This window comes from Durio zibethinus, chromosome 4, assembly GCF_047325235.1.
Source record: "Durio zibethinus cultivar Kanyao isolate XHJ-2024 chromosome 4, ASM4732523v1, whole genome shotgun sequence".
In the NCBI taxonomy this organism is placed as follows: Eukaryota; Viridiplantae; Streptophyta; class Magnoliopsida; order Malvales; family Malvaceae; genus Durio; species Durio zibethinus.
Genome location: NC_143165.1, coordinates 36,978,803 through 37,118,271, shown reverse-complemented (window position 1 = coordinate 37,118,271; position 139,469 = coordinate 36,978,803). Strand labels below are relative to the sequence as shown.

The window sequence follows — 139,469 nt, the reverse complement described above, 5'->3', positions numbered from 1 at the left end:
AGCTTCACTTTGCTGTGAAGATAGGTCCGATCTTTTGCCCGACCTAATCAAGACGTTGAAGGCTTTACGTCTAAAAACACTAAAAGCTGAGATCACAACTCTTGGTGGGCGTGTAAAGAATGTTCTGTTTATTGCCGGAGAGGAAGACTGGAATAGTAGTGGTGATCAGCAACAACAGCAGCAGCAATATTCTATTAGTTCAATACAAGAAGCATTGAAAGCAGTGATGGAGAAGACTTCTGGGGATGAGTCTTCTTCAGGGAGTGTTAAGAGACAAAGAACCAATATCAGTATTCTTGAGCAGAGGTCTCTTTAACTTACAAATGGACTTAAGTGCTTACTTTTCCTGGTATTCGTGGGTTTTCATTTTTCTTTTCTTTTCTTTTATTTCCTGAGAGTGTTTTAATTTGTGAATTAATTTCTATCAGTGGACAAAATAGGTGATGACGGTGTGCTTTGTGTGCTTAAAAAACTGGGTTAAATTAAAGATTATTAGGGAATAGATGATATATCATATATGATCATATATAGCTTGGCTGGTTGGTTTTGGTTTGATGCTGCACAGAACTCATGAGATAGAGAAGAAAGATTTTCTTTTTTTTTTTTTAATTTAGTAGGAAAAAAAATTAAGGAAATAGGCAAGAAAATAGCGGAGGATCTTTTTCGTAGGAAGAGAAGCCTTGTATCAAAACCTAACATATAAAACGTGAAGTTAATTAATGCCCTCTGAATGGAACCTGTTTCAGTTTGGAGTTGGGACAAAAAACACAAACTCCCCGGGCTTTTTCTTTTGTTTGTTTTCTAGTACTACATATCCCTTGCCTTCCTTTCTGAATCTCTCTGCTCAGCTTGGTGGAATTGATATATCATAACATAAGCATCGGTAATTTATAATGAATGGTGACGACATTGTTCTTGTCACAATGCACACTATCATCACCAACGTTGTAATTTAAGGCTTTTAAATTTTCCTTTCCCTTGTTTGTTTTTTCTTTTATGTTAACAAAAGTGATTGAAGCGGTGGAGATCTGAGAAGAGAGAGAGAGAGAGAGATTTGAAAGAAAAACCCTAACGAGGCTGCCGTTTTCTATATGCACAAGATAAAGAGGCTGTTTATTTTTAGGCAATATTAATGTACATATATTGATGTTTTATTTGACTTTCTTGTTTTCCTGCCCCCTCTTTCTTCTTCCTCTCTTTGATCATTTCTCAATGTATGTGCGCGCACGCGCGTGTATATATATATATATATATATATATATATAGTACATGAGTTCTGGTTAATTAATATGGTTCTCCTTTTTTTTTTTTTTATTAATTTTGTTAGTTCAGCATATATAATTCCATGCACATATTCTACCAAAGATATATGTCAATGATATGAAAAGTAAGATGGAAGGTCAGTTAAAATTAATGTTATAATATTACATTGAAGTGGATTTACAAAGTTCCATGATAAATTCCCTTGCATTTTTTACAAACATATATTCTCACATATTCTTTTAATTAATTTAGTAATAATTTAATTTTGTAGTTAAGTTGTCACATATAATTGTATAAAATATAAACTAATGGAAAATTGTAAAGTTTATTACCAATGTATATAGGACAATATATATATATATATATATATATAGACAGAATAGGTAATCATTTCTTGGAAATAATAATATTGCTGTGTTTATATGTATATTTGCTAGTGATTTGATATTCCTAAAAAATACTTAGACTGTGAATGATTTTAGAGTGCATACTCTATCAAAAAATGAAAAAAAAAATAAAATAAAATCATTGCATGGAATTGGCTTCAAGTCTAGTGATTATAACATCTCATAAGTAATTAACATATATCTGCCAAAATTACTTGTCCTTTTTTTTGTTATAATATAATTAATTTTTTATTGTTATTTTTTGAACACAGATTTAAATTTCTAAAATATAAAATTTGAAACTATTCAAAACATTTTTTGAACAATTCCACAATTAAAAAGAAAATAACTAGAATTGAAATACTCGAGATCTCTCAACAAAATCAAATAAAGATAAGCAAATTAAGATGGATAGAATATGATTTCTACATTTTTTTAATCACCCTTTCATCTTGCTTTATTTTTCACCATTATCTACAAGGTATGTGGGTATCCAATGAAAGCTTTTTTTTTTTTTTTTTTAACAAATAAAAGCACTAAGACTCAAAATTAGGATCCATAGTGGAATGAATCTGAATTTATTATCTTGTATACATGCACAAAATTTCAAGTCCAAATCATTGCTTTTTTTTTTTTTTTTAATCTCTAAAGAGTTAAACCTAAACAAAACCTGGACTTCATTTCCCTCGCATATTTACCTTACTTAAATTAATTTAGTTCTCTTTCCTTTCAGAATGGTATACTAATTTTCTTTTGAAAAGTGGGTATATTAATTTAGTTAAAATTTAAGATTTTGTACTCTAATTCTACCCATTCTTACCATTTTAACTAAGTTCGAGTAGAAACTCAAGTAGATTTTTAGAAGCATGTGTTTCAGGTAGCTAACAGAATCTGAGTAAGAGGTGGCTATGAAAATTGGATGGAAAGGGCTGCTAACAGAATCTGACTCAGAGATGATACTTGTGAATGTGTTTCAGGTAGCTAAGGGAATGGCAGATGCGTTGGTAAGAGATGGGGTATTTCGGTCAGAGATGTTCTTATGGATTGGTGATTGAGGTGCTATATCCTATTTGAGAGTTTCTTTTTGGTGTTAAAAGGATTGTGTCTTTGAATCACTTTATTAGTGATTGTATCTCTGTTTCAACTCTAATAAAATCATCCTTGACTTAGCAAAAAAAAGAAAAAAAGATTTTTAGAAGCATGCAAGGTGCGACTTTAATTCTTCAACTTCTTAATAATTAGTTAAGCATCTTGCAAATTTTAGGTATAAGACTTAGGTAAAGTATATATTTTGGATCAAATATGTATGAGATTTCTTATTTAAAGCATTCAATACATTTAAAGTAAAATAAAAAATGAAAATTATGAAGAAATTGTCACTGTTCAAAAATGATTTAGATTTGTGCATAAATACTATTTTTATTGAGTCTTAACATATTATTAATCTAGTTGTAGATTTTCATCTATTTATTGGTTTTATTTTATATTAATTTTTATATAATCATTTTTAATGAAACTTTATATAACGACTTAAATAATTTTGTCTTTATTTATATATGTGATCTACTTTGGCAAATTAAAAACGAAAAGGCTAGAAAGAGTACCGAAGAAACAATATATTTGAAGAATAATCTTGGTTAAGGCTTTTAATTGTAATTAAGAAAAAGGTGAAGTTGAACCTCTTTTCTGTAAAAGGACTTGAGGTTCAAAATTCGTTTGAACTTAACAGAATTTCATCTTTATCTGTTATACTCAAACAATCAAACTTGAAGAAAACATAATGAAGGTTGATCGGTTAAATATACTAATAAAGGCAATTTAAAATAATTTATTTGAACTCTTATTAGAAGAGTTGAAGTTTAAGATTAATTCCCTTGTATTGTATGTATATTAGAAGAGAATGGTAAAATTGAAAATATATATTATTATAAGATAAATAACAAGTACTATTTATCTGTGTAGATTATTATTTTATATTATTTATTAATTAAAAATTACTCAATTTGTTATATTAATGCTAGCCGAACTCTCCATTTCAAGATGAAGCGGGTCAACCAGAAGCAGGGAATGAGTTAAATCCAAATAATTTGTTTCACAACTCTAACCATGATGAATTGAGGCACCATCTCTAGCTTTTTTCACTTCAAAAATAAAGAAGAAAAAGAAAAGTGACACGATCCCTAGCTTCCAACGTCAAATTTCGGTGGAAACAAAATGATCATGATCGGATACCATCAGAAAGATTATATATGCTAATTTACACAGACTAATTAGTACGTAGCTATACTGAACCCTTGGACTAATTACAGGCCTGGCTGCATCTATATATATATATATATATATATATATATATATATATATATATTGGTGTCAAGCTGTTTGACAAGTTCAAAAACCTGAAATTATAAGGTTGGAAGTTGGTTAAAAGTAATTTTTTTTTTTAATATTTAGGTTTTGATGGTCAAATCATTATTGGAAAATAGAGAAATCTTAAAAAGAGAAAGAAATTGAATGTTTGGCAAATTATCATAAATTCAAAAATTTAGATTAATTTCATCACGTCAGCTCGAGTTGAAATAATAAAATTATTATTATTATTATTATTATTTGTTAATAAGTCATCCTTGAAAGAAAAAATCCCTTAGGACCATAAAATAACTTTAAGATAAATACACACTTTTGTATAGCATAGCAATATAGGGTACTGGTAGCTGAAGAATCTGAGAAGTCCCATTTGAAGCATATATAGGCAGTTGCCTGTTTTCGAGGGAAGCGAGCTAGCGGCTTTTTCTCATGCTAGCTAGCTGATAAAGGAGACTGTTGTTGTCAACAAAAATTAAGAAAAGTTTAAGCAGAAATGAATCGAAGCTGAAAAAATGCTGTGAAAATTGAAGACAGCAGCTGATGAACAACTGTTACGCCATGTTATTATTCGAAACTGGAACTATTTGTCCTGCCTTTTTCCCTTCCTTCGTTTCTTGTATCTTGATCAGACTGAGTCTCCGACTTACCAAGATAATTATATGTCTATCGGATACATTGATACGCAAATATAAGTGGAATGTGGAATATATAAATGAAATGAATATATGGTTGTTGAAACTTGAGAGTGGAGCAAGGTCAGGATGGGGATGGATAGAACCTTGCCAAAGAAAGTGGATTTGTGAGTGCTTATAGATATTTTTTTTCTTATCTAGCCACCTACGCCAGGCCAGTTGTATATATTTTTTTCGTATACATATAACTTTTTATTTTATTTTAAAATATGTGAATATATAGTACGTTTAATTATCAAATATTTTATCAACCATAAGTAGCAATTATTTTTATATGTTGGAAACTATAATATATCTTCAAATTACTTATTAATCTATAGGAGATAGTATTAAAGAAAGCATATCAGGACTTGTACGGACAAAAAATGTAACATCTAAAACAATGCTCTTGCAGACCTTCTATGTATTAATTTAAGTCAAGAACACTGCTCTTACAGACTTGCCAAGCATTCAATGGCTTCTTCCTTATCCCTGCAGGTAGTATGTATATATATATATATATATACACACACACATGATTTTTTGGATCAAAAGATCATACTACCTTCTTTTTTTTTTCTCTTTTACAAGCCTACCCTTAAAATTAGCAAGAAGCCATGAAAACTCTATATGTAAAAATAGATTCCACTTTAATTTCTAATTAATGTAAGAATATAAAATGGAAATCTAGTCGTGGACTTGAAAACAAGATTCATAGCATTGTTTGTTGGATGCATTCGTAAACAATATCTTTGCCCACACTGACTGACTCACAGTCTTACGAATAAAAATCAAACAGTGACACCCAACAAACACATTCCCTACCCAGTTCCACCTGTGGAAACAAATGTCCTTTTCACAAATTCCCTCCAAATCAAGTACACCTCCGATTTGAATGCCACGTGTCCTTTATGATATCCAGGTAATTATATATATTTTAATACATACTTTACCACTACCTTCAACCTCTAATCTGTATACTTATTTCATATATATATATATATATATATTAATTAACGTAAACCTTCCCAAATCCGCAACTGCCGTCTGATCTACATTCATGTCTATTGAGTTTTGAAAGGTAAAGTAGAACACCAGAGGCAGAAACCTATAAAATATAAATATCTATTTCTAAGCTTAAAACTTCGTATATGTAATGTAACTTTCTTGTGGGCACCACCTTTTATGTTGATTTTGAATACTTTTGTTTTCTGGGTGGGTGTGTGTCTTGAGAATTCCGTTAAAATTTGATTTTCTTTTTCTGTAAATTCAGGGGTGGGAGGTTATATTCGTAGAGAGAAGGAGAGTGATGAGCTGGAGGAGAGTGGGGAAGTCGTTGTAGGCTATGATAGAGTAAATATTTATATTTAATTTATGAGATATTATTTATTTTGATTCGAAAATTTTATCAATTTATTTTATAAAGATCCACACAAATTTTTTATTTAAATCTCTACTTAGCATATTCATAGAATCTTTAAAATTATGATGTTAGATCCATTAAATCACACCAACCAAATGTTAAGTAAGTCTAATATAAAACATACATAGATTACAAGATTATATCAGACGTTGAGATTTTAAAGGTAACTCTCATTATATAATACTTAATTCTCGTATGATTTTAAAGGTGACTTTCATCATATAATATTTAATTTTTGTCTAACTGATGATTATTCTGATATCGTTTGTGAATAATCGTATTCAACTTATTAAATATTATCCGTTTTGACACTAATCTTTCATAGTTTTATCTCATAAAACACTCTCATAAATTTTAGATTTAAATATTTACTTATATATTATATCAAATCCATAAAATCTCCCAATATGAGATTGTGGTGTTTAGGTAGCCCATGTCTTCATCTTCTCTTTCACCCTTTTACTCTGCTCTCAAGCTTCATCATGCCCTCTCTTATTCTTGGAGGTTCGCTTCTCTTTTCTTTTACTTAATTTTGCCTTTTATTTGCAGTTTATACATTTGTTTCACAACTGTTGGGTTTTATGCGAAAAGCAATTGTTTTTCTTTTTCATTCACAATATTCACTATATTACTAACTTCTTTTACAATATCGTTAACTAAACAAATTTTAAATCTTTCATTTATAATTTCTTTTGCAATTCAGTTTTTTTTTTTTAATTTGTAAGTGTAATTTCTGTTTTTTAGTAATATTTTATTTGCTTTTAAAAGTTTTGAGTGAAATGTAACGTAAATCAGAACAGTCAGTCAATTTGCTCTACGGTAATTAATCAAGGCTGCGATATTCATTGGCAACAATGCGATACACATGTTTTGAGAAGAATGTTTTGTGTGCTTAATCTGTAGAATATTAAATTTGATTATGGGATTGAAATGTTCTCTGCCATGAAACATTGACTGGTTTGGCTTCTCTTTTGGGATAGCCATGATATTCAAACATATGGCAAAGTGTCATAAATTCTCATCATTAGGGTTTTAACTGATGCCTTTTTATTTTGGGTCATTTTCATTGGTGATATGGGTTATTGGGAGGCGAAGTAGAGCTTGAGACTTAATTATTATACCTTGGGTATAATTAAAGCACTTGCAAAATCCTTAGCAAAGAATTTTTAAGCTGAAACTTGACTAACATACATTGTGTTTGTACAACAAAGTGAAAATATATATCCTTGATTCTTGAGTCTTGAACTCGCTCGTTAGCAACCTAACAAGGCATTTTGGTGGAAGCCTAATTGTCTGGCAAATTCACTTGTTTTTGAGCTTTATCCGTCAAAAGATGTGCTAGCTTTAGGAAAAAAAAAAAAAAAACTCCTTCAATGCCTTGTTACGACTCCTTTTATCATTATTGGAACAAACGAACTGCAATAGTTAAGGGGCCTCCTCTCTAATTTTGAACAATAAACTAAACACTGCCTTAATGCTTCGTTTTTTGTTGGTAAAAAAACAAAAAAATCAAACGGATTTTGATAAATATCAAAAGAAAAAGAAAAGAAGAGAAATATCCTGTAAACACTCAATTTGGTCCAAGCCCGGATCAATTGGGTCTGGTCCAAATAGGTAAGTTTATTTTTTTTTTTTTGTATTTTATATTTTTATTTTATTTTTATTTTTATTATTGTTTTTATATATATTTTTCTTTTATTTTTATCTTATGTATTTATTAATATATATATCCTTATTATTTTTTTTTTCTGTTAATATTTATATGTATATTAATCAGATTATATGTTATAATTTATCTGTTATTTAATTTTAATTTTTCTGTTAATTTTTTTATTTATCTTATTTATTTTCATTAATATTTTTATTTGATTTTTTTGATTTATTCGGCTGAAGATTGGATTGGGATTTAATCAGAAGAGTCCATATTGGATTCAATGATTGAATCTCGATCTAAAGAGGAGTTAGGATTGATCAGAAACTCTTCTTATCAATCCCTATAAAAGGACCCTCAGAATCAAAGGAAACACACAGAAAAACAGAAGGAAAAGAGTACTGATTGAGAGAAAAAGGCAGACAGAAGAGATTCGAAAGCTGAAAAAAGATTTAGAGGCATTAAAATAGCTTTAGGAATCGTTGGAAAATTTTTGAAGATTTTTCTACAAATTTTTTCTGGAAATTTTTGAAAAATTTTCAGATTCCAGTTGAATTTTTCGGCAAAAGTTAAATTTTTCAACTATAATTTCGGCCAAGTTTGAAGTTTTCGACCAGCTGCCCAGTTTTTGATGAATATTCTCAGAAACCGATCAATTTTTCGATGAACTTTCAGTGAAAAACCCAGATTCTGACGAATTTTCTAGAATTCGATGAATATTCAACCGAAGTTCTTCAAAAATTTTAGAGAGAAGGGAGAGGAAAAGAAAGAAGAGAGAGAGGGAAGAAGGCTTCTACTGAAGAAACGAAGGAATCAGCCTTATATACCCTTCCAAAACGACGTCGTTTCTGTGTTAAGTAACTCAGAGGATCCGCGTGCTTTGCCAAGATCCGACCCGACCCGAGTGTCGACCCGTTTTTCGACCTGCGCATGACTCGCCCCTTCGAGCCGTTAGCCAAGCCGAGCCGACACCTCTGAGCCGCTGCTCCGAGCCGTTTTTCTTCCTCAAGCTGAGCCGAGCCTCAAGCCGAGCTGCTCCAGGTTTTTTTTTGTTTTTTTTTTGTTTTTATTATTTTTATTATTTTATTTTATTTTATTTATTTATTATTATATTAGGGTTATTTAATATTTTTTTATTTTATTTATTTCATTTTCTTTAAATAAAATAAAAAAAATAAAAAAAACATTTTTGAGGAAAAATTGAAAGTATCAATTTTTCTTAAGAATAAATCTTCAAAAAGGTTTTTTTTTTTTTGAGAAAAAGTTAAAAGTATTAATTTTCCTCGAAATTAAGAATTTCAAAAAAAATTATGTTTAAGAAAAAATTGAAAGTATCAATTTTTCTTAAGAATAAATTTCCAAAAAAAGAGTTTTTTTTTTAAGAAAAGTTGAAAGTATCAATTTTTTCTTGTACAAAAGCAATCATTTTTTTCTTTTTTATTTCTTTTAAATTTTTTTAATGTTAAATAATCCGACGATGGAGCATCTGCAAGTGAAACAGTAGTTTTCGTGCATACTCTTGAGGTGAAGAGATTTTTTCAATTTTTTGCTAAAAGTATTAGAGTTAATTGAAAACAATTTCCAACAACTAATTACTAACTAATTACTTGATAAATTTTTAAGGCTTATTGGATAACACAAAATTAAGCTGGTACCATCTTTTGATGAGTGTTGTGAGGGTGCTATAACCTTCCTCACACGTAACCAAACTTTCGAACCCTATTCTGGTTAGTAGACCCGAGCCTATTCTTTTAGGGACCCTTAAACTTAGGTGTTCAATGACATATTCCTTAGATGACCAATTGCACCTAGATAAAAAAGATTCGTGACGACTCTTTAAGTCAATGTCTAACGATAGATCTTCGGATCTAGACGTTATGACATATCCTATCATAATTGATAATCCCAAACATTATGAAAATGGAGAGAATTTCAGAAAGCCATAAGAAACAATCCAAAATCAAAGGTTGATCTTAATTAAAACTCAAGTTTAACGTTCCCAACAGTCGTAATACAATATCCCTTCATTTATACGTACCTCGGAACCGTTGAGATAACCAAATTGAACCAAAAGATCAACTACTTTCCCAAACTAATGTTGCATGGTGTTGCTAATTTGTAATTTGTATGAATCACTTAATTCAACGAACGAGGGAGTTAAGTTGGTTGGCTTGAACTTTATCGCCGGAGGGGGGGGGGGTTAACTGGATAAGCTGGTAGCTTAAATCATCAGAAAAGCTGCTTTTATATATCTTCTCATAACCGAAACCAATGATTGGCAATCACAACAAAATCATTATAAACTGTCGTACACACCTTACCTGCTGTGCCCTGCGGGCCGTATATGAGAATTTTGTTCATTCTTTTTTAGAATTTATCAAAAGGAGACAAGAAATTAGTTGTCTATAATTTCCTGTAGACACAGATTTGACATACCAAGAAACCTAGCCTTTTTTTTTCTCTTTAATTAATAAACTATGTAATTTGCATTTCCTTCTCTATTGTATCTTCGTTCACAAAGCATCAAACATATATTTTAATAATAATAATAATAATAATTAATACCATATTCGACAATTTCTTGAAGAGAAAATTAGGCCTTTAACAACTTCACTTATAATTAGTAGTTGGAAAGAGTGATTACATCATGAATTACTTTTTTAATAATATTATTTGATCAAATTGAAATGAATCACATGCATGCTAAAAGGCATTTAAAATCCATATATACTATTGTTATCACCCCATATGGGATCATTGTACAGAAACAAAAGCTTTTAAATAACTTAAACCAATCCAATTATCCTTTTTCTGAATCTCAGTGGGCGCAATTTTGACTGATATTTAACATTCAGCTTAGCTTTCTAATTAGACTTTTAGAATTTGGGTCGATGCATGCTAATCCATTTGGAAGTCCATCATATCTGAATTTGGACGCAAGACAGATCATATACGAATTGCTTTTGCTGCTTTACTAAAAATCCTTAACTCCTAAGATCAGGGAGAGAAGTAATGAGAAAAGAGAAGTGGCAAAAGGAAAGCCTGCATTAAGAATTCATTCATGCATTATACACATAACACAATAACAAGGAGCAGAGGAACTAGGACCCTGGACCCCTTTGTTTTTTTGTTGATTGGAAATTAGAATCAGACATGTATATGTGGTGTTGGGGGTTGTGGATTGGGAGCCAACTCCTGCCCGTTTGACCATTCTTATTTCCCCAAACTCCCACACCCCCAGTTGAGTTCACACGGTGGCACCTTTCCTATCCTATGTGGCCGAGCCGACAACAGAATATTAGATTGCAAATTCAGCTCCTGTTGCTGCCGACAACCATGACCCACCAATATGTATAGGAACATCTCTCCTACCAAGTGAAAACTCATATGAGATTACACGTGTCTTTGATCAAGAGGGTAGCTGTTGTGTTTTGTGTGAGGGCTGAAAGTATTAGATGATTACTAAATTGGCCCCCCAAAAAAGAAAAAGACAAGCTTTGCCTAGTCCCTAGTTCTCTTCTGTTTTGCCTTTGGGTATCTCACAAGAAGAAGATGAGAGACAAAGACCAAACAAAAGCCATGGGACATCTTAAACGTACACGTGCCGCACCTGAACGTGGGTTATGATCCAATAATTCATCTGCCCCACCACATGGAGTTTTGGCCACCATGGAATAAATAAGCCATATATTTCTTTTTGGATGCTCATTTATTCAATGGTGATAAAATGATTAAATATAATTAAAAATGATTTTCATTACAATAGAACATGGACAATGCTAGCTGTTTGATCAAATACAAGACAATTAAAACAAGGATTATGATAGAGACCGCTTAACTTGGTTTAATTTTATATAAGCATACATGGTCTTTGATTAATGTCACAAAGGTTGTTCTAGGTTAGGTTGTTTCTTTTACTGGTACTATATATATAGTCAAATTTCGAAAAGGAAACGGGAGACAATCAATCATGATATTTTTCAGGGACAGATTTTAACAATTTTGAAGCTGGTTTTCGGAGAGGAAGGGAAAAGAAGAAGGAGAATATTTGGAGAATTAAACTAGTTTACTTGTAGCATTGTACCATTATTATTACTTTGTAGTTCTTTTATATGATTAAGGGGCCTACATAAGCAGGGGATCTCATCAATATCTCTAACTCTTATCCACTTTAGTCGTTGTTTCCTCCTTTATTATTAATGCCCCCCCCCCCCCGCCCCCCCCCCCCCCCCCCCCCCCAAAGTGCTGCATACATAGACTGGTCAATTCCTAACTCAAATGACTGATGATAAATTTAACAATTTCAAAAAATATAAACAAAAAGTATGCTTAGTTATAGTAGCCTATTAAAAGTGAGTGAAATGACAATAAATAATATTGCTAAAAGGCTAAAGCTGTCGTCCTAAGGGCATTTCCATTATTAATTATGCATTATTAACTTGTGCAATAACCCAGAGTCAACGACTTTGAATCTTTGATCACTTCATGAAAAAAGGCAGCCGAAAAGCCTTTGCAAGTTGGGCATATTCTTCTACCCATGAATTTGTCCTCTAACAAAACTCATTGCAAACTGTCATGGTTACTAATAATAACCGGAAATGATTCGAGTCCAGCACTCAAAGTTAGGCTTTCATGCTCATGATGTTGATTATATATGGTAAGCCGTAAAGAATTCATGACCAAAAAGAAAAAGCAGATGTTAAAGATTAATAAACGACCATATACTTTGTTAAATAATATCAAAGATTTAGTTAAAAGCTATATCTAATTTACATCTAGGCCATAAGGCCGAGGCATACAAAACTTGTTTTTGACTTCCGATGACATCCGCTGCTAGTATTTACACTCCACCAAAAGAAGAAGAAAGAAAGAAAAAGACCCCCCAAATCCTCCATGACCATTACCATTAGCATGGCCTGGGAATTTCAATCATGCCAGCAAACAAGCATAACCACACATCTTCGTATTATATAAAGCTTAGCCCTTTGCTCTCGGAGGGCCCCTCCAAGGCCTCTGCTTGATAGCCTTCTCTTTGAGGCTCCCATGGTGGCACTGCTTATCTTCATCTTTACCTTTTGCTGATGATGAATTTGATTGTTGTGAGTGAAGAGAAAATAGAGGGTAAACTTTGTGAGTTATGCGTTTGGCTGATGAGGTGAAAGAGGTTATGTTTGAGGGAGTTCTTATAGGAAGGAAAGGGGTGTGGTCCTCGCTTACATTGGTCTAGTAAAGAACCAACGATGGGGCATGAGAAGGCGTGCAATGCCCCTTAACCCACCAGACAACAACAATTAGACCCCACCACAGCCATACCCCAACACCAAAGGAAAATTATAAAGGAATCCAAACAAGCCCCTATCCCTTTCTCTCTCTCTCTCTCATTTTCTCTGCCCTGTCATGCTCTTTATCCTAGCTTCTGTCGGCATCACTCACCAGCACAATTGGGACGGCCATAAATTTCAATAAGCTACATAATTTCTCTTGTTTATAATTATTTATGCCCTTGCCTTTCAATTTGTGGATGACGAGGAGATTATTAATGGATTGTGAGGTGATCATCTCTTTTTTCTTAAAAAAAATTGCTTTTTTTTTGTTTCTTTCTTATTTTCTGTTGGAACCAACTTTTTTTTTAAACAAAGAGAGTTGAATCCTACAAAATAATTCATATTAACTTCCACTCACTTGTTTAATTAGAGACTTGAAATTTGATAATGAGCTCATCTTATCATCTTTTGTGACTCTAATTTAAGTCATCTATGTAGGGACATGGGTATCAATCAAATTAACATTAATGTTGTCATGGACGACTAATTTTACTTATTAAGTAATTTAAACAATAAACTAGTTAATGGGTTAATGATATATGATGAGACAAGAAACTGAGTTTTGGAGACATTATTCAACTACTAATGACAATTACAACTAAGTGGCTTGGCTGCATGTTTGCGTCTCTGTAGGAGATGCCAAAAAAACTCCCTGTCAGAGAATTATCTTCATAATTACATGATTTAACATAATCTTGATGCTCTCTTTTGTCACAAACATAACAAGACAGCATTAGGCGTAATATTGTTTAAAAAAAAAAGTTACTAGTATAAGTTTCTGGTTTATGGAGATTGATGTTCGAGTTTTGACCATTTCTTTTAAAAATTATTACTTCTCAGTTTTGATTAATGAATTTATTAGATTGTATTTAGACAAGCTAGCTTTGCTACATATAGCTAAATCATGTAACCATGTAAAGTTGACAGCAGACCCAATAAGAATAAGATCCCATCAACATTGTAATTCTTGAGATTGGCTACGAATTTGAATTCAATTCACATCTGAACTTCATATGGTTGAAATCCTGGTGAAACATTTGACAGAGTGGCCAAAGTGGATATGAGATAATTTGTATATAGGAATATAAAAAGAATGATATATTTTGCATTTCCAATATTCAAATCACAGGGTTCTTCCTGTTTTTGCTCGTTGGCTGCTGAAAATATTGATCAGAAGTACTGGCTTTGCAGGAGTTTGAATCCACTTTACAATAAAATTGATCACATGAACAACAAAAATCCCCTAAAAATCAGTAACCCCAACGCGCTCTCCAGCCTCAAGGTTATGACCAAAGATTCCATTATAATAATAGAATAATAAGATTGATAAAAACAAGGTAAGAGCTCAAACCCCAACTAAGTGATTGATTAAAATACACCAAACTAAAAGCAAAGCAAGGCACCACTTGTTTGGTCTCGTGTTTCTCCCGTATGAACATATATATATATATATATATATATATATATATATATATATAGGACGTTAACTTCCATTAACCCTCGCTCGCCTCTATATACAATTAATCATTTTCTATTCTATCTTTGAACAATTTTTTAGGTTGTCAATATCGGTTTGAGAGCTATCCATTCTTTTTAAGAGTGTAGACAAGATTTTAAGATTCTATTTGTATTGTCTGCTAACTTATATACTCAGTTGCTCTGCTGATTTGGACGATATAATCAAGCTGATTTTCTTTCAATTAATCTCAGCTTAATTAAATCTTACAGGAAAAACTTTATCTAATCAAATTGGCAATCCGACTGATCTTGTAATTAGCTTTATCTAATCAAATTATATTCTTTATGTTTTTATTCTCTTAATTTGTTAGTCTATAAGATCATTTTTGACATATATAAATTATTGATTTTCAAAGCTGTAATCTTACAACCTTTGAAGACAATGAATATAATTGATCATGTCATAGTGTAATTATTTATGCTTTCAATAAAAGGTAATTAGTTCTTCTCTTTGGTCAAATTCAGCGGTTGTTTCCTATAGCAGAATATCAAAATGGTTATGATCTATGGAGTATTTAGAGTTTAGACACCCAAAGCTTTGGGAATTTCAACTAGATTAGAGACAACGTCACATAAACTAATCTATCAAATGCACTGTGATCAAAGTTTTACAGGTTTAGATTAAAGTGGTGGCTCCAGCTCTTGCTGCTGCTGCTACTGCTACAGCATTTACATTTATAATTAAAATGGCTGGCTTGGCTTGGTTGTATTGTACTGAACAAGGAGGTCAGAGTTGCACGTGAAGTTATCGTGAATTACACAGGCATGCATTGCCTGTAACAGACTCAACATTATTGATATAATTAATATTCTCTAATCTTCTTATATTTTCATGATTTTGAATCACGAACTCATGATCACCATATATGTATTTGTTCTTGCAGCTTCTTTATTATTGTGCATCTTTTTTCCCACATGTAGTGCTTCTGTCACCTTATTTGTAATACTCTAATCCTACATCAAATGTTCTAAAAATTTGCTATGATATATATATATATATATATATATATATAAACTCAAACTTACGAAGTACTATTTGTAAAATAAAATTATAAGACCTTCGAATCAAAACGAATAATATCTCGCAAGTTGAATATGGATCTTCATAAATGATATAAAGGTCACCAATTGAACAAAAATTAAATGTTACATGGTGATAACTACTTCTAAAATTTTAATATTTGGTGTCATTTGATAGATTTATGTGTTTTGCGTTGAGCTTGATGAAAACATCAAGCTTTGATACGATATCATTTTTATCAAATAAAATCATGAAACTTTTGAATTAAAATAGATAATATTTCATAGAGTACGGGCGTCCACATTCTCTCCCCCTTAATTGCAGTTTAAATTAAAGCTTCAATCATTCAAATGGCTAAAAGTTTCCACTGCCCCTTCAACTCTTTCTTTGTCTTCAAGGTGAGCAAAGATCAGCGTCCCAATTCTTATAGCTGCTGGGATCCTGGAAACGTACCGTTTGATCTGAACCATTGAGAAAGGAGAGGTACTGATCAAGGCATAATTTTATTATATTTATATTATTATTTGAGACCTTAATTAATTCAAAATTTCTCCATTTATATTTAACTAGATATTATCATAAAAGAAAGGAATGGAGAAGGGAAAGGGATGATATTGTCAAAGACCTAGCTATATAAATTTAACAAATTTCCAAATGTCCTAGGATTAATCGTATCGATGATCTTTGACAATTATGATTCTACTCATTATTGCCTTTGATCAGCGCCATTAATGCTACAGTTGTCTCCTTCCTTGCATATAAATTATAATGGACTTTGCTTAGGAATGAGATCAGTTTATTTAGTACTTAAGTAATCACGTACGGATGAATTTTTAAAGCTGATCATGGTGTCTAAGCAATCAACTCTCCATGGTCGGCAAGGTCATTGCTGGTCACCGTACAATAATAGGTTTTAGCATGTTAGTTGACTTAATTTCATGCCGAGCGCCTTGTCAACAATGTGCTGATTACAAATGCAGATAGGTTTTGGGATAAGGAAAAGCATTCTAATTTACCTGATTGCTCTCTCTAGAATTATTAAACAATAAGTGATCGGAACAGGATGTTTGACTGACAACTCCAAACAACATTATGTGAAAAGAAAAACAGAAGATGGAGCAGCTAGGTTTATGTTTTACGAAGTTGGTTGGCATAAGTTCGTGGAGTTCTTTCCTAGGATGTCATGCAATTTTTCCTGGTTACTGAGAGGAAAAAAATGTATATATCAGTGCCAATTACTCCAATAGTACTTCTCTTGTTTTTTCATTTCCAATGATGAAACATAAACAAGTAACTTCTAGATATTATATTAAACATGAGTGTATAGCCCTTGGCAGCTGGCTTTGGAAACTCTGAGGAAAACCGTATAGTCTTCAGAAAAATTATGAAAAGACATAGACAGCATGATTCATAGCAGTTTCAGTTCATTCAAAACTACACTAAAACTTTTATTATTCACAAATTCCCTTGCACGTGCATTCAAAAGATTCCTAGTATGTTCCTACTGAGTTCCATCTAAATTCCTTTATCATCACTACTCCTTTCTACCAGAATGGTCAGTTGTCATTAACACACAAATACACCCAAAAAAGAGAAAAACAAATTATCTTATAAAAAAAAGTCATGTATATGCAACTCTATTTTTCTCTGTGGATCCACCTGCGTCACCATATACTTTCACTGTGTCTGCTAAGTTCATCCATGCTCTCATTCAATGTTCTGACAATCTTCCTCCGAAGTAGAAGAGCGGAAGCAAGAGCATTTGGTTGTGGACTTGCTTCCTTCTTACGCTCTATATCCTGCACAACGAGGAAAAACCTCAGTTGAAGGGTATCATGATGCTTGCAAGAATGCAATCTAACTATAGTTTGATACAGACTCTGAGCTCCTGAAGTTGTGCTTCTGTGAAGCCACCCTCTCTCTGTTCCAGATTTTGCCATTAAAGTGATTACCCAATTGGCAGCTTCCCAATAATCTTGCTGTGCAGCCCTAAAGAACTGCAGCTTCATATTCCGTATGAAGGACAGAGCTAACAGCCCATCCCTATCGAAGTAAGGGTAAGCCAAAGCTGCTTTTGCACTGATCCTTTGTCTCGCTTTATAGCGAACCGTTGATGTCAGATGTTCCCATCCTATCCCATTATCTAAATCCAGCAGCTCAAAGCCCTTCTGGAGGTCAGAGCTAGCACGAGCCTCTACTATTTTCCTCCTTGCAACCAAGTCATAATCACACCTCTTTAGCCGACGGTTGAATTGAATCAAGGCACTGTCTGCCCGTAATGATCGAAATGCCTGTTTGAGGAAAGCTGTTTTGAGTTTAATAGAGCTAGTTCTTCAATTATAGCATAATGATTACAACAACAACAGTGTTATTATTCACAGATGTTGCACCTAGAAATATACGATGTCAGAAACTTAACTATAGACATTGAAAGCTATATATTGCCGGTGCTTAAGTATTTAATCTTATCTGGAGCAAGCCTAATTAACTTTGAGCATATCATCTTGAGACTTCCCACATCTTTCATATGTGATTTTTCATGCACTACAAAGTTTTGAGTACTTCATTTTTATTTTTGACCATGTTCGCAATTGAGACCAGAGAAAATCAGCTTGAAACATCGGGATATCTTGTCTTTATATTATTTGAACTAATTCGACTAGTCACAAGAACTTAACTTTGAAACAACCCATTCATTTCTTGAAGTTTAGCTTCTCAAAGTTTTGCAGTATCTGTTATGTTTCAAGTTAACTTATCTCTTAAATATATGATCGCAAAAGTGATGTTAATTTTAATAAAGAACTTTTTGTCTGCTTTCATCAACATCTGTTGCATCAATTCAGTATTTTAACATTACAACATTTTGACAAACAATCAAAGAAGACTTAAGCATCATCTTCCAGTTTTCCACTCACCATTTGTAGGAAAATGAGACCAGCACTGTAGATATCGAATCCATCTGGTAGATTATCTGTTCGGGAATAACATCATCAATGACAACAAAAAGTCCGTGTCAATGAAAGCCAAAGAGCAAGGTGTTCATAAACTGGGGAGAATATACTGGTATACAAACCTGCCACAGAACAGGAGAAAGTGCAGTTGCCACTGGAGCAGAGGGTCCAGGAGTCTGTGTACTCATGATATATTGCTCTGGTGCAGCATATCTAAGAAAAATTGAAAATTTGAAACCCTGATAAATCAAGAAGCAATTATATGGAGGTGGATTCAATGTAATGAAGTATCAGAAACATGTGGATATGAGGACAAGTTGGCAGAACAGTTTTGCAGGCTTCAATCAATCAGAAAGCAGTTGGAGATGGAGGATATTGATGCAACTTAGACATTTGGTCTTTCGATTCATCAAACATAGCGATGGGGATGCATTATGGTCTTCACCTGGGACTTCCTACTCAGATGCCTATGTGGAAGTGCTTTCTGAGAGATTATTTCAGAGTTGGTGGAAGTTTCCAGGCACCAGGTAAACGTTAAATATGGGATTAATTCTGCTAAATTTTGCTTCATTCTCTTTTCTCTCGCCAGCCCTGGAACCTTGGACATGTAGCTTGGGTACTCTGATCCAAGCACACAAGGCAACAAGCCGAAAGAGGGCCAGTAATTCTGTTAAACTTTGAGCTTAAAATTTGTTGATTTGAACCAAATGAAGTTCACGAGCTGTTGACCCTTGATGATTTGTCTCCTTATTTAAGCTTCATGATCTGATTGTAGTGCAATTTCATATTGTTTATCTTCACATTTCATGTGGATGCTAATTTACTGGTGCTGGTTCAATAGCATGATATCAAATGAAAATATATAAGAACAAATGCTTCAGCAGAATGCTATACTGATAAGTTGAAAACAAATTATAGAACTATGGTGGGTTTGTGAACTATTTTTCCAATTGGAACTGAATTGTTTGCAATTAGATGAATATAAACTGATATCAAGACTTGTAACAGGATTAGGAAATGAAAATTTTTGCAAATTTTGCATTGTGCATGTATTTTGATTATAGGTGCATTCTGCTTGTCTTACTCAAATTACTCCACTGATTTCCATGTTGAATCAAACACTTTTATTTCATATTCCTCTATTATCCAGTTCCACTGCAAACACTTTTAGCACTTTTCTAGGCAAAGTGATGACAGGGGAACATTATACATGCCATGGACCAAACCTATTCTTAGGTTAAAGACCTAGCAGACATGAATTATCACGATAGCAATTGTGGATAATACTTTTCATCAGTTAAACATCAGTCCACAGTTAGAAATCAGATATCTCTGTTGCTTATAAATAGTATTTTACCTTGGATCCAAAAGAAATTCCTTTGGAATATAGTTGATGCCCACTGTCAAATCTGCCGCAGCTCCAAGATCAATGATTTTAAATGTAAGAGACCCTACTCAAGTTTCAAAACAGCAAAGAATTAATCTAGAAATTCTAGAGTTGGAAAATCTTTATTATGTAAAACTTGATACCATTACCTTCTGAGAAAATAATATTTTGGAGCTTAATATCCCTGTGCACAATTCCTGTTGAATGAAGACCATCCAAGGCAAATAAGATCTGTCTCATGATAGTTTAAATGATTTGATTTTCCCTTTCCAAGCCCTTGGGCAAGTTCTGAACCTCCCAAAGTATCATGGTTTCCCCCTGATATTATACAAAAGAATTACTAGAGTTGGCAATTATAGAAAGGTAAAGTAAAATAAGATAAACTACTGATTTATGAAAGTTGAAACTATTAAAATTCCTATGACAGTCTATAACCAAAAAAAAAATAGTTAAGATTCAATGTCTACTTTAAAAATGGCCTAATAATCTAACCATCCACCTACAAGATTACCTCCACAAAGGTAGAGAACGGGGGAAAAGTCTGTGTGGATTACATGGTATTTGGCAAATAAATTGCCAGGAAAACAGAAAAAAATCAAAATGTAATTCAACAAAAAGAAAAAGCTGATGAGAGAAAGTTCCAACATTGTACGGAAACTCTTTGATCCGCATCAAATCTGAAAGTGTGGCCTCTCCCTCAAAACGCCACACAAGCCAATATTCTCCTCCTTTCTTTGAGGAACCCTGAAGATGTTTCATGATAACGATTTCAAGTCAGATGCTAGAAATGAATAAAGAAGAAAAATAAATAAATGATCTAGTCCCAGCTATCAAACTAAACTTTATCGATTCAGATAATGATACCCTAAATTCATATGGTAGTTGTAGTAGTAGTAGTAGTAGTAGTAGTAGTAGACCTCAAGAAAGCCTTATACAAAATCAGCACAGCTGTTTGCACAAGCTCTTCTCACGCGCTCATTCATCCAGATTTCCACTGCACCATATTCAGTAGCCTTTTTCAAGACCAAGTCGCCCTCTTTCTTATGAAGAACAAAACGCAAAAATTAGTTAACGGCTGACATCCCATATTCATTGCCACTATTGGAAACTTACAAACAGCCTATTCAATCACCTCTCAAGAGCCGTCATGCTATATAAACATATCACCAATTCTTTTTGTTTTTGAAGTCAAAGAATCCGAAACCACTTACTAATGAAAGTGATGGGGAGATATGTCACACTTGGAGTCTATGGGATCACACCAAAAACTCATACATACATATTTTAGACATCACTTGAACCCAAAAGCTTAAACTATTAAAATTTTAGGTCTTCCATATATATGTATATAGCACATCTCATTCACATTTCTTAATGACATGACATTCTTTACTCCGTGAACCATCTCAACAAAAGGCAGCTAACTCCAACAGCTTAACATCCCAATTCAGATGGTAACTTGATAAATTAAGCACCACTTATTACACAAAATGCAAGTAAAGTCAAAGGTATGCGGAAATGAATGCAGAATTTTACACAGTGGATTTCTCAAACACGCCATAACTTTGAGTTTACTTCTTAGCCAATGAAACTCTATACACCACAGCAAAAGCAACCTCGCCCAGTTTCTTTCCTAGAAGAAAATCATCCCGTACAGCCAGAAAACAAACGCTTTTAACCACAAAACAAATCCCCCGCGAGGAATTGGTATCAAGTTGGTCTAAGAGTGATAGTTATTTCAGTTTTTTTTTTGTGGTTTGAAGCGTCCCAGGCCACCACATATTTACACGTTGACAGAAATCAGGGAATTTACTTATAGCCGTTATTATCCATTGGAAATCGGCAGGAACAGGCCTTTCCACGCGATGAGGCCCTCTCTCATTTGGATTTTAATTCTTCTGAAATGTTAATGGGCCATAATTGCGATGTTTGGATGGTACAGCAGCTCTCACATCCACTACTAGCTAGTACTACCACTTGGTTAGCTTTCCGTAGGTATAAAAAATAAAAAATAAAAAAAAAAAACTTTATTCTGTTGGTGTGCATGGTGGAACCATTGAGTATGTTATATTTATGAATCTATTCTTTATTACGTTGGTTTTTTTTTTTAGCCATACAAGGGTTTAAAACCCTATAACCAAGCATAAAAGAATTAAATAGTCCTTGATGAATAGGCTTTAGTTTTAGGTCACCTCCACATGGAGGAAATTAAACCCAACAAATCTTTTATTTTCTAACTATGTGGAAAGAATTACTATTCCGGAGATAAAACAACAAACTTCAAACTTCTCATTTTGTAGCTTTACTAGCTTAAAAGTACTATTCTTATGCAAAGATTTCATCTTATCTTGCATGGCATCAACTCATTTTTTCTTGTGTTCATCTTTTATGGCCTCTACATAACATTCGGGTTCTTCATCTTCAGTTAGTAACACATACTTATCAACAAAATACCATATGGAAGGTTGTCGTTATCGAGTAAACCTCCTGAGTGAAACTTCTAGTAAAATCTCTGGTTAAACCTTTGATACTGGTAACTGTTCATAAGTATCATCACCCAATTCAATTTATGTAGGATTGATATCAATATCACCTGTATTATATTGGTTATCCTTAACATCTTCAACCTCTAGGCACATGTATTAGAGGAACCAGATTCAAATCAATCAAACCATTACTGCATCGTGGAATTAACATATCGATTTTCTAAATATCTTGTATGGTTTGGTCTTCAACAAAAATAATATCCCTACTTCTTATAAGTTTCTGTTACATTGGATCATAAAACTTGTAGCCAAACTCATCTTGGCTATAACCAGGGAACACACATTATCTAGTTTTGGCATTAAGCTTGGACCTTTCATCTTTGAGAATATGCACAAAAGCCTTATATCCAAATGTGTGCAAATGATCATAGAACACATTTTTCCTTGACCAAACTTTATTTGAAACATCAAAATCTAGAAGAACACATAGTGAGAGATTCAAAACATGTACAATTGTATTCAAAGCCTCACCTTAAAAAGATTTTAATAATTGTGCTTATGAAAGCAAACATCTCACTCTTTCCATTTATGTCTTGTTTATCCTCTCAGCTAACCTATTCAACTAAGAAGTTTTGGGAGGTAACCTTTGATATCTAATACTCTGTTATATGCAATACTTATCAAAAGGTCCAGTGTACTCACCATCATTATCAGTTTTTATGCATTTCAATTTTAACCTTGTTTGTCTTTTAACTAAAACATAAAATTGTTTAAATACATCTAATACTTGGTCTTTTGATTTAAAGTTATAAACCTATATGTTCCTTGAATGATCATCAATAAAAGTCATAAAATAGATGGAACCACCAAATATTTTTGTTCTCATAGGATCGTAAATATCAAAATATACTAAATCAAGTATACTTGACTTTTTTTATAGAAGGGATGTCTTGAATGCAACTTTGGTTTGTTTTCCTATCAAGCAATGACCACACTTCTTTAAGGATGCATTCCACACTTTAAAAAAAAAAATTTTTTTTTTGGTCAAAACCTTCAAACCCTTCTCGTTCATGTAACTAAATCACTTGTGCCAAAGCTCAATTGTATCATTATTATCTACTATATTGATAATAGAATCAAATAACTTTGCTTGCATTGAATACAATAAGGAATGCTTTATACCTCGAGCTACAACCATATAACATTTAGTGAGCTTCCACTAACCATTATAAAAATTGTTGCAAAACCTTACATCATCAAGCTTTCCTGCAAAAATCAAATTTATGTGAATATTATGAATATGTTTAATATTTTTCAAGAACTACATAGTGTCATTATTGGTCTCAAAGAACACGTCTCCCATACCAATGGCTTTAGCTGAGCTATCATTACTTATTCTAATACTCTCAAAATCATCAGATATGTAAGATGCAAAATAGTCTTTTTGAAATATAGCATGAATTATGGCACCAATATCAATCACCTAACTAGTTTCATGGCGTGTACGATTAACAATAACATCATCATATAAAATAAAAAAATCATTTGTGACAATAACAACTTTATTAGGATTATTACCATCATCATTCTTCTTTTCCTTATCTTTGTCACTAGTATTGTCTCTCTTCAACTTTCGACAATATCTTTTTATATGCCATTTCAGACCACAATAATGACTCTTAACTTTGACAAATCTATTAGACTTACTTTTGCTTTTGTCTTTATTATTATGACCTTTATTTTTACTCTTCCTTTTATTTTCTATAACTAAAACTTCAGAGTGTGAAAATGAACTATATGACTTTCTTCTCATCTTTTCATTCAAAACATCATTCTTAGCCAAATCCATAATAATAATATCATTTGGGGCTAACTTAGATAACATTGTTCTAAACATTTTCCATGAGTCTCATAGCGTACCAAAAAGCCATAAGCTTTCTATCTCATCTTCAAACTTGAGATTCATGCCAGTCAACTGATTAATAACCCTTGATATGCATTTAAGTGATCTATCATAGAAGTTTCATCTTGATATTCCAAGCTCATCAATTGCTTAATTAAAAATAGTTTATTATTCTAAGTTTTTCAAGCATACAACTCCTCAAACGTGCTCTAACAAGTGCATGCATGTTTTTTTCCACTAAGATAGTTCAAAACATTATCATCTAGCTACCGTCTAATATAACCACATACTTGTTGATGAAACAAATTTCATTCCACATATGTTTTATTTTCAGGTTTTTCAATAGCAAACATAGACAAATAAAAATCTTTCACATCTTTTATATTCACTTTTCATACATGGTAATTTGAACCGTTCAAATTACCATGTAGGGAATATATTATGCAATGAAAAAATCAAATTATTCATCTCTTGTGTAAATTTAGCATGAATCAAATAAATAAAGCTAATAAATGAATTACCAAACTACAAACACACGGACACAAGCAATTTACGTGAAAAACCTCCTCCAAATAAGGAGTAAAAATCATGAGCACCAACAAATAATCTTCACTATCAAAATAATGAGAATACAAAGTTCGCTCTAATTAGAACTAGAGGTATATAACCACAATATCTCAAAATTAAATAATCTTTGTAAAGAAATAATCTTGCAAGAAAAAATTAAAAAAATCTTAGCAAATTTAGAGATTAATAAATATTCACGAAATTAGTAGATAAAAAACTCGAAACCTGATCTTTACCGTTTAGAATAAAGAATAATGAATTGTTAACACACTAATAAAATTTCAGTTCAATCAGACAACAAATTGATATCGATAAAATTACTCGACCAAAACTGTACAAAGCCTTCTTTTCTTCCTTTTTTTTGCTCTATTTTGCCGTCACATTCTCTTGTTTCTTTTTCAATAATATAAGAGTTTAAAACCTTGTAACCAAACATAAAATGAATAAAAAATCATTAGTGAATGAGTTTTAATTTTAAGCCACCTCCACGTGGAGGAAACTAAGCCCAATATTAACAACTGACCCAGTTGCTGTTTTGTGTCCTACTTTTTGATAAAATTTGATTGAAACAACATTTTTGGACCCTGATATGACTACAGAAATATCTAAAGCATCAACAAAATGGAGTCTTATTTGTACTCACCTTTTATGTGCCTAATGTTGCTAACTCAAATTTTATAAATAGCTATATTTTTACGCAATTTTCTTATTCGGTTAACTGTGATTTATTTTCCTCCAGTCTCTCCGGTAACAAAGGCTTGTGTGGACTACCTTCTTTATCATATTGTCCTCCGTTTTGGGAAAATGGCCGCTTATCTGAAGGTGGTAAAATTGCAATAGGCATACCATGCTTCCTTTTTGTTTCTGTGGTGCTATCGGTGGGGTAAAAATGATTATGATTTTGTGGCCTACCTTCAGATTTAATGTGTAATGCAAGTATTATCTCAAGAGTTCAGTACTTTTGTTGGTTGCCTCTGCTTGATTTGTGTATCAGCATTAAAATAGATATATATGTTGTCATCTTGCACATATTTTAACCATCGCTTAAAGAGGCAAAATTTAGAACTGATAGGCAGGCTAGTAGAGCCGTCCTTGGAATCTTGAATGATATCCCAACCCTGGGCTATATGATTCATCAAGGGAATAAAATTTGGATAAATCTGATTGACTTGGAAATGGAGTTCAATAATGAGAACCAGAAGTATTTAGACATGATACGTTAGTCTATATATGCAGCTGGGAGTGGTGGCACATGATCTGTTAAGTACTAGACTTTGAGAAGTGATTATTGCTTTTCACAAGATTCTGATTTCCTTGTTGGCGATGTCAATAGGCATCTTCCCACTAACAATTCGCTATATTTTTGCAAAACTTAAAATTTATGACACAATACAGGCATTACAGCTTCCCAATGTTCTGTAGTAGAGGGCTTGAAAGCTGCTGCCACATATTCCTATATATAATGTAAATTCATCCGCATTTTGCACCAAAAATAGCAGTTGACATCTTTTTTTTGCGTAATTTTTGTTAAAATCTATCCCCTTTTTTCTGGAGTATTCATTGAATATTATAGATAAAGATATTTTAACTTATTTTTTCCCGTGCTAGCTGCAAAGCCAAAAAGGAACAGGTATCAAAGACAGAAGTCCTTGGAATATAACGGAGAGTCAGCATGCTAAGGGATTGCCTTCACTTCACTTCCTCATTAATCACTTGTCTTCTTGAAAGGGAGAGTAGTGATTTTGGATAATAGTTGTCCACTCACCAAAAGGGGACCATGAATGGAATGCAATGCAATTATAGGGAATACCATAAAATATGTGAATTGCTGTACTTGTTCATACAAAAGAAGGTGTTCAACGATTTAATTGAACCAAATGGGGTCTTAAAAGTCTCATTCTCCGGTAAAATGCAATGCATCTCATTCTTTCCTTTTTCTTTTTCTCACTTATTAACAAAGAGATAAGGTCACTGATGTATCTAACCCATTTTGTGACATTTGGTGAGCATATATATCTTGCATCCACACTTCAATTATGTAAATGACACCACTAATGTATACGAAGAGGTCCCAGGTCTGCTACTGCTGCCTCATCTAACTTTTAGCTCATTCCTATCACAATACTAACGGCGACTCTTTCACCTCTCAATTTTTGCATTGTTGTTTTCTCCATTAATTGTAAAATATTACCAACAAATGCTTGTACAAGTTGTTTCAATTCTGCTGCACATATCTATTTTGATGCTTTACCTCAGTAACTCTCTCTCACTCTCTCTCTAAAGCTTGCAATTCTTGCCTAATAAGGTTATGTCTTTAGTTTGCAGTAGTTCGATTAGTTGCCTAAGGTATTAGACACATGGCATGAATTTTGGCAATCCTAGCTAGGCATGTGACTGTTAGCCAAAGACACACAATTACTGGTTTAGGTTTTTTTCTTTTAAATGACAAAATGAAATAGACATCCCTCTGCCCACTAATCTGCAGTAAATTGGGGAAGAAGCAAAATAAGCTCGTGTAGGATTTTAATCCTTTGACTAACAGTCAATGTCAATAGGGTGCAGCTTGCAACTGCAGCTAGCATATCAAAGCCTTGTGGTGGGCAGTACGTAGCGTATTTCATCGGTAGACTTTATCAGCTCCAAGGTTTCAAGAAATCCAATGGCAGCCACTAATGTTATCACGTTGAAATATCATTACTTTTCTTTTGTCGATTTGCTTAATTATTAATTATTATTTGTCTTCCATGAATGATCCATCATGGTCGTCGTTATTTACTTAGTCGAGCTTTCCTTCTCTTATTTGCTAAACCATGTATTGTATATAAATAGTCTTTTAACCATATTTTATTACCGCCCACCTTTTATCTCATTTACTCTGGTTTTCTTTTTGGTCTCTTCCTAGAATCAGTTCAAATCTTTTTAATTGGAATATGCAATTACTTTTATGTTTAATTTGATTAATACAACATACAAGTACGACTTTCTCGCGTATTTTTACCCGCCGGGGGGGGTGGTGTTTCAGATTCAGATTCTTCTTTGCTAACTGCAATTAATGAAATGCTCTTTGACTGTGAGCCTACCTTGCACTCTCTGAATTCAAACCATCTCGAAAGAAAAAAAAAATCTAAATCCGTACAACATAATGCTTTATTTAATTAATTTAATGTAATAAGAAAGGAAATAAAGTCAGTGTACAACATGTTCTGATGTATATTTTCTACAGAAATGAGATATCAACCGCTTGTTTTATGTTAATTTACATGGGAGAAACAAGGCCACGTAGTCTGTTTGAAAGGAACAAATTTTCCACTACTACTACTAGCATTATGTAAACGTTTAACTTGACGGAATAATATGATCATTGTTGGAACTTAAAACTCTGTTTGGACTAAGGGTATTATTATTATTTTTTTTTTTTTCTACTTCGCTTGTTTTCGTTTCGTTCTTGTTTGTTGGTTTCTGCAAAGAAAATGGGATCCAAAAAATGTTAGGTAGAACATGTCTTTCCAATTTGATTTTCCCCTATTTGGGACTCACTTGACATTAACACAGGTTTTGGACTACTGACTTTTTCTTGTCTGGAAAAAAAGGAAAATTGAGCATAGGAAAAAAAAATAGAAATTAATTTACATGATATTTGACACCAGGTTATTTAGGCTTCAATCCTTTGTTTTTAAAGCATCAATTTGCACAAAACAAGTGGCTCACCCTATTGAATGCATTGCTTTTATTTTGTCTTTTAAAGCATCTAATAATATATATATATAGCAAAATTTTGATTTTAGATGAAAAATTACACTTGTATAATATGTAGTATAGTATAGGTAATCCTCATTTCTTTAAATTTAAATACTAAAGGTTACGAAAACTTTTGACTCTTAATTAAAACAGATAAAAAAAGTGAATAACTTGGTTGGTTTGGGTCTAGTTGATAAATTTTGTTTATCATTTTATGTATGTGTTGGGTTTAGCTACATCAATTCAAACAATTCTTACATGTATCATTATAAATTAACAGTACAAAATTGGATAAAAATAAAAAAAAATTACAATATTTGTTCAAAAAGGAAAAAAGAAAAAGTATGCATTGGTCATGTAAATCAAACTATTTAGTATTGAAAAATTAAATTATATTTTTGAATAAAAACATACAAATATCATAGTTGAATATATGTTGGTGTGATCTATACTCGAAATGTAATCAAAAGGTCAAAGCATGGGGGCGTTTCCTTGTCCCCACTGCCTTTCCCATCCCACTTGTTCATTTTCGGTCTTCGCATAAATATCCCCATCTTTTAATCTAATCAATTTGTTCACCCTCTTATACTCTACATAACCAAAGTTTAATTCTTTTTAAACCTAATTTAATACTCCCACCACATGGCTTAACTAACTCCCAAACACAGTGATTTTGCTTACAAAAAATAAATCTTGAAATTTCCAGTCTGTCCCTATTCTTTAATTACTCCACCACCAAATTCATTATTATTTGTCAATTTGTTGACTTGGTTGACCTCGATATTTGCATCAAGTCTTCCAATGCAATAAACGAATTTTCTTCTAAATTGGAGCCCTAACATTGGCATTCAAACCCGAAATCGACGGATTTTTAATTTTATTAGATTGATTTTTTAAAAAAAAATTAATTTTTAAATTAAATCGAATATTAATAAATAAAAATTAATTTTGAATTGAGTTCAAATTTTAGATAAATTTGATTTGATTTGATATTATATAAAAAAATTTAATTATTTTTTAATTTTTTATTTATATATTTATATATTAATATTTAAAAAATAATATTTTATTAATTTCGAGTTGAATACGAATTACACAATATTAAATTTGAGTCGGATTCGAATAAAAAAATTTTAAAAAATTTCAAATTAGATATAAATATAATTTTATAATTATAAAATCAAATTAATTTTAAAACAAATAAAAATTCACCTCGATCCGATCCACTCTCATCCCTAATCCTACCTAATTTGTTTGAATAAATAAATAAATATTATTTTTTAAAAAAGTTGGCAACTAGTGTAGCAAAGAGAGATGATGATTGACTAAGAAAGAGAGAGTGCCTATCTGCAACAGAAGAGAAGAAAACAAAAGAAAGATTTCAAAAGACAATTAGCAGCCCAGCCAGCCAACCACAGTTCCCGTGCATCCCAAGTGGCCAATTTTTCATTTTGACTTTGGAACATTGAGTTTATTCGTGACATGTCGGCAACATAATTTCATTTCATATCCTATATATAGAGCCAGAGCCAAGGCTGCTTGCATTTTTCCAACAACCCACTAATTAATTTTCATTTATCTTTTCATTAATCAAGCATGTGACTTAATTAAGCTACTTTAATTTTTGCATCACATACTGTGTTGTAATTAATTCTTTTTTGTTTGTATATTTGCATGTGATTTAATATTTAAATCAATAACTTTTTGTATATAAAAAAGAAAGATATTTGCTATCAATTGTTTTCTCTTAACAAAAAAACTAGTACTAATATATATATATATATATATATAAATTAAGCAATTGATTTATCAGAAATATAAAAGGTCCCACATTTGGAGGCTCTTGAAAAATCATCCTCTATATAGTAGAACAAAGTAAGTCGACGATGGCTAATTTTATTGTTCCTTACGACCATTATTTGAGAGATGAAAGAAAAGGCATTTCATTTCATTTTTTTATTTGGTCAATATGAATGAGACCCCATTTATCAACTTTATGAGAACCCAACCTCAAACTAATTAATTGCACTCTAGGAGCTAATTTAAATTATAAATTTCTCAATTTTTTCATTAAATATGTAAATTCTACAACATACAAATAAATAAATATATTAATTTAAAATATGATACGATATTATAATATAAAAATAATTAAAAAATAAAAAATAATATAATTTAAAATTTTAATAAAAATTATATAAGAATTAAAAAATATTTTATATTATTATATCAACATAAATTATGGTTTATAATTTTTATATAAAATATAATATAAATCTGTAAATTATTAATATTTAATATAATATAAATATATAAATTATCTTATCTGTTAATAATATATTTTTTATTCCCTTTTTTTCGCTTGCTGTAATTTCTAGAAACAAATACTAGAAGAATATATAGATATATATATATATTTTTTTTTTTGGGTCTAACTTTCCTGCTCTATCATTCAAATTCCAATTCCCACTCCAATTCCAATATGAAACGTAAACAAAAAACAGAAGCAGAAAAGTAGAGACAACGACACCTGTTCCTAATTCTGATCTCCTTATCACTTCCCACCCTCCCTGAAAACGAACCTCTGTCTCAGCCAATGGGATCAGTTCTGTGCCATAAACGGAAATGGTGGGGTCCCCTCCCCTTCCACACCACTGCCTCTGATTCTTCTTTCCTCGGTCAACAAAAGCAACTTCCAGTTACATGAAACAGTAACCCTATGCCTATGCTACTTGCCTCAACTCTCAACCCATTTATTCAGTTTCCGTTTTTCTTTTTCTTATGCTAGTAAGTATTGACAAGTATCTGTTGGCTTGACTTTTTCTTTTATTTTGCTCCCACTAGTATCTTTAATACTACTACTACTGCATGCTACTATACTGGCTAGTGTACATAACAAAAGCTGTCTTAAATTTGACCAAGATTTCCTCTTCAACACTTCTTCCAATGCTACGTAACATTTGGTTTGGTTTCATCACCCCAAAACTTGGTTAGTTATTAACCAGTCTCGTTCTTTTTAAAATTTGAGAGTTAAAAATTAAATTTAACTATTAAAATTAATTAAAAATTTTAATATTCTATCAATACATACATCACATGATTTTTAGTTAATTAGCAAATATATATGTTGTATTATATTCACGACTTTTAAGCTATCAAAAGTTATGAATAAATATATATATAGAATTTTTTGTCTAACAAACAATTATACACAATTTTCATTTAAATTTTAAGATGAAAAAAATTTAATTTATAGAATAAGAATCATAATCTCTTCCGTTATATTATTCAAAATCTTATAAATAAATATACATTAAATTTTATATTTTTTTCCTAAATTTATAAAAATAAAATTTAATTATAGTAATAAACAATTGCATTGTATTATATTATATATTAATAGATGTAACGTGTGTGGGTAAGTTGTAGAGATGATAGAATCACGTGGGTTGACACGAAAAGGTCCGCTGTTAACCACGTCAGTAGAGGATCAAGAAACAGTCAAAGATTCCCTAATTTACTCAGTTTTATTTTTCTTTTTATTTCCATTAAATTAAATAAAAAAACAATTTTAATTACTGCTTTTTAAGAATGATTTTTTTCAAGTGCGGATAACTTGGGTAATGGTTGCGTGTGTGAACAGTGTGAAGAAACGGGTTGGAATAACTGATAAGAAAACAAACAAAAGGTATGGAATCATGCGTGTAGTTGACAAGGCAGAAAGTTCCATGAAATGTTTTGATTTTCTCCGATGTTTTCTTTTTCTTTTTTGTTTCATACAGCAAAATGTTTAGACTTTTCTTCATTCGATGGTTTAGGATAGAGGAGATTAAAAAGAGGAAAGAAAATACCCATTTAGTTAATTATGTGGGCGTAGATATATTACTTAATTACAATAATAATAGTTGTTTGATAAGATGCAAATTGCAAAAGTAAATTTATGAACGAATTACTTTTCATCACTGCTTACGTGACATTATCCATGAACATGCATTTAGATTTTCTTTTGGGGTTCTTTTTCTTTCTTTAATTTAGTTGTACATATCGTCTCATCTCTTTTGTTCCGTTGAATGGTAATTATATATATTAAAAAATTATTATAACCTTAAGAAATTCAATTTTTCGTTTGAATTTATTTCATTGAACATCTATTGTATAAGATGGTAGTATTAGGTAACTCACAAAAAATAATTTGATTGGATGATTGTATGAAGTACTTGTAATATTGATTTCTCTATAATTTATTGTCTGTAATGTGCAGTTAATTTGTTTGCAATCATAATTACTATTAATTTGAATGACATTTTCCTCTAGTTCTAATGAAGGGTTTGATAGTTATAGTTGATTATAACATTTTTTTTCACTATTAATATCAGGATCAACACCCAAGTGGCTGATTTTTCTTCTTTTTTTTTTTTTGAAGATGTCCTATTATAAAGCAATTATTAAAATTTGATGACTTAAATCTTAGCAACAGAAAATTTTGATGCCCTTTCATCTAATTCATATCCTATATATTAATTCTAACTTAATTATCATAATTCCCCTATCATCAAATTTCTTGATACAATGAGATCATAAAAAAAATACTAAAACGCAAATATACGAAGGCAAGTTTTTTTTTTTTTTTTTTGGGGGGGGGGGGTGTTATGCACGATAATCTTTGTTATATATTAATTTGGATGTTAGCTTTAGGATCAATAGCCACTACAAAAGTACGTTTAAACCAACATTTTCCTAAAGCAAGCATCAAGAATCAAGATTCCATATGTATAAAAACTAATGATTTCAACACACAAGTGGAAAATTGCCTTTTTTAATACTTCTTTTATGGCTGACATGGCACTGGAGTCGTGTATTTGACGTGGCACAGCCGTTTTGAGTCATATATTAAATCATCTACAACTGAAAATTCCCTAGGCAGTAGAAAGGTGGGAGCATGGTACTTGCATAAAGACAAATTTATATTCTTTTGAGATAATCACAAAGGTTTTATTTTAATGTAAAGTTAAAGAAGTAGATAAACACTTGGTTTTGCTTTTGAAACATACTATAGGCACCTGACTATAATTTATAATTGGTGAAATATGGTTAGACAAATTCGTCATGATCCCTCTCTCAATATAGAAAAAGCTTTATAAAATTTTGTCTGGTTGTTTGATGATAAGAAATCAAGTGTCTGTGCCAACATGTTTGAAATTAAAGAAACGATCGATCGAGCATATCTTTATGCAAATTAATTAACTAAGATTAATTTCACAGTTAACAAAAGTGAAAAAACTTTAGTACTCTAAATAAGGGTCTACATACTTACCCAAACTTGAAAGGAATTTCATAGTTGTTCTTTTAGAAAAAAAAAAAAGAAAAGATAAAGATAAAAAGTATAAGGTTAATATTTAATAATCAAAAAGTGAAACGGACAGACATAAGCAGGGTGAGGGCAGGCAACCAAAAAGATGATGGATGGACCATCGAATCCATTCAGTTATAAGTTACTCTAAAACCCATTATGAAATGAAAGGATATACGGGCATGAAGATGATGATTAAAGTATAGGAAACCAAAGGAAAGTGCACCCAGTGCAGTGCTTGTTGATAAACTTTATCCCATGTAAATTACAATGCATCCACGTTTATATTAGGAATTAATTAATGACATTCTTTTAAACCAGTTAACAGATTGTTTAGTGGAATCAAACATGTGATAGCAACGAAGATAGTGTACATAATTTTGTTGAAATGAAATGAGATAATGTACATTAATCCTAAACCCAAAAAAAAAAAAAAAAAGCTAGGTTTTAGTAAGTAGTAAACGGGAGTGGATGGTATCAAAATGGCGCCCTAAGAAATGATTAAAACCTCTTAATATGTATGTGTGTATATATATATATATATATATATATATTTAAAAAATAAACTTAAATTGATTCCAAACTTAGAATTATTAATTTTATTTAGGGCTTAGTATGTATATATTTATATTGACCCCCAAATTTTAAAACATTTTCGTATTTTTATATAGTATAGTTTACCTTTCAAAATCAAATGTGAAATCCGTCGCTTATAATAATATATTTGTGGTAGAGATGAGTTTAATAATTAGTTTTAGTATATAAAAGGCAAAAAGGTTGGTTTCATTGTCATATTCGATAAAATTTGACATATAAAACACATCATACATGGAGTTGGAGAGAGTAATAGTAAGACTATTTGATAATGGGGGGGAGACGTGGCCCCGACCATTTCGTTGGATTCGGGCAGCCGACCTAAATGTGGAAATAAAGCTGATAATGTAACAGAATCACAAACCATATGGACATACAAAAATGAATCTAAATTATTATTATTATTTTGGAAATGGAAAAAGCATGAAAAGGGAATTAAAAGGAAATCTAAGTTTTGTACCATGGATCAACATAATTGTCCTTTGGCATCATAATTAACAAAAATAGTTTGGTTTAAATTTGTAAATATTTATTAATAAAGAGTTAACAATCTTAAACTAGAAAAAATAGAGAATAGATAGAGTTGGTGTTCATGAGAAACTAATCCTATATGAGTCATGTCCATCCATCCGTTTCCCCACCCCCCCTTTTTTTTTTTTTTTAACATTTTGCACGTTCCAACTGGAAACGAGTATCGTTATATAACCAATACCGTACATCCACTTTTTTTAATATACTTGGAAATTTCTTTTAAAATTTCTCTTTTTCTCTTTTTTTTTTTAATAAATAAAATAATTTTAAAAACATAGAAACTAAACCAAACAAATCAGACTTTCCACGTAAACTCGTATTTATATATTTATTTATTTATTTATATTAATATGAGTAAAATAAAAGAAGAATTTGAAGGAAAAATCTGAGTGGAATCTCAAAGTATCACACCCACCTTAAAGTCCTAAACCAAAACAAGAGACCCACCGTCTCCGGCGCCCGGTTTTTAATCAACTTGCTTGTGGGTCCTCACTCTCAACTCGTCCGTGCAATTATCCTTTCCCATGTAATACTATTCGATGCTAGTGTTTCATTCTACATATTTCCATTGCTCTAATTTTTTTTATCTCTCTAATTATATTATTATATTTTAATAGCAATGCCACCAAATGAAAATATAAGAAAATGAAACGGGCAATGACGGTCCATTCAAGTAGTTGAATCAATGCTATACATGAGTTTTTTTTTTTTTTTTTTAATTTCTTTATACAATGTAAGGTTTTCAAAATATTGTAGTAACTGGAACAGTAGCAGAAGTAAAAATAAAATTGACATGTTTTTTCTTTAACATGAGCAATACCTGGCATTAAGAAACAAATAGAAAAGTGACGTCTGATTTTTTAAAGCAATTATATTTGACAAATAAAAAAACTAATATGAAAATAAAAATACATTAAAAATTAAAATTAATAAATTAACACAAAATTATAGAAAAAAAAATTTTTTGAAAAAATTATGTCTTATAAAAAAGAAAATAAATAAAAAAGTAAATACGGTTTATTTTAATTCGAAATTATTTTTTAAATAGTTTTTTTAATAACTTGAGTCAAAACGGGGCATAATAATTCTATTAAAATGATGATAACAATAATATGGGAAGTGGGGAGGACTGGAGGAGAGGGAAGGAAAAAGAACCTTGGTCCTTGGCAATAAAGACAAAGCAAAGCTTGGAGGGATGGGAATTGCCTGTGTCTGTGTTCAATGTCTAATATCCATCCCTTATTAATCCTGCAGGCCCACTACCCATCCCATCCTAGTGGAACTCAAAAACTTCATGTTTATCTGGATTCTAATTGGTTGTGTAATTCAGCACATTTTAATGAAACAACAGCTACAGTATCAGATAAGATTACTATCTGTCGATTCTATAAAAAAAAATTTAAAGATAAATGTTTCAAGAGAGAGAGAATGGGCTTACACCAATTTCCATGCTGGTGCTCAGCAGCTACCAGCAAAGCTCCGGGGGGATGAACTTAAATAATACACACACTCCACTGTCATGTGAACCCACCCCCAAATCAACTTGCTCCCTTGGGTCCCACCTCACATCCACTGCCCAGTCCACGTACTATTTACCCTTTCCTCTTTCTTCCTTGTTTTTCCAGCTATTCTTAATTTTTTTCCCCTCTCTCTCTCTCTCTCTCTCTCTCTCCATGAATCTTCCTAGTTCCTGACCATTCCTTCCCCTCTCTCTGGGTTGACCCACCGAACCCACATCCCCATATATGCTCATTACTCTCCCTTGCCATAATAACCTAAGAAAAAAATGTTCTCCATTTTCGAATTTGTCAAATATATATTTAACAAATATAAGTAAGTTAATAATTTGAATTAAGAAAAATTACCTATCCCCTATATATATACAACACCACCACACGGGCCTTCAAACAAAGCCATCTCACACAACACAACACAAACAACGAACAAAACAAACGTTGTTCTGCTACTACTACAACCTCTGTATCTCTTTCCCTGTTTGTACAACTCAAAAATAGACAGAAAAAATGGATGGAAGCTGCATGGATGAAACCACAACTAGTGATTCCATATCCATATCCATTTCTCCATCAAATATTTCACCTTTGCCTCCTGTTACTAAATCTCCCGACTCTCTCTGCCGAGTTGGAAGTGGAACCAGCGTGATTGTGGATTCTGAAGCTGGGGTCGAAGCTGAATCAAGAAAGCTCCCTTCTTCCAAGTACAAAGGCGTTGTTCCTCAACCCAACGGCCGATGGGGTGCTCAGATATACGAGAAGCACCAACGTGTCTGGCTTGGAACTTTTAATGAAGAAGATGAGGCTGCCAAAGTCTATGACATAGCTGCTCAAAAGTTTCGGGGTCGTGATGCCGTGACTAACTTCAAACACCTCCAAGAAACTGACGAAGATGAAATCGAAAGGGCCTTCCTCAATTCACATTCCAAGGTTGAAATCGTTGACATGTTGCGTAAGCATACTTACAATGATGAGCTCGAGCAGAGTCGGAAAAGCTATGGCTTCAATGGGAATGGGAAACGTGTGGTCAGAAACGACGTTGGATTTGGTTCCTTCGGTCTTAAGCTGAAAGCGCGTGAACAGCTCTTCGAAAAAGCTGTGACCCCAAGCGATGTGGGGAAGTTGAACCGACTTGTAATACCTAAGCAGCATGCGGAGAAGTACTTCCCATTGCAAAGTGGAACTGCTTCATCGAAAGGAGTTCTTTTGAACTTCGAAGATGTGACTGGCAAAGTTTGGAGGTTTAGATATTCCTATTGGAATAGTAGCCAAAGCTATGTCTTAACAAAAGGGTGGAGCCGCTTTGTTAAGGAGAAGAACCTTAAAGCCGGTGACATTGTTAGTTTTCAGAGATCAACAGGGCCGGAGAAGCAGCTTTACATTGACTGGAAACTGAGAACTGGGTTGGCTTTGGCTTTGGAGAACCCGGTTGGGCCGGTTGAAATGGTCAGGCTATTTGGAGTCAACATTTTTAAAATTCCTGGCAGTGAAAATGTTGGTCTGGGTGGATGTAACGGGAAAAGGACAAGAGAAATGGAGCTGTGGGAATTAGAGTGTAGCAAGAAACAGAGGGTAATTGATGCTTTGTAACATTACCTAATTATTCCTTTCAATTTTTTTTCTTTGTTTTTGTTGTAACTTATGTTTTTTTTTTTTTTGAAATTTGTGGATGTTAAAGAGGGTTCAGGGAAAGGGAACATGGGAGGGGGGGGGGGGTGTTGTTGCAAGTTGTAAAAGTTAAATTGTATATTACAAGACAAAAAGCTGAAGAAAGCTGAAATTAGGTGTAATACATTTCTTCCAAGAAAAAGAAGCCTGAAAAAAAAAAAGAAATAAATAACTGCCAATTTGTTCATGTTAGCTCTTAATTAGTAGCTTTTGTGGTGTCGTTGCTTTCCCGAAAAAATCTCTATGTTGATTTGTTGACAAAAGGAGGATGAGGAGAGACAAAGGGCAAGAGAGAGAGAGAGAGAGAGAGAGAGAGAGAGAGAGAGAGAGAGAGAGAGAAGTAATTAGGTATGCAAAGAATGAAAGAACATGTGTCCTAAAAAATGTTGACTCGCTAACTGGTCACTGTGTCATGATTTGGTCCAATAATAAAGATGTAGTTTGGCCCTTCATAACATTATTTTTAAAAACACTTTAGGCCTCGAAACATGATCTTTAGTCGCTTGGTTGTGGATGAAGGAAGATACGGTTAAAATCGAAAATATTTTATAGCGATTAGGTCTTCCAACATAAAGTTTGTAAAATTAAGTAGTGGCAAAGATTTGAAATCTTTTTTTTTTTTTTTTGTTTCCTCATTTTGCCCATTTTAATTCTCTGGAGGTAGTACTGTCCGGAGATTTAACCATTAATTAATTTAGGTTTTGTTACATAGTTTTAAGAATAATGCGTTCTTGCCGTCATCAAACAACTTGAAAAGGAAACTATATATTCTGAACATCAAGTCTCTGGTGAAGTAGATGATGTAACCTTTTCATCCGAAAACAAGAGTTGAAATACGATTAAAATCCTATAGAATGTTGTAATGGAACATGCTCTTAATTATCAAGATGCAGTATTAGTTGTTTTTCTTAATAAACTTGAAATAGGAAGTAGTTCAAATTCATCATCCAATCATTTGGTTTTTAATGATAAGAAGTTGAGAGGATCTCAATATCAGGTTTTATATGATCACTTGAGCAAATTCAATTTTGGAACCTTTTGACTAAAAAAGCTCTCCTAACAGACACTTGATTGTTTTCATTATATTATTACCTTTCTAGTTTCTAATACAAGCAAAGTTGTTAACCGAAAAATGGTTCATTAGTTTATAGTACAATAATGCAAACATGCCATGTGTGCAATATGAGTTTATGCCTGTATATATTGCATAAATATTAAATGCTTTTGATATTATTTGTTAATTTAATTTCTACTGAAAAATGTCAAAATTCAGGCAGGCCATGGGTTTCATGTCAACATTATTGCTGTCAAAGCTGCTGGAATTAATTTTGAAATCAAATTCATAATACAATATAAGATCATTGACATTTTTTCCCTTAATTACATGACATGTTCTAGCTAAGGTGGAAACCTATATGTATAAGAACTTAAATTAACATATGTATAAGTGTAGATAGAAAGATTTATTCATGATTTGGTCCGTATGAGTAAGAATTTTCCATGAATGTTCCTCCTAAGTTCCAAATTAATTGCTGCACATGATTCCTATGTGGCTTCTCTCTTTCTTTGAAATTCATCAACCTCAGCTTTAGCTCTACGTTTTTGACTCTATTTCTTTTTCTTATGAACATCTCCAGTCTAAGGAAATTTAAACTTAGTTATTTATTTTGGTATCATATATTCCTTGTTAGTTGAAAATACATCAAAAAACTTTGTTTAGCTGAATAATTAAATGGCTAGTGTTAAACAAAACAATTGCTTTCCTAGTAAACAAACATTTCAAAATATAGATTTTGAGATTTTAATTTGAAACTTTTGGATTCAATTTTTTAGAAAATGATAAAATTTATGAGATAAAAAAAACTTCTTAATAAATCCAACATTTGCTTTTTCACGTAATTGCGCGATTAACCGTAAGAAATCACATTATACAGGCAGATTGTCAGAGGCCTTTCTTCCCATTCTACATCGGCCCAGCCCTTTAAAAAAATCCCAGTTTGCGAATTACTGCACTTTAGTTTAGCATTTTCTTAGAAAAGAAAAATAGAGATTAATGGAAAACCCATAAACCCTTGTGACTTATGACTTGTGATTGACTGTGGAGCATTATGTTGAAAAAGCCAATTAACTTTGGAAATGGGTTTCTCTCTCTGTTTCAGTCTCCCATGGGCTCTCTTCACAACTCTCATCTTCATTACATGGCCATCCCTTGTCTTCATCATCAACATCATCAACATCATCATACTCAAAATCAACCGTATTCATGGGGTTCCCACTCACTTCCCCTGCTTCTACTATACGGTTTGCCAAATAAATTTATAATTCATGAATTACATTAAAAATTTTTAAAATTTAAATACAATATTAAATATTTCATTATAATTTAAAAATTATTTATAATATTAACCTTTCTTTTTATAATAAAGCTCATGTATGTATATTGACGAATATGCTGCCTCTTAACTGCAGAACCAATTCTTACATTGGAGGCCTCGAGTGTATCACATCGCCGGACAACTTTGACGGCTGATGGCAGCCCTGCTGCACAGTTTGAACACACCATCCTAATCACTTGAACTGGTGCGGAAATTTTGACAAATTTTTTAGACACGAATTTTTAATTGATTATAATTTTTGGCACCCTTATGTTTTTCCATATCGTGCATATATATAGTAGAAGGTAAAAATTGGCTAAGGTTCCCGTAACGTGACATAATATATATATATATATATATATCTAAGGTTGGTGGAAATGGTAAGGCAATTCAGATGCAAAGTGTCTAATATATATTGTGCACTAATAAAGCAACTATATATTGTTGCGGTCGCATGAACTATATCACTGATTTGACATGTATAGTTTAGTGTGAAGAGAAGATTTGTAGTTTGTTTTCTTTTTCCAGCAATCCATGCATATTTGAGCCATTCCCCTTTTTCCCTTAAGCTGAAAAATGGTTTGTGACATTTCTTCAATTCCTTAAGTAAAAACCACTTAAAGCAGTAGAACTTGGCTTACTTTTACAGAAGATATATAGTCCAGAGTTTGTCATGTGTGATTTCAAACCCTACACTGGAAAATCACTGATTTTACCCTGATGGCTGGCTGCCTGCCTTCTGTCTAATTTTTACATCATATACACTATTATTATTGCTAAATGCTGTAAAAGCTTTGGGTCCATTTCAGGAAGACTCGTATATTTTTATTTTACCAATAAATGGTTAGTTTAATTGGTTTAAACTCTTTTTTTTTTATAAAGAGATCTTAATTTCGAGTTTTACAAATGACTACTTATTGGGATCATGTCAAATGAATAATCTGTTGTCACTTATCTTAGACTATCAAATACGGTATATTTTATATTAATATGAGAGATTAAATCACTTCTTTATCTCGAATTTTTCTTATCAAAAAAATTTTTTTTTTTTATTTTGATTATTCCATTAATACAATATACACATCTCTTGGATGCTTTTCTTCACATCGTATTATATAGCAGAAACACCGCAAGTTGGTTAAGACATGAGAAATTTCCTTTAAACTTTGGTCTTCTGTTGACCCGTAAATACTCTGCTTGCTTCGCTTGTAGCTGTTGTTTCGGTTTTTGTTTCTTGACGGTATAAGGTCCCTTCTATATATTTTGTCTTCCAATAAAATCGACCTTTGCATTAAGTAAACCACAGAAGAGGAGGACTATATCTAGTAGGTATAACGAAGATCTAGCAAGCAGTGGGTCAAACCTATGCAAGTTTCTCCACACTTGTAAATAAAAACCCACGTTTTCATCAACATTTCCTAAGCGGCCCTTCCACCAATCGTCAGACATAATTAAAACTAATTTTATTATTCGTTTAGTAAATAACTAAATAAGAATGAAATTACACGGTAACGTGATCAAAAATTATTTTATCTGTAAAGCTTATTAGAAATATGGTACAGTACAAAGATTGATTAATAAAGACTGTTCAGAAATAAATAAGGATATTGTTGATCTTGCAAAAACAAGCAGTATGAATCCCTTGTTAGCAATATTGATTTAAATTTTAAAAGATTTTTTTAGATTTTTTAAAGATATTATTTTTTGATGATTAAATTTACTTGATGAATAAGTAATTGACCCCTATATTAATATATATTAAGAGGTAGGACGAGACACCTAATTATTTTTTTTATTTTTATTTTAAAAGAGAAACAAAGTCTTACAACAAAGAAAAGAAGGAAGTTGAGAGCCGAATCTCAATCTTCATATCTTCTTAAAACCTTATTGATCACTAAGCCAAAAAATTGAAGACCAGACACTTAAGTTGTTGCTTTCAATTTCTGTAATTCATAATAATTTATTTTTTATTCTAATAACAGCTGTTGTTATTAGGTTAAAAATTAGAATTCGGCAAACAAAACCTCCTAGGGTTTGACCGGTTTCTATCTTCTTCTCCAACTAATTTCCTACATAGTCAATGGCATCTACCAGCTCTCTGCAAGCAATCTCTTCTGTCAAGTTAGCTGATCGCAGCTCACCTTACCAATCTCACAGAATTTCAGGTTCCAATCTCTCATATTCACACCTTTTTCCCTCCCATCACCTTAACATCTCATCAACCCGTAAAAGTTTCTTCACCTCAACATCCGGCTGCAAGCCTTTCGCTACCACAGCCTTTTTCTTCAACAAGTCTAAGGAGCGCACACCAGATTATTCCAAGCCCAGTAAGTACTTCAACCCATAATTAATTCTCTTTTTATTTTCGTTCCCCTCAAAATTTTAATATATACACTAATTTTCATGCATAGTTTTGTTAAGATTTCACCGAAACAAATTACTAGTCTGACGTTTTAATTGTTTCAGCAAAAGTTCAAGAACTGTACGTTTATGAAATCAACGAGCGAGACAGAAACAGCCCTGCGGTTTTAAAACTAAGCCAAAAACCTGTTAACTCTCTTGGTGATCTGGTTCCTTTCACTAACAAGCTCTACTCCGGAGACCTGCAGAAAAGGTTAGGCATCACAGCTGGACTATGTGTGCTAATCCAAAACGTTCCGGAGAAAGAAGGTGACCGCTATGAAGCCATATACAGCTTCTACTTTGGTGACTATGGCCATTTATCTGTCCAGGGACCATATTTAACGTATGATGATACCTACTTGGCCGTGACGGAAGGTTCTGGGATTTTTGAGGCAGCATACGGACAGGTGAAGTTACAGCAGATAGTTTTTCCGTTCAAGCTGTTTTATACTTTCTACTTGAAAGGGATACCTGATTTGCCAGCTGAGCTTCTGGGGAAGCCAGTGGCACCATCGCCTGCCGTCGAGCCATGTGCGGCTGCTAAAGCTACCGAGCCTCATGGGACGATTCCTAACTTTACCAACTGATGATGAATAGCAAGTAATGTCCTAGCTTGAATTATTGAGCTAGTTTTCTGTTATCTGCGGTTCGATTATCCTTTTAAAAAAAAAAAATTTCCTTGTTTTTCAATGTACCTCGCTTCCAGAGCATTGTTCAAGTATTTGGTGAGTTGCATGCATCTATGAAATTCCAAAAATTTGTCTAATTTTTCCGAGGACTAAAGTTAGTCTCTTAATGACAACTTCAGCTAAGTAATTAAGGAGGCACATTTGATTAGGTTAAAGAAAGACAGAGCAGCCTGACTGTATTTCCCTATTTAAAAAAGCCTTGCTGCATTTTATTTATGTATTTATTTTGTTATATACTGGTCTCTAGTCTACTCATCTTAGACCTTCATTCATCAAGAAAGCCCAACGGCAAGTTAAGGACCTTCTCAATGCTACTTGGTCTCACTCTCCTCATCTAAAGCCCAAACCTTCACAATGAAAGTCCAAAATCAGAATCAGTACCCTTCCGCTTTCACAGCCCTATGAAGACCCAATGACTTTAACACCCATGTTTGAAGAAAGAAGCATTATGGAAGTATTGCACATAATAAGACCCAAGGAGCAATTAACAAGAAAGACATTGGGTGTAGAAATTAGTGAAAAAAGGCTTTCAAACTGAACAATTCAACTCTAATACCATGTTAATTAAGTTCAATTACTAATTATTCCATAAGTTAACGTTGATATAGGAAATGTCCCTATTATTATATTATATTTAAGGTTTAACAAAAAAAAAAATATTGGTTTATTTGTTTGTGAATTATTGAATTCCTAGTTTATTTATATCTAATGACTGATAATAAACGTTTTAGTATCTAATTACCTTGTTGCAAAACTAAATTGGTCAACTAATTATATGATCTATCATTCAAATTTAGATAATGAAATGATATTATCTGATTTAATAAGTGCATCAAATATAAATTCTAATTTATCATATTAAAAAAGTTTATTTTTTAATATATAGAAATTTGAGATATAAAAGGAGATAAAAAAAAAAAAATCAGGTATATAAACCAGAGGGGAGTGTAACTGTAGCCTCTCCCAGACTCTCTGCATCCCACCGGCCACAGCACTACCATAAAATAAAAATAAAAATAAGAACAAAGGGGAAAGGTATTGCAAAAGGCATGACAATTTGAACCCAAAGGTTTGCTTAAATGTGAGTCGACACATGACTTTTTCCAGTGACATGGTGCAGGCTGTGAAAAGAGCTCCAAAAGTAATGGACCAAAACCTTGACAACCTGAGAAAACTAGGAAAAAGCTCAGACAAATGATTCCTGAACTCATTATTTATTTCCTACCTTTTTTTTTTTTTGGATAAATAAACAACGATTCTTCAAGTTTTTGCCCTTCTTTTCCTACATTGCAAATAAATATTCCGAAAGCAGGTTCAAATTACAATTTATATGATCTGTTTGATTTAAAAGTGCATGTATAAACAAGAATGATTTGATTAATATTGGTGTACTTAAGACATCGATCCATATCTGGTTTTACAGGTAAACTAATTTGTTTCAAAGTACAGTAATATTTAGAATAGGGTTTTTACCAGCTGGAATCTGAAGAATTGGTTTTGTACCAGGAATAATTTAAAGCTCTCTCCAAATTATTGAATGATGTGAGTTGTGGAAGTATCTATCGAAACCTAGTAGTGCTGGCTGCATGGAATGGGCGCTTCATGTGATTTGATGCCACTCCAAATTTCAACAATTTCAAAGTAGAAACCGAAAGGATAAAGTGCAATTCCAAGTTTAATTTTTTGACATATTAGGGTTTTGCTTTTTAGCTAGCAGGCGGGCAGATACCCCCAAAATATCCTGGGCCTAGTTAACAGGTTTTACAACTGGAAATTAAACTAGAAGAAAAGAAGGAGAAAAAAAAGCCAAAAAAACAAACAAACTCGAAGTTGGTACACAATTCAGCTGCCTTAGTTTGATTATTACAGGTATGTACAGGACATGTTGATTTTGCAGTCATGGTCTAAAAATGGAAATCTTGATTTCGAAGGTTATGAAATTTTTATCTTTTTTTAGAATACATATTGGCCTTTACCTAACTGTAATTAATAACCATAATTTATCACATATATATATATTTAATTTATACCTTCCAAATATTGACCCTTAAATGCCATGAACACTCGCATATAAGAAGATAGTTATTGAACGTCTGAAAATTGACAGCCATGAGCCATGCTGTGGTAGAAAAGTAGAGAGCAAATGGATATCTATATATATATTCTGGCCTTTAACAGAAAAATTGACTGTTGCCAGCAGCTTATTTATATATGGCTAATTAGAGTTCAAAAGCTTTGGTCTAATTAGCTACTAAATTAAAGTGTATTTAAGGTTATATATATAATATTGTTATAATTAGTATTATGATTCAACTATTTTGTTATCTATGTTAAATCAATTATGATATTATTTTTTATTTATTGTTTTTTGCTTTATGTAATTTTTCAAAAAAAATTAATATTATCAAAAGCATCAACCAAATAAAATCTACTTTCACCTATCTTTTTTACTATCATTAAATATTATAAATACACATATATGCACATTATTAATTAATAAAGATAGCTAATTAATAACTAGAGAAATCATAATAAATTAATTAGAAAGGGGCGAAGGCTTTCCTACCAGAAACTAGCACCTAGTAGGAATTAGGTGATTTTGAAGCCGTTACTGTACGCCTGGGATGGGATCATACACTTTCTTACTACATGGTGCACATTTCATATTATAAATATCATACTTGTGAGGGGATCTGATCAGTTAAAAAACCATATATATATACATGCAGTACGGAACTATATGCAATTTTTTCGTTAAATATATTAGTATATTAATCTATCGGGATTGCAGCACTTGAAAAGAAAATAAAATGGAAGAAAATCCACACATGCCTACATTGCATGTTTGGCCACACACACATATATATATATATATATATTTGTTATCACTTTAAAACAAAATTAACGAAGGATTGATAAAAAGACAAAAGAGAATCGAGAAATTAAAAGAAAAAAAAGGGCCCTGTTCATGCACAAATACTATATAATTACTATATTATAAGCTATAGCTGGGGCTGAAGCGAAGGGTAAGGAGAAAGGAGCCCGAAAAGGACAAAGGGAAAGGCAGGACTTTGGGTGAAACCCCAAAAACAGAGAAAAAATCAGTGGTCCCGCTGGGCGCTGGATCTCATTGTCCAATGTTGCTGAGCTGAGACTGACAAAAGGGGTTGGATCAAAGTGTTAGTAGTGGTAGTCGAAGCTTAGAGAGACTGATAGAAACAATGACTCACTTTCTTACGTGTGAGAGAGAGTGTGTCACTGAGTCAGAGTTAAAACAAAACCATAAAAAAAAATAAAGGAGCAAAGGCCAAAGAGAGTGAGTCCGCGATTTCTATGTCAATTTTGATTTTTGTATTAATGCAAACGCCATCAACAGTAGAATCTGTGACTCCACTGATATTTGTCCCTCAGATCTCTTTTCGGCACAGCGCTTACTTCTGAATTTACTTCACCACCCAATTCCATAATAAATTATACTATATGTGAACGTACGTACTGGTGTGAATACAATGTTCTGGGTTTTCATTTTTCCAATTTTATACTTATATATATTTTCCATATCATAGTAATTTGATTTGTTTGTTTACTAGCTATATATGCCGTATTATACAAACCTATTCATTTTTTGTGTTTGCATTCCTTTAGGGTATATCTATCACAATCGTTTTATATAAGGATTTAATATATAATTGCAAATACTAACAACTTATTAGTAGTCAATTATATATAACTTGTAATTAAAAATAGATATAACTTGTCATCTCATTAGTGCTTATTAATGAAAATTTTCAGTATTAATATTTACCGAGTATTAACATTAAATAGTGATTGTTCATTAGATAATTATAAACTTAAAAAAGATGGAGAAATTAGACGATTGGATATTAGATAAATTAAATATTGAACAACCACTTCCAACATTAAATGCACAGAAAAATAAGCTTTGGCTTTGACTATAGATAGAAACATTTACTCAGCGTGCAAAGCAGTGTTAAAGTAATTAAAACCTTAATTAGTAAGGATCAAAACTTGATTACTTAAACTCTCCTACCTAAAATCAATTAGAAGAAAAGAGAACCATGACTCCCATCTTCATTGTCTTCATCATTTTCATTTTCATTTTTATCATCATCATCATCATCATCTTCTTCTTCTTCTTCAACCTCACAGTATTCCACAGTATGTGGAGCGTGGCCATCTCCAAAGGCTCGAACATGGTCTTTGAGGGACCTTTTGTGCTTGAAATCAGAACCACAAATGCAAAACCAGAGCTTCCCACAGTTCTTCTCGTGAGTCCTCCAATCCCCTCTAACTGCAAAAGGCTTACTGCATTTTCGGCACCCAAACGGCTTTGCTCCATGTTTTCTCTTGTAATGTGTCTGCAAAGTTCTGAAATCCTTCAATGGCCTAGACCTGGGGTGCTCTATATTGTTCTTGCATCCCTCAGCACAGCAGTAACAGGGAAGTTTCAGCACAGACGAAGCTGGTTTCGTCCCTCTTAAGGATTCTGGGCCTTTTCGATACTGCGACCCATGCCCCCACATATGCATCTGTAAGTATAAAATTGAGAAGAAACAAATGGAACAAAGATTGCAAGACATTCTTAATTACATATATATATATATATATATTATATGCATGCATAGGAAAAAAGTTAAATAAAGGGAAAAACAAGGAAATTCTTTGATGTCATCATAGAATGGTCTAATCAATTATGATTATGATTTGTCATATAATAATTACTTGTAAGTAATAGTCTCTATTAGGAACCTGCATGTTGTTGTATCTATTGAAGGTTCTGTGGCAGACCGTGCAAGGGAACTGAGTAGGACCAACAAGGATCTGCGCGGGTGTAGGAATCCAGTACTGTCCTTCAACAAGACTATTACCGATGTCATTGGAGTTGCTAGAGCTGGTTTCAATTGTTGGTGGACCAATGTGGAGGGCAACTGTTACACCACTTTCAGTACTGGTAGGGTTTGGATAGTTGGGGGACTTGCTTGAGGGAGGATATGATGATAAAGGGTATTTGGAAATGCGTCGGGCTTGTCCAGGAGGACCAAGAGTTAAGATTATGGAATCTTCATCTTGTACATCATCAGCTTCATAGCAGGCACTTTCTCTAGGGGATATAGTATTGTAGGTGATGGATGGAGACTGCATGATGATGATGATTGTTAATTACTGCTACATGAAAAAGAGATAGCTAGAGAAGGATTCTGGTCTTTTGGAGGTGAAAGATTAATGCAGACCAGAAAGGATATAAATAAAGCAATGTGACTTCTTCTCTTAATTCTGCATGAGTAAGCTGCTATACACACTTTCTAGGATCACTTTCACTACATGCTTCTCAAATCATTAATCATTCATGTTTATGAAGTGAGAGTATCAATCAAGTAGGTAGGGCATAGGTGTATATATTTATATATAAATGAGAGAGAGAGAGAGAGGAAATTGATATATTGGTTTTTGGAGTGTTTGGGGAATGGAGGAGACAAGGAACCGGCAAAGAAGGAGAGGTGGAGAAAAGATGCATAGAATAGCGTACCAACAGTCACTAACACTCCTTTCACTCTCTCTGCAGCTTTGCTCAAATGCTCGATTATCGAGCTCCTAATCCATTCCTCTTTTAAGTCCTTCTGCCCACATTTACTCTTTCTCAGCCAAAAAGTGATAGAGATGTACATCATGCAGCAGATATGAAATGAAGCAATTTTAACTGTAGAAATGGAAGGCGTGAGTACCTCTCTCCCCTACTTTTGTTATTTAAAGAGATAGTGATAGTGATAAAGGCGTAGAGACGTTTCTGCCTGTGTGGAGCTAATTGATACTGGAGAAATCGGGACTACTACTTTGCAGAAAGCAATCAATAATATTGAATATATATATATATATATGAAACAATTTCAATAATAAAAAAAAAAACTAGAAAACGGTACTCCCTAATTCTATATATCATCAACTCTGCAATATCCTTAACAATTACAGTAAGTTTTATGCCTGCTGATCAAGTGTCAAGCCTTGCTAATTTAGCCTTTGGCCTTAATGTCCTTGGTTTTAAATGCAAATTTAGCCAAAGCAATCATCCTAATAAAAAGAGGTACACCACTTGATTAGAATGTCCTTTAAAAAGGGTGACATGATATTCACAACCATTAATTTGGACAAAAAACGCAAGAGAGAGAGAGAGTGCGTTCAAGTGCTTTGCGAGATTTATAATCTTTCAATCCATGCATGCATATGTCTATCATGACATAGAAATGTGAAGATTCTTCGCTGTAGAGGAAAAAGTGAGAGGAAAATTTTGATGATTCTGTCTTCACCTACTCGAATTCAATGAGAGAAACAGTTGTTTTTCATAATTTAACCCCTGTTTTTCAACATTGAATGGTCAAAATGTTTTGTGGGCTATTTCTTTAATTGGAAAAACACACTTACATCTTAAACCTTTTAACGGGGTTAGATTCTTTCAACCAATCCCATCAAATATATATGTATATACATGCCACTTCAGCAAAATTCTTACTGGTTGTTGGGTCACCGTAGTCCACGAAAAGGTTCGGTTAAAACGTTTAGCTTAGGGTTTCGCACGACTTTAAGCGAACCCCATCTGCTTGCTCCTGCCTGAAGTTGCTTAATTAGATAAGGAAATTAGACTGACCTATCGTTCATATACTAAAAGAACAGGGATAACCTCATGGACGAAAAACAAAAACTGAAAAAAAAAGGTTCGTTAATCGTCTATATATAAAACATGAAAGATAAATACACCTATGTCTTCTGCTTCTTGGCCTAATAGCAAAGAAGCCTTAAGGAAGACATAAGAGCTTAGGTTCGAACCAAATCACCCCCTCCCTCTTTCTATGTAATAAGGCGTTACCTTTCTTTGAACAAAAAAAAAAAGAAGATAAATACACCTACTCTATATAATAAGTCAATATATATGTAGATATGTATATATATGCACTTCTCTAAATTAAATGGTTGTCCCCTTTTTACTTTCTTATTAAGAGAAGTTTTGAGTTATAATATTACTTATTTGGACAAGATAATACTAATTAATGTCTTTGATTCTTTTGGATAAGTAATAAAATAGCTTATTAAAAAAGACTAATTAATGTTTCATGCTTTTTTATGTAAAACAAGACATTTGTAACAATATAAAAATGTAAGAATATCCATTTTTAAAAATGAAAATCAGACGGATTTCATATTTGAACGTTTTACAAAAGAAATATGAAAAGAGAAAGTAAACAGCATATAGGGAGAGAGAGCATATGTTTTTTTTTTTTTTTTTTTTTGTCTTTTACATATAGTTTTGAATTATACAATAAAAGATAACTATCAACTACCTAGTTTAATTAATATTGGAATTTGAAAATTTCAAGTTAAAACCTTCAATTCTAACCACGAGAGAGTATATATCCTCTTGAGGACTATATGTATATATACATTTCAATATTAATCTACATATATATTTATATATTCAACATTGACAATATATATGAGTATATGACAGTACTACGTAGAAAGGTACATAATTAAGAAGTAAGATAAACAGAGTATAAGTGATATACATTAAATTAAAGGACATATTATACATTCATGGCACTTAGGTCGGTTCCTTTTAAAGAACAAACATCACTCTGAATTCTTTTAGTTGAAGGTTGCTCACAAATATGCCAAAAGGTTTCCAGCCTTTGCTAAATCAGTAGCCTTCACAATTAGTAGACCTGATCGAAAGACTCATTTTCTAAATAATAACCAAATGAGAATTGACGTTTCTTTTTTTTTTTTTTTCTTTTCTCATATGATTTGTTCAAAATTAACTCCATTGAGATATCACAACAGATATAGCCAACTAGCTAGATGATAATGCATTTATATATGCACATGAATTGAAAAGTTAATGGTAGATTAATGGAACTGCCAGGAGGATCATGTGATGGAAGATGAGAATTTTGTATTGGAAGCACCCGTCGTTTTTTGATACTGTGCTTATCTCCACGTGAAAAGCTGAACCAAGAGTTTAGAACACAATTCTAGGAGTGAGCAGGACCACTAATTGTGCCATTTAGCTTTGGCCTCTAAATAATCTAACAAAGTACCAAAGCAAATTCTGACAGAGGAACAAGGTATACTTGGCTCGTCCCTCTTCCAATTGCGGAGATCCATATACTGATTCCTGGCCCTTCGGTTCAGGCAATCTAGGCAAACTCTGAACCATATTAATTGTAATACATATATATGTGAGTGTATATATATATATATATATATATATATTCTTCTTCACTAATCCAGCTTCAAATCCCTCGTTGCTAATCAAACAAAATGGACAAACACTACTTTTTGCATTAAGAAGAATTGATACAACTCATCAAACAACAGGCATCATATCAGAAAAAATTAACTTTCAAAATATACCATAACTTGTACACTAGCTAATGGTTTTTGCAGGGTTTGAAACTCAGCTTTTGTTTTGAATTTTTTTTAATAAAGCAAACAAATTCCATGATAAAGGGAGTCTAAATAAATCAAGGTTTTTTTTTTCTAGCAGATTAGTATTTCTTTGACACGCACTAGTAATGTGACTCCATTAGTTAATCTTATCAAGTCCTCAGTTAACTACAGATCTCCATTTTCTCTTCTGGCTTTGCTTATTGGATTCCTAATTTTGTTTGAATGACAGGAGCCAAGAATGTAGTAGAAAACAAAAGTAGTGTAAGTCACGCATGGGTTTGCTTTGTAAAATTAGTACATTTGTGACATGAATGAGGGGAAAGATAAAGTAAAGATTGCCAATTCTTCGTGTTGTATGAGAAAGGAAACTTGGAAAAGATAACACAGTGAGTAATTGTATTTCATGTATTCATGGCCGCCCTCTTCTTGAGTCACAGCTTATGTACTTCCCCCATCTGCCACTGCCACTCAAGCCATAACTCATCTACTTTTAATTCATCTTTGTCTTTTCCCTTCCTACCTATTCTATTCTATTCAACATTATTTACCTTTGACCTTGATATGGCTGCCAGGGAAACCAGAAAAAGAAACCCAGACAGAATTCAGATCAAATATCTCTTGCTCAATATATTGTTGTAACCCAAAAACCTAATGCATGCAGAAAGAGATCAATATTGGTGCTCATATATTAATTATTTCCCCTCTCAACTCTCAAAGCACCCTTGCAAAGTATTAAACTAATTACTAGCTAAGTTCTTAATTATGTCATTCATATTTCATGCCTAAATTTGTATTGCCATACTATATTAGCTATACACATTTCTTTATAGATCCTTCACGAGGTTCTAGCCACATTATTGTTGAAAAAAAATTTTAGTAGCCCAGCATAATTAGCCTTTTAGTTATTATTATCTTTCTTTTTTAGATAGTTATTTATATTTTACGTAAAAAAATAAGGAATAATAATAAAAATTTATATTTGATATATTATTAATATATAGCATTATACACTTTTAGTGAATCATATAATGATTTTTGATTAAAAAAGTTAACTTTAAAATCTTAAAAACAAATACTCTTAATTATAAAAGTATATTTAAAATTAATTTTTTAATAATATATTAGTATACAATTGACTGATAATATATAATATTATATATTAATAATATATTAGATGTAGCTCCCAATTATAAAGATTTCGTGTTGTGTAACGAAAGAAAAACTTTACAAGGCCCAACATAAGGCTATTGGAAAGGTAAGTAAAGGGCCCATTGACTAATTTAATGGTATGACATCCAGCCCTCCAACGTATGACACTTCCACATTATGTTCTGCTTCCCAGGAGGAGGATCACATCGAGGGATTGATTATCATTTTTAAATCCGTTGACTCTGTTTCCATAGGTTTAAAACTGCATATAACAGTTTATGAAATGACTTGACAACTTTAAATTTGCTCTATAAATATATATACCAACCTAATTTGACGTAATACCTAAAAGCCAGTCTTTTCATTTATTTTAACTTTTAATCTCAAGGAGAAAAAAAAAAGAGCAGAGAACAGGAAATCGAATAATTGAGAAAATGTTTGTAAGCTCCTCACTCAAAATAAACAAAACTTAATATTGACTTGACAAAGTAAATTAGACGGGTTTCTTTTGATGGTTTCATATGATTTTTCATGGACTGGGCTGGGCTAAGTTTCCAAACAATCTAAATACCATATTAATTAATTATTAAGTTCTCCAAATTCAAATGAAGCTCATTTAATTACATACAAAAACTACTAATAATATAAGAAATTAAAATAATTTATGAAAGAAAATATAAATTAAATTATAATTATCCTGATCACACCGAATGCACACAAACACAATGGATATTTCTCAAATGACCAATTTAATCTAACATTTAGTAATAATATAAGATGTCAAAATTTTAGAACATGTTTGCAGAAGTCAAAATGAAATATTAATCTTAAATTATGTTTATTTTTTCACTTTAGAATTTTTTTTTTTTTTAAAATTCGTATCATGAAACTTTTACTTATTTTTCTAATTACAGAATTCATTTTATGAAAAATCATATTTCTCAGCAATGAGGCAGGTGTCTGCATAAAAATACTTGAATTAAATAACGAGTATCAAAGTTTCAGAAAAAGAAAAGTATCGATTACTTAAATAGTTTTTTAAAATTTTATTAGTGATGTAGTAAAAATTTTCAAATTATCTACATATTAATTATTTAATAATATTATTACCAAATTATGAATTTTATTTTATCATTAATCCGTTTTTAATTGAGAATTTTGCTTGCTTGTGAGAATTTATTATGATTTTAATTGAAAATAAAGGATCGTCTTACCCAACAAGTGAAGCATGGTGAGAAGAGTTAGTTATCCCAATTTCCAGAGTTGAAAAAGTTGAGAGCTCTATACCGAATCTCCGATCATAATCCACTAGTTGGCATGACTTGGATAGTGGGGGTCTAGTCCAGCTCCAGCTCCAGCTCCAGCTCCAGCTCCAGCTGCCCCGGCTGTCGTTGGACTGTCTTATTCCTTGTTCCCTCCAACAACACCTCTCCTCCCCCGCCCTCGAATATTCGCTTCACTATTTCAACTTTTAATTTCCAACTTTTTTCTTTCTCTAATCATTAAACAAATCTAAAAATTATTTTAGCACCAAACAACATTGTTAACCCTATATATATTCGCCCAAAATAATAGATAATTTTACTTTTTCTCATAAACCAAATGCCCAACCCGATATTCCAATTTCCAAGTAGGACAAAACTTGCACTTGTGATGGAGTGCGTGGCAGGCATGCAATCATTAGAATCATCAAATTACACAAAAACAATCATAGGAACGCTTTTACCCTATCTCTCCCACAAGACAGAAGAAGATAAAAAAAATGGAAAGAAAAAAAAATCTTTGATCTTTTCTGAAACAAAATGGGGAAAGGGCAGAGAGATGACGTCGTTGCCGGCCCACCTATAAACGACCAGAATCACTCTCTGGAATATTCAACTCTCTCTCTCTCTCTAAGAAAAAAAAAAGTCAAAGATTCGTTTTGTTATGCGACGCCCCGACTTCGATTTTTTTTCTCTTTTATTTTCTCTCTTAATTTCCCTTCTCTCCTTAATTTATCCATCAAAATAAACTCTTTTTTTTTTCTCTCTTCAAAAAATCCTTCCTTTATTTTATTTTCTTGGTACCAACTTTATTCTCATCCTGGTTCTGTTTAGATCCTTTTATTCTTTTTATTTTCTCACAACTGCCCTTGCCTTCTCTAATCTTCTTCGGATCTATCTATGCTATTTGGTCTGAAAACCGACTCTTTTCCCCATATAACTATCCTCCACTGTCTCTGTAATCTTGGTGTGGAAACAAGAAGAAGACCAAAGTTTAAGTAAAGGATTTTCCTGAGTTAGAAAAAGGCTGTGATAAAGATGGATTACGCTCAAAATACGCGCAGATGCCTTGAATATGTGGAGGCTTTAGAAGAAGAACGACGTAAAATTCAAGTCTTTGAACGCGAACTTCCTTTGTGTTTGGAGCTTGTTACCCAAGGTTGGCCTTAATGGTTTTGGTTTCCACCACCTTTTCATTTCCTTTCCTTTTCCTTTTTGTTCTTTTGGGTGCTAAAATTTATCAACTTTTTTGTGTCGTAGCGATCGAGGCATGCATGAAAGAGATATCGGGGGGTTCAACGACGACGGATTACATGCAAGGGCAAACGGATTGTTCTGACCATACATCGAGTGATGTACCTGTTTTGGAAGAATTTCTTCCAATCAAAAGAAGCTTTAATTGCTCTGAGGAAGGTGATGAACTAGAATCCCATAAATCCAAAGACCACGATATCAACACCAAAGAAAAGAATGTTGTTGCTGCTGCTGCTGATAAAAAGAAATCTGATTGGCTTAGATCTGTTCGATTGTGGAATAATAATCAATCCCCTGATCCATCCTTGAAGGACGTAACCTCTTTTCTTATGTTTCATTTATAGTTTCCAAACCTAGAAAAGAAATAAGTTAATAATTTATGGGACCTTTTTTAAATTGTAGGATGCGGGTAAAAGTGGTAGTGTGGTGAAAGTGAAGAGAAATGAGGGATCATTTCACCAGTTACAGAGAGAGAAAATTGTCGAGAAGAGTGTTCAATCAGTAGGAAAAGGCAATGCCTCGGCTACAAGTACTTCTACAACAGAAAGTGGGAGTAGAGTGGAAGGAGCCAATGATGGAAACACTAATAGTAGAAGGGAAGAAAGGGATGGGCAGCCTCAGAAAAAGCAAAGGCGGTGTTGGTCCCCGGAGTTGCATAGGCGCTTCTTGCATGCTCTCCAGCAACTCGGTGGTTCACATGGTGAGTTCTTTGTCAAAAAATTTTTTTATTTATTTTAATGGAATTTGTTTCATTTATGTTGTTTATTGATGCGAGGGTTGTAATTGGAATTTGTTTGCAGTTGCCACGCCAAAGCAAATTAGGGAGCTAATGAAGGTTGATGGACTTACTAATGATGAAGTTAAAAGCCATTTACAGGTATGTAGTACTGATTAGTTGTTAATGTTTTTAGATAATTAATTACTATTTGCTGTAAATTATAAGGATGTAAGTGTTGGTTTATCATCTTCTATTTGATAATCTTTCTTAACATGTTGGATTTTGATGGTTTGGTATATAATTAGGGATAGGCTATCTGTATTTTTTTTGGCAAATCAATCTGCTTTTGAGAAAATACTGCAATTAGACTAGTTTGTTCTACCATCTTTGGCACTGCTGAAACAGCGTTTATTAGATTTAATGTAGATTTGGCATATAATTTAGATTTCAACATATTGTACATCTTTGATTTACAATATCTTAGCATGTAAATTTTTAAAGAAATTTTGGTCCAAAGGTGAAACTGTTGAATCTGTAATTATACATTAAAGGCTAAATCCTTCATGTGTTTTATCTGTTTCAGAAATATAGATTACACACAAGAAGACCAAGCCAAACTGTCCACAACAATGTCAACCCACAAGTACCCCAATTTGTGGTGGTTGGAGGCATATGGGTACCTCCACCAGAATATGCCACAATGACTGCAACAACAGCATCGGGGAAAACAGCCAGCGTGACTCCAACCAGTAGAATCTACAACCCAGTGGTTGCCCCATTACCTACACTTCCTCAACCATCAGGAACAACTGTGCGGGGATCACAACGGCCACAATCTGAAGAAAGGGGCAGCCGTAGTGGAGGGAGAGTTCATTCAAATTCACCATCAACATCTACCTCTACTCATACCACTACAGATTCTCCTGTGTTTTAGTTCTCACTGCATGAGAATGGTGTACCATTTTTGTAAGAAAAACGCACTAGAAAGTTCTACATGATATAGATACAACACTCTCAGTTTTTATTCCCTTATATATATGTATATGTATATTTTTTGCCCCATTAACATCCTTCTATTGTTGTTGAGCGTAAACCTCGGATAGTGATAGAAAGTCAGCCTTGAATAAAAGTATCCTTGTAGTTCTCCCTCATGCATTCTGTTTCCAGAAACTGAAATAGTTAAACGAATAAATTGGAATCTTGGTATTTGGAATCATCAGGTAACAGGACTGCTGCATTTAATCATGTATTCGAATCTAACAAAAGCCGTGTTCGTTCCACATGCTCTAATTTCCCCCGTTAGTCATTTCATCCGTTTTGATACAATGAATACTTTGGGTTTCTGTCATGGATATTCAATCCCAACTTCATATTAGATACCAGAAGCTGTACGTATTTTAATCTGAGGTTCCAGAAGTCATCCAAATTCCTGATCGTTCCAGTGCATCAGAACTATTTTCCCCGAGTGATCTTATCCAAATGTTCGAGATAACCCTGGACATCCAGGGGCAGTGTTTGGTGACTAGGGATAGGCAGGCCTATTTGTAGTTGAAATACATTATGTTGCGGGCACCGCCTTAGCTTTATAAGGAAGATACATGAGAATCTTAATAATGACTACAATTTTATAAGAAATTTAAAGACTTAATAATTGATACAAAGAGAATAATGTTTTTCTTGTTTCTGTAGCAATAGAAAACGTCAACAATAATGATCAAACAATGAGTCCTGTTCAAGAAAATAGGCGATCAGAAGTGGATAGCTATTCAAATCTTTTCTGGGTGGGCAACAGATGGCCGTTTCCTAGAAACTATGGTTGCGTAGAAGCCAGTTTTTCCGTCCTCATGACTTTCGAAAATGTTATGATTCTTCCCTGTTCCTTCCTACAATGATGAAAATTACAATGAGGTTCACTTAAAGTTTCAATTAATCACAATTCTTTTAATGAACAATGACTTCAAAAAACTTGATTTTCTTATTATTAGTTCGATAGATACTACTGGTTTTTATTTTTTAAATGATCTATGGTCGAGAAGCCTTCGGTCCAACGTCCAAAGTTTGGCTTAACGGTTACTATCTTTTTTAAGAAAGAATTAAATTCAAGGTTCAAATCTCTTTAGAACATGTTTAACAAGTACCATTAAGCTAATATATATACGGCAGATTGCATCAGGTTTAATATATATACATATATATATATAATTTATATTTAATGTATTATTAGTATATAAATTTTATACATTGTTAATGAATAGAATAATACCATCTCATTAATGAAGTGAATCCAATGATATCATCTCATTAATGCGTAAATTTTTTAAAAAATATTAATTTTTATATATTTATTTTAAAGATTGATATTTACTCATTAACGAAATGTTATCATCTGATTTACTAATAATGTATAAAATTTATACATTGATAATGTATAAAACATAAATTCATATATATTTTTTTTCTAGCATATTTTGTGTACCAATTTTATATCGATTGATTCAAATGGATAGAGATAATTAGATTTAAATGGTTGACAAAAGATTATGACTCACCATATATATCTAATAATGTTAATTAATAAGCTTCATTTGGAAGTCAGAATTAATTATTAATTAGAAGAGGGTCAAGTTGTGTAAGGTACATCGATCCCAAGCTAATCACATTCACATTCCTAAGAAGAAGAGAAGTTTAATGTTAAATCCTTTTCGCTTTGAATTTTTAAAGGAGAAAATATGCTTATATGCTCTGTGAAAAATGGTGCTATAAATACCTAACTTGATATTGAATTAATTTAAACTCAATAGTTTAATGTAATTTTATATTAAAAAAAAAAAATCCATAGACTCCTGTTCGCCAAATTAACTACTTAGAAAGCTTCAACCCAATGTAGTTATGTTATTACCACCTCCACTAGTAAAGTGGCATATATTCATGCATTTTGATATTATAGGATTACTATCCTAATTATGACATGGGCCACACCACAAACAACAAGCAAGCTTCGGTGTTTGCAATTGCATGGCAGTAATCTGCTACTTTATTATAAAAGTGTCCCTTCGGGAAGAATCTAACTTCAACAAGGCTCATTATTTTCTTCAATCCACATTTGGACAAAGGCCATTTGACTTGTTGATGTATGGCCATTTGCTAATTTTCTATGACTTTTCTCACAGCCAACCCAATATGTAGTTTTGATCAGATATAGAGAAAAAAGAATCAAATTAGTAATATTCTGGTTTCTTGAAGAATATTTTTTATTTTTTAAATGAAATTGACGTATAATTTTTCAGTACAATTGGATATGTTATCATCTTAATTAATGTCCAAAGTGTATTCTCTATTTGTTTAACTTATCTTATAGGCAAGGGACATAAAACAAAGATATTATGATAACATAAGAATGTTACATTTTAATTATCAACTAAATTCATTAATCAAATATCAGTAGGTATTGGGTGCAAGTGGGTGTTTCAAACCAAGCAAATTAACGGGCCGGAGAAAGACTGTTCTTTTGTTTTTTGTTAAAATCAAATATTTATCATCATTTATATCAATTGAGGAGTATATCTCATGAATTCCACATTTATTGTTGAAATATATATATATATATATATTGTGCTTTTACTCAAAATTCATCGACATGACAGTCACAACTTTGGTTTTGGTTTTGGATCAGAATATGCAATTTGAACTCCAGTCTTCAAGTACATGTTAAATTATATATGTTTAATGAAATTGATGATCGATGATCTCAGGTGGTGAATATTAATTGGGCGTGTGTAGGCTAATTGTGGGCAACAAAAACCAATCTAAGTAAAGGAATTTAAATTGAAGGGCTTATGAAGATAGACATGGATCCATGGAACATACGTACGGATTATTTATTTCCTTTGTTTGATTTTTGGTTTTTTTCTTAGTAGAATAATTAGGAAATGCGTCCCTTCAGTGGATCTAAAGGTCAAATGACTCTTCACATCCCATAAAACTACTAACAATATAAATAAATAAAAATTAATAATAATAAGAGAGCAAAAAGACTTTTTTTTTTTTTTTAATTTACTCTTAAATCTTAACTATATCTGCTTAATTCATTTGAAAAATATTATGTGCTCAAGTCCTCTTCAAATGGCAAACTCTAAGAATTTGATAAGGATATCTACCATTTGAGTTAGTATTCAATTGGCTTATTTCTTAGTTCATTGTTCATCATATGGCAAAATTTGAGAATATTCCATGACCAAACTTGGGTCGAAAAAATGGCATTATTCCAATCTCATGTCTAAGATATGCTTATTAGTTGTCAATTGAATATTAACTTAGATAATATATATGTTAGTAAGATTTTTAGAGATTATCGATTTGAGAAGATTTAATGCATAATTTTTTTTTTTTCAAATAAGTAGATAACAATTAACAAGCTAAGAATAGTTTTTTTTTTTGGTAAAGATTCATACTATATTTTGTTAAGTTGTCATGCACCATACATTCTCTGTCTTTTTATGCACATTTTAAGTGATACAAATAAATAAGATGAGAATAAAACAATTATTTTGTATATGAATAAAATAAATTATAATTTAGTAAATTTTTTTTGGTATATGCAACAAAATTTTTCAAAAACATAAAACAGAGAGTAATGAGAGGAAGAAAATCACATAGTAGTGTGTGAATTTTGAGTTGCTGTGTCATTTGCCAGCTAACACACGATTAGTTCAATTTGACATTGATTTGAGTGATATTGGCACAGTGGCCACTTTGGGTATTTGTAGTGAATTCTTATAAACTCTAATTTAATAATTGTTAATTGTGGGCTTGCTATACTTACCGTAAATAACAGTTGCCACCAAACCCAGTTGTGACTCAATTAGTTTTCAGCTGCAAACTTCTTATTCATTATAGTACTGATCCTAAGTTCCTGCCTCGAATGCTACAAATTCGATTATAGAACAACAAAAGTACTTGAGCATAGAATCCACATAACACACTATTAATCTTCGACACGAGCCTCAAAGGTGTGTAAGAGATTTGATGGATCAAATGTTTCAGAAAGTCAAGAAACTAGCTAATTTATGTTCAATTCTGTTTGAAAACGTGGTGGAGAATGAATATACATATATACATTGGCATTGCAGCAAAATTCAGTTAGAAAGTGAAGAGAGAATTTAAAAAGAGTTTGTTAATGGGAGAGTCACGACAACCCAACACGCCCACAGGAAGATATGTAGCCTGTTTGAATAGTAGACAATGTTCATGGTTGCATTTTCTAGGGAGGAATTTGAAATATATGAACTATCTGATATACACTGCTTCACTAGCCATATTGTACAAAATCTGAAGCTTTATTTAAAGAGTAGGAATTTGTAATGGTACACCAGGAGTGGGCTCTAATGCCTGTGCAGCTGGTAGTTCCTTCGACAAAAGCTCCTGTATTTGAAAAAGGAAAACTCAATCTCTCAGACACTTGAATATGTATTACTTACTGATCAGTTAGACCAAGTTACGCATATGAATACTACAAATAAGACTTATTCCAAAGTTTGGCTCAATTTCAACACTTTTCCTTAATTCTCCAGGACAGCCTTTCAATAGATTCAAATATGTTCATGGTGTTTGAGTACTGCCAAGGTTTAAGGCAGAAGTTAAGATGGACATAAGATCAGTCAATACACTTGAGGTGAAAATGTGAGTTTAGGCCCCTACAGGAGACATGTGCTTGCTGATGTCCCTTAACAAGTATATCATATAGGCACCATAGCAGATACCATACTTGAGTAGGGCTAGTTTGGTATCGTGGTTGGGTTGGTGTGGTGATCTGTTGAAAATGTAGGATCTATTTGTTATCAGCCACTATTAGGAAATATGAGGACAAGCCAGCTAGTTGCTGCTATTTCTTGAGATTTAGTTCTAGTCCACATCTTGTAGAGTTCAAGAATGTCGGAGATACATTTTCCCTTAAATGGGAAGGAAAAGATTACACCACCAAGGCTTTGATACAAGTTTAAATGCATCTCTCATGGTTTATATTTATTTAGACTAAAACAACCTTTTCCAATTTGTCAATGTCTTTAACTAATGTTAGTATAACAGATGGTTCCGAATCTTCAGAAAAGATTGATTCTGAACTTTTTTTTTTTTCTCAGAAAAGAAATTACATGTTGTTGGGTACATGTACAACAGAATTAGAGTATTTATTAAGAGTTCCATAGGAAAAATCAGTTCCTCAAAAGTTTAGGGAGCCAAGGACATGGCAGAAAATCCTTGAACTGATGAATATGCAATGACACTGAACCTCTTTTCAGGTTAACTTAAATGTCCTTCACTGAAATCACCACAACCTTAGTCCTCATTCCTCCACAAGGACCACAATCCACTCAATCCCCTTAAGTTGTATCCTCTTCTCGCTACAAAATATTCAAGTATCCCAACCTTAACCAATGTCAAGGACACCATTTCAGATTGCTTAAGCTTTTACCTACCTGAACTTGTGCTAGGAAAAGATATTCCACTTCCGGTGCACACACATATACATGCATGCCAACATGCACCCACCGCACAAAAGTTAGAGTCCAGCAGTCCTATATCTACCTCGCAATTCAAACTTTAGAATCCTATACCATAAACTTCTGAAAACTAGCATCTATTCAAACTGAAATATATGTATTCTTTCTTCTAGATTGATTTCAAAAGATCATTCTACTTCCAGCAAATTTTGTCAAAAACTTGTCTAGACAGGAATGAATATCCGACACTATTTAATACCTAAAGTATATGGAAGCTTACTGCATAACTTTTCAACAACTTCTGCTTTTGGTTTAGTTTTTATATATATAACATCTCTTCCATAAATAATAAAAATAAGTAAACTGCATAGAGCAACACACTTAACTAACAATGAAGAAATAATTTGTAGAGTAAGAACTATGAAACAACAGTCACTCAAAATCATGGGTTACTTGAATATTATTGGGGGGGGGGTGCTTGCTGTAGGGGAATATAAGGTGCAGTTCTATAAAGCACTGAGATAACTGTTTCTCTATAAGACTGTAAGTGAGTCACAAGGGTGCAAATTCCTCAATAACAGATTAATATGAAACACCAGTGGCAGCTCACAACCACCATCTTCCTCTCCAAAAGTTAAGTGCCAACTTTGGAGCAAAGACTCAAGTTTATCATCTTTACTTTAGGTAACATTCGATTTTAATTTGCCAATGTTCCCATGCAAATGGCAATTAAATGAATACAATCAACAGAAATTCAGATACGGTAGCCACTAAGCGCAAAAGGGCAGTGAAGTACCATAAAATTAAAGTTTTAACTCACATTTTTGAGAAGATCCAGCAGAGCCTTGGAATTGGGAGTTGCAATGACTCTAAGATTTGGGGACATTCCTGAGAGCAGTTTTAAAGTTTTCAAATGGCAGTGATCATCGAGGCTTTGTGTAATTAATACCTGCATGTTGAGAGCTTAATGCATGTGAATGGAAGCTAAATGGGGCTTGAGGAACTGAGAAGAGACGGGTGGGTAAGAGTGTGGATAAGGGTTTGGGGGCTCTGCTTCTTCATGTTTTGCAAGAGAAAGGAACAGAGTGACAATGAACTGCCATGATGGGTTGCTTCTCAAGTTTAATGCTTTGGAATGTTCCCACGAACTGGGTCTGGGAGTTGTTATGTCCTGTGTCGTGTCATGGCGCTTCTTTAACCAACCCAAAACTGCCTATCAGTGGCAATCATTTGCTCTAATGTTTTTGACTCCGCCACTTGGCACTCTCAACCATTTTCTTTCTTCTCTTATATATTTTAAAAATAAAACTTTTCAAAAACAATAATTGCTAGGCGAAATCTCATAAAGAAAAAAGTTTATTTCTTGCTGAGCTGTGCTGTTGGGAACTGAAAATTATAACAAATTTTACTGTCATCGCTTTACTGCTATGATAATAGTAGTATAATATAATCTATCAAATCTTACAAAAGCCTTCAAAAAATACAACTCAAAGACTCAGTGAAACCTTACCCCTTCAGCATTTAACAGACCCTAATCTCTTGTTTCGATAGACAACTTAAATTAAAAAAAATTGTTGGTAGATTAACCAATAATATACACCTCTCCTTCAGCACACATTAAGGAGAGGCAGCTCAAGAAGCATGTGACCATTCAACACCCAAAACTAAGATAGCTTTACAATACAAAAGTTATGCACATCTAAATCTTGAAACTAAGTTCTCTCTCCCATCTTTTGGGATGGTAAGGTATGGCATTGACAATCTTGTTACCTTGTGGCTGTGGCAACTCATCGCCACCCGGGATCTTCTCATGCCAGACAAATTCATTCTCATTTTCAAATTTACGTAGCATGTCTGCAGCGTCATCAATTTCTTTTCTGAAGATGGTTCTCCATGATTCTTCCCCTGGAACTTTCTTTTTTACTTTGATTAATGCATCACAAAGAACTCCAATGGCAACTCCAACTTGGTCAGCCATCTTTAGACCTTCGGCAAGGTATTTCAGACTTCTTAACTCATGTAGAGCTTTGCAAGATGATATAAATTCCTGCATTGTTCACAGAGAACACTATAGTATCAGCTCCTTCACAGAGGACATGTCTTAATGCAACCATAGGCAACAGCAAAGAAGAGTTTCTCTAGCAAAGAAACGTAGAATATCTGCACTCGTTTCACTCCAATATTAGGAATAATAAAATGGTGCAAGGTATTTGGTGAAGACAGATTATAGGCTTTCTGGTAAATGGAGATCACCAATGAACAGAGTGTAAAAAAAAATCACCATATGTAGGCCAAGTTCATATCAAGTAAAAAGGCTTATCATATCATGTAAAAATTTATGCAATTGATTGCAATTAACTAAGTAGGCAATTCAACTGATAAAACTGATAGAATTTACTTAACCATGGAATAAAACGTTGTCAAATAATTTTCAGCCAAATATGCTAAAAAATACGTGTACAAACCAAGAAGCACGATGAAACATCTTTGTACTCTCTAGTATTTGAATAAAGAATAGCAGTGGCTTCACCAAGTAACTCTGTAATACCATAGTGCAGCTTTGCCAAAAGACCAACAGTAGTTCCTTTTTCTTCAGCCTTCCTTATGGTTATAGCCTGTTACATTTTTATAATAAAATAATTATCAGAGAAAATGAAATTACTAAAGAAGCAGACAAAAATAAACACTTTAAAAACAATTGCACATTAAAGGATTTTTGTATTAAATTTCAGGCCAAGACACCAGGAACTTGGGATAGATATCCTATTATATTGAAATGTGAAAGCCTTAACACTAACCTGTGCCTCAGCCAAGCAAATTAGGCTCATAACAGTGCACATGGATGGAGTTGCTTCCAGTGGCCTTTCCCCAGAATGTGCAGATTGTAATGAGGGAAAATTCTCATTAGTGAGATGCTGAAAAACACCAGCTGCTTCTCTGAAAAGAGTGGCAGATTGCACTAAATCTGGCACAATGCAAAGTAAATAGCAACATTACAAACACAAAACTCATGTAGTAGAAAACTTGATGTGAGAATGTCAGTGCCTACCAGTTGGAAGAATTTCTACAGCCCTCTCCCGAAGCAATGCTGCATAAAGGTAACTGATCATACCAAGCTCATAACGTAAATTATCAATTTGAAAAAGCTTTGAACCCCTCAGGTTAAAGAAAGATGATGAACTAAGAGCGCTACTCCAACAGATCTTAAGTTCTGAAATCCAATGAACAACATGGTGGTTGCTGCTGACCAAATCAACATGAAAAATCAAGTTTTCCAATAATGGCAAGTATTGCTCCAGTTTCTGAAGGTCCTGATGCATTTTAAACCACACCCCCCCCCCCAAAAAAAAAAAAAAAAAAATTAGAATAACTCAAACTTAATCACGTGGTTGCCCTCATAACCAGAGAGGCAACCAAAAGCAAATTTCTGCCAGCAATTATTTATGCATTACAGCCATGGAGATATTGAACTGCAAAAGCAAATGTTTATAAAGAAGTTAAAATGTGAATCAGCCAACATTAAGAAGTTACCCTTAGACAACGAGAAGTCAAGCCTCCAGACATTTCTCTTGCAATAGCCTCAGTAATGGAGCTGCTCTGATTGATGGAGTCCTCAATTACTCTACGCCTAGAGCTCAACTCTTTCAGATGTTCAAGTGTGGCAGAATCACGTGCAGAAAACACATCCTCAAAAACAATCTGCCAATATTGCCAACACATCAATAGCAGCCCTAAATAAAAGTAACCAAAGTAGCAAAATTATCTACCAAGAAACATACATTCATAAAAAATTACATTTCTTTAACCCTGAAAGATCTCCTTGGAAGAAAAAGAAACAAATAAATTGGTACGCTCAATAACAGAAGGCCCCCTGTAAATTCATGAAAATAACAAGAATAAAAAAGCCTTTTACTCAGCTAAATGAGCATCCTTTATAAAATCATTATCATTTTGTCGTCAATTGACAGTCTAATATCAATTTTATGATCAACCTAGCAACATTAAGCCGCAAACTAAGAACATGCCATAAAAATGTCTTCAGGTGAGGTGGTCAAACAAGAAAGTGTTCATTTCATATAAGACATAATGCACCTTGATCCGATTTAGATTCTTTGCAATTGCCTAACGGTATGACAAACTGGGCAAATTCTTTCCTTCCCACGTTAAAGGGTTAAATTCTAGATCACTGTCATCAATTATTTCCAATCAAAATGCAAAAATTTTTCGATAAACTTAAAGCAGAATCAAAAGAGATCATAAAACGAAAAAATTAGGACAGCGGAAGAGAGAAACATAACCTTCCTGGTTTGGAGCTTTGCGGGCTGAAGATAATGCAGCATCATCTTCAAATAAGCAAAACAAAATCCCAAAAACACTTGTCTTATTCTTCTTCTGTAGACCTTCACATAATCCCAGAAAATTGGATAAAAAGAAGACAGGAAAAACCGAATTCAACAGAAAAATAAAAGAAGATCCAAATTAATAGAGCATAGAAAAGAGGAGTGAAAAAGGGTAGATGGGTGTTTTTCCTTGCGTAGTTATTAGTTATTATAGCAGTGAATCAAGAGTTATAAATGTGACAAAGGCCATAAACCAATCATTTTTTGTGCGGGTTGTTATCAAGGCATTTTCTTCTTGGCTTCCTTCGATTCCTTCTCTGCCAAGATTACAACAGAGATGCCGCAGCACGAGTCTTCGATCGAGAGGGCCCCGCTGGCCTCCCGCGGAATTCATGAATCTTATCTTATGAACTCCTCAGTGGGTCCCGCTGACCCAGCAACTTGATTGAGATTTTCTCGCGGGGATTTGGTAATTCACTCAATAAAGTTCCTACATTTAAAAACGGATCATTTTAGTGCTTCATGCAAGGGACTATTTTTTTATAACTATCCGTGTGAAATTAACCTCTTTATGAAAATAAAAAAAAAATTGCCAAAGTGAAAGAATTTGAAACTATAGCAAAAGGTATAAGGTTGATGATTGAAACAAAACAAACTTTCTTTTTTGGCACTGAACAAAAAACAAACTTTTAAATCCTCTTTTTTTTTTTTTCTCAAATTGCTTTTAAAGTTCAAGTCGATTAATACTCGCTAAAAAAGTTTCAATTTTTGTTAGAAAATAGATATTTTGAATTTCCATTCTTGTATGTGATAATTGATGCCAACTTTTTATTCAAACTTTCAGATAATTTTTTGTTTATTAGTTTATGCGCTTTGGATTTTCGTTTTTTACCCCTTCTAAAATGGTCATCATTTCAAATATTCTGTGTGTTTATGGCCATATTTGGTTGAATTTGTTAATATAAGAGCGAAATTTTACGCTGGAATATAGTGCCAGAGCAAAACTGATAGTTCTAAAATAGTGCAAGAGCAACTGATAAGGGGCAAATCTCTGATTTTCGTTACCCTGCACTTGCCTTAAAAATTTACTTAAGGGAGAAGTTTTTCTTTTCCTTTTCCCGTTGCAAGGGTATTAGTTATTTTTAGCATCCTTGAGGGGTTTTTCCAATGGGATAATAGAATTTGATCATTGTGTTTCGCTGCTTTGCTAGTGAGCTTCTTCTACATCAGCTACAATATCTTACATGCTTTATAAAGTTCTGAGGGGCTTGCTCTACAGTGAGTAAGCAAGCCTATCAGATCCTGCAAAGTTTGCTCAAATGAGAATGTCAATTAAGATTCTAATGTTCTTTTGGGAGAATGACCATAATAAGTGTCTCTTTACCCTGCAAGGGATTTATGGCCGTTAACCTCTGTTAATTTTTGTATGTTTTCTACTTAAATATATTTTGGGTATGTATATTTTGTCTTATCTGATAGATTCTGGTAATTCCACAGGTGTTTCTGTAATAGCGACTTGACCGGGCAGGGTAAAAAGGCTTTTCTCCTCCCTCTTTCTCCCATTCTCATAAGCTACTTTTCTAAATGCATGGCCATCAACCCATCACCAACTGTTACTATGCTGTTGAGCGCATTTTGCACGATCGGATAATAAATTGAATATTTATTTTGGATAATTTAGCAAAAGACTATCATTTTTTGACCATTGCATTAACAATAACTGATTCCAAGACAATGTTTATAGGCAACCCAGTGTGGGCCTCCAAGTTTACATGAGGGAATTAGCATTCATTTGTGTGAATTTAGAGTCATTTATGTTTCAATTTTCTGTCCGGTCAGTTTAAGATAACTAGTGTGCTCAATTTTGTGTTTTATATGTACGTATATTAATTCACTCATCTTGTTTAAATACAGAAGAATTCTACATCTAATGTTGAGCTTTCTTTGGTCAAATTCAACACTTATGGATCTTACTGTGGTATGTTGTTTGCTCAATTTTTTTTCAACTTGAAGTGGGTTATTAGTCTCGAACCTGCATTTTGTGGAAAATGTGGTGCTATATGCAGCATGCCTAGTACAACGTAGTGGGTGGACAGAAATGTTGATATTTTCTCACAATGGCTGTTGCCCATACCTTTTTCTGGTGGTGGTTTCAATGATGCTGCTATTGCTGAAGGGCTTTCTGAAGCACTGATGGTATGGAATATCAATCTTTTATGTGATTTTAAGAGCATTTGTGCAATGATTTATTCTTTCCAATTGATAATTATTTGTGAAAGTCTTCTTTTTTAATTCCCTTATTATTTGTCTCCTTAAATTAGATGCTTCTTCCAACAAGGACATTTTACGTTGGTTTTCTGAAGATTTAAATTTCACCCAAAAGTCTGTTTACTCAGAGACATAATTTGATTATAAGGATGCTGTAACTCTGCATATTGTCACAGATGCCATCAAGGTTTTAGGAGAGCAATCGAGGGAAACCTTAATGCAAGAATTATTGGAGCCTGAATACAGGCTTCACAGCTACGACAGCAGCAGCTTCAGCTTCCAGAGCGGCAACAAAACAGCAGCTCTCCCAGCTGCAACAACAACAGCACCTCTCGCAGCTGCAACAATAACAGCAACTTTCACAACTGCAGCAACAGTCGCAGCTTCTCCAGCAACAACAAATGGTTGTCAGGAATGGGTCCAGCTTATGTTCAAGGTCCAGGCTGGTCACTATCAGTTTCTCAGGGGCAAGTTTCATCACAGGCCCCAACTAACATGCCTGGAGGAGGCCTTATGAGTTAATCGGCTACACTTTGGGAATTGCCGACTTATTTAGAACTTCGTAGTTCTGTAGGGCTTCTAGAAATTACAAAGCACCAGTCTTTACCAGTATCTTTAGTGGCTTGACATGAGCAGGAGTTGTGTAGTAACATCTAGGAAGCAGTATTTTATGTACCGATGGTACCATCTAACATGGTATCTCGTGTTCCATTTAGAATTTGCTGTCATTCATTTTTCCATTAATTATTCCATATGTCATCAATAGTGACTGATGAGGTGGGAGGAAACAAAGGCTTTGGTGATGAAATGACATCTATTGATAAGGGATTTATAAGTTACTTTCTCATCATCTGATCTTGGGAAAACTTATATTAGTATATGGTTAGTAAGGGAGATTAGGTTACATGATTTCATTTTGGATAGACAGATAGAGACACCTTTCGAATGTCATGCAGTAATTGAGCCATTAGTTGTTTTGATGATGGACTTTAGGACTAATGTGTTTTCATTGATCATAGAAATGAATAGCATCGATCCAAGCTCAAGTCTCAAAAGAGTGAGTGAGTGATGTTTACAGCAAAGGTAAAGCATTAACCTTTTCTTAAAGTGATTTAAAAAAAAAAAAAAAAAAGCTTTCAAGAATATGAAACCACAACTGCACGGCACTCAAAACGGGATTTTGGGCATCAAACCCCATATCCCATGCTCTTTGAACAAGAGAACAGAGTTGAAACAGCGTCTTTATTCACCCTCCCTATTTAAAGCCCCTCCTTCCAGAAGAGATAAAAATGTGAAGTAGACCTGAATAAGATAGCAGAAAGTTATCTTAATAACTAATTGTCCACATGGTTGGTGCGGTGATACTAACTAAACCACCTTTTCTTTTGTTGTTTTCATTGTTAGTTTGTACATCCAAATATTGTAAAAAAATAATAATAATAATAATACGGTTATGAGAGTCGAACTAAAACGTAGAACATTGACATTGCCAATGATGAAGCCAACATCACATACCTTTCATTCTTCAAATATATTTAACTCCTTAAGTTCACTTCCAATGAGCTCTTGCGCACAATCAATAGTCCACTTGGAAAATGAGAAGAGTTCTGAATGTCAACACATAGAGTTAGCGATCCCTCCCTGATTGCAGCAGCAGACACAAGGCAATCATTACATACTATAGACTGGGAAGCATCCAACAAAAGGATATGCTTGTGTGTGCGTGCACTAGTACTTTTGGGTAGGCAAACACATTCTTATTCCAAGACAAAACTATTCGTACTCTTGCTCTCAACAATAATGGTGCATTTAGAGTGAAAGATGAAGGCTAGTTGAAGTATGTACTGTCACACATCTATCGATCCGTGTAAGAAAGAGAGCATCATGCCCGGAATGAGAAGATAAAGAGGTATAAAACTATTATCTATGTGATACCAAAAACAACGGATCTATTTGGATTTCAGGATATTCACTTGGTTTATGTGAAACATCAAAGCATTCATTGAAAGCATTCCTCAAAGTGCAAAATAGAAAAGAACATACCCCCTCCTCCCCCAACCAAAACCCTAAACTCCACTCTAATCAACAGTTCTCTCGACATAAAAAATGGCACTAACCATTAGTAAGTCATCAAGACTCTACTGTTGATAGGAAGGATTGGATTCCAAAAACAACGAAAAGAACTCCACCCGAGAGTGCAACCTGCATCAAAATGACAAAACTTGGTTTTACAAGTTGCTCAAGAAGTTAATATGCACATGGACAACTATGGCATGAGGGGAAAAAGAAAAGTATCGATCTGGATTACAATTTTCTCAGATATCTGAGATGCCAAGCTCTTTCCTCCAATGACAGCAGCACTGGTGCACAATGCTTGTGCTCTAAAAAAAAGGAAACAATACTAATCAACTTATACAAAAGAAACCAATTATGTGAACATATATACAGAGTAGTTACAAAATACAAAGCAGAGATAGCATTGCTGAAGTAAATAAATGGAGATATCAAAAGGTATAACTTACACAATGCCACCAAGAACCACACCGAATGGGTTCTCATCTGCAGCCAAACCAATGGTAGCAAGCTCTAAAGATAGTAAAATACTCAGTCCAAACAACGAAGATGCAATAGTAGCTTGTTGCGGAAAAGACAGAAATATGGAGTTCATGTCATAAAGTTTACCTGGCTCTTATCGCCCCATTCACCAAAAAAGGTGATGGAAAATGCCTGCAACATAGGGACAGCCAATTTGTTTATGTAAATGGAGGTTTATCAAGATTCAAATTGATAGGTTATAGAAGTTAAACCTTTAGAAATACGGAAGAGAAGAACTGTGCGAGAAAGGCCCGCCTCTCCTTTTTCAATTCATCATCAGCCTGGGAACATAGGAAACAGTCGAATGTCTTCAGAATCTTAAAAATGTTATTGAAAACTACAACTTGAAAATATCAAATATAAAGCAGGCCATTAATTCAGAAGCGCAAGACAAATAAAACCATCACCGCTACCATGAGCAAATACTGACTCTGATCATGGAACAGAATTTATTTCCCAAATCATATACTCAGATTCAGGAAATAACCCCAATAAAGTATACAACTGCTAAAGAAATTTCTTTCCAAGACAATTCACAACAATTCAATTAAAAAAAGTAGTATATGATTTCAAAGAACCATCAATATTTTCCACAATAAAATTTGGCAGGTTCAATGTTTTGCATCCAGGAAATAGAAAAGCTTGTTAATTAAAAAACAAAGGAAATAAACTAATGTTGAATGTAGAGGTGGCAATTGAGGGGATCGGGTGAGTTATTTACGCTCATATAAAATTTTGGGTTCCAATCATTTTGGGTTTCAAAATAGATTGGTTCAAGTCATTGACTTTAAAAAATTGATTCAAATGAAGTTGAGTTGAGGCCATTTATATATAAATATAAATATATATTTATATATATTATATTTATCATTTTTAATTAAATTGAAGTTTAAACGAAAAAAATAATATATATTTTCCTTAGTTCAAGTTTTGCGTTATTTCAAGTTTGAGTCGATATCAGATTCAAGTCGATTCAGTTTCGAATCATTTTGGATTCAGGTTGATTCAGGCATTGGTTGCTTACTTTTAGAGTCAATTCAAGTAGGGGTTATGTTTGGGCAGGTATTTCAGGTCTGGTCCTATTTCCAACTCTAGTTTTATGCCTGATACACCCTCAAGGAACGTAGTTACAAATTTATGTCCTATTAGTAAATCAAATGCATTTTGATATTCTAATCAAATAAGTTCGACATTGAAAGAAAACATGTTCACCAAGATAACACTATCCCATTTTGTGAAATATTTGTTGCGTAACTTACTGCCCTCCTTTACTGTTCCTGTGTTACCGTTCCAGTCAGCATTCTAGTCACACCAATAAAGTAACATTAAACCAAGTCAATTTTTTTCATCAGAAAAATTATTTCCATTTAAACATCAGAAAATTCATTAAAAAAACCTACCAGTTTTGCTTCAACCTCAGCCAGTTCTTCACCCTCCCTGTTGAGGAAACATAGTAAGATCGCAACATGATCAATTTACAGCAAAACAAAAGATTACCCTACCTAAGCATGAGAAAGAATAGTCACGCCCATGCAAATGATATAAGAGTAATGAAAAAGACTAAAAGAGATGATAAAAAGCATTACCCATTCTCCATAAATCTATCCCATAAAGACCAGAGCCCAAATCCAGAGAACAGCACAGTTGTTATGTGATGTGTCCATTTCCTAGAGATCTGCATAAATAATAAAAATCATACAAGAAGAAATGAGAGCATCTTTCATACAGCTTTAAAATTGTTACATGTACATGAATCTGTGGTACATAATTAAATTCGATTAAATCAATCATCCAAGCAGACCGAGCTTTGATGTACGTTCAGAACAAAGGGCCTTACACTTTTGCACAATAGAGTTCAACAAAATCACAGTTACTGATAAAAACATACACTACAGTGGCTTAGCATCCAACTATCCATACTAAGTCTACATCTGAATAAAGAATGCTCTAAGATTTAAGTTCTACGAGAGATTGAAGATTTACTGTAACTAATTCTGGTAATGGAACAGGTCAGGCAGTCATTCCCACCAACCCACGTAGTACTAACTTTTCACACAGTTGATAGATAGGGCAATTAACGTAGAATGAGAATTCTCATATGGGAATATTCAAGCAAGAAGCTGAAAATCCAATCAAAATTATCCAAAATCTCAATAATCAAAATCTTAAATATGAAACATATCCATATCTCATGAACCCAAAGCCTCCTAGCAACTGAAATAACATAAGTATTTATAACTAACCCAAGAACCTCGTAGAGACCCAAAATGCCAGATACAAGGTTGAAGCCTAATACTTGGAAACATCCTCATGCCTGCATTTAGCCATGAAAATCTTCTAGATTATAGGAAAATGTTCTCACAGCAATTCTAGTTAAGATAAAAGGATGCCACATCTATGCCACTAAAAATCAACTCCCCTAAACTAAGGATTTTAACTGCCAACAGTACGAACCTCATCAGAAAATGCCACAGGATGTTGATGAAATTATGGATGCTGGAGAACAATATTCTATCACAGATAGCAGCAGCATCAATATTTAGACATTTTATATAGCTATAAGTGGGCAGAACTATTTCCACACTGAACTATCTTCAGTGCATTTCATAACATGTAAATTTACAGAATAGGGATCAATGAATTTGACTTCAGTTCGGCTCTCATCCTAAAGATATAGCTACCCTCCTTTCATCCTATTTGGCTATTTTCCAGGCAAAAATGACCAAGAATAAGTTAGTTTTAGTTTAGTATATATTGGCAGGAATAGTTTTAGTTTAGTAGATATTGCTAGGAATTCCCCAGAGCAAGCCTTTAGTGTGATCGTTCAGTTCCTTCAAAAGAAATTAAAATTGATTCACATGCAGAAGAAACCTTTGTTAAACAGCAATCAGACCACTTACAAGATTTGGAGCAGCCCAGCCAACAACAGCAGAAAGAAAAGTCATCACCTACAGATGAAACATTTCAAATAACTGTGAGGCTCAAGAAAACAAAAAAGGTTAACAAAGTGAACCTGAATGAAAAGGATGTGAGAGGAGGAGAAAAACAAAACACTTACAATTAAAGATGCCAGGCATCCTAACAAGACAAGTCTCCTTGGATGACGCATTGCCAAGATCTTGGAACAAGTAAAATGCAAGATTTTAAAAAATTCATTGATCAAGCTATTGCAGGAAAAATGTAGTCAAAGTGGAGATTTTCAGCAAACCACAGTATTAAAGGAATAATATAATATTTAAGTAAAAATATGAAAACCAATATATCCTAAAAAAGAAGCATGAAAACATGATTAAGGTAAAGCTACAAAACGAAAGAGGTGCTTTCTTACATTTAAGTACATATCATTATTTGTCTTCAAAATAAGGATGTATTAGTGACAAAATTAGTACTCTTAAACATCATGCATTTCAACTATAAATACCTGTACACTCCAAGAACCAGAAAAAGACATTAGCTTTCTACAGCTTAAACCATTTGCAAAGTTGTCAGTTCCAAAACAATCTATGCTCCATGTCTTCTTTCATAGACAAGGCTTGCTTAGGTTAAATCGGTAACTTGAGTTACAATGATAAATAAACAAATTATCACCACAGAAAAAGTAAATGAACAAATATTAAAGATAACACTCACATGAGAAAAACATCTTTACCACAAAATATTCAGCTAATGATAATATTGTTTCTTAGAAAAAGTTATTAGAGCCAAAAAACCCTTCATGTCCTGACTGGTCAAAGCATGGCAATCAGAGTACAGTAGGCCGAAGAGTTACAACTTATATGGATGAAATTGATATGTAGCACCAATATTTTTCTTACTTTAAAGGTCTGCTTTTCTCTTTTTGGTACATATGGGGCATTCCAACCTTGGACATTAATCCTCTTAAGGAGAGATAACAACAAATCCAAGCCTCGGTTGTTAAAGTTTATTTCAAAGCTACTAACTAAAGCAGACGTAAATAAGCATGCCCTCAATTTGGGGGAAGGATGGATGGAGACGATGCGGGCACATATTTGTTTGACTGGCCAGATAGTTTCCGGGGTTACCTCATGTGAAGCCACAGAAATTAACCAGCCATGTAAATTTTGGGGGAAAACTAAGACCAGGAAATGGTGGAATAATAAACAAAGGAGAATTTATTCCTGTGCAATCTGGAATTTATTTCTGTCCTTTACAACCCATAAAATTTTCGACCTTCACATGCCATTTCCTTCTAGCAATCTTTTAAAATTTTATTACCCAATCAAACTTGTGATAAGTAGATGTTTAATCTCTTGCTTTCTTTTACACATACACACATATACACAAAGAAAAAGAAACTTTATTACATGATTAGTGTTTCAAGTTTAGAACATATGAATTGTTGTAAAAGTAAGGTAATTATTTATTAGATACCATCTACAATTCAACTTTCGTTTCCACTTTCAAGTCCTTGTCAAATCAATATAAAATAGTGAAATTCCAATGTCATAAATATAATTAAACCAACCAAACAGAAAAAGAAGAAAAAAAAAAAGAGAAAATCAAAATCAGGACATAAGCATTGACTAACTGCGGCAGCGAAGAACGTCTTGTCGCCAATGTGCTATAGCACAGTCATGGCTAGAGACTTGGAAAAGCCTTTTCAAAAAAAAAAAAAGTGATGATTACTTTATGCAAATCAAAACTAAAACAGAATAAGAATAAAAAAAAAAATCATAGTCGAGTCTTTAATTGGAGTTATCAGAAATTTTACTTCCACAAGTGAGCTCATGATTGCAGTTGCAGAGAGGGATGAAAGAGGAACCCTAGATTTTCGCAGTTATCAGCGTTTATCTTTTTTTTTTTGCATTAGGAAACACTCTCTTATCTCTCTCTGAGTGAATTCAAGCCCGGAGTTTGTGACTCGGGCTAGGTCGTTGGGATTTCAAATCATGTGATGTGCCCAAAGCAGAAACTAGAGAGACGACTAGCACGAGTTAATAACATTAAAGAAAAACGTGTCGTAAAAAGAGAGTTTATTTCTTAGTGCGTGTTGTTCACTTCTGGCACGAGGGAATCATCGTTCAAAATAACCAAGAGGATCCCGATTGGGATGGGTCGATTTAGCGGCAGAGGCAATGGCGTTAAGGACACGCCACTTTTATCGCGTACCAAACAAGTCGGATTCGCATTAGTTTCCTATACATGACGCTGGTTGGACTGAAAAAACAGAAAAACATCTTTGGATTGGGTAGCATATTACATGATCAATTGGGCTGACAATATGAAGCCCAAGTTAGCAAAGAACAGTTGGAATTGCTGGACCTTGACTGGATGACCTCTTAATTACATATAGCCCCTTCGTACTAAAAAAAAACCCACTTTGGGTCAATTTATTCAGCTATTACATACTCAACCACTAATTTTATATATATATATATATATATAAATATATATTATATTAATTTAGTACCTTGTTGAATTGGCGGTATTATGAGTTGTTATCCATTTTGTTAAGAGAAGGATAAACTTTTACTTATAACTCATCTATTGATATAAAGATTGTTGAGGTGCATTTGACTACGAAATATTATGTGTTGGCCAACTGCACTGCTCATGTCCATGTTGAACTAGACTGCTCGCTAGCCAGCCTGCCCCTGCCTTGCTATTTTCCATTTTTGTCTCCTTGTTTGTTCTGATCTTCTCCTTTGATAATTGAAGGCTAGTAGTTGTTATTGTCGTCTTGCTCTCGCTAGACAATCAAACAGTATCACAGCTGTGCACCTTGGCTCAAGTTAGGAGTCTCATGAAAAATGCCAGCAAAACTAGCTTCCACTCAATGCAACAACTCTTTTCTTGTCTACTTTTGACCGTTGGTTTGTGGGTTTGGCTTTTTTTGCTTTTTATAATTGACCGGTAAAATTAATTTAAGTTGATTGCTAAGGTTAGTGTATTTTTATAATCCTCCACCATTGTGATCCTGTATTTATTAACTGATGAAAAAGGTTAAGTTTGGTTTTTGTTTCTAGCCTTTATCCCCTTTACCATGCTCAAATCATTGCCAATTTGCAATCTCCATGAGACCCCTGGTCCCCACCACTAAGAGTAAGTGTAACTCATGTTGGGGAGGGAGGGTGTTCCGGTCCACCATCAAAAATTTCATTGCAAAAGAGAAAATTACTCGGACAAGATGATGCTACCACCATAATCATGGACACGAGAAAATTATTACAATTCATAAGCTAAACACATTATGAAGATATATATTTGCTTTAAAAAAATGTTGAGAATTGTAAGTACAAGATCCCAACACTTGAAATTAATTGAACTTGTTATGTAGGCCCCAACTCTTTTAGCTTTAGCTATCATCAAATTCACGGACCTCAAACCTGATGATACACTTACAGAAAAATTGTGGTCCAACAGGCCAAAATGGATTCCATAAATGGTCAAAAGAGCAGGCAAGCAAAAGCAATAGATTCCACATGAATTGGAAAAGTAACGCCAGTGACAATGAAGGATTCCCTTTACACAAGTTTTAAAAGCCTCCAAATCCTGCGTATTAGCCGGATGATTTGCCTACAAATCAACATTGACCAGCAGCAAGCATAGACATTGCCACAAAAGTAAATCACCTAGTATAATGTATCAACCATTGCGTTGGTAACTTAATACTTATTCATGCACTTTGTTTTTAGCTCCCACTCAAAGCTTCAGCATTTTGTACTATCAATATAAAGCCCACCAAAGTAACCGCCGATAGCCATCCTGACACAGCTCCATTTGTTGGCTGCTCAAAAAATGGGCCTTCTCTTTTGCATGATCTTCGCTAGCTTCTTCTTTACAGCTCCATTTGTTGGTTGCTCTCGGAGCGTGCCGGAAAGGCCCCAGTCGACGACGGTTCTCGACGTTGCTGAAGCTCTTGAGAAGACTAAAAATGTCCTGTCATTTGACCCCACAAAGAAACCAGAATTTAGCCCCCTTGACCAAAGCCTCTCAGCTTCATCCTCGTCTTCGCTTTCCCTTCTGATTCATCCAAGAGCTTCTATTCATAAAAGCTCTCACCTTGATTACAAATCATTAACCTTATCCCGACTCGAGCGAGACTCATCCCGAGTCAGCTCACTCACAACTCGGTTGGATCTTGCTGTCAATGGCATTTCAAGGTCGGATCTCAAACCGCTTAATACTGGGTTGGAATTTAGAGCAGAGGATCTAGAAAGTCCTGTTGTGTCCGGTTCCAGTCAAGGAAGCGGTGAGTACTTTTCCCGAGTGGGAATCGGGAAACCACCGAATCAAGTGTATATGGTACTCGACACGGGCAGTGACGTCAACTGGGTACAATGCTCACCCTGCGCCGATTGTTACCAACAAGCCGAACCAATTTTCGAGCCCGCTTCATCGTCTTCGTACTCGCCTTTAACTTGCGAAAGTCAACAATGCAAGTACCTTGACACTTCCGAATGTCGAAACGACACCTGTCTTTACGAGGTTTCCTACGGCGACGGCTCTTATACTGTCGGTGACTTTGTCACCGAAACCATCACCCTTGGCTCGGATTCTGTCGATAATGTAGCCATTGGTTGTGGCCATAATAACGAAGGTTTGTTTATTGGGCGGCTGGCTTGCTTGGTCTCGGCGGCGGTTCGCTTTCCTTTCCTTCACAGCTTAATGCAAGTAGTTTCTCTTATTGTCTCGTGGATCGGGACTCTGACTCAACGTCCACTCTCGATTACGACTTGGATCTCCCTCCAGAGGCCATCACAGCTCCATTACTTCGTAACCACCAGATAGACACGTTTTATTATATTGGTTTAACTGGAATCAGTGTGGGTGGTGAATTGCTTCCAATACCCGAGTCAGCTTTTCAAATGGACGAGTCAGGTAACGGTGGGATTATCATCGACTCGGGAACCGCGGTGACTCGGTTGCAAAGCGACACTTATGATATTCTCCGTGACGCCTTCGTTAAATGAACAAAGAACTTGCCGTCAATTGACAGCGTGGCATTGTTTGACACGCGTTACGATTTGTCGACGAGGAGTAGTGTGGATGTGCCAACGGTGTCGTTTCATTTCCCTGATGGTAAAGTCTAACCTTTACCGGCTAAGAATTACCTGAAACCGGTTGAGTCAGGGGGGACTTCTGTTTCGCGTTTGCTCCAACGTCGTCGTCGTTAGCAATCATTGGGAACGTGCAGCCGCAGGGAACACGTGTCAAATTCGATCTCCGTAACTCCCTCGTGGGATTCGTGCCCAACAAATGTTAGGAAATTACTTGGAAAGTCTCTTTTACTTATTGACCATTTGTTTACATTTTTCACCCAAGGTGAAAAGGGGACTTCCGTGTTTGGCCATTTTCAATCTCTTACATCTTTGACCAAAAAATTTTCTTAAATCTTAAGATTAGCTATTTAGCGTCCTGATGGGGTGGGACCGGGTAAGCGGCGACATTATCAATGTCGGAAGTAGTGGTATTTATAGTAAATTAATATAATAATGGGGAGAATAATGGGCAGACGGTAGAGGATTAAAAAGGTCGTTGATATTACCGTTACAATGTAGTTGTTGTTATTTACAAGAAGATTCTCTAATGTGTAAAAAGATATAATTTATCATGGTGGAATATTTAGAAGAAGATGCATGCCACAGATTAAAAAATAATAATTTTAATTATTATTATTATTATTATTGTTATTATCATTATTATGTCAATACGGTTCGAATTCGTCTAATGGAAGCTTTCTCTTAAATCTGAACATTCACTCTCATACGGGAGGGAGACGTTTGTGTACGTTAGTTACTTACTCCCATTTAAGTCTATAGTTGGCTTTTTATTCATTTTAAATTGACCTTATATAAATTTATTTTTATTGATAAATTTTTTATGTATTTTTTCATCTTAAATTATTAGAGCGATTATTATTTTTATGGAATTAAAAAAAAAAAAAAACATTACCTTGGCAAGCAGCTAACCATTTTGTTTTTCATTAAAAGAAAAAAAAAAAAGAAAACTTATAGGAAAAAAAATGTAAAAGGTTTATAGAGTTTCTTATCAAAAGGGTGGACAAAGAGAATCCTCTAGTCAAGATATTGATTTGTTGAAGCTCGAAAGGACAGGTACAGCTAAATTCCACTGTAGAAACAGACGGAGGCAGGGTCTTTCACTTTTTAGTAATTTTCTTTTGACCAGAGCTGGGATCCTCTGTTTCAATCTCTCTGCAATTGGGTTGCTTGTCGTCTAGTAGCTCATCGCAACTGGAAGACAGTAAGTGTCAGGTGGCATGAGCTCAATCTCTGTAAAGAAATGGAATCCTAAACTCTTGAATAGGACCTTTCGCACGAGTGGCCAAGCAAGACTGTTGGTTCGAAGTTCGAAGGAAGGAATATTCCCATCAACATTGCTTGCGAGACACCTGCTACGTCCTTCTTCCCATCCCCCAAACGCAAAGTGCAAACAACAACAACAAACGGGCGAATCAGCCATACTACCTCTACAACTTTCTTAACCGTCTTTGAGTTTCAGTTACGAGTTATTAATAATTATTGATAACAATAATAATCCTCCCTATATTTCCTTCCCCCAACCTGCCCAAATTTTTTTACTTTCTTCTACCAAATTTCTTTTAAAAAACCCTAATCCACTCCATTGACCTTCCCCCTGTTATAACTGGAACTTGTGCTGGTGTTTGGACATGGATTGCGTAGAGGGACAGAGTGATCATGGTGGGATCCACTGCAATGTTGACTGGAATGGTCTTGGTTAGTGTAATTTTTGCTATTCTTCAGCTATATTTATCCCTGTTGCTAATCAATTAGAAATCCTTGTTGCCCAATTTTGTTTAGGGTTAATGTGCTGTAATATTTTTGTTGAGTTTTCTTAGTTTTGCGGTAAAAAAAGACCTTATCTGTTTAGACCTGTTGACCCGTTACTAAACTTTCTTTTTAAAATAGACCCCTTTTCTAATGTCTTTTGGCAGTTTGTCTGTTTCTCTTATAGGATAGCGGAGTTCTCTTTTGATCGGCCTGCCTTATTTCTTCTTATTCTGGTAGTAGCAATTAGTAACAAACGATAAATCATTTATCTACGAAATATGAGAAATATTGACTACTAATCAATGGAAAATTTCAGTATTAGTTATTAGTTGCTTATGTTGGAATTATTGGCTTTTAGCATATGACTGTGATAAATCAAATTTACATGGGCAATGCTGTACACTAGATTTAAAGACTAGGCTGAAACCTCTAGATTGCAGTAAAAACAGGCAGCTTCGGTCTCTCAGAAAAAGTCTGAAAAACATAGAGCAAACTGCTATATAATCCATAAGTACAACTGTAGTACATACGCTACTGCTAATAATCGATCTTTATGAACAGGCTTATTCCCACTGCTTTTGTTATTTGAAGATTAAAGGAAGGAAAATGCTTGCTCCAGGTGGGACTTGCAATGGTCATTGTTGAAAGTGCTGTTACATCTATATTCATCTATTATGCAGAAGACCCCTCATTGATTCAAAGATGGGATCCTCAGTTCTTTAACCAAATATCGAAGACACTGCGCACCAGCGTCTTCGGCACAGGAGTACACCAGCCAGGGAAGTTTTGGCTCACAACCAGCTTGACAGCTACATGCAATAGACATTCCTTCTTTGAAAACTTTACATTTATTAACCAAAATGTTAGTGTAATTCATCCTTTATAAATTATTATTCCAAATATAAATGACTTTGTTTTATAGGTCTTGCACTGTTTTTTTTCTCTGATTCTTTGTTACAAGTTACAACAGGAACAGGTAATTATCTTTAGGAATTGGTTGGATTCTGTAGCGGGTGTCGTATATTCAAAGGAAATAAGAGCTTTATGTTATTACTTATTACCATGTTCATAGATTTACTATTTCCTACCAAGTGGCTTTTCTTCTCCTTTTATTTTTTTTGTTTGATAGTGACTTAAGGCTTGGCTGGTTTCCGAGACTAGTCAGAATGTCATGGCTCATGGTCCTGGGGGCGCAGGCGCTAGCTAGGAATTGGATTTTAATGCAAATTGTGGGGGAGTGGTGAGCGGAGCCCGGGAAATGCATATTTGGCTGAAGCAGAAACTTACCTTTTGCATGCTAGAAAATGAATTGAGATGGTCCATGACTAAAAGAAGTTGACACAATTTACACCCAAATGCGGTGGCAATATGATTGATGGTAGCAGGTGATTTCTGAGAAGGATTCAAGTTTCAACCCTCTTTCAGCGAAGGGAAACGAGCCAAATAGCCAGCTAATGCAAGTTCCATTCTTTTGCCTTTACGTGTCTTCCTTTGGTATGTATACTTGAGTGTGCTTCCTATACGAGCTTTAATTTCTGCGCTTACAAATCCAAGAAGAACAATAACTGAAGAGGAAAAGTGTTAATATCATGATCAAATTATATATTAAATCTAGTACTAGCATTTATTATTATCAGTATCTCAGACTATGAGAATCATTAATTTTTTGGGAGGAGCAAGATTCTTGTTGCTATGCTTTGATTTTCTTCATGCAAATATTGCATGTCAAATATATGTAATTAAGAAGCATAATCAGAACCTGCGCTGTCCTAAAAAAACACCCAGATAAAAAGGGTAGCTTTAATTGTTTACAGAGAACGTGGATATAAAGAACGAGGGAGATTTGAAAGGAGAAAAAGAAGTGTGACCGCAATCAATCTAAAGAGAAGAAGTTCCCGCCTTCTTCACCCTCAAGTGACGTCGCCCAGCCAGACAGAAAGATTTGAAGTAAACAGAAACCGCTATTATTATTATTTTTTGTTTTTATTGTATAATATGTGTTTAAAATAGTAATACATTAGTATTTTTAAACCCGCAAGAAACAAAATCTAATTAATAAAAACAATAAATATCGTCTGCTGTGGCTCTGCTGCAACATTTGGTCCAAGAAAACCGCCCCGGGGCCTTGGTTCCTCCCTTCCTTGCGGTTGCTTTCAAGCAAACCCCCTTGTCTTAGATGAATTGAATTTAATCTCGTTGAAGTTCATGTTTCTTTTTCTTTATTTAGGAAAGAGACAAGTACTGTTCGGGGATTAAATTATATAACATCTCGTCACCATCACATCATCAAAACGTGCAGACACTTTTCCCTGGGGCTATAAGAGTCTACGTGTAACAGTACACAAATTTACAGAGATGATAGAGGAAAAATAGACAAGGAAAAGGAATCCAAGCAAAGCAAACCTAGCTCTACCTAACAGCCAGTAGCAACATCCTCCTCTAGAGCTCTAGAGAGAAGACAGAATCGGGGTTTAGGCTCTCAGCTGAGAGAGAGAGAGAGAGAGAGAGCTTAACAGGAATTGAAGTGAGAGAGGGAAGGAGAGACGGCCAGAGGAGAAGACAAGGGTTGGGGGTTTCTTTCTTGGGGAGTGGGCTATTTACTACTCACTTGCCTGTTCAGAGCGTGCACACAATAATCGCAACATCAGCAAATGTATCATTCATTTACCCACTGTTTATGCATGCATGCATGGAATTTGCAATGCTGCTAGCTGCTAAATACTAATCGCTGAGAATATTGCGCAAAGTCAATACTTTCCGATTAACTCTCATCCTCCCCTGATTTCAACGTTAATTTCTCTTTGACTAAAAATCTCTCTTTTCTCGTAGACACGTAATGAACAAGTTGCTAGCTTTATCTATGGCCAGAAAACATTAGAGAGGAGACTTGTTTGTTTCCGTTTCTCTCCCTTTCCAGTTTCTAAGCACAACAATCATGGAATGAATTTGAGACAGATATTGCTGCTAAACCTTCTATAAGCTAGAAAAACTAGACTTAGAAGAAAATAAAAGTCTTGCTATTATCACTTATTACAAAATTAGTGAAAAAATGTCATTATTTTTTTCAATAAACAATTAAAAAGATTTTATAAATATATTGAAGAAAAATTTTATTTTAAAAAATTTAAACCTTATTCTTTTCATATTTTTATAGGTACTAAGCAATCATATTTAGTTGTACGAGTAATACGTTATCATTAAATAAATGAGAATCTAAAGAAACATTTTATAGTTATAATAAAAATTGATGGAAAAGAAATTATTATTGATTTTAAAGAAAAAAATATTCATGTTTATTTTTAAAATAAAAAATTTATTATTCCTAAAATTATATTTTTTTTTTCATATGCATGAAGATATACTTCTAAGTAATAATTTTCTTTATCAATATTTTCTGATTTCTTTTTTATTTGACAATCTTACACTCACTATAGATAAACAATCTATAGATATAGCCCTTATCAGAAATCACAAAAATATTTGTGACAAAGATTCTTATCCTGAAGCAAATCAAGCTGAAATCAAATGATCAATGAAAAACATTGATTATACAAAATTATAGCAAAAAATTTTAGTAGAAAACCACTAAAATTATAAAATAGAAGTCTCCGTATATGTAAGATAGAAATAGTTGATCCAACAAAGATCATCAAAGTCAAATTAATGATCTATACCAAATAAAATATAGATAAATTTGAAATTTAAATTTCTGATCTACTCTTTAAAGGGTTAATTGAACCAACAAATAACTCTTATTCTAGTTCAACTTTTTTAGTCACAAATCATTCTCAACAAAAAAAGAGGAAAGGTCGTATGATACTCAACTATAAGAGACTTAATCAAAATCTTATTTTCGATGGGTATTTTACACCAAGAAAAAATATTTTAATAAATTCTGTAAAAAATACAAAATATTTTAGTAAATTTGATTGTAAATCAGGATTTTGACAAATCATGTTTTTTAAAAAATTCAAACCTTTAATTGCTTTTAGTATATTAACAGGCAATTATCAATAGATTGTTATGCTTTTTGGATTATATAATGCTCCACAAATATTTCAAAGGTAGATAGATAAATTTTTTTCAAATTATAAAAAATTTTTATTGTGTTTATATAGATGATATATTAGTATTTTTTAAAAATCTTACTAAACACAAGACATACTTAAATATTATTGCTCAAGAATTTATTATGCATTGTATAATACTCATTCCAATTAGAAAAAACTAAAATAGAATTTTTAGGATTAAATCTTTCTTCATATGGTCTTACTCTTCAAGATCATATTATTTCAAAAATCAAAAGATTTTTCAGAACAACCAAAAGCCATTTACAATAATTTCTAGATCTTCTTAATTATGGGAGATAATTTTTTAAAAACCTCTCTAAAAAAGAGAAACGTTTACAAGAAAAACTCAAAAAGAATGTAAAATTTTCTTGGTCGGATCATGATTCTTATATTATTAAACAAATAAAATCAAAACTTATAGATATTTCAAAAGTTTATTTTTCTAAACAAAAAGATTATCTGATTTTAGAAACAAATGTCTCATATAAATATCGGGGATGTATTTTAAAAGCAAAAGTTTAAAATAATGAAATTATTTGTAGTTATAATTTTGACAAGTTCAAAATTAAATATATTATTTTTGAAAAAAAAAAACTATTAGCTATAAAAATATTGTTTTCAAATTTTATATTTTTCTGACACCAAAACATTTTATTATCAAAACAGATAATCAATTTGTTCTTAGATTTTTTAAAAAACAAAAAGATAGAAACTAAACTAACAAGGATTAGATGATATAATTTTTTATATCAATGTAGTTTTACTATTGAATTTATTAACGTGACAAAAATTTTCTCACAGATTATCTCAATCGCCCAGATGATAGAAGTAAAAAACCTCTACAACACATGGAGAACCATTCAAAAGAGGCAAACCAAAAAGGTTTCATCCTCTTCATCTTCATCAAAACATATATCCAAACCCACGATATATACCACTACAGTACGTTCCAAAAAGATATCTTCCACAACAGATTCCTCATAGACCTTATTATATCTTTCCCCAACAAATTGTAATACAACCAGTAATGCAGTCTCCTCAAAACTTTTCTTAATTTGTACCGGATCCAAATAAATGAACTCCTATTTCTTATTCTGAAATTGTTCGATCAACAGAAACCCTGTTGAAAGATACAAAAACGATCGAAAGTTGGCAGTAAAGAAGGGAGAGTGAAGCAGACGCAGAGCAAGGAGAGAAGGATGGAGTGATGCAGGCAAAGGTGCGGTTTTATTGGTAAACTAAAATCCCAAGTCTGAACGCAATAATAAAAAACCTGATGTTTTTTTTAAAACTCAAAAACGAAAATTGACCCGTACTGATACGCTCACCTTCCTCCATTAAAGATCCTTTCCCTGAAGGACACTTCTCTGTGTTACTCTTAGCGCCTTCATTTCTTTCTAAGCAGCGCAGCAGACTCTCACTTTATAGGAAAAGAAAAAAAATGCAGAGCTTCAAAGCTGCAGCTCCTACAAACCCATACATGTTTCGCCACTCTTCTTTTTTTTCTCAGGTATATTTACTTACGTACTTATTTCCTTATTAAGCCATTATTTTGGTTTTTGTTTCGTTGAATTGATAGTGCATGTCTTGATTACAAGGCAATGGTTATTTCTGTTGTAGTACAAAGAAAGAAACTTGTCTTTGTCCTAACTCTTTCAGTGTCTTTGTTTGAGTTGAAAACAGAGGAGACGATTGTAATAGCCGTCACCAGACGCGTTTCTCGGATCTTGGTGAGCTTGATCATCCCGCTGCTGCTTTTCATCGCGATTATGCTGTCGATTTGAGCCCAAGTATTCTCCCTTTTTATCTAAAATTATATTTTTTTTTCCTTTTTTCTTTTCTTTTCCTAACTGCTCCCTGGAACCTTAAGCTTCTCTAACTACTTTCTCTGTTTATAAAATTCCTTTTAGGCTCCATTTTTACTTTAAAATCCAGCAATGTTGCTGTTGTTGCTAATAGCTTGCACTTTGGCGCCTTGAACACGTTACTCAACCCCCCTTCCCACCCAAACTCTTTGTACATAAGAGACATAAGCTTTTTTGTATATATTTTGTATTGTTTTGGTGCTCTAAGCAAATGGTATCGCTTTCGTGCAGAGCATTGGGTTAACAGAGATAGTTTCAACTGGAACGGGGTGCTTGGACACAGGACATTTCATGTATGAGAAGGGGACAACATTTGGTGCCTCGTTGGGAAGTGGGCATATAGAAAACTGGGGTAACTCTGGCCTTGCTGATAATAGCCAACAGACTGACACCTCTACCGATGTTGGCACCGATGATAAAAACCAGGTTTTGTCTCTGTTTCTTTCGTGCTCTTTCTTTCTTTCGTGTGTTGCTGCAATGGGAACACCTTTAAGCTAGAAATTTGCATGCATTAGAATCATGTTTTGTTCCAAAATTTTGCTAGGTGTAATACAAAGTTATAATACTTGTTGGGTGATTGTGATGATTACTTCCTAATTAGTAGGATTGCCTAAATCAGACGACAGTAATTAATGCTTACGATTTCTAATGTTCTCATACCTAGTTCGACACTCGTCATCTTTTAAAATGATCTTGAAAATTTGCTGGCCGACACTTTTTGTTGTTAACCGATGAAAGAAATTTGATAAACGAATTGTTGCCAACGTAATATTTTTGATTTGATAGTGAATTGTTGCTTAAATCTGAGTACTGGTGTTGCTTTAAATTGGTTGGCTTTGGTGGGATATTAAATTGCTTCTTACTTATTAATGTTGTTATAGCTTCATGGAGTTCAACGTGGAGCTATTATTACGGTGGATTCTGTGGATCAATCCAAGTCAAAAACTGGTGACCAAAAGGTTGTAAAACATTGTTGAAGTTATGGAATCAATTTTAATATTTGAAAGCCAACTGTGTGGCTTCTTGTTTATGTTCTTCAGACACTTCGCAGGCTGGCTCAGTATCGAGAAGCTGCAAGGAAGAGTAGGTTGAGGAAAAAGGTAATGTGCATATTTCTTGTTTATATATTTTTCCTTTTCTGTGGTGGAAAAATGGGATTCAGGGGCTCTCTCTGATATTCCGTTTTTCTCCAACTTCGAGTAGATTCAGTTGATTTGAAATGCCCGTAAATTTTGATCTATGGAACTAGAAGCTACATGGTCACGTCATACTATTAGTCTTCAGCTAGTTAAGGTTTAGTCAATACGGGAGAGGTAGGAAGGCTGCATGGGGTTTTAGTGCTTTATTTCTGCATTGCGGCTGAAAGCAAGGGCAGTGGGTGCGCTACTACTAAAGTATGATGGATATCAATATTTGGGGAAAGGTATGTTATCTGCTATGCCATAATTGAATGTTGCTGAGAATAGTTGTCTAAGGTATTCAAAGCAAAAGTTCAGTGACTTATTAAGTGACAGGTTTGATTTATGCTTAAAATGTTTACTCCCACACTTGAATAAATATGAAAGAGGTAGGTCAACAGAGATGGTTACACACTCTAGTGGCTTAAGCCCTTGGGTGAATGTTCTGAGTTGAAGTAATCAGATGCACCTTTTCCTCTGAGAAAGTCTCTATTGGTCCTGTAAGGTTATTGTTCTTCTGTACAGATATATGAGGATTCTCTTTGATATGCTGGTTGTTCAATGTTTTGGTTAAAATATGGTCTAGCAAAAGAATGGAAGAAGTGTATTGATACCTTAAGCCCTTATCAATTGCTTTTTAAAAATGCATGACTCTAGTGATAATGTATATGAAAATGCAGTACTTGGTTGTCATCTGCCTTCTTTTTTTTCACTAGTTAATCAATGAAGCATGCTTGGATCATTTATAGGTTTTGGTTTTTGGATAGGTATATGTCCAGCAGCTTGAGAATAGTCGACTTAAGCTCATGCAACTAGAGCAAGAGCTTCAAAGAGCACGACAGCAGGTATAAGAATTAATTCTGTTTAGTGAAGTATGGGGCTTATGGGAGGGGATGTGGAATCTCTAGTTCAGGATGCACTTCCTCTTACTTTTTCTTCTCCATAGATTCAAAAGTTATAATATTTGTTATTATTTTTTACCATGTAAGTCAAGTTATTTTTGTTTCTAATTAGCTTCATGTTTTAATGCAGGGTATTTTTATTGCATCTGGAATTTCTGGGGAGCATGGCCATTCAGTTACTGGAAATGGTGAGGAAATTTTAGATAATGTCTCCAGCGTCAGTTCATAGTGTTAACTAGTATTTCATTCACAGCTCTAAAGCTATCCTTGAAGAGCTTTAGTTTGGAGTACTAAAGGTTGGGAAAATTATTTAGTTGTGGCCTCAACCACAAATGACTAGCCACATATGTCAATATGAGCTGTATGCAGTAATTGTTTTCATAGCTTTGGACCAACCTTGCACTCTTAAGCATTGTTGACATACTTCATGCTCATATATTCAGAGATCTTAGTGATGACATTAGTTTTTGGATCAGAGCTGCTAAATGTGTTACTTGGAGGGATCATATTGCCTGCATTGTTAATTTCACATGCAAAAGAAATTATTTTGATCATCCTCGCCCCTTCTCTCAAATGCATTTAGTATTTGTGCGATTTCCTTGCAATTAAAAAATTTCCGATCCCTTGCATCGTAACATTGGGGAAGGTATATATATAACCATGTATTTTTTGCTAATTGTTAGACTGATACCGTTCATTGATGGCTGAAGTCTGGTGAACCTAAGAAAGACACATGTATGCATAAGAGTTGTTGAAGGTACAGGATAGGACGAATATTGGTTTAATTAAAGGTGGAGATTCACCCATATCTTCACACGGGTGTTAGACAGCCAACCGATTTGGCTTAAGGATATAGGAAAAACTAAATTCATTCAGAGAGCGCATTGTGCTAGGACTGAGATTGTAGTAAATAAAGAAAATTAATTATTGTGAGAAAATACTTATTTACAGCTGATTATAATTTTGTAATTTATATATTTATATTTGTATCTCTAAAATTAAGTATTTGTATCTCTAAAATTAGGATAGATAATCCCTCAATTATAGGATTAGTTTTTTAAGAAGATTTAGTTTCTTAGTTTAACACCTAGTTAGTTGTATATAAACTTAAGATTCTTGTATAATTCTCAATGAGCAGTTTTTCAATATACATTCAGTTTTCATACTGATTTATTTCTTAGTTTTTCCACATGGTATCAGAGCTTTAGGCTTTTCTTGGGAAGCAAAATTTTCAGTCTTCATTGCTGACTTTTATTTTAGACCTTCATTGTCGAATCCTATTTAGGTCTTCATTGTCGAACCCTTTCAAAAAAAGATATCACTACCAATCAATTTGAGAAAATGTCAACTGAAAAAATCACTGGAGTACTACAGATGCATAAAAAACAAAGAGAGTTCGACAGGGAAGAGATTGAAAAACTGAAAAACTTATTGAAAATTCTTGAAAAGTCTACTGTGGTATGTTCTTTGGGTAAAGTTTTTAGTTCAGGTAAAGCTTTCGGTTCTCATGGATTAAATGTCTCAGCTAAGCTTATTACGAGTTCTTCGGTCATTGACTCAGGAATCATAGACCATGTGATACATTTGTCACAAAAGTTTAATACATATAACCTGTGTCCTAGTAATAAGAAAATTGTTGTTGCAGATGGTTCACTTACTACAGTGGCAGGATTAAGAGATGTTCAAGTTAATCCCTCGTTTGTTCTAAAAAATGTTAATGTTCCTGGATTGTCTACTAATATGATCTCTATACAAAAATTTACCAGAGATATGAATTGCAAAGTAACTTTTTATGCTTTTTATTGTGAATTTCAGGATCAGAGTTCGAAAAAGATGATTTGACTTGCTACAGAGAAGGATGGACTATACTATCTTGAGACATCAAATAACACAAGTAATATCAAGCATAGTTTACCTTTGTCATTTCTTTCTGAAAAATCTTCTAATAAAAACAAAATCTAGCTTTATCATTTTCGTCTTGGACATCCTTCTTTTGAAACTTTGAAAAACATGTTTCCTTATTTGTTCAAAGGATTAAATGTTGAAGATTTTCATTGTGATATTTACTAACTTACAAAGCATAGACGTGTCTTTTCTAATCAGTAACAAAAGAAGTTCTACTCCTTTTTACTTGATTCATAATGACATTTGGGGTCCTTTTACAATTTTTAATATTTTTGGTGTGAGATAGTTTATTTCATTCATAGATGATTGTACCTGGGTCTCTAGGGTTTTTTTACTTAAATTCAAATCAGATGTGAATAGTGTGTTTTTAAGTTTTCAAAACACGATCCAAAATCAATTTGGAGTGAGAATCAAGAGATTTAGGTCTGATAATACAAAAGATTACTTCAACCAGAGTCTATTCACCTATTTTCAAAAAGAGAAAATTATCCATGAGTCATTTTGTGTTGATACTCCACAGCAGAATGGAGTGACAAAGAGAAAAAATAATCATTTACTAGCCACAATCCGAGCCTTTCTTTTTCAAGTAAATGTACCTAAATCTTACTGGGGGGAAGCTGTTCTCATTGTCACACACATTATAAATAGGTTACCTTCAAAAGTTTTGAGATTTAAAACTCCTATGGAACTACTCTCACAATTTTATTCTAACCTCAATACCACAAACAATCTCATATCTAGGATATTTGGTTGTACATCATTTGTTCATGTTCACAGTCATAACAGGAGAAAGTTGGATCCAAGAGCAATTAAGTGTATTTTTGTGGGGTATTTTGCAACTCAAAAAGGATATAAGTGCTATCATCTTCTTACCAAAAAATTTTATGTGTCTGTAGATGTTACTTTTGAAAAAAATAAATGTTTTTTACTCAATCTTCTCTTCAGAGCGAGACTTCATTCATGAAAGATAAGGATAGACTTTTTTTTGCTTGATTAGCTCTCTTCTTCAACATTTACACCCATTAATTTTGAGTCGAAACCTATTTCTGCTGAGCCCAAGTCAAACACTGAATTTGAGTCTGAACCCATTCCAAATATAGAAGATGTGACAAAGGATAATATTGTTCTTGATTTTATGAAGGAATTACAGGTGTACTCAAGAAGAAAAGTTTCAGATCTTGAACTAGTGCCAGTCCAAGAACTTGATTCTAACTCTGAAAATGAGGTAACTACAGTTTTTTACTCTGTTTCTCAAAATGAGCATGAATCTCCTAAAACTATAACTAGTGATTATGATCTGCCTATTGCCATTAGGAAAAGAACTAGAGAATGTACCAAGCATCCACTATATTCAATCTCTAATTTTGTGTCATTTGAAAAATTGTCATCATCCCACAAAAATTTTCTTGTGAGCCTAAACACTTTTTGTTCCAACTACATTATCCGAGGAATTATCCAGTGAGAAATGGAGGCAAGCAATGAAAATAGAAATTGAGGGCTTAGAGAAAAATCAGACATGAGAATTGGTAGAGTTGCCTAAAGAAAAAAATTCAGTGGGGTGTAAATGGATTTTCACTGTAAAATACAAGGTAAATGGTACTGTTGAAAGGTATAAAGCCATGTTAGTGGCTAAGGGTTACACTTAAACCTATGGAGTGGATTACCAGGAAACCTTTGCTCCAGTTGTCAAGATGAATACAATTAGGATTTTGTTATCATTGGCTGTAAATTACAATTGGCAGCTTTAACAATTTGATGTAAAGAATGTTTTTCTACATGGTGATTTGGAAGAAGAAATATATATGAAGGTTCCATCGGGATTTAGAAGTCATCTAGAAGTAAACAAAGTATGCAAGTTGAAAAAAGCTTTAAATGGCCTTAAACAGTCTCTTAGAGCTTGGCTCAGGAGATTTGCCAAAGTGATACTAGCAATGGGATATAAACAGAGTCAAGGAGATTACACATTATTTATCAAGCGCTCTGATTCAGGGAGAGTTATAGTTCTATTAGTGTATGTTGATGATATAATTGTAACTGGAGATAATGAAAAAGAGAGAGAATCTCTAAAACAGTGTTTGGCTAGAGAATTTGAAATAAAAGAGTTAGAGAGATTGAAGTACTTCCTAGGAATTGAAGTAGCTCACTCACGGCATGGTATTTTCGTCTCACAACAGAAATATGTGATGAATCTTCTGAAGAAAACTGGAAAGCTTGCATGTAAACTTGTAAATACCCCTATAGATCCTAATCATAAAATTGAAGAAGCTAATGAAGATGCTACTGTAAATAGAGAGATGTACCAAAGATTAGTTGGAAGACTCATTTATCTCTCACATACTAGATTTGATATAGCATATGTTGTGAGTATGGTAAGTCAATTTATGCATAGTCCTAAAGAAGTGCACCTACAGGCTGTCTACCGTATATTGCACTATTTGAAGGTCAATCCTGGGAGAGAAATCTTATTCAAAAGAAATTCAGGGTTAGTTCTAGAAGCATATACAGATGTTGATTATGCAGGTTCAGTAACTAATAGAAGATCCACTTCAGGCTACTGTACTTTCTTAGGTGGTAATCTTGTGACTTGGAGGAGTAAAAAACAAAATGTGGTGGCAAGATCAAGTGCTGAAGTAGAGTTCAGAGCAATGACTCAAAGAATTTGTGAACTACTATGGTTAAAGATTATCCTAGAAGACTTGAAGATCAAGTGGGATGGACCAATGAGACTCTACTGTGATAACAAGTCTGTAATAAGCATTGCACACAATTCTGTGCATCATGACAGAACAAAACATATTGAAGTAGACCGGTATTTCATAAAAGAGAACTAGACAGTGGATTGATTTGTACACCTTATGTATCAACTAAGGGTCAACTTGCAGATGTGTTGACTAAAAGTTTCAGCAGTGCAACATTTCAAGAAATTATTTTCAAGCGGGAAATGAAAAATACCTATTCATCAGCTTGAGGTGGAGTATGGGAAAACACTTATTTACAGCTGGTTGTAATCTTGTAATCTGTATATTTATATTTGTATCTTTAGAATTAAGTATTTGTATCCCTAAAATTAGGATAGACAACCCTCAATTATAGGATTAGTTTTTTAGGAAGATTTAATATTTTAGTTTAACCCCTAGTTAGTTGTATATAAACCTACGATTCTTGTATAATTCTCAATGAGCAGTTTTCAATATACATTTAGTTTTCACACTGATTTATTTCTTAATTTTTCCACACTTATAAAGTATAATGCACTGATCGTTATGAGCAATAGAGTTGATTGCATTGCAAGCCTGATTTATCATCTTTACCGAGGTGGATAACTATAGATAGAACTTATTCATTTTTATTATTTAAAAGATAATTTCCTCACATGGTTTAATAATTGGTTATGCTTCCAGGGGCCTTGGCCTTTGACATGGACTATGCTCGCTGGCTTGATGAACATCAACTACTGATAAATGACCTAAGATCAGCTGTAAATTCTCATATGGGAGAGAATGAATTGCATATTCTTGTTGAGGGTGTCATGGCACATTATGATGAGGTTTTCAGGCTAAAAGGCATTGGTGCTAAGGCAGATGTATTTCACATGCTTTCTGGCCTGTGGAAAACACCTGCAGAGAGGTGTTTCATGTGGTTGGGAGGATTTCGCTCTTCTGAACTGATCAAGGTGCTTTTTTCTTTGATGTTTTCATTCTATTATCTAAATCTAATCCCTTTTCAATTTTGTTGAAATATCCGTTTTTGTTAACTCTTTGATTTTGGAACTTTAGATCCTTAAAAATCACCTTGATCCTTTGACAGACCAGCAATTAATGGGCATATGTAATATGCAGCAATCCTCCCAACAGGCTGAAGATGACTTGTCACAAGGAATGGAAGCTTTGCAACAATCTCTAGTAGACACCCTTTCATCTGCATGTTTAGGTCCTACTGGTTCTGGAAATGTTGCTGACTCCATGGGCCATATGGCAATTGCAATGAGCAAGCTTGCCATATTGGAGAACTTCCTTCACCAGGTAAATGGCTTTTACCTAACTATGAACTGAAGTGCTTATTACAAATTTTTACGAGTCTCACTTCAATTTCCAGGCTGACCTTTTGAGACAGCAAACTCCGCAGCAAATGCATCGAATTTTGACCACTCTTCAAGCAGCACGGGCCCTGCTAGCTATTAGTGATTACACTTCTTGGCTCCGGGCACTTAGCTCTTTATGGTCAGCCCGACCTAGGGACTGATTCTTTCATTCCATGAAGCTCTTCTTGATTTCATTAATGCTTTGCACAGAATAGTTCTGCCATTCACCTTCTTTTGAAACTAATTGAAGATGCTGGGATGGCGAAGGTGAAGCATGGTGTGAAATGTCCCATGATGGCCTCAATTATGTTTGCTGTCGTTGTAATTTTGTTAGCAATCTTAGGGAAATTTCCGCCTATTGGCAGCATGAAGAAGGGAGCTGTATATTAAGTAGGATCTGAGCATGTGTTGTGATTGTCGGTAGTAATCTCACATTTCAGGCATATCCTCCTAGACCATGATGGTGTTAATCACCTCATCACTGCGATGCCAACGTAGATAGTTCAATGCTTGAAAGCATTGAACAATGTTGATAACACCAACATGTCAGTTCTATGTATTGTCTGTATCCAAAATTATGATAATCTTGCATGTCAGAATGGAAAAGCACTTTTAGATATTTTTTACATGTTGATTCTTGTCGTCGTAGTATGTTGGTGTAATAAAATTTCCTTTGACAAACTCTAATGTAATCAATGATAGAAGTAATCCAGCAAATTATTACAGCATCTTGTTTAAGGAAATAACATAATTGGACCGACATGTACAATTCCCATCCTGTGGAGCCTGCAATGGGTTCTGCTTGTTCATGATTGTTTGGCCTCTGCTGGCCTGCAAAATTTTTCTCTTGTTCATCCTTTCTGCTAGTAACCAGGTAAAGGTTGGTCATTGCCGAACGTTCATTTCGATAGCAAAACTGAAACCAGAAGAAAGAAAAGAAATGTACTTGAAATGAAATCTTGCCCTTATAATGTAGAATGTGCATACCTGGCCTATGACGTCTACTGGATTTGTTGATGCGTGGGATAAACACTCCAGTTCCATTGCCATTTCTCCACAGATTTGCAAGCCAAGTTGGTACGGGGTTTGTGTTCTCGCTTTCCCACGAACTGAAATAGCTGCCATATTGTGACGAAGAAGAGATGTTACCGACTGCCGTGTTTGATCCCGGTTTGCTAGCGTTAACGGAGGGAAAAATTTTAGTTTCTTGATAATCTTCGTCATCATCTGCTGTTAAGAGTATAATCTGTCTTCTAATCTCAGCATAGAAAACATCATCTTCTACAATCCCTTCATATTCATAACTGGGGTCTATGTTCATATCCATGGTGGGCTGAGGGCTGCACTGAAATTCCATAAGAAAAACTTGAAACTGGAAAAGCTTGGTTTCCAATTGCCATTGGTTGGACATTTTGTAGGAGAATCTGGACTATAAAGTTCTTTGTTTAGGTCAATGTTTCAGGTCCAAAGAAACCTGATGACTTGAATTGTCTCCAAATGGATCTTGATCTAGGGAATGTCTCTCTTTTTGTACGTTACTTCATGTTTGTCTCTTAATTGCTTTTATTTAATATGAATCTTCAAGGACTGGTTTGTTGAATCAAGTGGATTAGAATAACTTTGGACTATTGCTTTTCTAGCACTTCACTTTCAAAAGCATTCAATTTTGACTAGGAAAATCACTTTAAGTTCATGGAATCTGATTATCATTTATTGCTTAAATAAGAGGTAAACAATAACTAGGGGTATCATCAAATATCATCTGGTTCACTGCTATAGCAGGTGCCTTATCAGTTTGAGTGGTTATACCATAAAAACATGAACATTTGGGACAAGAAGTTGATCAACCCCTAGCAACTACCCGTTCAATTTGGAATTTTTGGGATTCTCTGGTTTCTTAAAACAAAAAGAAAAAAAAAAAAAAAAACTTTAGTTCAAAGAAGGGAAATGGAATAAGTTACTAAAATATCTTAAGAATTGGGCTTAACAGAGATCACTTTACTCCCCTTTATTTATTGTGCTGGGCTTGATTGCCCATGTCCAATTCTTTACACCAAGATATATAGGAACTTCCGCTTGTATTTTGATTTTTTTTTCTATTTTTTGAACATAAATGTCAATTACGATGCATGTAAAAGCAAGTCGACGTGATAATACCAATTACCAACAAATAAATAAGTAAAGGATGATAAATTTGTGTTGAAGAATTAATGGTATTTGGTGCATATTCCATGTATCATTTTAGGATACAAGCGTGGGAATTGAAATAACTAATAAAAATATCTTCCTTTTTTTTTTAAGAAATATGGTCAATATCATCTTGAAACCAAATTAGTTCATTCACCCATCTCTTAAATACGGTATTGATCCATTTTTTTTATTTGGACGTCTTACATTTTTTGTCCTCTTTTTCTAAAAAAAATGAGGATAATGTGATACTCTTATGTTTATCCACGTTTTCTTTAACTCGACTCAAAAATAAATTAGGACTTCTTCGTTAAAAAAAAAAAAAAAAAAAAGGCAAGGTTTACCTTAGCTGCTACGTACCAAAAATGAACCAATATATAGCTGAAAGGAGAACAAAAATACGTGTTTGGTATAACATAAAAAGCGAACAAAAAATAAAAGCGCACGTGTTGGGTATATCTAATAAAGTGTAAAGGTCTACTTAATTTTATAATAGGATAAATTTGATGAAATAAAATTTACAAAACCAGAAGATTAATTATAAGATGAGAATATTATACAAAAAAAAAAAAGTGATTTTGAGGCCTATACTAATTATACAAGCAGGTAGCACAGGAATTTTGGGCTAGCGCACCATGCGTGGTACTACAATCGGGGGAGTCACTCCATCCTTATTCCACTTGGCCAAATTGCCCTCCCAACCTTCAAACACACGATCAATTCCAAACTTATCACAATTAGTTAACGTCATGAATTTTGGGATAATAAAAACTTTGGGTTGGGAAATATTCAGGGCAGATGATATGATTTACCTAAGGTTGGATCAGCTCCACGAGTTAAGAGTTCCCTGTGTTCTTGACAAAGAGCGCACCACATGCACAAGAGGTGAGTGCACCAATCGGGTAATGGTGACTCTGGTAATGAGAAGTGTTGCCTCAAGTTTGTACGGTTTTTCGACCCAAATATCCACCCGAAAAGCACAACCCCCGTTGCAAGGTGAAGGAGGCTTGCCGATCTGCACGCTGCTCATGCAACTTATAAGGAAAAATCATTGCAATATTAGATGTTGTATCAACAATTTCAATTCCAACTGTGTTAATTAATTGTAATGGTAACATAAAATTCATAACGTTATGACCTTTGATATATATTGATCTTGAAAATTCCAATAAATTCTCGCAAGAGTTTGCTTACATATTTCTCCTCTATTGATGATCTCAGAATTTCGTCCCATGGTGATGCATGGACAAAAGCAGGTAAATACACCTTCAACAAGACAGATTAAATACAACACTAATGCATTACTGAAAGAAAAAAAAAAAAGGCTACTACAAAGAAAAAGGATAAAGAGATTGAATGGAAGCAATTACAATTAGAAAGATCCTCGTAACACTCGCAAATACTGGTTGTCCACAGTCCTTCTGGCAACGGCTTCATGTATGCTTGATACGAAGAAGTTTCAGGGTCTGGACTGAACACTGGAATTGCAATTGCAGTTCCGGTTTTAGGAAGAAACATTGCAGCTTTCTGCTCGAAAAAACAATAGCATAAATAGGTAAAACAATAATGACTTTCTTCAAAATAAAAACAATTCTCAATGCATTATTATGTCAGTGTTTTCTTCCATTCAAAACTCTGGGTTTTTTGGATCTCAGTTTTGCCTGGTTTTAAAACTGTGATCAATGAGGCTAAATATGGTTTACTCAAGAAATTGAGCAATTGATTCCATTGAAGTAGTGTTTTTCTTCTCACCAACAATATTGATGCGACTGGAGATATATACATTGTAAAGTGTAAACAGAACATGCTTTAACAAAAGGACAAATCTGCAGCCAATTAGTTGAAGAAAAACCCCTTTTACCTCTCTAAATATACATCTAAAAGAAAAAAAAAAATGAGTGCCTTGATCGGTCAAAACAGTTCCATCGGTATATGGTGGCCCTGGATTATAGGAAATTTTGAAGGGACAATTTACCTAGTTTATGGCGTAAATGTGGCCCTTGTAATAAGGAGAGACGCATGTTTAAGTGATAGATTTTACTATAAGCTTTCTAATTATAATGGCAATTGGCTGAATTTTTTGTCTCTTAATTGTTATAAGCTTTGTAATAACGGAAATTCCCCTTAATGTATGCTTCGTTGTCTTGAAGGATAGCTAGAAATTGAATATATATATATATATATATATAGCTGTTTATCTAGATTTTTGTTTGGGTTAGAGGCAGGAATAGGGAGAAATTTATTGTATCAGAGAGACTGATTACAATTGTTACAAACGAGAAAGACCATAGATCAAGCAAAAGGCAATTTAATTACTTACTAAAATAAAAACTAAAGGTTGAAAAATAGTGGAATCTTTGCATTTTGCATATGCAGGTCAATTGGAAATGAAGAGGGTAATTATGATGAACAACAATAATAATATTTATAACTTTTCCTTAATTCACCCTCAAAATCACGGTTTGAGATATTTCAATTTTCATCTCCCTTGTTCCTATGCTCCAATTATGACTGATTGCATGAATTAACTCAAAATCTCACATTCAAATGATGTTTGGAAACTCGATCCTCATACCCTTTTGAGGAAAGCCTCCTCCTTATTAGACTTTGGTGTTGAAATTTAAAGGATTTGTGATTGGGATCATAGATGGCTGAAATCTCAGGGAAGAAGTTTAGGATTATTTTTGCATAACGACGAGACATAGGAACCTAAATTCCATAATTTGGCGGATGCATAAGCTTGAAATGGAAGTGTGATTGATCAGGTTGGGGTATTCAATATGTAGTTAATTTTGGATTAAAGGCTTCTCAAGTGATTTTTAATTAGGCTAGCTATAAGCAATAGAATTAATAAATCTTAGAGATCCTCAGGTCACGCGAGGAATTTGCATCACCCCACATGCAACATTAATTAGTAGATCCATATATAAGTAGCTTCCAAAGTGAAGGGTGGATAACATCCTTGGATGTTTCTATTTTCATCAAGCTATCATTTAAACAATAATAAATGAATTTATATTATTATTTAAACAATAAAAGAGTTAGACAGCAATTTGAAATAGCAAGACCACAAATGAAGTACTATAATCTTTTAAAGCAACTGTGAACAAAAGAAGCAAACGACTAGAATTAACAATACAAGATAAATAAACAAGCATATTTTAAAATTTAACAGCAAAGAAAAAGAATGAAGACGAAGCATCGATCGTTTCTGTAGTTGAAGAGCGACCAAGTCATTAACGGCCCATTACTGATGCAGTTATTGGTGGTTTAAGTCCCTCCCTTTTCCACTTGTCAAAATTAGCTTGCCAACCTTCAGTAATTAATCAATCACCATTTGTTAATTAAGCAAGTAAATTTTATATTTATGACATGCAGGGGCCGATTTTAATGGTCTGGATATTGGATTTCAATTAATGAAGATTCCATTAATTTATCCTTACTCCTCCTAGCTAATTATTGTTAATTCATCAGATTATATGCTCTTCCTTTTACTATTGTTAATCACTAAGCTAAGACACAGGATATATATTAGATAAATTACCTATGGAGGGATCGGCGCCGTGGTTCTTGAGCTCCCTGTACTCTTGAGAGAGAGAGCAAACACAGCAACAGGAATGAACAAACCTATCTCCATAGGCATACGGAGCTTCCGGAAGTGAAAAGAGTTGTCGTAGTTTGGTTCGGTATATACCGCCATAGAGCCATCCGCAATGGATGGAGCCCAGAGCATAGTAGACCAGGCCCGATAGTCCACATGCTGCAATCATGCAACGTAAGAATTTTACCCTAAAATGAGCCCTTTCCCTCCCTTAATTGTCAGGTTTATATAATTTAAATATATATTGTTGGCATCCAATTTCAACTGTTTCTGCAATTAATCATATCATATGGTACGTACTTCAAAAAAAAAAAAAATCATGGCATATGGAGATAAAGTTGACAAGAGTTTACATCTATCCCCTCTATCAATTATCTCAGCTATCCGCCCGAAGTGACGCATGGACAGAAACAGGTGGTTAAGCCTTCAAGAAAATTGACTTCTTTTCATAAGTAAAAAGAAGACAGAAAAATTAAAAGCAATAAGAAACAACAAATTTAAATATGAATAAAGTTTGTTTTAAATAAAAGCTTTTCAGCTGCAATTACTATTAGAGGGGTCGTCGCAACAATCATAGAGACCAGTCGTCCATTGGGTTTCAGGAAATTTGGGATCAACTGCTTCGGGATTTTTGGGATGCATAACAAATAAATTGTCCTGGGAGCTTGAAACAAGGGTGTAGATGAAGTACAAGGTAAGGGAGGTTAATGTGTTGGAGCTATGGCATTGTTTCTCACTTCTCACACATTTATACTATATCAGGTTTCCCTCTAGCGCGTTTCAGGTTCGAATTTTCATCGAAACTTCAAATTATTTTGTTTTTTCCCAAGTATGATTGACCATTCACCCTGCTATTCCTTTGAACAAGTACAGTTTTCAAATTCTGATAAATAATTAAGGGTTGAAAGTTGATATGGAAACTAAGATGATTCATGAAGCAAAATAAACAGTAGATTCCTGGAAAATTCCTCAACTCAGAACTATGAGTTTCAATCAGAAACGCCGATGGAACCCAATTTCATATCAATAAATATTTGGGGCCATTATTAATGTTGAAAGGGCCAAGGGTTATCCTCCAACGTGGCCTTTGGCAAATTAAAGGCCTTCTTTATAGGTCATTGACTTCAACCATGAAAGAACAGACGATAAATATATTGCAGTCATTCATTGTTTTCGTGTCATTGTAGTACTCAGAGAAACTTCACTCAAGGCACATGATTTTTTTATTATAGTATTATCTTTTTTGACATCTCTGGTAAGGAAATTTGGGTTTTCACTTTCCATTGTTTGAAGGATTCAAGTCTCTCTATTATTGATGTGCAAATTTCAGTCCTTGGCATGGGGGGGGGGGGGGGGGGGGGGCTGGTTTGTTAAAATCATTGATCATTGTCACTCTGGTTCTCAAAAGTTGTGTCTAGCTGGTTCTGTTCCATAATCAACATGACAATATAATGTCAGATAAATTACATTCTGCTATTCACTGATGAATAGATATATACATAGTAGGACCCAGACGTTTGCTCTAAAGCCTAAATTTTTTTGTAGAAGGTTTTTAGAACTTATTGTACAGTACTGTTATTCCATTGACATTTTCAATTAGATGACTCTCAAAACAGTTGAAGTTTTTGCATTAAAAAAGGTAAAAGCATTTATAATATTGGCCCAATTGGTCAGCAATTCCTTGTCTTGTGGCCGATGCACAGCAGAATGAATAATGGATCAATTAACGGAAAAATCGTGCAATACACAACTATGATGGGAAAGGACGAATAACTTGAAAAGCATTTCCTTCATAATTTAAATTGGTTGTTTCGGTGGTCAATTCAAAAGATATTGAATTTGAAATTTTAGATTGATATTATCCATTTATATATGAATGAAAAAATACAAAGCATACTAGTTTTAGCATCAAAATGATCTTTATACCTTTCTCCAGCTTCACTTAAGTGTTAATAAGTTGTCATCAAGAACCTAAGGGAACTAATGGCACTGCTTATAATAACCAGTTGATAAATAGGCTAATTGCATGTTTTTATTATCTTAAATTTCCAAATTTAGCTTCGCTTAAATGAAATGGCCCTCATAAAGTCAATCCGGCCTCTGCTTATCAAATAAAGCCAATTCCTGGCCTATCGCTCAAATCTTTCGATGGTTGGTGCAAAATTATTAGTATAATTAACTTGATTCCCCTAACCAATCATACTAGCTAGCTAATAAGCCAGGGCATTACATTTTGTCATTACAAGTCAACTAAATGAACCAAGTTGATCACAATTTGGTTAAAGCTTTTGGTGCCCTTAGTCAACCAAGCCAGGCACTCAACTGTATCTGTCTACTATAATTTACACTGCAAGAAACAGAAAGAGATGTAAGCCTAAGCCGAACAAAGATGAAAATGGGAAGAATACAGACGGAATACGATTCCCGGGTCCCATATCCTTCTCCTCAGCCTCAGCCCCAGGCTCAAGCGCCTGCCTATTATTCTTACTCGCCACAGCCACAGCCACAGCAAGGCATCATTTATCCGTAGCTTCAAGATAATGTTAATGTTGTACAGGTTCCACCACACCAAATAAGCAGTCCAACGACGATGCTGCCACAAAATCAAGGCGTCACTAGTACTATTCCCTCTAATGGCTCATTTCAAAGCAATGTAGCCACTGGAATGGCCGTGCAAAGTCTGCCAATGCCTTCCACACCAATCAAAGTCGTTAATCCCACTGGCACTTGGACCACCGACCTCTTTGATTGCATGGAAGATCCAACCAACGGTGAGTGTTCCTTCTAATATTCATCCTCATAATTATTACCCGAGGTATCAAACACTTCACCAGGATTCTTATTATCATTATTGATATAAAATTCTGTTTCTCAAAGTTTATTATATTTTTATATAAGCATATTGCACTAGCTAGTTGTGTAATTTGGCATGCATGACGCCCCCCCCCCCCCCCCCCCTTTTTTTTTTGCAAACAGGACACCATGGAAATCTGAATAAACAACAAACTTCACCCGTGATGGTGCCGCCAAGGACTCAGATGGTGATCTAAATGGGTTTCGAGTGGATTGGATATATGGAGAGATAATAACTATAATATTTTCTATCTGAATTTTTCTTCTATTTTCTCGAAAAATAAAATTAAAAAGAAAGAAGGAATTAAATTATGTATTAAAAAATGAATGGCCAAAAATAATTGCATGGGATTATTTGGCTGACCAAATTAGTTTTATATTTGAATGGAATATGATTTGCATAATAGATTATTGTACTATCTGTTTCATGCGAAAAATGACCATGCTCAATATCCCTCTTCTTTTTCGTTCTTTTACCGTTCATTATTTTCTCTCCCTATATCAGTAGTTTCAAAAACAAGCTCGTCTTACGTTGGTTTCTGGAAGAGATCTAGTATTCAGACTCAGGACACTCAACTTTTTCCCTGGTTCTAACTCTTCTACACCTTAGAGAAAGTAGTACCGTTTATCTTACATCAAATTATGAGAGAGGTCTTATATTCTGTCAAAAAAAAAATTTTGACAGTATATATTTTGTTAAAATTTAAATTTTAATACATGTACTATAATTTATACAAATTTAATTATTATATTATTTTAATTTGATAATCTTAATTCAATTATTAATTTTATTAATTTTTTATCATTAAAAATATTGACATGACCATAAATCTAGTTATTATATTATTTCAATTCAGTAACTTTAATTCAATAATTAATTTTGTTAATTTTTTATCTTTAAAAATATTGATATGATCGTAAACTCAATAATGCAAATGTTGATTTTTCTAACGTAAAAACTTAAATAAATAAAATTATTTATTAAATTATACAATTAATCTCTATACTCGCACAATTTAAATTTTTGTGTTTTATAAAAGTCTTATCCTGATACAAATTATATTTTATATCGATCTAATTACTAATAAAAAATACTTTTTTACATTTTTATACAGCAGTACCCTCTATCTTTCTATATTATTATATTTTTTTGGCTAAATTTATGAATCTCACAAACGATCAACCCAGAAAAATGATCACAGATCTTGTGATTAATATTAACCAACATTAACTCAAATTAAAATTAATAAAACATTAATGGTAACCAGCATTCTTTGTATTGCAGGGCATAATGTAGCTTTGCAAAAATTCCTCAGCCAGGGGCAGGGGCATGATTTTCTTTTAAGATCTAAATATAAAGTTTAATCAAATATAAACACAAAAAAATCACATATTTCAAAGATTAATTAGGGATATGTCTCTCAAGCTTGAACACATTTTCAGTAGCCAAATATGGCTTGTCTACATATCAGCCATAGCCCACAAGAAACAAGAAAGCTACAGAGCATTACAAATTACAAAAGACAACCAACCTAACGAGCAAAAGCAAAGCATCTCCAGCAAAGTGATCTTTGACGATTGGGAAGGTTTCGGCAGTGAATCCTAGGAACAGGTGTGGCCTAGCTCGAAATCATGACATGATGGATTGACTGAAGTCCTTCATTAGCAAAATAGCGGACATCCACATCTGGGTCCTCACCGAGCTCAACCAAGCAAGGACGTATTGTCTTCTCCACCACCTATTACAACAATAGGTAGGCCAACAAACCAATTACAAAAGAAAGAGATGGAATCAAAAGCAAGGAAAAAGGTGAGAAAGTTTGTTCAAAATTGAAATACTAACAGATTGATCAACGATAGGAACCAGGGACAGCAAAACCTTTGCCACATTAAACTTAATGTTTGGGACCCTGCAGAAAGCAAAATGCATTCGATCAATTAGAGACCACTCTATCTGAATACTACACCATATTGATTTTGCCCGCAAACCTGTCTTTTGATGCATTGATGACGACTGGCAACAGTTTAGAACATGTTATTTCTAAGCCCATAACAGGAGCAAGAAGAGAAATGGCACGAAGAATGGTCATCCGATACAAATAGTTTGAATTGTTAACCATCTCTAATACCTGCTCAGATAACATCCAAACTTCCACGTTAAAGAATACTGTAAACTGAATAAAAAGTAAATTACAGGGTACAATAAATACTTAAAGTAAAGGTCTATGCAGTGGAATTATTAGCAAGCCAAAGAATGAAAAACTATTCAAAAATCCACAGGGAAGTTATCAAATCGTTTCTCACTAAATCTAAGTGCACAAGTGAACAGCTAAAAGCCCAAAAAAAAAAAAAAATCAGTACGGGCGTAGCAGGGTGTTCCTGAAAAAATCATGTGGCGCTTGAATTGTTATAGCCAATCAGTATTCCCATAAAACCAAGTAAAGCCTGAAGGACTAGCACAGGTATCTGTTTATATTTTGGAAAACAGTCTCCTATTTGCTTTCAGCAGTAAAACTGTAAAAGTAACATGGTTTTTCTTCTTGTAGTTTACTCTTATTTTGGTGAAGATCAATTGTCAAAATTATTGGACAGACCTGTGGAATAATGTGCTGCATTGCCCAATCTGGGCCAAATTCTTCAGCAAGTCGCTTTAAATTGTTAGCAGCTGCATCTCGAATAGAGTAAACCTGTAATAATACCCATACAAAATAGTGCTATTAGAAATCATATCATTGTTTGCAATTATTAAATAAATTTTAAAAATACGATGAGTAAAGCCTTCATATATTTAAAAAAAAAAAAGACTTTTCAGTTTATATGTTAATCTGTCCTCGACAGCAATATAGTCCCTTCCCTTTCTGGCTGCCCTAACACATGTTCCCCTTTCGATATACAAGACTTGAAATGCTGATTACAGCCTTCCACATAATAGTAATAATTACATGCCAAGAGCATTACTTCTGGAAATCATTACAGAAAATATGGAACTAAGCAACATAAGACGTGTATGCATTTCATGCACTTTTCTTGAACTCGTGTATCATCAAACTAGACAGAATTTAGGAAGGAAAGAATATTGCACAGACTATTCAACATTATCAGGAATCCTAGTGTTTAAATATTTGAAAATTTAAAATTTCTTATCCCATATTGAAGCCTTTGATAGTAATATAATCAGAAAATCTCATCTTGGATCTTTAATCAATGCATAATCCCTGAAAACATCAGTCTACTTAGGAGAGAAACATTAGATATACATATAAGTTCTAAGGATATTAATTAAAACATGAAACTAAATGATAAAAAGATAATTAAAACATGAAACTAAATGATAAAAAGATTAAGAGTAGATGAATATGGCAAAATGCATAGTAAACATTTGTATGCAATGAAATAATACATAAAAGCAACAAGTGCATTAAACTTTTAGCTATTACACATGCTACAAAGACAAACCTTATCTTGCAACCATTGCATGCAAAGGGCACCAAGTTTATCATCAAAAAACCCAACACCTAACTGACTTGCCAATAATGGTATATATTCAATTATTGCAAGCCGAACCCTCCAATGTCTATCCTCTGCAAGCTCAACGATGGCTGGCAATAAGGATTGGGACAATAGATCAATTCCAATAACCTGTCAGAAAGAGTTGCTTTAAAAAAACTTGAAAGCTGCTTGAGAGAATGCAGTACATCAATATAATGGTTATAGACTTATAGCAGAAGGCACTAACAGCATCTACACCAAATAACAAGCTGCGATTAAATCTTGAATCTATTCATTATTAATAGCCACTTCTGTGACTATGGTGCCATTCTGCTTCAACTGTTTTTGTATGTCTGATAAAAGTTGCAATCTCAAGCAAAAGCTCGGCACAAAGAAAACAGTGGTGAAGCTTTTAATTGTAACAAACCTGATTCACTTGATCAAGCTTGCTGATTATGTTGAGGCGCACATCAGGAAATTCATCCTTCAAGAGCGAAAGAAATATTGGAAGAAGCTGCTCAATAGTTGCATCCTGTCAGGACCATCAAATGAAGTTCAATAATCCCGTAAAAGCAATTTTAACCAGTATCTTGATACATCGAGCAAGAACATTGAGAAATCAGTTAAAATAACCACAGCTATATTGCTAGCATTTTGTAAAATCAATTATAAAAAAGACCTTATATTAGTTAAAATAACAAATATATATATATATATATATCAGCCCAAACCCACTTTCTAGGAGAAAAATTATATTGCTTGCATTTTGTAAAATGAATCATTTCAAGCTTGTATTCCTTTGTCCTACATTACCAGCAAAAAACAAACCCGGAAATTTTCTTCAGTACATTCTCATCGAAGAATTATTTTATGTCTTTACCTTTCCAAGGACTGGAGCCATTCCCATTATAACTGAAGCCAAAGCTGAGCGGACGTGTTGGGAAGAATCTGATGACAGTTCCTGTAAAAGGTGTTTGCAATGCATTGAAATGAGATGATGGCCAATATCATAACATGGAACAAACAGCAGTTTCTTTTCTGACAGGAAATTTCATAGAGGATTTATAGCTTCTTATCATAAACATCTGTACCTTAACACAAGGAAGAATTTGTAGGATTGCAAGTTCAGGACTCAAAATTCGACAAAATTTAGTTACTTTTCCAGCAGCTGCTATGCGAACCTCAGCCTCATTATCACGAAGTAACCACACATATGCAGGCACCAAGTCAGTCCTTAAAACATGATCAACATATTAAAAGCCACAAACAAAAACCACCTTCAGTTCATTGACGAATAATCAAGAGAAATAACATAAAGAATCATAATTACTGGCCAAAACACAAAAAGAATCCTCTAAACCATTGATCATGTAACCGTGTAAGATAGTGATACATATGGTTACATCCTTGTTTTGGTACAGGGGCAAAGTCCACCTATATAGCATCAGCATATTTTACCAGAGGCTTTGCAATAAATAAATACCTAGTTGGCTCTGGTCCCACAGCATCACAAAGTTCATATAATTGATTTGCAACCATATAACGCACACGCCAAGATTTATCCTGTTAGATACAAGAAATAGAACAAATATCAAAGAGCATGTAGAATCAACAAAACTATTTTCACACAAAAGATGCCTGAAATCATCATAGAAATTTTTTTTATGTAACAGAATACTCAGGACACTCAATAACATTCCCACTTCCACAGCCTTTTAAATAAAGTTTATTAAACCATGAAAATAGATCAAATCAGCACTATAACTACATGATAAATATTGCTAATGCAACAGAATAAAGTCTTCTTGTCACTACTTGAGGGCTAACTTCTAAACTTCAACCTCCACATTATGTGACAATAGCTTGTTTGCTTTGAATATGATACCCTCCAAAAATTATTAAATTAGTACTATAAAAAGTGCGAATAACTGGACATAAAATTATGCTAATACATGGCAACAATTAACATAAGGTTATAAACAGTCTTAACTTTTCCATAAAACATGCCTCACAAGATTATCAAAAACTAAGAAAAATTTGTAAATTTCACACAAAATTATATGTAAACGGGAGAAATATACATCAGCTACGCATATACCTGGGAGAAATTGACAATTACAGGGAGAATGTGTGCAACACAATCCTGGGGCTTCAACAACTTTCCAAGAGTGGGACATCCCTCAACAACCAATAATCGAACTGAATCTTGATCTGATATAGAAATTTAACAAAGGCTTCTTGAGTGAACTCATAAACAAATGAATGTAAGATATAAAAATAGAAAGAAACCACCTCAGCTACTAACGATTTTACTTCAGATTATGAAAAACCATAATTAAATAGTAAATACTGATAATATTATTTTTATCAGGAACCTATCATTGCAACAATTCCTGCATAATAAATCTAAGAGTCTGTTGATGGGACTTGTCTACCAAGCTATCAGTTGTGCTCACCTATGCCCATATCCCGCTAATCGCTTGCAAGTTGCAGCAGCAATGGGAGGATGACTAACCTTTTCAGTTTACATCTAATCAACATCCTACATTTTTTAGCTCACTTATAATAATTTTGACACAGAATGATAAGAAGCCCTACATAAGATTTTCAACAGCAAATCATGCTAGACTGCCAGCCTATTTCCAATTAAATAAAAAACTAGTCAAGGACGTTCCACAGAGAAAACAAAATCAGTTTGTTCTCAAGCTAGATGGCTTAAAAACACTTGACAAAATATCTGAGTAGGCAACAAATTCATTTACTTTAAACATGAAGGACGAGGCGAGGGAAGGTTGGGGGACGGCAGTGTACGAGAAGCACATAATGCAATATCCATGTGTGGAAAGATAAATAATGTAACCTAACAAGTACATAGCTGTTCCTTGATCATGCATGTCTTAACCATTCAAATTACCATCTTGTGTAAGATCCTCAAATATTTGCATGATGTCAGCCTTCAAATAAGCAGATTCAACTGTCGCAGCAAATTTCCCCAGATTTGACGCGGCAGACCTTCTTACCATGGGCATGTCTTCTTGACACAATTGACTGTATATTGACCGTAATTCTGTTTTCAGCATCTCGGAGGCACTTGGATAAGCAATATGAAACAACCCACAGGCTGAAACTCGAGCAGTAAACCATTCACCAGCAGCCAGCCTCTGAAGATTTAAAAATAAATAAATAAAACATAAAAAAATATGAAACAGAAAAGATGGCTGCAAGTAGTGTGTATAAGAACTAGCATGGAACATGGAAATAGATGCAAATTACACGTAATTCATGTAGGATTTAATACACAAGTGATGTCAAAACATGCAAGTTACTCCAGTCTATCAGATGAGACAGTTTTCTTATTTTCTTTTCACAGATATCCACTCTCTTTTCCTTTCTCTACATGTGTGCTTGCAAACATGCTTGAGAGAGGGGGAGGGAAGGGAATAGAAGGAAACTTCTAACAAGAAGAATAGCCATATTAGCTGCAGATAGGTGTTTGAGAACAAAAGTGTTGAATATTAACAGTTTCAGAGATTTGATCTTCTAAGCATGCTTGGTTATGCAAATAAATTATAACCGGAAAGCATACTTAAATAACAAAATGAAAGTTTTTAGTATGGAAGAGCCTTCTTCTTACTTATGCATTTAGTCAGAACCATTTTAAAAACTTTTAATCACAAACCATGTTACCATACTATTATTTACAATTTCTTTCTATTATCATTTCATCGTCCATCATATTCACAATGTTTCACAAATAGTTGAAATTGAAGGGCTTTTAAAAATTCATTCTCTTCAGTTACTAATGCTTGCTTAACTAAATTCAGCACCTTAATTTCAGACCTATACCAAATAATTTTTAGCATTTCAATTAAGCACCTAATCATCCTTAAAACTTATTTCAGTAATAAAATTTAGAGTTTTGTCATAAACAGCAGCTAAATCTCACTTACCACTAGAAGAAATAGCATTAAAATAAGTAATCACAAATTAAGAAACAAAAAGTCTAACCTTAACTAGAGGAATAAACCAGTCAACTAAGTCATTCTCTCTCATCTGAGATCCAATTCTGCATAATGACTCGACAGCTTTGTCCCTTACACAGGTTTCTTCAACAGTGCAAAGGGTTTCCAAAGGTGGCAGCAAAACATGGGCATGCTCAACACCCCCAACATAGGGAATAAACACTCCCAGTTCCTCAGCCATTGCAAGAAGCACCTCATCATCATCGTCATTGTTTTCACTCAAAAATGGAATTAATTCCTTCCTGGTCCGGTCTTCCCCAAGAGCACGTGCAATTGTTGAAAGCCTACGGATCGAGTTCAAACGAAGTTGGATGTCATCATTTTTTAGCTCATCTATGAGGACAGCTATCGGATACAATGGTTCTTCAACCATAGACATCGTATTCCAATGTCCGGCAGCTTCAATTGACTAGTGATATCTGTATAATTACAGAGAAAAAAAAAAAACATAACCAATAATTAATTACGAATCATTTCGAATTTATAGCAGTCGTCTTCATCTTTGATCCTTAAATCTCATAATTCCGAACTGCTTCTAGTGATATTCATCGTATTCATTGAACTTTAGCAATTAAAACAGAAAAAAGTTGATAAGTAGATCAATAACAGCATGATTCCAAACAAACCGAGAAATCAAATCCAGAATGTGAATTTTTAACGAAAAATAAAAAAATGGGATAAAAGCTGAAAACACCGATTCCCGAGATAGAAACCCACAGCATTGTTTGGATGAGCAGGAAAAGAAAAAAAATGAAACTCTAAATTAATAACTAAATAATCACTATTTATTTATAAAAAAAGTTGAAAATTTTAGAGAAGGGCTATAAAACTGAGAAGTGGGGGAGGTTAAGCTGACCGATCTGGAGCCTGGAGGCCTTCCCGCCGGCTGTCTCTCAGAAAAGGAAAGCTGGAGAAATGGAATATTTTGGATTTACTGTGATTTTTTTTTTTTTTTAAATTTTGAAATGGAATACTTGTATTTTAAGGATCGAAGGCCCATCAGTTTCATGGTTGATGGGCTACGCTTTATAAACAAAACGTCTAAGACCCAAATAAAGAGGATTATGGGCCGATTCGAAGCCTCTTAGTTAAGGGTTTGATTCAGTTACGTTAATTAATGAAAGGTTTTCAATGCTGGAGTACAAAGTCCAACTGAATAAACCCAATCTTTTGCAAAGAAATTTTCTATAAGCCCAAGCCTGCTTAAAAGCCCATAATCACCTCCTACCAAAGCCCCACTGCCACTGCCCCCTCTCCCTTGTCCAGATCAATTGGGAGACAGACGAGCACGATGGAGTAACTTGAAGAAATCAACTCTTTCTCTCTCTCTGCAATAGAAAATGTTATCCATGGCAGCCCAATCTAGTGTAAATATTACTTTCACTTGGCGTTCTTTTCATCAGAAACCCACCTTGAAATCCTTCAACACCGCCATTTTCTTTGAGACAAAGCCCAGTTTGGGAAAAGGAACAACACCCACTTCAAAAATTAAAACTGAAAGACTTAACTTCTTCAGCAGTCCCGGAAGCAGTCACAGCTGCAACATCCACAGAAACTGAGACTCCATCCATCACAATTGCAATTTCTCAAGAAACTGAGGTTCAACCACCCCTCCCCCTCCGTCTCTTAATTAGTATAGCTAGATAGATGCTTCCTTGAATTTATGAGTTGCTCGATTTAACGAGTTGTTGTCGATTTTGCAGAAGGCTGAGGTGTTGGTGAAGCAAGCTGAGAAGCCAAAACTGGTCTTGAAATTCATATGGATGGAAAAGAACATCGGGCTTGGTCTTGATCAAGTGATACCTGGTCACGGCACTGTTCCTCTAAGTCCGTACTTCTTTTGGCCAAGGAAAGATGCATGGGAAGAGCTCAAGGCCACTCTAGAAAGTAAGTCATGGATTTCTCAGAAGAAAATGATCATCCTTCTGAATCAGGCCACTGATATTATCAATCTATGGCAGCAAAGTGGTGGCAACCTTTCCTAGATGTGCAGTGCAGGATAAACTCTGGCTTTTCTTCTTCTTACCCCCTAGCCTACTTGTTAATCTCAGTTGTTGGATTTTGATTTATAATTAAGATCCCATTATGCCTACGTTGGTTACATTTGTATTATCTTTGTAGAATAGCCTTGGTTAATTAATTGAGATTTGAGAATGCCTGGTTTGGAATCTCTTAGCTTAGAACAAGCTATTTGGTGATGATTAGTTTTTTTTTAATAGGAAATTAAACAGTGCTAAATCATTGAAAATCTCACTAGCTTAATATGATTGAGGAGGCTTGGTTTAAATTCTTCTCACTGTTTAATGGAAAATTCTCCGAATGCTTTGAATTTATATTTTTGTTAGAAGCCGAAAATGACTGTTAGACCATTCCAACATCTGACACATACTATTAGACTAACAAGCCTTCATGGAAAAGAATAAAATTCATTCACCTAAACAAGAAATTGATGCTTACCGGGTGAAGAATTGGGGCATCAATCAGACGAATGCCAACTACTCTGCCAAAAAAAAAGGGTTCATTGACTGTATAGATCGTCATCAAGGAAAGAACAAGATTAAAAAAAAAAAAGAAAGGAAAAACGTTTGTCTAACTCCAAAATACAAATAAGAGAAAAAAATTAACAAATTTGTCAACTGCAAAACCAAAGAGTGTAATATAGAATCCATGGAGCTGTTGAATGTACCAGCATTTGTCAAAGGCAAAATGAAGAAGAAATTGAGAGAAAGACTGATGAGATCTTTTATTGTCTCCGAACTAATGGCCCATACGGGATCTCCCTGGTTAACTCAAAAAGAAATTAACCGTTAATCTTTTTGTTTGTGAGAAATGACGAGAAAGTGGGAAAAAAGAAGGGAAGCTTACAGAAGCATAACGGAGCAGAAAGAGCCACAAGATGTAAACAGCCTCAGTGGTCCACAGAGCCAACTGAATGACTCGTCGCACGCTACCATCCTCGCCTTCTTCCGAGGTGGAACTGATGGCGATGGGCTTGCGGCGACGTACGGCATACAAGGGAGAATGAATGGACGGATGTTGGAGTTTTGAGGATAGAATGGAGATTCGGGCCATGTTTTTCCTGGATGTTTGCAAGGATAGAGGTGGCAATGAGAGAGAGAGAGAGAGTGAAGGAGGGTTGGAATTGAAGCGTGTTGGTCTTGGATGAACCGGCCATGGAGGAACTGGGAATTAAATATGATGAAGATGTTGGTGTGAATTTACAATCATACACTGAGCTCCTTCAGCATGGGAAGAAGCGGGCCAGAGGCCGGTAACTTAATGTGAAGCGTTACAGACTTGGTCATCAACTCAGACATAGATTTTGGTGTTTCTCTGGAGATAAATCTGTTCCAGATATTTGTAGATTCTTCATCCTTGTTAGATCTATATCTTTACTTAACAGAGTTTTTTTTTTTTCATGAGATTACTTGCGAACGTTTTATTGTTGATGTAACTGGTGGATGATGCTAGTTTTGATAGAATTACCTTTGAATGATATATTACAAAGCATTGTACTATGAGCGGCGCATTAGATCAGAGTTTGTAATCATGAAAGGCTTAGATATAGATCAAATCGAAGTGTCAAGCTCTAGGCTCAGTACACATCCATTATCTATTTGTGAAGAAAAACAAACTTCATTGAACTACTCTGTCTGCCCGTGTGTGCATATCCATCCCCCTGAATACGTGAATGATGTTTTTAACTTATATTATAGACAAATGAATAAATTTTCCTTTGTGCCTTTGTCTGCACTCCTCATTTTGGTTCCCAGGTTTCTCTTGGCTACAGTCGTAAGCTTGTGCAAGTTGTGTTGCAGTCTGGTTTTGCGGAGGATACTCCATATTTAGATTGTAGGTGTAGTACTATCGTTAGGAAATTGAGTAGTTTTCCAAAATCATTCGCTTCACAAAATCTTTCAAAAATCATTCCAAAAAAATTCCATTTGAGTCTACATCTTATGAAAATTAACAAAATAAAAATCAAAGAACAAAATCCAACTTATAGACTCAGCCAAAGCTGTGATGCAACTCGCCAAACTGGAAAAAATTCAACACATAAAAAAACAAAAAATCAATATACTCATGGTCCTCAGTACCCCCGCACTTGTCTAGTCCTCACAGAAATTGGCCCCTTATTTACAGTAAAATGCCGTTTAGCTTTCATCCCTGAGTTTTCAGCAGCATGCTCTGTGGGGTTTTCAGGTCCAGTCTCCACCTTCAAGCCAGCTTGAAGGCCTGAAGGGATTTGCTTATTCAATGAGGGCTGAAACATCATTCCAGTTTTTTCTGAGCCCTCATCATCCTTATCCGTATCTAGGACGTTGTCTTTAAGCTTCCTTGTCTTCATATCAAAACTCCAACCAGGGGAATCATAGTTCTCATCGTCACTCTCATGAATAACTACTTCCTTTTCCAATAGCTTGACTGGGTCCACTTCATCCAAGGAAATTGTCCTCAAGTCCAGGTTTCCTTCTGTTGAACCTTCACTTGAAGAAGGACTAGACGTCTTGATTTCTGGTGTCTTCTTGCTCTGACTCAACTCCTCTGCTTGACTACCCTGATGAGTTTCCTTACCTTTAAAAGTTGATTCATTTCCGTCATACACTATTTTCCGTTGACTACTGGGACTATTATGATCATCAGGATCATGGGAATCAGACCGAGAGAGTTCCACAGCTGCTCTTGCCGCTGCTGCCGCATAAGCAGCTGACTCAAAGGCTGCTTGAGCTGCATCAGCTACATCCCTGAAATTTTTCCTTGCTTTCGTTGAATCAGAGAACTCACCATTGTCTCCTGCATCGTCACTTGCCTTAGCTGATGTGTCTAGCTTGGGCAGGTTTTGCTTCTTGCTTACATCCGAATTTTCCTGTATTGGTAACATAATCGGCATGCCATGAGTTATTTCTGAATTTTCAGCACATAATAATGAACTATTTTTTCAAAGCCTGTTGATCCTTATAGTAGATTGCATACCTGACTGGAAACAGAGGTTTCCTCGAGTTGTAGAGCAATGCCATTCTCACCAGCAATCTCCTTGAGCACATTCCTTCTGCTCTGCAAGTCTGGTTGTCTGGTGGACAGCTTTTGTATAATCTGCACGACCCAAAGATTATAGCATACTGCAGAACTCAACTAGACATAATGCAAAAGAATAGCTAGGAATTTCATTACAATGCTCATTTATGTACAAATATGCACATTTCTCAATTCGACCATCCTTATTATGTGAAATTTTCATAATGAAAATAATCATTTCAGTGTCTTTGTTAGCAACAGAAGTGGTTACTCCACTTTTCTGGTTCATTTGACTAGCCTAGTTCTTCTAGACTCTCAGTGTCACCAATACTCTATCTTGCCCCTGAATGTAATGATATCAAAACTAAAATTTGAAAAAAATATTTTCTACCATCTCTTTAGATTTCTTTCACATATCTTATACTACTTTTAATAGTAAAGGGACTTCACTCCAAGTTCAAAATCAAATAATAAGTTCTGGTATTAGTTTCTGACCCCAAAACTCTTTCAGTTTTTATCAGAGGTGACCATCGGATTCTTTTGCCTTTTCTTTGGAGGGGGGTGTTGGTTGGAGATTGACTAAGCATATAACTTTTATTCCTATTCAATGTAAACAGATCCAAATCAAGATTTACCTTATTGTTCACTCCACAATTGTTGCGCAACTCAATGGCACGAGCAGCGAATTCTTTGCCGTAGTGAGAAATGAAAACTGCACGAATCTCTTGAAGCTCAGGAAAATCTCCACACCTTGAAGATGCAAAGAGCAAGCCAGATATTGCCTCCTTGAGCTCGTCGGGGCATTCTCTGATAACAAAACAGAACTCAGGTTTATCAAGAAAATGAAAACCAGTGTATAAAAACTCTGACAAGAACAAAAGGAACTAATCGAAGAAACTAACCTCTCTTGCTCAATGAGTTGAACTCTTTCAATAACGAGATTACAATACCCTTCCAGAATAACGAACACGTCCAACATATTTTGCTCCTTGATTGCCTGCTCAACCTGTTCAAAGAAGCCCAAGTTTAGCTCTAAACTAGAAAGTAAACCAACAGAAAAAAAAAATACAAAGAAATATTTCCAAAACGAAAGATTAAATCATACTCTAAGAAGAGCCCGATCATGGTGGCCAAGTTCAAGGAGCTGCACAACATCAGAGCGAGCCTGGTTGCAGCGAACCTGACGCTGGTTCTTGAAGACAGAAAGACGAGAAATGGCAAGACTGATAAGTGATTTGAACTTGGCGGGCTTGAAGCCTCTTCCAAGCAGGGCATCAAGTTTCCTCCCCATGAGCCTGCTCTGTCAACTGTTTGATGAACAAACCTTTGAATTGAACGAGCTCTCTCACAAACACGAGAGGAGGTTTTTAACAGACACAAAAGAACAAACAAGGCAACGCTTGTTTGTGCCTTTAAGTGCTGACGAGAGAGACAGAAGGAGACAGCGTAGTCTTTATGGGCTTGTTTACGTGTTTCGTAGGATTTCTTAGGAGCTAAGTCTTTGTTAAAGAAGAGAAGAAGCAGTCAAGGTCCAGCAGAGAGCAGGGTGTTCATTGCCTAATCGGAAAACCAAATAATAAAAAGAGGATTAGAACGCGGTTGGGCCGTCAATGTCGAGCAAGTGAGCGCTAGAAATTGACTTAGACAAGACGCCCTTCAGGCACGTGAAGAACAATCGGCATTGACCGGAAAGGGCAAAAAATAATTAAAAATACAAAAAGAGAAATTAAATTTAGAAACGGAATATTCTAGGGAAAAAAAGTATTATTAGAAGGATTTCTTTTTCCTTATTGAAAAAAAAAAGTATCATGCACATAAACATATTTACTAAGGTATTATTTGTAATATTCATGAATTGAATACAATAATTGAAAATCAATAATTTAAATGTATTAGATGAAAATATTATTCAATATAATAAATTAATATTATCAAGTAGTAAAAAAAACCTAATTACCCTACGTAAGTTATTATCAAATAGTATAGGCTCAAATCCCAAAATTCCCAGTTCAATCAAAATCAAAACATAATGTAGTAGGTGCATAAAATTGTCACCTATTATTGTGAAATTTTAAACTGGAGCGTGCTTGACACAAGGGCAAGCGAGCGTGGGCTATCCAGAAAAGAGAAGTTTGTAGAAAAAGGAACATGGGCTCCGTCAGAGTCTTGTTCTGAATATATCAAGAACAAGGCCCTTGGACCATTTCCAGACTCAAAGAACCATTTGCGTTTTGCAACTGTGTAGAAAATGTGCAAATGAACCCAGAACCATCTAATGACACATAAATATTGCAGATTCTCCAAAATTTTGAGTAATGACTGAACCAAGATTAATTAAGCGGGGGTAAATATAATATTAATAAAAATATCATGAAAATTGTATTTGCCACAAATTTTTAAGTCCAATCAAAAGAAGAGGGCAAACTCAAATTCTACTCTGGGCCCAAAAGAGAACTGGGCTTCCTTTTGTTTGGATGAGGTGAGGCATTTGATTTTTCTTTTGGGCCATTGGTGAGGCATTTGTCCAAACACCTGTACTAGGCTTGTTTTCTCTATGGGCCGAACAATGGGTAATTGTTAATGTTAACCAGAGCATCAGGCCTAACCGAGCCAATTATTAGTGTTGTTGCCAATAGGCACATCAGAAAGAAAGGGTATCTGTCACCGGAAACAAGAAAAGAATCAAATTATATACTATATATATATATATATATGCTACAAATTGCGATTTCCCATTTTGTTATTGATCATTGTTAAAACTTAAAAAATAACTATTACGTATGTATTAATGATTGAATTGGTTTTGAGGGAATTCAAGGGATGGAGGACCAAGAATAGTTCTACTTTTGGCTCTCTCATGGGAATTAATTCCTTCGTTTGATTTTGGAATCTGATTCTGCCTACACCAGCAAAAAGATCTTACTTTGGTTAATTAACCACGACTTAAATATCTCAAGTAATTAAGAGAAGCATCCTTTCATGTAAATGCTGTATAGGATTATATGAAGTATCCTTTCTTATTTACAAAGGTTTCCGTTTTGCATTAAATTTAACCATCAGTTACCTTGGATTTTAGTTTGCCTGAAACACAAGAAAAATAATAGTAGAGAAAGTTATACCTGAAATAGGTTTCTTCAATACTTCACTCAGCAATGAAACTGGACATAGTACAGCCAAGATCAACAATTTGGCTGATCACTTCAAACACATCCGACCATTCATTTTGTTTCCTTGTATAAGTGAGACATGACCAAACTGATAACACAACTGCCTTTATTGTTTATTTTCTTCCTACAACAAGAAAGTATATTCGAGGCATTCAGGCTACAACAAACATATCTTTAAATGAAGAATTCTGCAACATGTTGGATGTTTCTTGATTGGGATTCAAATTCGGGAAGAGCGAAAGATCCCCTTGATCATGGCCATTGTGCTGACAGGATTCCTGTAACTAACAGGAACTTGTCTTGAAGGTAACTTAACAATACCAGGGTTTTTACCGGTGAGTGTTACCTTCTTCTCTAACACATTTATCAAAACAGAGTCTGTCTCTGCCAATAAAAGATAAAATTAGGATTCAGGTAATAAAAAGAAGGAATACAATCTTGGTTTCTGGCAAAATCTCAAGCAACTGTTCTGTGATTTATAAATTTTCATTGTCATCAAGTTTTTTGGCATTTTGTTTGGATTTCCCTTTGTTGGATTACCAAGTGGAGAGCCGTCATTACCTCAGAAGGCAGGAAAAAGGTCTCAACCATATTTTGAAATGACACTTTTATAAACTTACCAATTTCCAGACATTATGGACTCGTTTCTGTAGAAATTTTGTTAAAACACTGAAGAAAAGACCAAGTCATTCTTAAAGAAAGTTCTCCCAAGATCAACTAAACAGTTATTATCATGCATATTATATTACTCTTCAGGGATGATTTAATACTACGGAACTAGATATTCGATGCAGTTGAGTACTTCGCCATTGTTTAAACTCCCCACCCCCCCAAAAAAAAAATCATCTAAAGTACCTCGAAATTGCATTTGATAAAGCTGAAAATTAATCCTAGCCACAATTACGATAATGAAGAAAACGTACCATTCATTCTTGACATTATGTCTGTTATTCTCCTTTGACACTCTGCACATCGAATATCTGCTGAGAGAACAATTTCGTGGACCTGATCTCAGTAAACAGAAAACAAAACACCAAAATTTATTAGAAACTTCACTCAACAGGCGACAGAATGAGAATACACAAAAGGGGGGAGAGAGAGAGTACAAACAAGAGGCATCGATGAGGATTCAACAGAGGCAAGACTAGTTCCAGGAAGCAACAAGCTCTTTGGCTTGTTGGATTCAACTACTGTGACCTCCTTCTTAGCCTGACCATGGAGAACCATAGCTTTTTCTTTATCCGTTATCTAAACATTGAAAAGTCTTCATACAGAAGAAGGTACGAGGGTTCAATCTAAAACTAAAAGAAGGAAGTGAAAAAGGAGTGGAAAATGATCTAGGAACAGCACCTCCTGCCTCCTTTTGTAACTGAGCTACTGATAGAGCAATACCATCTTCTGGGATGCTTCAGTTTGGAGGGTGAAGAAAGAGCATCAGAAGCTGGTAACTTTTTTATGCTTGGTTGAAAAAGATGCTTCATTCATAGAGAGTGCCCACATCCTACTTTTTCCTGAAATTATCTGGTCCATAATAGTTCTTTGAAGAGGTTGCTTATGAGACCAAACTCACTTTTAGCTCATTTAATCCATCATGTCATAGCTATATGAGGTACGACCTCCCCATGAAGAAACTACAAGGAAGAGATTTGCTTTAGAATAAGACAAGGTCTCTTCAAAATCTTAGGAGAATCTTAGCAAAATGTATTTTTCTTCCATAAGTTGAGCTGAATACCAGTTATCAAACCTCGCTTTTAAGTTTGAAGACCCGCAAAACAGTAATGTAAAATAAGAACGAGACCTAAGAAAAATGGCTGGGTCTTCTTTCCAAGTTCTCCCTCGGCAGTTTCCAATTGTAATACCATTCTTATAGTTGCCCAATTTCTAGGTTATGTCCGGAAATATAGTAATAATTAACACATACTATACTTCTTTTTAAAAGATTAATATTTTAGTTTCTAATTATTAACAAAATAGATCGGACCCAAACCATGATTTGCTTAACGGTGTTGTTGGGTATCCTCCTTACAGAAGTGGGAAGTGATACTCTCTCTCTCTCTCTCTCTCTCTCTCTCTCGTACTGAACAGGGGATCAGAAACAATTTGAACAGTCATGGGATTGGCAGCTAAAAGCCAAATTCCAACTAACCAAACACTCACTTGCCGCACAAGGAATCAAAACTGCCAAAACACATCACATGTGGGTCGACTGTGTGCATCCATGCAATGCTCTTTAGCAACTTCAGACTAGTCCATAAAGCTCGCGGTTGAAACATGCAACAAAACAAATAAAAATGGAAAATTTTATTTCCAAACAACTGAGATACAGATTACATTAAACCATCCTAAATAAATCAAGCCTAAGTTAAGAGATTTTAGAGGTTCTCGTACTGCATCCAAAATTGTGGCCTCAAATTTGCAAGACTATAAGTTAGAGCCCCATAGGCTGAAGTTATATACAAGTACACGCAGTAGGAGATGGATGCCATGGAACATTTCCAATAAAACATTGCATCCAGTAGGTGCACTATATCAAGGAAAAGCAAAATCCAATTGAAAAATAGACAGCAACACCTCCACATCTCCAATGAGAAAAGTCAATCACCTAGTCGTAACCAAGCTTGCTAGACGCGGCGCTACAGAAGAATTGAATAATGGATCACCCATGTACTTGCAGCTATCATTCTCAACTTTTAAGGATGCAGGGATAAAAAATCTTTCACAAGTAACAGAGCCTGCAATGCTTTTGATGAGATTTCGATTGCATTTCAGCTTCTGTACACAGGTCGCAGTCCCACGTGTTCTCTTCCTAGAGGACTTCCACTTCAACTGAGAAAGTGAATCATCCTTTGAAAGATCTGAAACAAGACTCACATCTTTTGCGCTGTCATTTCCTCGTACAACGGCTGAATCATTACAAACAGTGGCATCGTCACCACACTGTCCACCGTCCCAAATGGCGGTTTTGACCAAATTGCAATCACTGGATTTGCCTGCGTCTTGTTTTCTGCCCCAGAGTATGGAACTCACAAGATCATGCCTCTCCTTTATATTTATCCACCGGTTTCCAAGGCATTCCTGAGAATGTCTTACATCACCTCTGTCAAAGACTGATTCCTGCTTTTCTCCTGCAAATAATATAAAAAGGCAGAGATGGAGAAAAACAAAAGAAACAATAAAATATACTTGACGGTTCATGACCATGAAAACAATCAAACATTTTCATTCAGATTTAAAGTATTTCACAAACCTGGGAAATGAACATGGAATTTATCTTCAGAATCCTTCTTAACAACGATGCCTTCCCACCACCCATCATGCCACCAGACATCAACAACAGAACCAACACCAATACATGAAGCACTGCCTTCAGGGTATTGTGGAGATGGTCGAATAGTCGTCCTTCCACAAAGTCTGATACCCACTTGATCTGGAACAGCAACCCTAGATGCCAAAATCCATTCCTACAACATAAAACCATGAAACGTTTAGCAACTTCAGAAGAAAGGGTCAATATCATTATTAATAAATCCTTTCAGTTCTGTAAGTTAAAAACAACAAAAACATTACCTCTAATTTCTTAGCTTCATCAGCAGCATCCTGAACGTCTTGGTATTGCACCTTCACCTTATCTTTGTGCTTCTTAATTATCCGAGCTCTAAACCAACACCCTCTCAAACCACTATCTTGAGCTAGTACTTCAACCTGAGAACCTATTTGTAAATCCCGAGAAGAGTATTGCTTAGCCTCATCAGTGGACAGGAAAGCAGAACTACCTCCACTGAAACTGAATGATTTAGTCCCATCTTTGCTGTTCCGAAAATCCTGCACATCTGCACATGATGCATCCATTGAGTCTCTACTGCCACTGTAATGCATGTACATATCATCATCTTTTGATTGACAATATTTCTTTCTAGGCCTGATCCCAACACCATCATCAACATTCCAATCTGTACTATCGTCATTAGCACATTGCTGACGACTCACACAATCATCTGAGGGAGAAAGACTATACATATATCTAAGTATAACTTGTTTCCAATAACCCTTAACTTGAGTCACATCAAAAGGCTTGACATCATCATTATCAAACCGCTTGCAGCATACAAATGGCTCCAGCCGAGTATGCTTTGCCTCGTTCAAAAATTTCTTGAAATGCGCAGGACTAAGTACAGTAGCCAATCCATCTATGCATTCAATACTAAGATCTTGAAAACAAAGAGAAAAGAATATCTCTCTGCAATTATAATTGTGAGGCAAAACAATACCAACCTCATCATTTTTGTGAAACCATTGTACCACAACCATCTTGTTGCCTCTAGAGTCCTCGTACATATCTTCCACATAGGCAACAAGTCGTTTTTCCTCCTCAGTTAATACATAAACAAAGTCATGAATCTGAGAAGATTTCAGGAGAATGGGACACGAGACCAACAAAATGAGTTAGATAATGGAGTCATAAAATACACAAACTTAAATGGCAAAGCACAAAGGGAAGGGGAGGATCGATAAAAAAGACAATGACACTCACAGAAATTATTACACTATTCCTACAGAAGGACTGATAATGTTTCCTTTTTTTCCTGCATGTCCATGAAGAACCTAACCATAAAAATTCTTTTGTATGTTGGCCCAGCTTCTGTGATTGAAATTTCTGTAAGAGGGGAAAACATTCTTAAACAAATTTTTAATTGACCAAAGAAATCCACAAACTCGTAATACCATTCATACCTTGAGGGCTTCAAAATCCAAAATTTTCACATCCTTGGCATTACAAAAGCCATCAACTGAGCAGGACAGCTCACGAGAAGATGAATCTGTACATTTTTAAACCGCAATTAGGAAAAGAAATAAACAAATATTCAATTCCATAAGATGCCCCACAAGAGAAGAAAAACCACAAGAAGACATGATGACAAAGACACTGATACTCGGGAAAAGACAAAAACAAAATCGATGCAAACAATAATAAGAGGTTATATACATATATGTCTGTCTTAACAGGACTTCTTTTTAACATTAAATAGGAATTAACAGCTTATTGAAACATGCTTCAACGAAGATGAAACTTTGTTTATTGAAAGCATATATGTTTGGTCATGAAAGATGTTGACCTAGATATTTGAGGGCGTAAGGATCGTGATGCTCTCAATCGGCTCTTAAAAATTGAATTAGCAATCCTGCAGCCCAGATTATAGTCAGTTAACATTTACCATGGTTAATGGAAACAAATGGAACAACCCACGCCAATCAAACAAATATACGCCCAGCCAAAACCCAAAAAAAAAAAAAAGGAAGATGAAAAGCCTCAGGTTACTTGAGAACCAAAAAACAAAAAAAGTTTAGGTTTAAAGGTGAAGACAATCAATCAAGATAAAGGGAAAATAATTTTAAAATAGAAAATTTACATATCTTCCAGTTGATAAATGTATAGAAAAATGAGAAGCCAATAAAATATCTCAAGCGGGCAACTTCAATTCTTCTGGCGAAAAAAACCAAACACATTTGAAAATAAAATAAAAAATATTATTCAGCCAAAAGCAGAAAAAAAAATACAGAAGCTTGATAATATTCATCGGCCTGTATATCAAAAATTGAAATTGAATTAAGTAAAGGAGTTCATAAATCTCATAAAGGAAAACTGCTTGTTTGAGAGAGAAAGAAGAAGCACTGATAAGATCAAATCCTATCAACATTCACCATAAACGCTCAGATCTAGCAAAAATCCTAAGAAAATTGAGGCCAGTGCAAACCCTAACAAACCCCTACATCTCCAAAACCTCAAAATTCAACATAGGACGAAAAGAAAGAGAATGATGTTAGCAGTAATTACCTGAAACAACAGAATTAAGCCAACAGACGACCTCCCTGCGAGATTCGAGTTTGTAAAACGACGTCGGAGAGAAGAAATAGGAGCGGTTCTTAATAGCGAAATGATAGGACATGTGCCTCAAGCTTTTCTCTTTCCCAATCACAGCCAGATCCAATACCCCATCTCTTCTCTTCAAATAGTAATGAACCTCTCTCCTTCCTCTATCGGTTGAAACATTTACCTGCTCCCAGCTCACATACGCCACCGTGCTCGACGACGGCGACTCAGCCGGCAATCTCTCCATCACCACTTCAAAGAGAAGAAGAACAAAGAAGAACAAAGAAAAAAAACAAAAAAAAAAAAAGAGAAGATGAGAATTTTAGTTATGGAGAAGAAAAGATGGTTCAAAAATCGTATGAAATTTTTGTGCGCGAGAGGGAAATTGAAAATTTATAGGAGGGAGGATGTTTGGAGATTGGGAATCAACGGTAAGGATTGCGCACACTAGCTTGACACCGAAAATCAATAGGAAATTTCCGGGGTTGCCAGGAGTGGAAATTTGGTTCCTAAAATACCCTTGGTGAGATTGGATTTACTTACCATTGTTATTTCCTTTTTTTTTTGCATTTATCCATCAGATGTCGTATTGGAGGGCTTTGCCAACGGACAAGACACAAGTTGATAAAAGAAGAGAAGTGGAGCCCGTAATTGGCGGTCTACAAAAGATAGACCCGCTCAGTTTGACTGCCAGCTGTTTTTTCCATTTTCAGTTATTATATATTGTCTAACAAATTTATTATTTTAAAATTTATTTTTTTATATATTTTTATTTCAATTTCTCTAATGGAAAAATAAATTTCAAAGTTTTTTAAGAATATAACAAGTTTCAAAGTTTAAAAATAGCATTCCTAAATACCAACTACTAATATTTTTGTACTTTGATTAGTCAAAAGTCAAAATTTTATAGAACTAGGCTACTAACACTTGTCTTGTATTTTAATCCAAAAAGCAAACCAAATCTATTTAAGCTTAAAATTAGAAAAAATAAAAAATAAAAAGGAAATTATCAAATTAACAGATTGAATTCAAAAATTGCAAAATAAAGGAAGTTACTTATCCCTAGTTCTAGGCCAAGTATTTTGCTTTTCTTCATTATTTTTTTCTTTGAACTAATGAAAATTTTATTATTATTCTAAAGATTTTTATTCTAGTGAAAATTTATGATATATAAAGAGGTTATTGTTCTATATATTGTTTACGAAGATTTTAAATTTTATAAGAAATAATTTTTTAATGATTTAAAATATATAATCTCTTTAAAAATTTATTTTCTTTATTGTAAGTATAGAATTTCATTGATAAAAAAGAGATTTTTTATCAACTAAATTACTTCATGTAAATAGTAAAATGAAATAATTAATATAAATTAAATTTATTTTTTCTTTTATATGAAATAAAAATGCTTTAAAAATTATATTACGTCGATCATTTTTAAGATTAACAGCCCAATTCGAACCCAACGAATTTAGATGTGATTCGATCACATAAGATCAATTTTTTAAAAAATAAATTTAGGTTTCAAGTAGAGTCAAGTCAAGTATTATTAAAAAAAAATCGAATTCAAATTTTAAGTAAATTCGATCCAACTCGATATTATATTAAAATTTATTTTTTAATTTTTATTTATACATAATTATATATTTATATATTTATATTTAAAAAATAATATTTTATTAATTTAGATCAAATTAGATTGAGTACTATTTATATAATATCAAATTAAATTGAATTTGAATATAAAAAAAATAAAAAAATTTAAATTAAGTTTAAATTCAAAATTTTTATTATTAAATTAAATTAAACAAAAATTTACTCTCACATTTTAAATTTATTTTTTTTAGGGTGGCAACGGACTAACGGCTACATTCATTGTTGATATCGATTTTCGCCGTAAAGTTATCATAACATTTTTATATTATTAAGAAAAAATGAATATTTTAAATAGGGAACAAGTCCCATCAAGCTGATTTTTCTTTCTTTCTTTCTTTTTAAGCCCTTTTTCTTTTCCTTTTTGTATTTTTTCAAGCAGCCACTTTGTAGATGATATGCACGTTTATGCAATTAATTCACACTGACTCTTCTGATTTGGCTGCATGCAAATTAGAGGTTATTATTGTCTGTCTATTTTATATGGATTGCCTAGCTAAGGAGCCTGTTTCTTGTAGCAGTCCATTGTATTGTATTTCTTTTTTTTTTTTCTTTTTAAGGGTTTCAAGTGTCATCTCAGGTGCAGATGAATTAAAATTTGAAAGAAAGGAATAACAACGGGAAGTTTTTGATTAAATTGAAATTTTTTTGTTCAGAATTGTTGTTTCAGACTTTGTTTTCCAGTGTTATTAGATTTGGTGTTGAACATATTAAGTCGGAACTCAGTTATTTTTTGCCCTTCACCATCAAAGACTCGCAGGTACTGATATTGTCAAGGTATAAAAACTTGAATCAACTTAATTTTGGAACATGAGATATTTGATGAGGCATCCAAATGTACGTGCATGCCATGATATATGATTTACTACCTTAAATTATAGGCAGTTACTAGCTTGCAGGTTGTGTCCTCGAGAAAGAAAGCTGTAGAACACATGCACTAAACCATTCCGTTGGTGGCTTGAGCCATTGCCTTTTTATTCTGCTGGACCAAGATCCTACAGTTGGACAAGGGAGCTGTCTTTGTAGGTCAGGTCATGCAGCAGGTTAATATCTTTAGATGAAACCCCCCAAGATACTCTTAGAAATTGAAACAAAGTAAATCATCTTAATATCATATCTTGTGAAGTGTACTTTAAGGTGAAGGCTTGAGCCAAATTACTTTCCAAGAGAAGTCCAATCATCATAGATTCAATGCTGATGTGATCTCATTGGTAGTTAGATATTGTATCATTTTCTATTTCAGGACAAGGAAGAAGAATTTAAACCCAAATAGTGTTTCCAAGTGATCACATATTCACATTAGCAAATACTTTAAAGCCAAAGTTTATCTACAAATAATTTGAGCTTTCTTTTCTTATATGAATAAACAATATTGATTACAACTTCTGCTTTTGTTCGCGAAAATACTCAGACAGCAATCGCAACAAAACTGAAATAGTGTGACTACTTCAATAGAAAAAGCAGAATGAACATTGAAACCTAGGATTGTGTCGTCGATTGTTGCTGTAAAATGTAAGATGCTTCCATGTAGCAGGTGCAAAGAATTCATTCCACTTTGGCAGGTGGCAACTAGCTAGAACAATGAGATGCATAAAGGATTTCATTGCTGCTTGATAAAAGATCCGTGCCTTTCTCTGAAGCTGGCCAGTTGATGTAAGTCACCAGTCCAAGGTGATATTCCTAGAAATATAAAGCTTATCGATGTACTCTATTACTGGGCGTGAAGCTTCGATATACCTTCTCATTTTCTTCTCTGCCGTCTGATCTGCGACAAATAATATGTATAAAATGATTGTATCCGCTGAATTTCAACAGCTTTCATAGACAGGAAAATGGGACGATCAAAGCTATCACAACAAGATATTTTCTGGAAGATTTAAAAAGGTGTGTCATATATAGAAAGAGCATTAAGTGAAGACCATGTTTATATTTGAGATTTACACACTTCAATTCCTAAAACATATTAAGCATCCATAATCTATTATCTTCCTCTCTCCTGAATCAGACAAAATGAGCAAATATTGATCAAGGTTCAAGACAAACGTTATAAGGAGAGCAAACCTAACCCTTTATTCCTGAAATATATATTGTTTCTTGGAAGTTGCTCAATTTCAGCGATAGGTTTATCCGTAAAATAACATCTTGATAATATTAGCGGTTGGACTTGGACCATTAGCTAGCCAAGAACTACATTTATGCCAAATTTGATTCAAACTCACCCGTTTCATTGAGCTTCAGCAAAAGTTGTTCCCGTGTTGGAAGAGTATACATTCCAGCAGAAACAGCAGTCCTGATAGCCCATGTGTGGTATGGTGCACAAACTTGAGCATAAGCTGTTGAAGCTGCGTCCCTCAAAGAGTAATCCCTACAATTTAAAAGAAAAAAAAAAGTAAATTGAAGCACGAGATGACATGAACAAGCAGCGTCACTCAATCTCATTAACTCAAGTTTCCAGTAATATCCATGTTCCTTGTATCAAGGAAACAGAGGAAAACAAATCATTAATTTCTATATTTTCCAATAAATCCCACAGCCCTATTCCCCTCTACTATAAAGCAAAAGTCCTGCCCTTAATAACTGCACTCCTCAAATCGATCAAGATTGAATGCGGAAGGGTATATCATACTCAGATGACAAAAATTCTTCAAATAAAGCCCGGATGAGGTCAAGACCCTGTCTAACTCGACGCAGATTACGCGAATGGCTTCCTGGTTTTTTCACTGTGCCATTAGCAACATCTAGGTCAAGTACATTTTCTAAAGTGGCAAATCTCTTTGATGCTTCCACAAGATCATGTACCTGATCAAAGCATATAACATCCATTGGGTCAAGCTATTAGGTATATATAAAGAAGGCAAAACAAGAGTGTAGATAAGATTTGGAGTAGCATCAGCTCATCAAAATAATAATATTGGAACACGATAACGATCAAAAGGTCGGATGCAAATGAAACAAAATTGAAAATCGAATCAAACTCAAGGAAACTAGACCTTGATGAAATGTTGTATTGCATATGAATATTGATATATATAACAATGCTTCACAACATCAGAAAAGCTGTCTATACTGTAGTTGTGTTTCTAAATTTTTTGTCACTAAACATTGTTTCAATCAATGTTTAACAAAGTGCCAAGTAGAAAGAGGTTACTCTTAAGTTTGCATTCATTGGCATCAATTAATATTGGTTCAATGGAGTCCAATAGGATATTTCAAAATAAATGCTATCAATATTCATAATACTTTATGAAAAATTTATCACTTATAACCTTATCACTGGACAACATGATTCAAACTTCTATCAATTTAAAGGATAAAAAAAAAAGGCAATAAACCTTGGCGACGTACTCCATCTCGGCGAATTTGAAGGCGAGGCCGAGGCAGCTAAAAAGAACAGAAACTAATGAGCATGCGTCACAGAATGTATCCAAGCGAAGTTCTTCATCCTTCATATGACACCGCAAGAACTCCGACAGCTCCTCAAACGCCTCAGCTATAGCCGACAGAGGCGTTTTCATTGTCATTGTTATCTTAGTTTGAGAATCATTAAAAACATTATCTGCTTCATCCATGGCTATATGATCTTTATTATTGTCTTGTTTTTGTTGTTTACAATTCCGTTTTCACTTCGAAATCGTCCAACATTTTGAATTTTCATCAAAAAAGAAATGCTAGAGAAAGATGTCAAAAGGTTAATTGGAATAGAGTTTTACGTGTTGGCATTGATTCATATATTTTCGGTTGTGAAAATATGACAAGTGTATGGTAATGTTTGAGGTCACACTAGAAACACGGTCCGCCTAAGAAACAACTTGGTTTACAGCATTGGAGAAACAGAGGAGAAATTAATCTTTGGGAGGGTAAAAAAATATATACTAAAAAAAACTTTGAAAAATTCCAACATATATGTGGTCCTTTATTCCATGTCGTTTCCCTTTTGGGTTGTTACTCGTTACTTTCTCGCCTATTTGATGGGATTGATCAATGTAAGGAAAATTTGGGTCAATTAATTGTGGCCCAAATGCAGGTAGACTCCACTAAGTAATCATAATTCATTACCGTCAATTCGTCATTGTTTTCACTGTTTTCCTTTTTTTTTATTGGGCCACTTCATTTTTTTCTAATCGATTAGTTGGGAAACTTGGTGTGGACAAATTAAAAGTTTCTCTGCCGTCTTCATGTCTCTCTTGGTCTGGCTTTATTTGCAGGTTTTAAAGATTGAAGAAAGGTTCAAGAAAGTTTGGGCTTGCATGGTATACCAAAATTAGAAGAAGAAAAACATAAAGTAGTTTTCGAAAGTTTTATTTTTCATCTATTACAAATCGTAGTACTTGGTGGATTTTTCTTTCTATTATTTAGTATTTTACATGCTTATATATAATTCGGATTACAAATCTCCTAGGCTTCTTCTATACAATTAGATCTATCACTAGGCATGCAGGTTCAAAAGGAAGAACCATGCCATCTCTACCCAACTAGCTAGCCCCTGAAAATGCAAACTAAACCTTGCTTGCAAGCTCTACTCCATCTTCTTCAGATTCACTGTCTTTGCTATGGATTTGAATCGGCTTAAAAGTATACAGCTTAGCGCAACAGATGTAGTAAAGAAGATTAACAACTTGCAAGCCAGTGAGCAACCAGTAAAAGTACTCCAATTTTCCTTTATTTAAGTTGTTATCTGGAAGCCAATTTGATCCATCAGGTGCTGCACTAAATTTATGTACTAAAGAAACCAGCAGCGTACTCACATAATTCCCAACTGAAATTGCAGTCCAAAACAGTGCAGCAGCAGTGCTCCTCATGCTTTCAGGTGACTGATCATAAAAGAATTCTAAGTGTCCAATTGACATGAATGCTTCAGCTATTCCATGAAGACTGTATTGAGGAACAAGCCAGAAAACTGAAATGGGGATGATTTCATGAGCCTTGTCTTCAAGCCCATGAGCCAAAGCTGCTTTCTTACGCTTCACTTCAATGAAGCCTGCTACAAGAGTGGCTAATACTGATATCACAAATCCGACTCCCATCCGGTGCAAGAAGGTGATGCCCCGGTCAAGCCCCGTGAATCTGCGGGCTATGCGGACTAAAATGCGGTCGTACAAGGCTATGGTGGAGAGCATGGAGACCATGGTGAAGACAGACATGGAACCAGCAGGGATTTCGAAGGACTTTGTGAGGTGCCTGTCCATGGTTTTGGCTTGTTGGAGGGAGAATGTGCCTTGCTGAGCATAGGCTGTGATGAGGAGGATTCCTGATGCCCATATTGGTCCCATTCGGATCACAGATTTCAGTTCCTCGACTCGATGAACAGTGTTTAGTCTCCATAGATTAGGAGCTTGGGATGATTTTACACTATCTTCTTCAGTCACAATAGCTGCCTTGTCGAGAAATCTGCAAGTCACCTTATACATTAATTAGTAAATCTGAATCCGGCTTCGATATCAGTATTACTTAGAACCATGTCATTCCAACAAATTTAAGCTTTAATTATAATGTATTTGTTTTTGGTTTAATTTGCTACATATTTGTTTTCATATACATGCAAACAGAAGAAAATTTGACTTTTCAATTTATCACCATTGTCAGAGGGCGGATATTTATGTCTTTCTGCCCCGATGCAAGCCCACCAGGGGCCAGTAGTGAACCAGAGGTAAGGTGCAACAGTGAGTAAACATCTTCAGGGAACAGGTCGGGTCTGCTGGGGCCCGAGGAATAGTTTCTGATACAGACACTAAGAGAGCTTTCGTTTCTTTGCTAATAAAATGCAATTATGGGAGGTGATCAAGTGTGTGGTGCTGCTGAATAAGATCCGAGGTTGTGGCCCCTACTCCCAGTTATTTTACAATTCACAAATTTGTGAGTCTTTTGCGTATTTCAAGGTTTCCCACCTACAATGAACTCTACAATGAAAACTGACCTGATCAAATATGATTAAAAAAAAAAAAGTTGAAGGTGATCTTATCTACTTTTAATGTTCTAGTTTTATCCTTGATAAGTTTAGAAAAGGCAATGGATTGAATCGAGATAAATTTTTACTTCTTGTAAATTCAATTCGATTTTATAAATATAAAATTTGAATATGATATAATTCGATAATTTTTTTATTTTTTAATTCAAATTCGAATTGATATAATATTATATAAAATTGTATCTTATTTGATATTATCATATATTAATAACATATTTTTTTAAACTATAAAATATTATTTTTAATATAAATATAAAATTAAATATATATAATTAAATAATTAATTAAAAAATAATTTTTTTATATTTATCAAATCATGTCTAATTTGTCTAAAACTTGACTTTAATCCAATTCTAATTTTTTCTTATTATTACTTGATCCGATACCTTTTTTTTTTTTTAAATGATCCTAAGAGGTTAGGTCACTCAAAATCCGTCAAGTATAGGTTGGATTGCCTTCCATAGATAAATTGATATGAAAACTAAAAGGAATTTATTAAAAAGCTTAAAATGAAAGTGATAATATATATGTGTGTATATATGTTTTTGAAATTTATCATTTCAATATACTTCATTAATGTACATGGGCACTTCACTTGGTATGAAAATTAAGAAAATAATGTATTTTAATGTTTTTATATTATTTTTAATTTTTTATTAATTTTAAATAAAAATAAAATAATAAGAAATAGAACTGAAAAGAGTATAAAAGTTGTAATTGATTAAAAAATGCTAACGAAAATTTGTTTCCAAGTTAAATAATTAGATGTCAAATTGCAATTTCACCAAAGGAAAATTTCATCCAATAAAATACATATAATTCTATAAAAAAAATAAATATAATTTTGGGACAGTTAAAAAAAGTTAGGACGAAAATTAGAAACATAACCTTGGCTTCCATTAAGATAAAGGTGCTACACATAAAATACTAAAAGAGTATAAAATATCAAAAGAGTATTTTAAGTGTGAGAAACATGTTCTTCCTTTTAAATATCACTAAATTCAATAAAAAAAACTAACCATAAAGTATGACGAAAAGGGTTAAAGATCACGTCAGTCAGTCATGATATGTATCGGTCTTTAACATATAATATATATATATATATGCATATCTGTCCATAAAATTAAGAAAAACAAAATTAATAAGAAAAAAAAAGATTTTGCAACGTTAATAATATTAGTTTAAAAGCAATTATACTAATAAGATATAATAAAATCTTAAAATTTTTTAAATTAAAATTAGTGAAATTGATCAAGTAAAAAAATTTATTTATAATAAATAAACAATAACCAATTAAATCAATTCAAAAAATCATGATATTTTATATAATTATTTTTATTATTTAAATAAATTTTATTTAAACAGTCATATTTTTTTTGTTTAGATATATTTATTCGTATCATCATATTTTTTATTGTTAAAATATATTTATTTAAAATCAATAATATTTTGAAATAAATAAATAATAATAATAATAATAAATTTAAAAAATTAAATCTATTTGTCAAATAAGCTCAAGTATCCATTTTTTAATTTTTAAAATTATCTGATTCCCTAAAAAAACTTCTAATAAATTCAAATGATTTTACTCACTTCAACACTTAAATCAATTACTTAAATAATATAAGTGATTTTTTTTAAATTATATATAAATAATTTTTTTATTCAATGTTAAATTAATCACGTTCTAAACTACCAACAATATCAACCGGACAATTATGTAATAACAGCTTGCTTCGATGCTACTATTTAGTTATTGAATCCATGTCGGTTTATAGACAAAGTCCATCGTTTAGTACCCAATTTTTCCTCTTAAATTTTGACATCCATTGATGCAATTGTCTATTTGTTGGAGGAGAGTGGAGACAGAGATTAGAAAGAGACAACTTACGTCATTTGTTTAGTGTGAACTAGCCTGCCGCCTAGAGAAATTGAGGCGTCAAGCTCTTTATTCCGGTACAGCAGCTTCGAATCAGAAACCATAGGCAATTTCCTCTTCCTGAAAGCTGCAACAGATACCTGTAACAACCGGGTAAATGGACTCCCTGCCGGATCCATGTGTCGGTAAAGCGGGTGCCCAATGACGAAAGCAATGATCGAAAGAAACATGGCAATGGTGGGAATACCAAGTCCCCATCCCCATCCAATGTTATCTTGAATGTAAACAAGCACTGTCACAGCCACCAGGATTGATGCCCCCATGACAAAATAGTACCAATTGAAATATTTCCATGTCTTGGTGGATTGCTTTGGATCCGTTTCATCGAACTGGTCTGCCCCAAATGCAACCACACAAGGTCGGATCCCACCCGACCCTAAGGCTCCTAGTAAGAGAGATCCGTATAGGATTGCCAATTGTCCTGCCGTAGCATGTTGGCACACTTGCTCACCTTTACATGGTGGTGGCCTAAATTGTGGAAGTATTGCTGATAGTGTTAAAGATGTCATCCCCTGATTCAATCAATGAAAATAAGAAAAAAGTTGTTTTTTCTTTTTAAATATATCTTCGGAAACAAAGAAAATGAATAAGCTAGGGAGGCAATAGCTTGAGTTGACATAAAACAACATAGAATTTTTTATTCTCTAGAGAGAATTCTTGATAACAACTCAATCTTTAGAAGAAGCCAAAGGCTAAAAATTTAAAATATTTCGATCGGCATCTCCTTCATTAATCTGAGAGAGATAATCTTACTATTTGGTATAGGATGGAAGCGACTGTTATAGTCCAGAAACGACCGGCGTATGCATCAGCGATAAAGGCCCCAAGCAGTGGTGTTAAGCTTGCAGTTCCACCGAAGTTTGTGAGAGTGTTGGCTGCTTTGGTTAATGGCATATGAAGCTGTGTTGTTAAGTAGCTAATCATATTAGCGTTAAATCCTACCACGGCCAACTTCTCACAGACCTCATTGGCTGCATCATGTCAAAAACAAAGCCAACAATAAATTAAAACAAAGTCCAATCATAATAATAACAGCAAAAAGCAAGAGGAAATTCTTAAATAAACCAAGTGCATGTGTATATACACATGCACGAACATACACAGGATTAACGAAAAAGCTTACAGAAAATGAAAGGCATGGTGATCATTCCCCCCTTGGGCCTAATTTTAACATTGTTTTCGTTATGATTACTCTCCTCCATTTTCTCCATCTTAGTGATCTAGCTAGCTAGTGTCTGAAATGAAATGGTGTCCCTGGAAGCCTATTTATAGGCCGGTTGAAAGGTTTTTAACTCTTGTAAGCCAGTGCCCGTAACTTTTTTGGGACAGATGGTTTGTTGCAAAATATCCACGGCCACAAATTGAGAAGTATAAGAGTTGGATAGATAAGCTGAGAGTGAACGTTCGTGAATAATATTCAATACAAAAGTGACATGCGGAGAGGGCAAGGACAATCAAAGAAGTTTAAGTTTTTGTTCAGCTTTTTGTTGGTATGTATTATTGCTGATATGGGGTCCTGTTGAGGTGGAAGCTATGGGGGATGGATGGATGGACTGACCCAACCTTTCTTAATAATTGTACAAGAAACATTGTTCAAAAACCAAAAGATGAAATGATATCAGACAATTTAATTGCGTCATCTCTTATGGTGGGTTATGGGGTGCTACCACTTCTTGAAACATTGAAAAATAAAAAAATGAGATAAAAATTAGAAACAAAGGACATTAAATTCAATTCCCACATAGCAATATTTTTCCGTGATCTCTTTGGCACTAATTAATTTACCCATTTTCATTGATTCTAATTGTACTGAATATTGAGTGAAGGATGTATTGCCTGATCAAATGTGATGGATTGACAAATGATTCACCGTCAGTCATCAGGGTTGAGATCAGACGAGTTGTGATTGTCAAACTTCATCGATTGAAAGCAAAAAAGGAAAAAATAGTGAAGGGAGATGATAAACTTATTTTATATATTGAATGATTTAACATGAATCCATGCCTCACCTGCGAAAATTAAGACCATAAGGTTTATACTTGGTTAACTAGGGCAAGTTGCTCGTGTTCCGCTAGGCCTACTTTGGACATTCCCCTTTAGCATATCAACTTCTCAAACGATGACTTCCTTGCTGTATTGAAACTTGTTTGTATTTTGGCCATAAAACCACAAAAAATATTACAGTTCTTTACCAGGGAAATAAATATTTACACTTTTCAGTATTATTATATTTAATTAATCGATAAAGTCATCGATTGTGGTATCATTCAATTCATGAGTGGATCTTCAAATTCATGAATAAAATGATACTGTTAGATTAACAAATTATTACAACATTAAGTGAGACGAATAAAGATTTGGGACAAATACAAATTTTCTTTTTAAAAAAATGAACATTATCGATCCATTAATACATCTTTTTTTTGCCACGTTTAACACAAAAGGTTTATAAGTTGTGAGTGTGAAAATATTGACTCATGATAGGACATATATATATTATAATCAACCCTATGTATGGGAATAGTGCTACCTTGTATTTTACTTTTCTTTCATTTTTTAAAGAAAAACATATGAAATTGAGGATTTTTTTAAAGTTTTAAATTTACACGATATTTGGGAAGTTAATAATTGGAGGTCCAATAATCTTCTAGAGAACCCCTTTATTGTTCCCTCTTTACAGCAAAAACGCAAACCCTCATGTGGTTGACGTGTGAGATGATGCAAGAAAAGGATCAAATAGAAGTGAAAAAAAAAAATCCAAATCCAATCACAATCACAATCACAATCGGAAAATCTCTAAAATATAATCAGACAAAGGATTACAGCAGGATTTTGATGTAAGAAGAATGGCTTGTCTCAACTACGTGTTCATACTTTTTCTTGATTAATCCGAATCTGGTCAAAATCAAATCAATTAATGACAATTTTATAGTTTCATTTATGTTAGTGTTATTTTTAATAAATTAAGTTTAAAAAAACTATTTCATGTGTCTGTTGGTTAATTAGGGTATGTCGCGTGGAGGGTGGCCTTTTTTAAGGGGCTTACCTTTATATAATTTTCATTTCATTTTTAGATAAGACCCAGCTCCTGTTACCTCAAAAGCAATTTGATTTGTCACTGCTTTTTCAATTTTCCCCTAAACGAAACAGGGAAGGCAAGAAAATTGAAATTATTAAGGGCAGGTAAATTTGAGAAGGTTCGGCGGTGAGAGCTAATGTGTCCTTGGGAGGCCACGTAGTCCTTAAGGGTCTCTTTCCGCGTGCTGTTGTGTTGTACAAAGTAAATTTGAGAAGGTTTGGCGGTGAGAGCTAATGTGTCCCTTGGAAGGGCACGTTGTCCTTAAGGGTCTCTTTCAGCGTGCTGTTGTGTTGTGGATGTTTGTTGGACCTTTCCTTTCTATCCTTCGGTTCTGTTAAAAAGACAAGAGTGACATAAAAGTGATGGCAAAGAATGGGAGTCCTTTCAAAGACAATTATAATATTGTGTTCTCTCTTCTTCGATGTCATAATTTTATTGGCTGTAGGAAACTGTGGAGGAATCTTAATTTATGATCACTTCTCTGACTTTTCAGTATCCATCCAATAAGTGATTGAAATCCTATTTTCCATTATCGAAA

At 34.0% G+C, this 139,469-nt stretch overlaps 17 protein-coding genes, 1 long non-coding RNA gene and 3 pseudogenes across 43 annotated transcripts in view; 8 read left to right on the top strand and 13 right to left on the bottom strand.

The window, feature by feature from the left end:
- Positions 1-352, top strand: part of LOC111288043 (transcription factor bHLH30-like) — a 2,452-nt gene extending 2,100 nt beyond the window's left edge. Inside the window, exon 2 of the mRNA XM_022878794.2 lies at positions 1-352. This exon is cut by the window's left edge and continues 152 nt beyond it. Within this exon, the coding sequence (XP_022734529.2) occupies positions 1-316 (316 nt within the window). The 3' untranslated portion in view covers positions 317-352.
- An 11,989-nt stretch (positions 353-12,341) lies between these two features.
- Positions 12,342-12,951, bottom strand: LOC111288397 (small polypeptide DEVIL 4 pseudogene; annotated as a pseudogene).
- A 4,093-nt stretch (positions 12,952-17,044) lies between these two features.
- LOC111289080 (serine/threonine-protein kinase STN7, chloroplastic-like) lies at positions 17,045-21,607 on the bottom strand. Of its 3 annotated transcripts, XM_089760194.1 has the most exons (7): positions 20,109-20,148; positions 19,930-20,023; positions 19,018-19,401; positions 18,695-18,785; positions 18,537-18,592; positions 17,501-17,912; positions 17,273-17,420 (listed from the first exon to the last, which is right to left on the bottom strand). In XM_089760194.1, exons 3-7 carry the CDS (start codon positions 19,177-19,179, stop codon positions 17,407-17,409), a joined length of 735 nt encoding a protein of 244 aa, XP_089616320.1. In that variant the 5' UTR covers positions 19,180-19,401; positions 19,930-20,023; positions 20,109-20,148; the 3' UTR covers positions 17,273-17,406. The 3 variants fall into 3 exon arrangements, with proteins under 3 accessions (XP_089616319.1, XP_089616320.1, XP_089616321.1); XM_089760193.1 differs by having other exon boundaries at positions 17,045-17,912; XM_089760195.1 differs by lacking the exons at positions 17,273-17,420; positions 19,018-19,401 and adding an exon at positions 20,605-21,607 and having other exon boundaries at positions 17,751-17,912; positions 20,109-20,277.
- A 15,303-nt stretch (positions 21,608-36,910) lies between these two features.
- LOC111287516 (AP2/ERF and B3 domain-containing transcription factor RAV1 pseudogene) lies at positions 36,911-38,497 on the top strand (annotated as a pseudogene). Its single transcript, XR_016341864.1, has one exon. The product of XR_016341864.1 is annotated as an AP2/ERF and B3 domain-containing transcription factor RAV1 pseudogene (transcript).
- A 4,009-nt stretch (positions 38,498-42,506) lies between these two features.
- LOC111288129 (allene oxide cyclase, chloroplastic-like) lies at positions 42,507-44,078 on the top strand. Its single transcript, XM_022878895.2, has 2 exons — positions 42,507-43,012; positions 43,152-44,078. Exons 1-2 carry the CDS (start codon positions 42,766-42,768, stop codon positions 43,673-43,675), a joined length of 771 nt encoding a protein of 256 aa, XP_022734630.1. The 5' UTR covers positions 42,507-42,765; the 3' UTR covers positions 43,676-44,078.
- A 3,634-nt stretch (positions 44,079-47,712) lies between these two features.
- LOC111288338 (zinc finger protein WIP6-like) lies at positions 47,713-49,408 on the bottom strand. The gene is made up of 2 exons (XM_022879184.2): positions 48,548-49,408; positions 47,713-48,327 (listed from the first exon to the last, which is right to left on the bottom strand). Exons 1-2 carry the CDS (start codon positions 48,938-48,940, stop codon positions 47,839-47,841), a joined length of 882 nt encoding a protein of 293 aa, XP_022734919.2. The 5' UTR covers positions 48,941-49,408; the 3' UTR covers positions 47,713-47,838.
- Positions 49,409-55,392: 5,984 nt separating this feature from the next.
- LOC111287913 (transcription factor HHO3-like) lies at positions 55,393-57,836 on the top strand. The gene is made up of 5 exons (XM_022878610.2): positions 55,393-55,807; positions 55,909-56,216; positions 56,305-56,602; positions 56,703-56,779; positions 57,204-57,836. Exons 1-5 carry the CDS (start codon positions 55,687-55,689, stop codon positions 57,552-57,554), a joined length of 1,155 nt encoding a protein of 384 aa, XP_022734345.2. The 5' UTR covers positions 55,393-55,686; the 3' UTR covers positions 57,555-57,836.
- A 6,776-nt stretch (positions 57,837-64,612) lies between these two features.
- Positions 64,613-67,942, bottom strand: LOC111288331 (uncharacterized). Of its 3 annotated transcripts, XM_022879174.2 has the most exons (7): positions 67,416-67,802; positions 67,210-67,303; positions 66,649-66,816; positions 66,167-66,428; positions 65,916-66,082; positions 65,583-65,732; positions 64,613-65,164 (listed from the first exon to the last, which is right to left on the bottom strand). In XM_022879174.2, exons 3-7 carry the CDS (start codon positions 66,679-66,681, stop codon positions 64,817-64,819), a joined length of 960 nt encoding a protein of 319 aa, XP_022734909.2. In that variant the 5' UTR covers positions 66,682-66,816; positions 67,210-67,303; positions 67,416-67,802; the 3' UTR covers positions 64,613-64,816. The 3 variants fall into 3 exon arrangements, with proteins under 3 accessions (XP_022734909.2, XP_022734908.2, XP_089616317.1); XM_022879173.2 differs by lacking the exon at positions 67,210-67,303 and having other exon boundaries at positions 67,416-67,942; XM_089760191.1 differs by lacking the exons at positions 67,210-67,303; positions 67,416-67,802 and adding an exon at positions 66,897-67,156.
- A 379-nt stretch (positions 67,943-68,321) lies between these two features.
- On the top strand, positions 68,322-70,739 carry LOC149519402 (uncharacterized). The gene is made up of 2 exons (XR_016341863.1): positions 68,322-69,653; positions 69,902-70,739. It is a non-coding gene; the product is annotated as an uncharacterized LOC149519402 (long non-coding RNA).
- Positions 70,740-71,037: 298 nt separating this feature from the next.
- On the bottom strand, positions 71,038-77,408 carry LOC149519401 (GDT1-like protein 5). 18 transcript variants are annotated; one of them, XM_089760177.1, is made up of 14 exons: positions 77,053-77,408; positions 76,870-76,937; positions 75,649-75,741; positions 75,379-75,438; positions 75,221-75,268; positions 74,564-74,634; positions 73,907-73,995; positions 73,721-73,757; positions 73,533-73,622; positions 72,533-72,601; positions 72,408-72,452; positions 72,248-72,311; positions 71,843-71,927; positions 71,038-71,366 (listed from the first exon to the last, which is right to left on the bottom strand). In XM_089760177.1, the coding sequence occupies exons 4-13, from the start codon at positions 75,395-75,397 to the stop codon at positions 71,845-71,847; spliced, it is 615 nt and encodes a 204-aa protein (XP_089616303.1). In that variant the 5' UTR covers positions 75,398-75,438; positions 75,649-75,741; positions 76,870-76,937; positions 77,053-77,408; the 3' UTR covers positions 71,038-71,366; positions 71,843-71,844. The 18 variants fall into 18 exon arrangements, 17 of the variants coding, with proteins under 17 accessions (XP_089616303.1, XP_089616301.1, XP_089616302.1 ...); XR_016341862.1 differs by lacking the exons at positions 74,564-74,634; positions 75,649-75,741 and adding an exon at positions 72,034-72,106 and having other exon boundaries at positions 71,038-71,332; positions 75,742-76,937; positions 77,053-77,373; XM_089760175.1 differs by lacking the exon at positions 75,649-75,741 and having other exon boundaries at positions 75,742-76,937; positions 77,053-77,407.
- Positions 77,409-78,311: 903 nt separating this feature from the next.
- Positions 78,312-83,012, top strand: LOC111287712 (protein ASPARTIC PROTEASE IN GUARD CELL 1 pseudogene; annotated as a pseudogene). The gene is made up of 2 exons (XR_016341861.1): positions 78,312-82,039; positions 82,655-83,012. The product of XR_016341861.1 is annotated as a protein ASPARTIC PROTEASE IN GUARD CELL 1 pseudogene (transcript).
- Positions 83,013-87,604: 4,592 nt separating this feature from the next.
- LOC111287357 (transcription factor TGA2.2-like) lies at positions 87,605-96,820 on the top strand. The gene is made up of 11 exons (XM_089760281.1): positions 87,605-87,687; positions 87,847-87,953; positions 88,074-88,133; positions 88,237-88,454; positions 88,910-88,987; positions 89,069-89,128; positions 89,974-90,051; positions 90,239-90,296; positions 95,415-95,686; positions 95,790-96,035; positions 96,109-96,820. The coding sequence occupies exons 1-11, from the start codon at positions 87,605-87,607 to the stop codon at positions 96,253-96,255; spliced, it is 1,407 nt and encodes a 468-aa protein (XP_089616407.1). The 3' UTR covers positions 96,256-96,820.
- LOC149519400 (uncharacterized) lies at positions 96,573-98,003 on the bottom strand. The gene has a single exon (XM_089760280.1). It carries the CDS (start codon positions 97,503-97,505, stop codon positions 96,573-96,575), a length of 933 nt encoding a protein of 310 aa, XP_089616406.1. The 5' UTR covers positions 97,506-98,003.
- A 784-nt stretch (positions 98,004-98,787) lies between these two features.
- On the bottom strand, positions 98,788-100,093 carry LOC111289079 (PLAC8 family protein). Its single transcript, XM_022879935.2, has 4 exons — positions 99,652-100,093; positions 99,476-99,547; positions 99,094-99,303; positions 98,788-98,983 (listed from the first exon to the last, which is right to left on the bottom strand). Exons 1-4 carry the CDS (start codon positions 99,797-99,799, stop codon positions 98,907-98,909), a joined length of 507 nt encoding a protein of 168 aa, XP_022735670.2. The 5' UTR covers positions 99,800-100,093; the 3' UTR covers positions 98,788-98,906.
- Positions 100,094-106,107: 6,014 nt separating this feature from the next.
- On the bottom strand, positions 106,108-113,226 carry LOC111287262 (uncharacterized). Its single transcript, XM_022877669.2, has 13 exons — positions 113,103-113,226; positions 112,233-112,665; positions 111,139-111,385; positions 110,323-110,435; positions 109,708-109,787; positions 109,316-109,457; positions 109,105-109,185; positions 108,652-108,756; positions 108,192-108,374; positions 107,330-107,422; positions 106,725-106,864; positions 106,579-106,645; positions 106,108-106,474 (listed from the first exon to the last, which is right to left on the bottom strand). Exons 2-13 carry the CDS (start codon positions 112,623-112,625, stop codon positions 106,355-106,357), a joined length of 1,764 nt encoding a protein of 587 aa, XP_022733404.1. The 5' UTR covers positions 112,626-112,665; positions 113,103-113,226; the 3' UTR covers positions 106,108-106,354.
- Positions 113,227-113,666: 440 nt separating this feature from the next.
- On the top strand, positions 113,667-114,770 carry LOC111287263 (small ribosomal subunit protein cS23z). The gene is made up of 2 exons (XM_089760172.1): positions 113,667-113,845; positions 113,950-114,770. The coding sequence occupies exon 2, from the start codon at positions 114,010-114,012 to the stop codon at positions 114,229-114,231; it is 222 nt and encodes a 73-aa protein (XP_089616298.1). The 5' UTR covers positions 113,667-113,845; positions 113,950-114,009; the 3' UTR covers positions 114,232-114,770.
- Positions 114,771-116,150: 1,380 nt separating this feature from the next.
- LOC111287830 (Regulator of Vps4 activity in the MVB pathway protein) lies at positions 116,151-118,820 on the bottom strand. The gene is made up of 5 exons (XM_022878500.2): positions 118,368-118,820; positions 118,165-118,268; positions 117,898-118,069; positions 117,221-117,340; positions 116,151-117,113 (listed from the first exon to the last, which is right to left on the bottom strand). The coding sequence occupies exons 1-5, from the start codon at positions 118,551-118,553 to the stop codon at positions 116,337-116,339; spliced, it is 1,359 nt and encodes a 452-aa protein (XP_022734235.2). The 5' UTR covers positions 118,554-118,820; the 3' UTR covers positions 116,151-116,336.
- A 139-nt stretch (positions 118,821-118,959) lies between these two features.
- On the bottom strand, positions 118,960-122,586 carry LOC111287324 (uncharacterized). Of its 3 annotated transcripts, none has more exons than XM_089760170.1 (5): positions 121,780-122,586; positions 121,540-121,677; positions 121,353-121,434; positions 120,382-120,813; positions 118,960-119,920 (listed from the first exon to the last, which is right to left on the bottom strand). In XM_089760170.1, exons 2-4 carry the CDS (start codon positions 121,654-121,656, stop codon positions 120,650-120,652), a joined length of 363 nt encoding a protein of 120 aa, XP_089616296.1. In that variant the 5' UTR covers positions 121,657-121,677; positions 121,780-122,586; the 3' UTR covers positions 118,960-119,920; positions 120,382-120,649. The 3 variants fall into 3 exon arrangements, with proteins under 3 accessions (XP_089616296.1, XP_089616297.1, XP_022733541.1); XM_089760171.1 differs by having other exon boundaries at positions 121,540-121,638; XM_022877806.2 differs by having other exon boundaries at positions 120,382-120,807; positions 121,540-122,586.
- A 129-nt stretch (positions 122,587-122,715) lies between these two features.
- On the bottom strand, positions 122,716-126,658 carry LOC111287323 (uncharacterized). The gene is made up of 6 exons (XM_022877804.2): positions 126,263-126,658; positions 125,161-125,246; positions 124,961-125,083; positions 123,997-124,827; positions 123,677-123,890; positions 122,716-123,554 (listed from the first exon to the last, which is right to left on the bottom strand). The coding sequence occupies exons 1-6, from the start codon at positions 126,543-126,545 to the stop codon at positions 123,028-123,030; spliced, it is 2,064 nt and encodes a 687-aa protein (XP_022733539.2). The 5' UTR covers positions 126,546-126,658; the 3' UTR covers positions 122,716-123,027.
- Positions 126,659-129,197: 2,539 nt separating this feature from the next.
- On the bottom strand, positions 129,198-131,771 carry LOC111288321 (ACD11 homolog protein-like). The gene is made up of 4 exons (XM_022879159.2): positions 131,281-131,771; positions 130,575-130,747; positions 130,168-130,313; positions 129,198-129,713 (listed from the first exon to the last, which is right to left on the bottom strand). Exons 1-4 carry the CDS (start codon positions 131,515-131,517, stop codon positions 129,607-129,609), a joined length of 663 nt encoding a protein of 220 aa, XP_022734894.1. The 5' UTR covers positions 131,518-131,771; the 3' UTR covers positions 129,198-129,606.
- Positions 131,772-132,209: 438 nt separating this feature from the next.
- LOC111287511 (protein NRT1/ PTR FAMILY 3.1-like) lies at positions 132,210-137,089 on the bottom strand. Its single transcript, XM_022878124.2, has 4 exons — positions 136,976-137,089; positions 136,606-136,823; positions 135,805-136,364; positions 132,210-133,336 (listed from the first exon to the last, which is right to left on the bottom strand). The coding sequence occupies exons 1-4, from the start codon at positions 137,061-137,063 to the stop codon at positions 132,445-132,447; spliced, it is 1,758 nt and encodes a 585-aa protein (XP_022733859.2). The 5' UTR covers positions 137,064-137,089; the 3' UTR covers positions 132,210-132,444.
- Positions 137,090-139,469: the final 2,380 nt, after the last annotated feature.

Coding starts and splice junctions, on each gene's coding strand:
- LOC111289080 (XM_089760193.1), bottom strand. CDS start 19,179: ATGTCCAAGGTTCCAGGGCTGGCGAGAGAAAAGAGAATGAAGCAAAAT. Junction 18,786..19,017: donor ATCTGAGTAGGAAGTCCCAG/GTGAAGACCATA, acceptor AATTTTTCTTAG/ATATGCTGCACCAGAGCAAT. Junction 17,913..18,536: donor GTCTCATTTTCCTACAAATG/GTGAGTGGAAAA, acceptor TTCCTCAAACAG/GCATTTCGATCATTACGGGC.
- LOC111288129 (XM_022878895.2), top strand. CDS start 42,766: ATGGCATCTACCAGCTCTCTGCAAGCAATCTCTTCTGTCAAGTTAGCT. Junction 43,013..43,151: donor ACCAGATTATTCCAAGCCCA/GTAAGTACTTCA, acceptor TAATTGTTTCAG/CAAAAGTTCAAGAACTGTAC.
- LOC111288338 (XM_022879184.2), bottom strand. CDS start 48,940: ATGCAGTCTCCATCCATCACCTACAATACTATATCCCCTAGAGAAAGT. Junction 48,328..48,547: donor ATAGATACAACAACATGCAG/GTTCCTAATAGA, acceptor TTATACTTACAG/ATGCATATGTGGGGGCATGG.
- LOC111287913 (XM_022878610.2), top strand. CDS start 55,687: ATGGATTACGCTCAAAATACGCGCAGATGCCTTGAATATGTGGAGGCT. Junction 56,603..56,702: donor GCAACTCGGTGGTTCACATG/GTGAGTTCTTTG, acceptor ATTTGTTTGCAG/TTGCCACGCCAAAGCAAATT. Junction 56,780..57,203: donor AAGTTAAAAGCCATTTACAG/GTATGTAGTACT, acceptor TATCTGTTTCAG/AAATATAGATTACACACAAG.
- LOC111288331 (XM_022879173.2), bottom strand. CDS start 67,460: ATGATGCTGCATTATCTTCAGCCCGCAAAGCTCCAAACCAGGAAG. Junction 66,083..66,166: donor TGTAGAAATTCTTCCAACTG/GTAGGCACTGAC, acceptor GCATTGTGCCAG/ATTTAGTGCAATCTGCCACT. Junction 65,165..65,582: donor ATGTTTCATCGTGCTTCTTG/GTTTGTACACGT, acceptor TGAACAATGCAG/GAATTTATATCATCTTGCAA.
- LOC149519401 (XM_089760190.1), bottom strand. CDS start 75,429: ATGCGTCATCCAAGGAGACTTGTCTTGTTAGGATGCCTGGCATCTTTA. Junction 73,758..73,906: donor GATAGATTTATGGAGAATGG/GTAATGCTTTTT, acceptor TTTCCTCAACAG/GGAGGGTGAAGAACTGGCTG. Junction 71,928..72,033: donor CTCAGATATCTGAGAAAATT/GTAATCCAGATC, acceptor ATTTTGATGCAG/GTTGCACTCTCGGGTGGAGT.
- LOC111287357 (XM_089760281.1), top strand. CDS start 87,605: ATGCAGAGCTTCAAAGCTGCAGCTCCTACAAACCCATACATGTTTCGC. Junction 88,455..88,909: donor GCACCGATGATAAAAACCAG/GTTTTGTCTCTG, acceptor ATGTTGTTATAG/CTTCATGGAGTTCAACGTGG. Junction 90,297..95,414: donor CCATTCAGTTACTGGAAATG/GTGAGGAAATTT, acceptor TTATGCTTCCAG/GGGCCTTGGCCTTTGACATG.
- LOC149519400 (XM_089760280.1), bottom strand. CDS start 97,505: ATGTCCAACCAATGGCAATTGGAAACCAAGCTTTTCCAGTTTCAAGTT.
- LOC111289079 (XM_022879935.2), bottom strand. CDS start 99,799: ATGTTTCTTCCTAAAACCGGAACTGCAATTGCAATTCCAGTGTTCAGT. Junction 99,304..99,475: donor CATCAATAGAGGAGAAATAT/GTAAGCAAACTC, acceptor TTGCATGAGCAG/CGTGCAGATCGGCAAGCCTC. Junction 98,984..99,093: donor TGGAGCTGATCCAACCTTAG/GTAAATCATATC, acceptor GTGTGTTTGAAG/GTTGGGAGGGCAATTTGGCC.
- LOC111287262 (XM_022877669.2), bottom strand. CDS start 112,625: ATGTCTATGGTTGAAGAACCATTGTATCCGATAGCTGTCCTCATAGAT. Junction 109,458..109,707: donor GTGGGACCAGAGCCAACTAG/GTATTTATTTAT, acceptor TCATGTTTTAAG/GACTGACTTGGTGCCTGCAT. Junction 106,646..106,724: donor ATCAATGCATCAAAAGACAG/GTTTGCGGGCAA, acceptor TGCTTTCTGCAG/GGTCCCAAACATTAAGTTTA.
- LOC111287263 (XM_089760172.1), top strand. CDS start 114,010: ATGGAAAAGAACATCGGGCTTGGTCTTGATCAAGTGATACCTGGTCAC.
- LOC111287830 (XM_022878500.2), bottom strand. CDS start 118,553: ATGGGGAGGAAACTTGATGCCCTGCTTGGAAGAGGCTTCAAGCCCGCC. Junction 117,341..117,897: donor ATTGTGGAGTGAACAATAAG/GTAAATCTTGAT, acceptor TGGGTCGTGCAG/ATTATACAAAAGCTGTCCAC. Junction 117,114..117,220: donor AAACCTCTGTTTCCAGTCAG/GTATGCAATCTA, acceptor TTACCAATACAG/GAAAATTCGGATGTAAGCAA.
- LOC111287324 (XM_089760170.1), bottom strand. CDS start 121,656: ATGGTTCTCCATGGTCAGGCTAAGAAGGAGGTCACAGTAGTTGAATCC. Junction 121,435..121,539: donor AATCCTCATCGATGCCTCTT/GTTTGTACTCTC, acceptor TACTGAGATCAG/GTCCACGAAATTGTTCTCTC. Junction 120,814..121,352: donor CATAATGTCAAGAATGAATG/GTACGTTTTCTT, acceptor TTTTATTGGCAG/AGACAGACTCTGTTTTGATA.
- LOC111287323 (XM_022877804.2), bottom strand. CDS start 126,545: ATGGAGAGATTGCCGGCTGAGTCGCCGTCGTCGAGCACGGTGGCGTAT. Junction 124,828..124,960: donor GGAATAGTGTAATAATTTCT/GTGAGTGTCATT, acceptor AAATCTTCTCAG/ATTCATGACTTTGTTTATGT. Junction 123,555..123,676: donor ATTCCATGTTCATTTCCCAG/GTTTGTGAAATA, acceptor TATTATTTGCAG/GAGAAAAGCAGGAATCAGTC.
- LOC111288321 (XM_022879159.2), bottom strand. CDS start 131,517: ATGGATGAAGCAGATAATGTTTTTAATGATTCTCAAACTAAGATAACA. Junction 130,748..131,280: donor AGATGGAGTACGTCGCCAAG/GTTTATTGCCTT, acceptor TGCTTTGATCAG/GTACATGATCTTGTGGAAGC. Junction 130,314..130,574: donor GAAGAATTTTTGTCATCTGA/GTATGATATACC, acceptor TTTAAATTGTAG/GGATTACTCTTTGAGGGACG.
- LOC111287511 (XM_022878124.2), bottom strand. CDS start 137,063: ATGGAGAAAATGGAGGAGAGTAATCATAACGAAAACAATGTTAAAATT. Junction 136,365..136,605: donor CTTCCATCCTATACCAAATA/GTAAGATTATCT, acceptor TGATTGAATCAG/GGGATGACATCTTTAACACT. Junction 133,337..135,804: donor GTTCACACTAAACAAATGAC/GTAAGTTGTCTC, acceptor GGTGACTTGCAG/ATTTCTCGACAAGGCAGCTA.